Source organism: Hypomesus nipponensis, chromosome 22 (genome assembly GCF_054491055.1).
Source record: "Hypomesus nipponensis isolate SF chromosome 22, ASM5449105v1, whole genome shotgun sequence".
In the NCBI taxonomy this organism is placed as follows: domain Eukaryota; kingdom Metazoa; phylum Chordata; class Actinopteri; order Osmeriformes; family Osmeridae; genus Hypomesus; species Hypomesus nipponensis.
In genome coordinates this window covers 9,930,001-10,032,111 of record NC_140382.1, presented here as the reverse complement: position 1 = coordinate 10,032,111, position 102,111 = coordinate 9,930,001, and the positions used below count along the sequence as shown (strand labels likewise).

The window sequence follows — 102,111 nt, the reverse complement described above, 5'->3', positions numbered from 1 at the left end:
CCCTCCCTTCCTCCATTAAATCATCTCACCCTCCATCCCACTATCCTTTCATCCCTCCATTCATAAACCTGTTCCACAGATGTCTTCCTGACACTAAACCCCTCCCCCCAGACTATCTGTGCTATTAATGAGCCAGCCTGGCTCAGGCACGATGGGAAGTACTAGGCTGGCACAGACATAGGATCCTCTCTCTGCATCCAGCTCCAGCACTGCCCTCACCAGACACAGTCCTAGACTCTTAATACCAGTCTCAAGGGGTTAGCATCAGGGAGACACCGCTAGCAAGCTTGTTATGTAACAGGATCAGGTCTCTGTCTGCAGCTGTGGGATGACATCATGTACAGTGCACGTTTGACAGGAGCAGACTTCTCTCGAGAAGGAGTGATTTAATTGTCTGGCAGGAAGGAAGTGAGGCATCTTGCCGGCCACGTGTTCCACCCTGCCTTTGGAATGCAGCTGTCCCTGTGGACTGATGTTGATCTCTCAACACAAGTGTGTGTGTGTGTGTGTGTGAGTGTTTGTGTAAAATGTTTTGTTACACACCCACCCAAAATGACATAAATACTGACAATTCCTAAGAATACTGAAAAAGGTTTATAGTTAAAAAAGTTAGTCAACCACAAACAGATCAGAACAATCAAGCCCGCAAAATCGAAATGGCTTCTGCAGTACACGCTCGACCTCTGAACTGCCCATTAAAGTGAAAGCAACGATGGCTGCCACAGAACGTTCCTACCGCAGCATCCTTCCATGCAGAGTGCCTCCTGGACCATGTGGGCTTGCTCTCTAATGAAGCCTCGGAGGGACGTCCAGTCAACTAGCAGTCAACTAGACACTAGCAACTTCAGTCCTGTGTAAACACTTAGGTATGACCCCTCTCTACTGTACTCTGCACTCTACTGCACGCTACCGTATTCACCATTAGCCCGTATCCCACCAGGTTATAGGCTTTAGGCTTGGTTGTATAACCTTTGGGATGGATTTATCAAATACTCTTTCAGACTGACAACATGCTGCCATTTACTTCATCTTAAGGAAGGATAGCCTGCGAAAGGAGATATGGAAAAGGAGGCACATGGCTGAAACTCAAACCTGCCATCCTTCTGTCTGAGCAGAACAGGGACAGAAGCAGATCTATAGAACCTGGCTGGGAGGCTGCATTTGTCTCGACTCTTAATTGAAGCCGTTTTTGTTCCCTTACTTGTATGACCCTATTGTGCCGAAAAGTGGGTCTTTGAGACATATTTTCGAAACAATGGGGACCTTTAACTGGAGATAAAGTTTAAAGACCCTTGGTTGGCAGGCTGTAATAGTCTAACACCCTGGTCTCCTGCCAGGTCCTTATATAGTTGTCAAATGAAGGAAGAGGACATGATTATCACCAGGTTGATTGCACCATGAGTAGGCAGATGAAACATACCAATAAAATGTGTCTGGGTCGTTACACAGCTGTGAGCAGCAACTCAAAGGAAAGACGGTTACTGTGCACCTTATCTATCTGACCCTGCCTACTTCTGCAGACAAGGAGGAGCTGGGAGAAGGTCTCACCCGTGGGGATGTAGCGAGGTCTAAAAATGGTGGCAGTCTTTGGGGTGGCACACAAGTTCCCAGAATCCCTTGCTGTCGTGTAGGAATGGACCACTGTGCTGACAGGAAGTCACAAGGCGAAAGTTTGCAAAGAGAGAGAGAAAGAGACTGTGTACAGGTAAAGAGATGATTTGGGGAGAAAGAAATGTGGGAAAATAGAAATAAAGAAGGAGAGAGAGACAGAAAGTTAAAAAAATAATAAGATGGAGATAGATAGATGGAGGTTGCTAGGAAGACTACTGTCGGAGGAGGGGCGCAGGTGTTGAGGAGCCAGAGAGAATGATGTGTTGAGGTCATAACAGACTACATCAGAATAACAGGCCAGGGGGGTGGGCACAGGGGGACTGTCCCAGCTGATCTCTCTGGGGTATGATGCATTCAAGAATGCAAATGATGAGGGAGGGACAGTGCTTCAAAATCTCAATTCAAGCATGATTTATAAAAACATGACTGAAAGGTTCAATGGACAAAAACAAAAAAGTCAAACATTATTCTATATTGAAAATGCACCTCAGATCTAGGTCTTAAGCTGTGTTCTCTAGCCTAATCAGGATCTTCTCCTCTGGGTCAGTTTCACCTCCAACTGAACCGGCTTGATCCCCTCCCTCTCTCCTTCTTTCCTTCAACTTCACCTTTTTTGTCGTGGTTAACAGAGCGTCCCAGTGCGGCACGGCTAACCATCCTTTCAGAACATGCGCTACGTTCCTGAGAGAAGCTAGCAAGGTCTAATGAGGTCCCTGAGGACCCTGAGGGAGGGATTCAACATTGGGCCCTGCTGCTAAACCCCCTTTCTAGAAGGTGAGTAGATCTGCTGTTCAAAGAACCATATAGAGGAATAGTCTGCTGTTGCTCGTCAATATGGGGCTGGCATCAAACCACAACTTCTGAAACTAATCCTGTCTGTCTTCCTCTGGGTCAGTGATGGGTTTGTAACTTGGAGACAACTCTTATCTGTGCCAGTCCGCTAAGATAAAGTCAGGCATTACACGTATTCAGTGTTCAGGCCCACAGGCAAGGCACCTTCTCCCACGATTAAAATTCATCAAAGCACTCCAGGCACACGAGCAGTGAGTTAGACAGACAAACGGACTAGCTCTGTATTCCCATATCCCTTCAGGCTGTTAAACAGAAGAGAAAAGAAAAACGGGAGCGAGCGACAGAAACGAGAGGGGGGTGGAGTGCGACTTTTCCTACCATTGTTGTTCTCCGCTGCGGTGGTTCCATGGAGGTGTTATGCTAGGCTTCAGGTGTCAGGTGACTGCTTGTCACTCAAGGTGCCAACACTGTGCCCAAGGTGCAGCACAGGAGCAGACGTTTGACTACGCTTAATGGCTCCATGCCAACTCTGTGCCAGCACTGCCTCTCAAGCCCACCTCTGATGGGGATGCAGGAAGGAAAGTATATGAGATATACTCTATGCCAGCACAAGAACCATTAGTTGTTCTTTTGCACATCACTGTCGTTTTCCTGTAAGCTCCACTGACTGGTTGTAAAGGCTTCGGTCCCATATTTAAAAACAGTTTATCTGAAATTCGCCTGGACCCGCCAGCCTAAGACTTGAGCATGTCAAAATGTGTTAGTTCAATGAAAGCCAGAGATCGTCTGTGACGGGCCAGTAACACTGCCCAGGGCACCCCACCTGACAGCAGAGGGCAAGGCCTCGCCTCAGACCCAGGTCCAACTCACTTACGCAAACCTGTCTTCACCCCATGGGCCAGTCTCACATGTTTTCACCAGTGCAGGTACTAGCTTTCTCCGTGTAGTCCATCTCCAACCAAAAGTGTTCACTACTGTATACTATATGCCTGTAGGAATCTATCAGGTCAGTGTACAAACCAAGAAGGTGAAAAGAGAAGATGGAAAGAGGAACGTTGTCAGAGGATTGAGGTATACGTATTGCAGACATTGTCTGTACCTAGGATTGTAGATCTACATCAAAGCACTGGTCGAGGAGACAGTGATATCACGATACAGAATTAGGTCAATAGCACTATTGTGGTAAGGGTCACATGGCAACAAGGGTGACACACTGCAACTGGCCCAGCCAGTGAACCTCCAGTGATTGTCTCAAAGGGGGAGATGGAATGTGTTGTCCGTCACATGGGATGGAGGAGGAGGGTGTGCAGCCAATAAACACCTCCTGCAGTGTCTCCTATTGATCTGGGAGAGGCCATTAAAAAGAAGCAATTATCCACCATTATCCATGGATAATCATCACATGCTGACAATCCCGGGAATATCTCGAAGGAACACTCACGGTCTGGACTCAATAACCGCACAGACACACGCAAAGATACCTACCTGCCTGACACCCAATCACAGTTAATCCTCCGTCTATTGCCATTTCAAAGATGTCTGCTCATGTGACAGATGTGACAGTGTTTTTCATAGCATGGACATTCTGTTTCAGGAATGTGTTGACGTTTGTGTCAGTACAGGAGCTACTAAGTCTGTGCGATACGTAAGCCCTGAATGTATTATATAAACCCACATTATCACATACAGTAATGCTACCATCATCGTCAGATAGCCCATTCTGGATACTTTCCATTTTTCTTTCAAGTTGTGCTGACTGATTAGATAGCATTCTGACCTCAGGGCACAGTTGAATCTCCCAAGACCTTTACTACATTATCTAATAAAAGGGAAGGGGACTTTTATTGTAAGGCTGTCATATGCTATTCAGAGGCAGAGATTGAGCGGTAAAACCTTTTCCCAGCCTTCTCCCCCCACAGCCCATATCCTTGTGTACATAAGACTTTGCACTCTAGCCAAAAGGAAGGCTCAGAGACCTAGCTGACTATAGTGTAGGGCATCCCTGGGAAACGGAGCAGAAAATGGCCTCTGTGATATAGTGCACCTCTGTTGTCTCTCAGACCCTCTAACTGTGTGTGTGTAGTTGTGTGACAGAATTGTGTCAGACAATTCTGTCCATTAGAGCAAACTTTCAAAATCACTTTACAGATGACACAATGTACAACTAGCTAATGCAAACTCACAAAAATGATTTTTTATTTATTTAAATACAACACTATTGTGAGGCTGAGAAACAGGCTGATATTATCTATTAATATTTTCAAGTATTCCTGGACAGCTGCATCAGAATAACCTCACGATAAGTTCTAAACTGAAATTTCACGATAGGTTCTAGAACCGATCCCATGGGGTGATCCTGTCTGTAGAACAGTCAGTGAGCTACACAGAAATGTTACTGAAGCACCAAAGACCCTGTGATACCTGTGATACCTGCGATACCTGTGACACCTGGGACAGTGACACTTTGTTTCTGCATAACCATTGTCAATCCTCTATGGTTAGAACACTTTTTAGTACACGTTCAAAACACAAACGTTGACAAACTGTGACCACCCCCCAGATCCCCTCCCCTTCCTCCCCACGCTTCAGCCTTCAGCGTTGTTGACCAGCAACACATCTTTCCCAACTCAACGTGACAGCACTCCAGTTCATCAAGGATCCCTTCCAGAAGTCCCACACAGCATTTTCTGAGTTTGTCTGCCTATCTGTCACTGAGCTATAGGCTGCTCAAGGACCCAGGACAGGCCGGGAAATGTTGGCTTCTTGTTTCAAGGGGCCCTGCTGAGATCGTACTACCAAGTCATGAACGCTCTGCAGCCTCTCACCCTTCAGCCCAGGAACACTCAGGGAGATCTGCTGGTAAATATGGCACATCATGTTGCTCTGGCAAGGACAGGATGAAGAAATGTACTAAATAAGCCATCTAACACTGTGTTAAATGTTATGACTATGCTATGATACCATTTGAATTGCAATTTAAGATGTTGCATGCACGCATTGATTCGATATTGGATATAGCCTTATGTTGTAAAAATACGTAAATTAGACAACCAGCTAAATGGTGTCAGGTGATATAATGGTAAGATCTCATTATGACATTCTCTGACACCAACCCACTGTGTCATTGAGACGTATTAGGCCAATGGTAGTATGCATTCACTATCCTTTTCTTTAAAACCAATACTACCGATTGATAACTAATTTGTCAATTGATTTTGTATTGATTCCTTCCTGCGTACAGAATGTAGACTATAGCTATAGCTTATTCGTATTTAAGTGTCAGGACAAGCGGCATAGCCCAACACCTCATGCGGCTGCCATCACTTAGAACAGAAGGAGCGAAAGCATTATTTAAGATACATAATTGCCGCTTGCAGAATAAATCATATAGTTACGGATGGCGACGCGTTGCATCCTAGTGTTAATGACATGTGTAGCCGATAGCCTGGCATGGGATCGGCATGCCCTGAATTTGTACTGTCTTCCACAGCGGGCAGGCGGTCAGTTGTGTGCTGGATACGATTTGACATTATTTCCAGCCATCGCCCATTACGATTACCCAAATGTTTTTATCCAACGATAAATTAACACACACAGCCACGCACTGCCATCGTCCCTAAAACACCCCTAATGTATCTTAGAAAAGACGCTCCTCACCTCGTAATTTTCTCCCCATTTTTCGCCCAAGTCAAGGAACCGCTCCAGATTTCATTGACGTCACGCGCGCCACTCTGCAGCAGAATACAGTAGGCATGCATGCAGTGCACGGTGAAAGCGCGCGGGGCGAACAGGAGATCGTTTGTGAAAGAGAGAGAGGGGAGGGGGTCTTCGGGCGAGATGTTTTTAATCAAGAAAACAACGCAAGACGTTAACATAAGGCATTCAACTCCTCGATAGAGTACTAATGTGGTTCGCTAGGCAGGGGCTGTCAATGCAGTAAAACAGATATCAGAATAGAGACTTCACACACAGCAGCGCTCCCTAGAGTACTAGGTTACTACAAATGCAAAAAGGTCTACACAGAATTATTCTTCAGTCCACCAAGCAACAATGACAAACCTTTGGAGATGGTTCTTTTCAGCATTCAATACACCCAATAAAACGAATCAGTCCACAAACCAATAAGCTACTCAATAATCAATTTCTGGAGTAAATAATTCATTTATAATGCCATCAAAAATGGCTCAGTCTTTCTTAAATGAAATGCGTTTGCTTCCTTCGATGTGTGTTACAGATGAAATAGCTAATTGCATCCCAGGTGTCACAAAGGTTTGTGTAAGTGATTAACACAGAGAAGATAAACACCTGATTGACCAGTGCAGTTATGAGTCCACACCTGCAGTTTGGGATTCCCAATGTGAAAGTAGACAATGGTGAAAGCCAGAAGTCTTTTAACAACACTTATTTAAAGTATTTTAACAACACCTATTTTAAGTCTGTGATTTCTGTAGCAAATCCACCTACACACCCCACCATCTTAATCTGAGGTTTAGTTAGTTGAATCATGGTAAGAATGGAGCTCATCATGTAAAGTCATTCTGAATGTTAATTGTGTAAGTTAAATCATATCAGTTATACCATAGTCTCTGACAAAGATATCAGACAGAGCAAAAAAAACTCATGTTTGCTGATCTAAGACCGTGGAAGCTCTTTTCTCCTGCAGGGGTCAAATTCTCAAAGGAAACAAGAGCCGAATGCATTCAACACTCTTCAGACTGGGCCCAATCCATGTGATCCCCACACTGTTGTCCTTGAAGGGAACTCCAGATTTGAACAATCTACGGATGCCCAGACATGTATAAATGTGTGTGTGAGGTAATCAGGGTTACCTTTATTTTCCCCAGAAGGACCAAAAACGTCCCCTTGTGGCCAGCCTGGAAACTGCTCTACTGACAGTGTCAACAGTCTGCTGTCAACCATCTCAGGCAATTATTCAAGAACATGCTAAACAACCCTGACAGAGGTGCTTTAGAATCCATGAGTTTTGAAGACAATAATGTAGAGATGCCATTTATCGGGAATCTTGAAAAAATCTCACAACAAAGTCACCAATTAACACCAGTTACTACAGTTGGGCTTGTGCATGCTGTTGGCATTGGTACTTTGTCTGAGCACTGGGAAAAGCATTCTGAATAAGACAAATTAAGTTGATCACTATAGGTGTAGTCTTTGTTATTCAATGCACTGTATTACATACAAACTGTTCTGAAATATTTCAATTCTGAAGACATTAACATGTTGAAGTTGAAGGCTTTTCAATGAGAAATGCAGCCCTGACGTCACAGCAATGTAAAGGATAATCCTTGATCTTAGCAGTCAGCTGATTGAGACAACAGCCTCCAGACTCCACTCCACCAGTGTTGTGGACAAGGATGACAGACTTAGATCAGACACTTTCCTTCCATCTCTCTCATTCATGTTCACCGCGAGTGACAGACACCACCATTGTGGCCTAATTACAAAGCAAAGCACCTTCATTGTCTTGTGATTGGTCGAGATGGAAACGGGCTGCGTTCTAGTTTGTCGGCACTTTCACAAACCCATCCGGATCTGTTTTTAGTCACTGTTGACTTAGCAACCATAACACATGTCTGACATTTCTGAATTGAATCCTATTTTTCCAAACTGTTTATTTTCACTTTGGCCTTGCGGATGTGAAAAGGGGGAATAGTGAAAGAAGGCAGGGGGAGTGAAGACCAGCATGACTGATAGATGAGTTCTGTTGTCTCAACATTGATTTGAACTCTGATTTAGGCATGTGTGTCATACTGAAAGCCTTTTGTGAGGAGTACAAAAGCATGATGTCAAAGTATGACATGAGTGTCTGAGACAAGCATCCGTCAGTAGCAATGGCGATCAATGGATCAGAAGGAAATCATAGCAGAGATTGCGTTCAGAGTATTTTTAGCATATTCTTCTCATTGCTCCCTGAGGCAGCTATTATTGTACAATCAATCAAGGCTTGTATCACGTTGGTCTGGGTCACACCAATTAAACAGATGTTAGAGGTCAAGAGGTCAACTCACAAAGGTTTTTTTCATGAATGTATAGACAGTCTATACACACAGGATGACAACTTGTTTTTAATGAAATCCCAGAGCATAATTCCCGAAGGACAAACTGACAAGAACGACCTGTGGACTGTTTATGAACACTAGAGGGCGCCGTTAATACACCGGTAATATGCCCGTAGATACCGTTAATGACTCCTGTAGTCCATGTCTTTCCACAGTGTCTTTGGGTGCTGGCCAACATTGAAACACAGCTTGATATGATCATTTAAACATAGAGTGTTCATGATTGTTCATAATCACGTGGTGAGGAGTCTCTGTGTGAGTTCAAAAGCCCAAATGCTGAATACGTAGATCTGGGGATGGCACATGGCACCAGGATCCAAAGTCCAGCAAAGACACGGGCAGTACTAAGCCACAATGTGAGTGTTGGCAAGCTCCATATTATCTTCACCTATGAAACAAAAATGAATATAAATAAACATTGAAGACATGCTTATTAGCCAGAGCTAAATTGGTATGCATACAATGTGAGCCTGTCATTATGAAGCCTTTCACCTGCAATCTATCCCATTTATTCCACTTAATGTGTATAATTGCTACTTGAGGGACTAGATTGGCAGGGCTATGTTCAGGTTGACTTTGTTGTTTTGCCCCTATATGTGCCTGTGGCAAAGACAGAAAAATGAATATCAACCTTAGAACACGCTGACATTGTGACGCAGCTTCATGCTAAATGTCAAACGGACCCACTATTCTATTTTCCCAGTGGTTTGTCCTGAGCTTTGAATAGAGCTGAAATGCTTTCAAATAAACCATGTACGTGCATTGTTGAGAAAGCTCATGTAGAGCACTCTCGAATTGTACAGCTGTCTTCATCATATTCTTCATGTAACAGTGGTCTGACCCTGTCTATCTATTTTCACTAAAACAACCACCCAGTCAATGCTGATAAAGCTCAATAAATGCAGCCGGCTCATGCCTCATTATACTCCTCGTATACTGCATACATAGGTCTAATAGACTATAGGCAGGCTCCATGTATCACAATGACAACGATTTCACAGACCTCTCCGTTCTCCGCTTTAGCCATAGACGTTGCCATAGTAACAGGAGTATGTCTTATCAAGTATGGCTCTTGTGAATTTTTTTTTTTTCAGTGGAACTTATTTGGGCATTTCAGTGTACTGTAGGTATGACAACAGGCTGTTGAGTTGTTGCATTCATTTGCATTTTAATAGTTTCAACAGCCATTGTGTGTTATCTTAACCCGGAGCAGAGGGCTCGTCAAACCGCTGTCACATTACCTTGAATACAACTATATATAGAGGCTTTTATGTAAATGATGTAAAGCTTTTTAAAACTATAAATAGACGTCATTCAGATGAGAGCTGATCCTGATGGTGATATCCACACCATTTTTTTGGCTCTTCTCCAATAACATTAGAAGCCACTTTGTTGACCATGTAACTGTTTTTAATAGCAGTCTTTAGAGGGCTCGACCGAATTTGCACTTACTTACAATGACAGAAAATGACATTAAAAGAATCAGCATGTGCAGAATTAGCTTAATGTCCAACAGAATGTGTATTCAGAGTGTGTACAACCTGTCACTTCCTAGTCACAAGTCAATGACAATGAAGCCACAGTGGTATCCAGCAGCCCAGCACAAACATGGCAGCAGTAACACACAGGCCTGTAGCATCAACATCACCAGACATTTACCAGATATGTAGTGTTCATGTGATAGAGGAATACATACTGATAATGGCAGGTTGCTCCAACCACTTGTTTATTTCTCTGGGCTGTGACCTCACTCTTAGCAAGGTAGGTACCAACCACCTAGTTACACTTTGTCTGTTATTGCAGAGAACCAGAAAGCACTTTGTACCAAACATTATCATGAGCTATTCTTTCTCCATCCTTTTACAGTCGACAACTGGACAGAAACAGTTAAGGTACAGGATAAAGAAGCTATAGTAGATGTGCAGTGTTGGTTCTAAGTCTTTCATCTCGTCAGACATCTTTGCTGTTGGCCTGCCGGCGCGCTAGGTGGCCTGAGACGCGCTCACATGCCACGGCAACGCAGGCGCAGGGTTCAGATCCCGTCTAAACTCTTTAGTCCCTCTGTAGCCCCCGCTCGTGCTTCCTCCCTTGTTGAAAATAATGAGCGGCGTTTGATGTGGTGCAACTGCAGAAGCTAATGAGCTGAACGCCGCTCGGCAACATGAAAGCTCTCCAGTCCATCTGGCCCGGGAGAGGGCGGCCATTACGGTTCCAGTCAGAGCCGTCATGGCGGACTGGTCTACCGGTTGACAGGAGAGGCTGAACAGGGACGGAGGAAACTGCAGAGAAAGTGACCCTTTTAATCCTCTCTTGGGGAAAAAGAGCCGGCACACTCCAGTAATGTTTCAGAGAGAGAGTTGGAGTGCGTGGTCAAGAGGGATATCAGGCCTGGAAAAGTGTACATACTGGACGCTTTACTGAATAGTCTATTCTCCAGGCAGGCAGGCAGTGCAGAATGGTAGGTTGGCACCGTGTCTGTATCCTCATTTCATACGGCCACAACATACAGGTTCCATTCACTTACGTAACCGAACAACATCAAAAAAATAATAAACCAACATTCCCAATGGCAAAGCCATACAATTGACAAGGTGGCAGCCATTGTATTGTTTCACTGTTGGCATTTTTCAGTCTTTCTCCAACATTCACACCCCCCTCCCCACCCCAACACTCCCTCTCCAAGTGGCATGATAGAGTGACAAGTCCGTAAACGATCTCGCCTCGTCAAGGAACAGGAAACAACGCGTCCATCTGCTGTCCTATCCATCTTCCAGCTTGCTCTCTCTCCCTTCACACACACACTGCTGTCCTCCCAGCTCAACCAAATGCAAGGAAGTCAACTGAGCATGTGAGTGACAAGGAGGAAGGGAGTAGTTAGGAGGGAAGATGGATATAGTTGGAGTGATCAGCCTATCGCTCCAATCTGTCTAAGAGAGGAGAGGAAGACCCTGGCAGAGAGTTGGTTAATGGTTAGCGGGGTCTCTTGTTGGGTGGATGATCTGTCACCTTGCTAGCCCAGCACCACTGTACTGCAACTAGTTAATGGTTACATGCAGCATCCTGCCACCGGCAGCCATTTTGTCGTCATAACAATGCAGGCCCTGCCTCAGCCGAGGTGTGCTGTGGAGTGATGGGAGTTTGATGCTGTCCGTCTCCCGTCCCCAGCCACAGGCAGGACTGGTAATGATTAACAGGACCAAGAATGGATCAATCGTGGGGACTGTGGGGCGGGGGGGACAGACTCCCAAACACACGCCTAGGACGGGGGCTATGAAGGAGCTTAGAGCCACTGTATAGTAATCACACTGATAGCTTGTTAACAGGAAGTACAGACAATGCTGTTTGACAGTAGACTGACAGCGGCAACGCGAATGAAGGATTCTCTTCCTGTGGTTCACATTAGCGTTTTCCCCCAGATACTCCGGATGTCAAGGAGGTTTCTGTCATTGAAAGACTCCCCTTGCATAAAAAAGACTCTGTATTCTTGTGTAAGCGCTGACAGGTTCAAAGAGAAGCTTGCATTAATTGCTGCAATAACTTGATTTTCTCAGACCCATATAGCCGACTTGTCTTCATTGAACACAATTGGACATTGAATAGTAGTCTCATTCATTTGGGGAAAAAAAGGATCTGATGTCCAAATTCAAAAATAGAAAAACATCAGTAAAAAGATGTTTGTGTAATATACAGTTAACTCCATTCACCTGCTTCTTAAGGTCAACGTAGACATTTTTTCTGTTGAATGAAAAACACACTTTTTGAAATTAAGAGGTCTGATCCACAGTGTTCAGAGGGTATTGTGTCATGTTCACCTGCCTCAAATCCATAATCAGGTTAGCTGTAGAGGTAATTACCAGCAGAGCACATTTATTTGAATTGTTGTAAAGATCCCTTGGAGCGCTATTACAGCACAAGAGAAAGGGAATTATGGGCTTGCGACAAAAGAAAGTGTTTTGATTTACAAATGGAGGGCTGATCTCAGTCATACATATGGAAAGCTCATTAAAGAACAAAAGAAGGGACTCAGTTTCACTTTCTCCTGAATCTCTCTCCTGGGGAGCTGGAAATCAGAGGCAGCGTCTGTGGGCGGGAGGGGTCATGCAGTGTGTGACCCCTGTGTGATGCCCCCCCAACCACCAGTACCATACACCACAACAAGGAAAAGCGTCACCCCCCGCCCCAACCCCCAACCACCACTACCACTATCCGGAACAAAACCTCCAGACACCCTCACTTGGGTTGCCCCCCTCCCTGTGAAAGTGACAATCCATCACCTGCCAAAGGCCACGACCACAAAGTCAGGGGATGATGAAGAAGGCCGGGGAGGTGGGGCACTGGTTATGCGTCACTGGGCAGAGGTGGGTATGGGAGTGGGAGGGGGTGGGTATTCTGTGATGCTGCCTACCGTAATAAGCTGAAGGGGGTTCAAACAGTAAGTGAGAAGGAGAGAGTGCTGATGAGGAGGGAGAGATGAGAAGGGATGGGGGATCTCTGGTGGTTCCATCTCTGAATATCATTCAGACTGTGAGATGCATGCATTTATCTTTGTAGATCCACTCCATGAATCCCGATGCATCACTAGGTTACACTGGACTGATAGTCAAACCTGTGACTAACGTTCAGAAAGTACTTGTCAACATCAGAAATCAGACCAACATGACGGAAGGTCTCGCATCCCAAGTAATGAGCAGCAGAGCTCTGCTACAACTGCAGCAACAGTAGTGGTAGTATAAGTATGAGTATCCGTATAAGTATCTATAGTAGTAATGGTAGTGTCAGTATAGCATCAGTAGTATCAATATTATTAGTAGTCGTAGTAGTAGTAGAAGTAGGATCTATATTAGTAGTAACAGTAGTAGCACCAATTGTATCAATATTATTGTTACACATTGTGGTAGTAAATATAGTATCAATATAAGAAGTAGTAGCAGTAGTAGTACCAATGGTATCAATATTATGAATATACTTAGTAGTAGTCGTAGACATAGAATCAATATTAGTAGAAGTAGAAATCATAGTAGGAGTATAAGTAGTGGTAGTAACAACATGTTAGAAGTAGTATTAGCTTACATTGTGCATACATTTCAAAAGGCGGAGATATGCGATGCTGTTTGATTTAGAACGTTGACTGAGATGCAGGAACTGAGCAGTGTGCCGAGGATACTAGAGGCTCATGCACATCCTCCCCCTGCCAAGCAAGAGGGGACGCTCTGCGCTGGAGCTGGCTGGCTGAGAGGGCTCTTCTGCCTACTCAGTTCTAGCACTCTCTATGTCCTACAGTAGGTTTCTCTCATGTATACAGGTCTTTATGTCCCAGCCTTCTGACAGGCTGTAACTCCTGCCTGGGACAGAGGTCTGTGTGTGTGTGGGGGGGGGGGTTACACTCAGGGGTCACTACATCGGTAAGAGGTAACACACACACACACTCACATACACACACACACTCACATACACACACATACACACTCACATACACCAGATACACTAGGCCTAACATACACACACTCACATCCACACTCACACACACACATACACACAGACACTCACATACACACACAGATACACACACACATACATACAAGCTTACAGGTTCCAAGATGCAAATACAAGCATATTTCCATGAGTGCATGAGTATGTGCGTTTTAAACACACGCACAAACATCAACAAAAATGCTTAAACGCTATAAAGACCCATTCAGATAGTATCAAGCACAGATGAAACATATCCATGGTTCCTTGAATTTTCAACAGCTAAACACCTACAATCTCTGCCTGTCTCTCTATCTCTCACACACCCACAAAAACACACACACACACACGCACACACTCAGACAGAGCAAACCTTGGGCCCTTAGTGAATGTTTTCTGGAAGCATCTTCGCTGTGGGTGAGCCATCGTTAGCGGGGGAGTGCCTGTGCTTGGCCGCAGTGTGTCTCCTGCCCCGACGGTTCATCAGAGCTGCAGAGACCCAGCCTGCTCTCTCTGACACAGCCGTCAAAGACATGGCTCATTACGACCGGCTGCAAGTGTCAAAACCCTAAAGGAAGTCACTCACCGCTCTGCTGGACACATGGTGACACTTTGGAATATGGGGGTTGAATATGTGTGTGTGTGTGTGTGTGCGTGTGTGTGTGTGTGTGTGTGTGTGTGTGTGCGTGTGTGTGTGTGTGTGTGTGGAATGTGTGTTAGTGGGGGGCTGTGTTTGTCAGTTTTTAATATGGATTTCTGGATGTGTCCATCAGTTAGTATGATTTCAGTGAAACAGGTCGTCTTCAGTGCTGGCAGAGACAGTTGGGTGACTGCAGTTCGGACGACACAAAAATGTGGTGATGTGTTTATGGGACACTGGAAGCGTATGCAGTGTTTTACTACTGATGGACTGCAAATGCATTAAGGACAACCACCTTTTTAGGTGTTGGCATTTGGACATTGATGCTACTACAGATATTAAAAGTACAGTAATGAACTATACACACTGGCATGGTCTCTGTGGTATAGCTGTGGAATGAAAACATAGTGTTTTGAAACACTTCAATCAAGCACGCATTTCGATATTTGGAACCACCACTATCTCCCCAACTATGATTTGAATTACAGGGGGAAATTTGGGAGGCTGACCCGGAAAAATAATACTTGGACCACCCCTATAAGATTGAAAAACAACCAATGGGAGGGGTCAAAAAATAAATATGTCCTTCTGACATGAGCGAAGCCTAGTTCAGGCCCGGCACTCTGGCAGCGCACGTCATCCGCTCATACATATGTGTTAGCCTGCTCAAGCCCATTGGGCTAAGTCCAATAAGGCTGCATTCAAAGGCTGCACGGAAACGCACTTACTCAATTCTGGTTGTTGTATGATTTGTGCTGCTTCTGCCCTCCACCATCCCCTTCTTCCTCTTACTGTCTGTATGTTTATAGCCATCAAGGGGTTATTACTCATATTGCTCCCTGCTTCGTATTCTACGTATGTGCTTGCGACTGCCAGAGGACGGGAGTGCTTCCCCTAGATACACCCACTCTGCCAAAGTCAAACTTATTTCCATGTCTATAGTTATCAAAACCTGCTTAATCAATACGTGAGTGTCTTGACTGAACTGTAATTGTAAATATTACAATATACAGTACGTCTCATCTTCATTGCTGGAAGAATCTTGTAATACGATTTCAGACACCTCCAAAGTGGACAATTTCTTAACCTTGACGTCAGTTAGTGATTTAAGTGAAATTCTAGTCCGCCTGACTGTCTCACTCCAATCATTGCAGTGGCTCCTTATTAAAGTGGCCTTCATTAAAGTGTATGGCTTGTTTAATACACTTTACTTTCTTACCTTCAGAGTTTCTGAATTAGATTGTGCCAAGTGTCTGTGGATGACGCTAAAGTTAGTTCTAACTTTTACAGTTTAGTTAACCAATTACCTAACTGATTTGATAGAATATTTTACCGTAGACATTTTTGAAAACTGACACATTAGCCTAGCTAATGTCTACCAAGTAATACTCAACACTATAGATTGTGGAAGAAATTGGATTTCCTGTATGCAGATCAGCTATTACCCTATCATCTGTTCATATATTCTGTATTATTATCTATTAATATGTATGTGTTCCTACTGTAACCTGCTACGTTCAGATGACAGTCATAGTTCTCTGATGTAGTATCCACCTGCCTATAATAAAAAACACCTATTCTCTAGTTATCATAAACACCATATGACCTACATGCCTCAGAGACTTTGCTAGTACCGCTAAGACTGAACTGGTCATTTTAATGTCAAGGTGCTTGTTAAAGGCTTGTCATATTTGCTTAAATAAACTTTGCATCCTGATAGCAACCAATAATTTTAAAGGTTTGACAGGAAAATTAAATCAATACGATAAATGAGGACGTCACAGCCGCAGGGCTGTAATACCCACAAAAATCCAATCTGCAGCTTGCTAATACTAAGAAAACCCAGAACTCAACTCTACCTGGTCACTCCTCTCGTGAAGAGACAGGACACTTTCTTTATCAACACCACTCACAAATCTGTTGATGGTGCCTTTGGTTCTGGTACAGCATTGTTTGGGTCCATGTTTGAGTGGAATTGATGGTTTACTGCTGTGTGTGTGTGTGTGTGTGTGTGTGTGTGGTGGGGGGTTTGTCTTTGCTGGCAGTTTTGACAACAAAAGTTGTTGTGTGCTACTTGCCCCATGAGCTGGTGTAATGGATTCAATTCATCATCATACAGATACTGTGAGGATTGTAAGACTTTGGTTCATTGAATGCACGCCTGCACTGTACTGGGTTCCCTATACGCCCCAGAGAAAAAGTTGACCCCTCGGTTGACATAATGTATAACTCACACTCTGTCCCTTACCTCAGGCCAGTTCTACAGATATCCCCAAGTGAATAGTTTCAGATTCAAACATTGTGGAGACCATCTTAAGGTCAGGATCCTGTCAATTCCGTCGCAGATCCAGAAGGAATTTTGATCTACAGAGCATTTGGGATGAGGGCTTTCCAGGAGTAAATTAAAGGTTTTCTTTACATGCTGTACTCAGTCGCAACTGTCACAGACATCGATGAGGCAGGTGGGACCAGTGACACTGTCTGCACATAGCCGCAGATGGAAAACGTGTTTTCCATGCTCTTTGCTGTTTCTAGCTCCTGTATAGACTATAGCAGAATGAGAGAAAGCTGAGCGGGTGTAACACTTCTGTCTGCTTAAAATGTCCCTCCAGAAGAGAAGTCTGATTATGTCTCAGAGTGTGGCCTGAGCCTTCAGGAAGCAGGGTGTAATAATGTGTCCAACTCGAGGGTTTGATTTCAAGTGTTCAATAAATCTGAATCCATATCGCAAATAATATGGGACGTTCACATCATTCTCTGACTTGCAAACTCAGTCAGGTAGAAAATATTATATAACAGCATGGCATTTGCACGCATATCTCTAGAACATAAAGGACCATAGTAGACTTCAGTAACAATATTGAGGTGATAAAACGATCCAATCCTTTAGTGGTTTCCCATCACGGCTGCCTGCGAATTGTCCAGCTATGTGATTGATTTGCCTTGAAGTAATTCAGCACTTTGAAATGTTCACCTCTCCATTCGTCTTGCACGCTCCGCGCAACTCCTTTTGACTTAGTTACCATAGAGATGTATGTGCGCAGGAATGAGACCGCAGATGAGACTCCTTGACCCCAAGGTTTGACTTGCAATTTGCGAAGGCAGTGCAGAGCTGCACGGTAAAGTTCTCCAATCTGTCGTCCACGGTGCCTCTTCGTCTGATCAGTAATATTAATGAACAAATTTGGGCATCGAGAACAATGGAAAGAATTAGACACTTTAAATGTTTGCATAACGAGCTCCTTCACGTTTCGCCCCGTCTCTTCCTAATCACCTGCCGCTCTCCAGAACACCTACACCCTTCTTCAGCGATCAGATACGGGCCGACCACCAATCCGGGGAATTAATCCGCGGCTGCTGATTGCTATTACCGCCGTGTTATTATGCACCTTGATTACAGATCTCACCGGAGCACAGACGGCGGGCGCCGTTCCGCGTTCTCTAGGTACCGAATGAAATTACGCAGTGATTACTCCCATGACTGATCAATCGAGACACGGACGCTGTCCGCGTGGTCATACAGACCTGTCTGAAGTACGACAGTGATTATTAATAGCCACTCAAGGCGGCCTGATACTATGCACTTGGAGCCGGCGGCCCTGAGATGGTAATATAAGCAAATAGATTCATGCAGCAGTTTGGAGAGTAGTTATTGGATTATTGTTGTGAAGAACAAATGTTTGGAGTTCAAGCATGACAAGAGGGATATGGGATCACAGGGGAGGATCAAGCCATTTTAACATGGGCAATAAGCATCCTTTTAACCCATATAGAGCTAATGTAGTGAATAGTACCTTGACACTACCAATCGACACTCCATTTAATCGATATGCCTATATTTGTTTGAGGAGCTAGCATGTAACGAGCAATAGTAATCATCAGTCTAAACATTTTGGTGGAAAGATGATCCATTGGCGCTCGTTTGCTAGAATATTGAAGGAGTGAAACACAGGCTTGTCTAATCTTTCGTCTCATTGGGGTGTCAGAGCAGGAATTCTAATCCTCAGCCAAGACACTCATTTGGTTCAGGCAGATAAACAGTCTCTGTTGATTTATCCACATGAAATCATACATCATGCGATTAATAGGATGAGACAATGAAGAAACCAGGCAATGTGTGAAATCTTCTTACAAGCAGCGGTGTTCTCCTTACCACAGCCAACATACGATGCATCAAACGCCAGTGCCGGCACAGCACTCCCGGTACGCCCGCAGTCGTTTGATCTCCGCGTTAACCTTGTGTTTCACAGGACCGACAGCTAAGGTGTGATTGACTCGATTAGTTGTCATTTGTGGCCGCTGTGACCTACTCTGAGGAAACAAGGGTCCCTGCGGGGGTCGGGAACCGCTCCGACACAAGCACTTAATGGCCTTGGTAATTATTAACGGGTATAGGCTACAGTCGCTAAATGTCAGTCAGAGGAAGAAAGTGGGGTTACATTAATGCATTTTCTGACTGACAGTCATTTGTGATTTTCCAAACGTGGACTCAGTCAAGACAACTCATCTGGTGAAAAGTTAAAGCTGTAGTCAGAAAGGGAGCCATTTTCAGTATGGAAATTTCCGTTCTGAGCTCCTCAATTCAGGATTCCAACAGTGGCCACAGTTCAACAGCTCTTCAAACTTCAAGTGTATGTATAATGGTGACTGTAACCGCGCAGCTTTGCAATTCAAATCTCAACCGTCCTTTGTTGGACAGTGCTGGCCAAAACAACGTTAGAGTTGAATGTTCTCAGAATGTTCTTAGTGTGGAAGTTGTGGATGACAGTTAGGCCTCCTATAGGGCCTATATGAAATGCCTCATTCATGGAATGATGGTAATGGGACACAACGGCCTTCCCAGATCTCAGTGGTGCCTCACCAGGTTTTTACATGCTGGTACTGTATGTTGTCAGCTTGAGACCACACTGCCGCTTAATCACAGACGTGGGCAAAGACGGTAGAGCTTAAAGGAAAGGGGGGGGGGGGGGGGCAATGCTCTGCCAACTGGCTGCGTCACAGACACACGCCGTGGAGTCCCTGGTGCTGCCCGCCTTCATCCCAGCAACAGATTTAAAAAGCAAGATGCCCAAAGAAGTCTTTGGATTTCAGTGCATATCTTGGTGGAGATTACTTTTGTCAAGCTCCTATTGTTACCTGTCTGTGCTCTCTCTCTCTCTCTCTCTCTCTCTCTCTCTCTCTCTCATGCTCTTCCTCTCCCTCTCTCATCCTGGATTCAAGGTGAATGGTTGTATACTTCTCATTTCCCTTGGTCACAATAATACCTTGACCGCAGGTTACATCTCTGCTCGGAAAAGCCTAACACTCAAACAGTCAACCTCACTTCATTTCAAAGTAAACTTAATAGATATTCACTGACCCATCTACACACAATACTATATATTTATATTTTCCAATATATTGAAAATAAATATAGAAATGAATACATAATTAGATTTGAGAACACTGCCAATAGAGAAAAAAGAACTCAAACACAAATGACCCACAAGGTTGATGAATTACCTGTGATGAAAACAGTCGTGCCTGAGCTTTACTTTGACTATACTTTACAATGATGAACGTATCTCTGTTGTCCGGGTCCTATTTGACAAACAATGTGCGGACGAGGATGTCTTGACAACAGGTGACATCAGAAGGAGATCTGATACATGATCATATAGAGAAGAAACAGGACAAATGTTTTTAGTAATTTGCGGAAGAGCTGTTGTATGGAATAGAGCAAGTTACAAATACTATGGTTACAATTGGATAAATGTCACAGGACGTGCAATAATTAGCATGTTCTAACCCGCAGAGCGTGATCTTGGATGTGGAGGGGATCCGGATTCTCAGCTGTGAGTAATGGGGGTATTCACTTTCATGTGTTAGTCATTAAGGAGCAGGCTGCTCTATAATGTTTGGACTAGCTGGTGAAACAGGTGGACTGTCAGAGCAGTTATTTTAGGAATGCACTCACTAGTCATCCATATGACTGTTTTGGGTATATACTGTATGACGTTACGTAAAGCAATTGGTCACATTCATGTACTGTACAGAAGACCCACTGCAATGTATCCAGAATTCCAAACATTTTATTCATAAACATTTTTCATAAAAATAACAACATCAATATTCATTGAAAGTATTTTGTATAAACTTTGTGTGTATATATAGGAAATTCATACCCAAGCAGTTAATATAACTTAAGGCGAGTTAAAACACTTCTTTTTTTGCAACACACTGACTTTTGATGACAATGTCTTACTACTCCTTGTTTTTGCAGTGAAATCATTTTGTCAGCAATGTCCAGTCTGAAATGTGATCATCTCCCAAGATAGAAATGGCAAAAACTCGCAGCAATGTGTGCTACCTGATTCAACAACATTTTTGTGTTGAGCTAGTTGATTCAAGCTTGATCACACATCATACACACAAGCCATGTATAGTGACATACTACAACAAGTGTAATATTACAGTCAGCTGAATTTAAGTAAAAATCAAATGATACCATCATACCATTAGATGGATTATTCAAACTTGTCTTACAAATCTATTTGATATCAAATGATCATCTCTAAAATAGCCTCTCGCTATATCAGCCCTCTACTTTAAAAAATGAAACAAAAAACACATTTTGACTAAGTTTAAAAATGCATTTCCACTTTAACAATTTTAAGTTAATAGTGGAACATGCAGTATATACACACAGTTATAAAAATACAAAGTAGTTACAGTCATACAAATATATCTATTTTCCATATATGGTATACAGAAGCTTTCACAATTTTTATAATTCTACCATTTTCAAACAACACAGAGACCAATCAATATAATACTGACAGCAAAACAAAACTAAACCAAACCGAACCCTGGCACAAATGAACAGGCCAAAGCCAAGAGTAGGCGTTAAACAATCATTTCAAAAAATGTAGCTCGTATGACTCGTTTAGGGGCCTTTAGTAAAACTACACGAACATGCATGTTAAGAACCATTGTTTTGACTGGTAGCAGTGTAATAATATAAAAAGCCTCAAAAGCATAAAATATAAGACTCTCGAGTGGAAAGAATGTATCTTTAAGTAGGTAAGTGCAATACAGCGCAGCTCGTTATGCCACTGGTCCACGAGGTTGGAGCTGTTCGGCTGAGTCGGTGCTGAACAGTTGTCACACGATGCTGCCTTCTAAAGATCTGGATTCAAAGTATCCAAATCTGTTGATTGTGACAGCAAAATACAATGTAAGTCTTTGTTGAGCTATCAACTGGCTATGGTTTTACAATCAATTTATGCATTCTTGCATAGAAAGTCAGTATAGCCGTAGCACGTAAACTAGGGTCAAAACAGCAAACCCTTTTTAAATCGCACGCTTTTTCTTTATGTTTTGCGCTTTCACGTTCCAACCAGTCTTTCTTTAACTTCGACAGTTACACCAAATTCTCTTTACCAACAGCTTTTATGTCACACCTCTAACGCTGAGACATCATCCTCACTTCAGTAACTGGTTCACAAAGCTCTCATCTTCCAAGACGGAAAGATTTGACTGTCGTGTATGCACTTTGGTGTGCGTCGCTTCAAATTCCCTCGGGTAAAGCGAATGGCCATGCGCTGATTACTTGAGGCTTCAGCTCCATCTTCTCCTTCTGTTTCAAATGCACGCGCCCGTGCCTTTTCCTCTCATCGCTCCGGGCAAAGCGCTTGCCGCACACGTCACACGAGAACGGTTTCTCACCCGTGTGAGTTCTGGTATGGGTGGTGAGGTGGTCGCTGCGGCTGAAACTACGCAGGCAGATTCGGCACTGAAATGGTTTGTGTCCCGTATGTATGCGGATGTGCCTATTGAGCTCATCCGAACGCGAGAAGCGCCGGTCGCAGTTCTCCATGGGGCAAGTGAACGGTTTCTCTTTGGCGGGCCCGTTAGAGGAGGCGGGGGTTTTCCTGGCCCGGGGAGGCTTTTGCGCACGGGTATAACTTTGAGCAAAGGAGTCTGGCAACAAGGACGAGTAAAGTATTGAGTCTATGGTGCTAGGTAGAGCTGATGAGGCATACGGTGAGTCGCTCTGATTCGATAAGGACTGAAGTTCAATGTTGGGGAATATGGCTGACTTCAGAAGGTTGGTTGAAGACATGTCCATAGACGAGCATGTGTAGCTGCTGTAGAGTGGACTGGTATAACTCTGGGAGCAGGTGTCAGAGAAACATTGTTCCTGCTTAATTCCCCCTTCCACTTTGAACTCCATCTCTGGGTTAGGGCAAATAGGTGAAAACGAGTCCAAGAGCTCCTTAACATCCACTTGCTGTTCTGGGGGGAAGTCACTGGACATGGGGAAAGTTTCTGACTGGAAGCCCGTCTCCATGTATGCTTCTGACTTGTTAAACGTGGTCCACTCGTAGCAGCTGCTTTCAAACTCATTCTTGACCACCACGGGGAAAGACGCGGCTTCAGACTGGGGTTCGACGATCTCATGATTCGGTACCTGAGCGGGAGAGCCAAAGCTCACATGAGAAGAGGCCGAGTCGGCAATTTGCCCTGCTGCCTGAGTGTCGGGGTAGCTGGGGCACGTTTGTTCCGGGGAGTACAGAGGTGGGGTGGCGCTACCTAACGAGCAGGTAGATGATTGCTTTGGAACCCCTGCGTCGCCGAAGCTGCTGCGGCTGTTGTCCATCGGTATAGGCGATGCATATGAAGCTGCAGCCCTACCGCTCTGCTGAACCTGAGAAATGGGTAACGTAGATATACCAACTATCTCTGTGATCATGTTGAGCAGTGTTTCCGTACTGCAGGTGCCCCCTTGAGATGCCTCAACATAGAAACTGCCGGAATATGCGAGGGTGGAGGGGGCATAGGTGCTTTTGGGGCCCTCGCATTGGTTGAAAGCAAAATCGGAGTTGGAGGCTTCTGTCTTGAGGGTTACTGGCGCTCCCTCTAAAAATGAATAAAAAGAGAAAGCGTTTAACAATTTGAATAATTTGTGCACACGAAGTCAAACACTTACATAAGCATGCACGCATTGTGCTTTGAGACGCATTACTGAATGCACACAAACCCGTTTTTTTAGTTGTGTCAATAAGAACAAAATAAGTTTATTATCGCTTGCTAGTGGATACAAATTGCATAAACGTTACATATGACGCGTTGCAGGTAAAGCAAACTCACCATGGGTAAACTGTGCAGGTGTTCCTCTCTCGGCGTCCGCAAACATCTCCTGATTATCTTTCCGCGAGCTATTTTCCATTCCCAAAGAAGAATTGTTGCAATTCTCAAACTGAGGGTAGAAAGAATCTTTTGAATTCAAATCCATGTTGTTTAGCATGATGGCGAGCTTAATGTCCGTCAATCCGAGAAAGTGGAAAGGTTCAAATAAAATCACCTAAGCAAATATTGTCCTTCCCCCTTAGATGAACGGTCTTGTAAATTATCCGCGAAAGACGGTCGTTTGAAAATAAAAGTGTAGTTATTCGGGATTCCTTTTTGTCGAGATAATTGCGTCTCGGATTGCAGCTCTGCTATCTGTTGCTGTGGATTTCACACCAGCGGCTTCCCTTCTCTTTCCTTATATACACTTGGGTGGATCGCTCGGCCCTCCTCCCCATTCATCACCTCCAGTGAGAGGATTCCCCGCTGCGTGCAAACTTAATGCCCATACATGGACAGAGGATGTGACGGGCTTCCAAAAAAAAGGAGAGCTACGATTCTGACGTTGCAACAAGTTGCTTCTATCTTTGAGGAAAAAACACACCGCCACCGATAGGTGAGAATAAACAATCAGCCTTAATGAGGAGATCGGTTGTGTTTGCAGTGAACCATACTTTTAGTCTATGAACAGAATATAATAACCGATTAGCCTATTTGCTGCCAATGGAACGATTATAGTACTGGCACTAGCCTAACATGTTGATTAAACTTCAATAGAAAATCTTTGGCACCGTGCAGTTCAGAATGCTAATCTTTTATTCAGCAGAATGTATATTATATATTTTTTAAGATGTCATGGGCTACGAAGCTTTGCAGCATCATAATCTTGTTGGAATCCATCCAATTTCTCGTATAGTTCTATGACCTTTTAGATCACTCTATACACGTTCACACCGTGCACGCAACAGGTAGCCACTATACGTTGTCTTCAGGTCAACGCCACCCGAGGAAATCCCTTGCTGATAATGGTTTCATTCCTGCAGTGCTATGCACTGAACTGTTTCAATTACTCACTTCCTCAGTAAACGTGATGGCAGTCTATCCAAGGCCAACTACAAACCCGTACCATGAAGGTTTGGCCTTTCGGGTATGCGGAGTCAATACGACCCCTGCCGTGTTCAGTGGTTGAACCCAGCTGTTCACATGCTGACATTTCAAACCAAACGGCTTTTTATTTTCAGTTGCACGTCGGTTGCTGGGCCCAAATAAAGCACGTGGTCACATAGAACTGTTACTTTCAGTAATCAAAATAGCTGAATAAAAGGTGCAAGGTGAGGCACTGTAATTCTACAACAAACAATCAATATTGTCGTTTCCAAACGTGATTAAGGGTGATGTAACGCGAAGATCTCGCTCATCTGGAGACTACAGCACCATGGACAGCGACAGTGCAGCCTGTCTCCGAAACCAAACTGCTGAATGCAAAAGGCTCCTATGGTTTCCGGGGGATGGTTTACCCAATCTACCTTAAACAGACTGTTGGCTATGCTCTTAATGATGCGAGAATAGGGTAGGCTACTTAAAATGTATTTTACTATATCATTAATCAGCATGCCATTGTTGCTTTTCACGCAATAGGGCTATGGATTTCTGATATAGTTTACAGAAAACGTCTAAAGAAAATACCCCTTCCTAGAACTATATAGAGTCAGTCAACACACATACCATGGCATGCAGGCTACACTTTCGAAATGCATATTATCTAAATGTTATGCCCCATGCTCTCTCCTGGCACACAAATGACAACGATTAGAGAACATTCAAGAATCAGCAAATCGTTGCCATAACTGCATACGCAGAAGCACTCCCCGTCCCCCTCTGAAGTTATGATAATAACCTAATGTGCTCGTCAGACAGAGCGGCTTTGACATTCTACGGAACAAATCGTTTTCACCTCAGCGATACGCTCTAATTCTAGGCCCCGAAATGTTTCGTCTCAGGGAGATGTCTTCAAGTAATCCCGAGTCTATTAAAACGGATCTGATCACACTGAGTTCAAATCGACGAGACGGTGTTATGTTAACTGCAGAGTACCGGTAACCTCTCTCCTCCGCAAAATACCACAGGGCTAAGTAATGGATTTATGTAATGTCAGCACTCACCGAGTCTTGTAAAGGGGTAACCCCGTATCTGTAAAACTTTAAAAAGCATGGGTGTATTATATTGTATCTAAGTGCAGGGAGTGAAAAAAAAGCTCTCACTTCGTTCATAGAATATAGGTAGTCTGCAAGAGGATGTCATTACGTTGGCTTTGCGTTTTAACAAGAACGTTGACTTCAAAGATGTTCAAAGCCTTAATCTAAAGGACGCGATGTATAATGAAAGGATATATTCACAGACACATGAGGACGATGAAACCATCTTAAAAATAAGAGAATGAAAGTACTCTATGTTCTAAAACAATAAAAAGAGCTTTTACTTTGGGTCGTTATTAAACCTACATCACAAAAAAATCTATTACAGAAGTAATAAAAATGGGATCCAGTCATTGTGTTCAATTGATCTAATCTGCAATAAGATACTGGTCTTGAGTACACATGCACAATTAAATGGTTATTTGTCACTGTTGTGAATTCCCCTTAAGAACCTTTTGTGGGGTTTTGGTAGAACCTTTAAATGGATACAAGTGTAGCTGGAATCTTGAGGAAAATAGATAGGCAGAGGGGTCTGGCAGGAGCAATACCCTTGATACCCTTTCCAGTCACTATACATTGCTGATCTCTCTACAAATAAGTACTGCTGTAGGCAAACCAAAGGGGAATACTAATAGTCTCTCTTCTCAATCTTCATGTGATAATGACATGCAGAACTATCTCACTGTCCATACATTCATAAACACAAATTCAGCCTCAAGAGCTCTGCTGTTCCCACACATGCAGTAGAGTTCCCCTGCATACAAACAGCCTGGTGGTTGTGGAACGATCCCACGAAAGCCAGGGTGGTATGAGAGCCAGAAGACACACACACACAACACATTCTGACATGTCCCACATTCAAATCTGCCCCCTAGGCGGTGGATGAGGAACATCTTCAGTGTAAACCTGGATACAATAGCTCTTCTGAAGACAGCTAACACTGGAGGAACCTCTGCCGGAAACACGACTCGCTATAAATACAAGATGCTCGCCTCAGCTGCCAAGTTATAGTTCTTTTTTTCTTCCACATCCACCCCCCACCCCCCTCGTCTCTGTCTCTCTCTCTCTCGCTGGGCCACGCATGGTTACATATACCCTCATTCAATCACGGGGCGATGAGGAGAGGGAGAGCGGAAGCGTGGTTTTTCTTTTGAAGGAGCTTCTCTATGTGCTGAGGACTGTGGGAGTGGGTTAGGGAAGCCCAGTACAGGCCCCTCTACTGCTATTGGTGTGGCAGGTTTCCCTTGTGTTACAAAAATATCTTCCTGCTCGCCCACCTTGCTCCCAGGACGCCCGTCTCCCTCACCTTGCCAGCGGGAAGGGGAAACAACCACACTTTTTGTTCAACGATCGTGACTGCTGAAGGCCACAGCAGGTCTATGTACCCTGTCCTCCTTGACTCCCCCACATACTCACACACACACCTTACTCTGGCCTCTACTCTTACTCTGGCCTCTACCCCCACAAATCCACCTACACACACAGAGCCTCACACACACGGCCCCAACCGTGGTCTCTACTCTGCAGGACCTCTCCTCCACAGCAGCCTGGCTGGGCTGTTCCTGGCCTCTCTCCAGCTACCTGCCGTTACCTAACCGCCCAGATGGATCCGGATGTTTAATCACCGTGATGTGATGCAGAAATTATAGATCTATCAACAGTTTAGAGGGTTGGGGAATTGTAGGTTGGGGTTTGTGGTTTTCACAGCTGGGCCTGCAAAGTATGTGGAAGTCTCCAGAAAAGGCAGCTTGCGGTGTAGATATGGAAACATGAACCTCACTTTTATGTATGAGGAAATGGAAGCAGCACGGTGAAAGTTGATCTAATATCAAACAGAAGCGTCTGATTTTTCTCTGCAAAATGCAACAGCTACAGAAGTTCAAACACAGAACATGATATATATGCAGCATACAGTATATACATAACAATATAAAACAGCACAAATATGTTTAATTGTTGCCAAAACATTCACATCAGGTAGTTTCCTCCCTCCGAATGGTCTTCACACGGTTTAAAATCACCGGTTTTATCTTGACAACACACAATCCCTCTGATGAGGGGAAAAGGCACTGTGAAAGTTTGCCCCTCAAAGGTAAATCAACAATAGCTCTTACTCCCATCACTTTTATGATACATGATCATTAGAGGAAAATACAAACAAATTCAAACAAATGGCTGGCAGGTCTGGCCGCCTCTGAGGAAACAGAGAAGAATGCAAAGAGCTTTCAGCTAACAAAAGTAACTATGGAAACAAGCAGCTCTTCATGGCAGTGGCTTACACTCTCCCTCTCTCTCTCTTTCTCTCTCTCTCTCTCTCTCTCTCTCCAGAAATAAAACTGTTAGGCTAAGAGGGAAGCAGGTAAAGACAAAAGATCCCGGGTGAACCTATTTATAGAGGATCACTAACCTTACATAACGCCTGTGTACACACACACACACACACACACACACACACACACACACACACACACACACACACACACAGGCGCACAGGCTAGTGCTTGGTGGTGGCAGGCAGACAGGCTGGGTGTTGGAATGTGGGATATTTGGCTGATGTATGTGTGTGTGTTGAGAAGGGGGGGGGGGGGGGGGTTGAGGGCTGTTTTACTTAAGAAGGCTGTGAGGGAGGTCTGACAAACAGAGAGGCATGTGGGGAGCTGGTGGAGGTTGTGCTCCACCAGCATGAGCTAAGCAGACAGCGGAGGGGATGTGATTTTGCAAACGGGTGTACACATTCATGCGTTCGTCAGTCTCCCCGGGCTCCCCAGAGAGAAGAGTGATGTTGCCGGCGGAGAGCCTCACTAGTGCAATGTACAGCGTCAACACGGAACAATTGACATCACTGCGTGGCGAGCTAACGAGCGGTCGTGAAAGGGAGACACATTAGCAAGATCACAGAGGGGAGCGTTTAGCCATGGGGCACGACAAGCACACAGAAACAAACCCCAATGTGACGGCATGAGCTCGTAGAAGACTTGCCAACAGCTCCTGCACTTACAGAGCAGAGTGGAGAGTTGTAGGAGATCTCCAATGTTATCATATCACTGCGGGACAAAGCTATTGGCCTGTCTCAGGAGACCATGAATACATTACATATGCATTATGGCACCTGTATGAGGTAATGAATAGGCGATATACGCATGATGATTACTGAGTAATACTTCTCCCCTATCCTATCCAAATTTAGTCATTAATATAATTACCCACTTATACTGCTTTTTACTCTTAGACACTTCTCCATTGTGAGTTGAGCTGTGTTCAAAAAAAGGCTTTCTCCAACTTCAGATACATTATAAATTAGCTCCCTCTAGCACAACGTATCAGTAATTGTGGACTAAGAGCAGACTGTGCAGGATGGAGACTATTTCTAACCACAATTCTGCGCTACTTCATTGAGTCTCCTTGAGATGGTCCTATTTTACTGGGGAAAGGAACTGTTTGGAGTAGTTTAATGGTGGAGCCCTGTCCTTGGTTATTATGGGTCTGGACCACAACTGGTCTCGCAAATGTCGTAGACTGGCACATGCACGTAGGAGAACAGGGACTGATGGTAGGTGGCCTTTAACGCTGCTTAGTGGTGAGCTCTAGTGCCTCGTTCTGGTGGGCACCTGGGAGTCACATACACACCCCTACAGAGAATAGGAAGCAAACGCAACGAGAGAAAACGCGTTGATGAATACACCCATCTGACTCATCTGTTTATGCAGTCGCATTAGTTAGCTCTGATAGCGTTTGGCTATTATCCCATTTCACCATGGAAAAGGGGTCTTGGGCAAGAGGGAATGGATGGCTCAGTGAGTGCTTTAGTCACACAGATCGGACGCGCTCTTCAAAGGAATAAATGCATTTTGTGACTGCAAACGCTAAGAAGGGGGGTGGAATAGATTTCCTCTCGAGGATAGAGAGAAGCATGGAGGGAGGTTTGGACACAACTCACTCGTGTCCACTTCCAGCTTTGATGCAGTTGGGTCAAGAGGTCAAACGCAGCACATGGAAGTCCAACAGGCGGCCATGAAGATGAGAACCTGCTATTCTCTAGCCCTCAGTCTCAGTCTCCCTCAGGTACACAGCAACTTGGATACGTGGGAGAATTTGTCGTCAGGCTTACTGAATATTCAGTCTGTTCGTTAACACTCATGTTTCAATCCATGAAATACACCCCTTTCTTTCTACTGAGTACAGGCTGTGTATAGATGGCATAGAGAGATGCACACACAGGCTCCAGCTCCTCTCCGCAGTCTCTTTACTGAACATCCAAGCTGCAGCAGTTTCCTCAGCCCAGACCCTATTTATAGTCCTGCAACCTTACTGCGCCAGGAACAGCCTTGAACTACACGTCTATTCAAACAGGATTCACACAAGAAGATAGAGGTTGCAGCCCAGGGTCACGCAGAAGCTGAAAACCAACATTGGCGTATTGAGCCACCAAGATGGTGTGTTATGTTATGCCGTGGAGTAAATAAGTCCAACTCCACTATGCTCTCTGTGTGTCTGAATGTATGCACCCCAGTGTGATGTTGACACCAGTTCTGTCCCAAGGTTCTTCATCTCATCCAATTTGACATTGAGCCCTCACAACGAGGCTTCGCCATGGTAACCAGGCGGCACCGAAACAATGACCGACAGCAGCTTGACGTCAGCAGCTGTCCTTCATGTGTAGTCTGACAAAAGAAACAGGACTTGCTGCCGATTAGAAATGGGGGTTCTACTACCTTGTGAGTAAAACTGCTCCCTTCTGCATAAAAGTTTAAAAGTTTGACAACAAACACAAATGCAGCAGTATAGTGCACATTTCTTTATGCATTTTAAGATTGTAACAAACCAATTATGCTTAATTGTAAAAATGAAAACATGTGATTTAAAGCATTTTTATTGATTGTTTATCTCACCAATCTATCTCACACCAATCATAGCACCAACGTATCCCACAAAGCAAATATGAAATCAGTCACAAATACCTTAGTTGAAATTGAATTCCTCAAAGTAACCCTCGCTGGCAGGACCGTTCAACGTCAGACTTTTTTGTTAAAAAGGCAGAGTTTAAAGTATTTTTAACCTTGATACAAGCCTTCAATTTGTCATGAACCATCTTGTTTTTGTACAAAATGTTCTGTACAATAGCCAATTAACTAATTGTTTGCCATATTTAATTTTGACAGCTGTATTTGAAATGGTACATGGCAATGAAATGAATCTTATGTAATTTGAAAGAAAACTGTAAAAATGTCACCGTAAAGATAATGTTACAAAATAACAGTGAGATGAGATCATCATCATCATGGTCAGTACTGCTCAGCCATCATTAAAACTGTCAGAGCTGACCAGCCCGTGAAAGGGTGACTTCCTTGTCCCCTTCCCGAACTGTCATTGTACTGTTCCCAGATATACCCTGTCTCTGCGTACTGTCTGTAAACATTATTGATTATGTTAGTCCTGAGGTCCTGATACAGTGTGGCTGCCTTCTCTCGATATGGACCCTCTGTGTTGCCGTAGTGGTGTAGTGCCCTGACAGCCAGGTAGTTGATATTGATCCATATGGCTCCTCTCCAGTAGGGGGCATCATGCTCCGTGTTTCTCATCATGTAGAGGGGGCTGGACTTGGAGAGCGAGCGCAGGCCGTAGGGCGTCCACAGCTTCTCAGGGTCCTTCATGTCGTTCAGAATATGCTCCAGTTTGGGCGAGTCAGGTGCGAGGATGCGCAGGAGGAAGGGGAAGAGGCTTACGTAGCCCAGGGCGTTCACATACTGCAGCTTAGGAGCTCGGCGCACAGAGCGAACCAGACGGGCCACGGGGAACTGATGGCGAGGCTGGCCCGGTGGGACGTACACCTTCTCCTGCTGCAGGATGACTGCCTGGGTGTGGTTGCCATAGTCGCAGTAGGCTTGAAGCTGGTCGGACCAATGGAGTTCATTCAGCAGATGGTTGTCACTGAGCACGAGGTGGGTGCGCTCGTACTCCTGGTGCGGCTCCTTCAGGAGGCGTGCCACGCTGGCCATGATGCCGGAGGCCAAGGCCATCCAGCAGTGCAAGTCCACATGCCGCTCGTCTACCGACGGGTGGGAGGCCCGGGGGTAGTCATCCAGGCCGGACGTCAGGGTCTTGGGGTTGAGGAACAGGTTGGTGTCCTTGTCGCGGCCCCTCCAGCGGTAGGAGTTGGGCAGGGGGCCCGTCTGAGTGGTGTTGTACCAAGCAAACCAGGTCTGAAGTCTGGGGAAGAGTCTGCGGAGGAAGGGCAAAGTCACGGATGCCGATTCAGGGTTGGTGGACAACTGCTCCACCAACTCCTGGAGGGCCAAGAAGAGGGTGGGAGGGTTGGCGTTTTCGTTGCGCTGCACCACAAACTCCCCTGGAACCTTGCTACGAGCCTCATCCCCCAGGATCTGCTCCCGGGGGATCCAGCCCTCCATGTTGATGAGGTCCAGCCAATGAGCTGTGACTTCCCGGGTCACCTGAGGGTCCCACTTGCTCAGCAATAGTTGGTGGAATCCTTCGTCCCAGAGAAAGCCCCTCGGGAAGAAGGATCGAGATGGCACAGCTGTGAACAGGGTGCCTTCGGGATAAAGGAGTGGGTACTCGTTGTAGACGGACTGGACAACCGACTGGCCAAAGAAGTAGCCCACCCCCCCAGCATGTTGCTGAGAGCTGCCTTGCTGAACTTCACCTGGGCCTGACTGAAACCTTTGCCCTGGAGGCCGAATGTTTTTTCAAACTTGACGTCAAACTCTGCCTTCCTCTTCTCCAGTTCCTCTGTCATGGATGTACCCACGAGCTGGTTGGGCCGGTTGCGGAAACTTCCAGACTCAAACAGCACCTCTATCTGAAAGGGTGTCTGGACGGTAACTTGATGGAGCACAAAGTCACTCTCTTTCCTGGGGTCATCAGGCTTTTGCTGGTGCTGGTGGTGTGGAGGTTTATAGGTGTCGACCGCAATGTACTGCCTTTTATTGCCAGAAGGGGGGCTGTAGACAAACCGACGGTTTAAACTATTTCGCACAATGTCCGTGAGCTTCTCCAAGCCTGGAGTGACGGTCTGGAGGTAGTTGTAGCTGAGGGGAGGAGAGAGACCAGGATCAAACCTCAAAGAAATCATGTGTTGTGTTGTTTTCCTTCTGCCCCTGTCTCTCCCTGTCTCTTCCTCCAAAGCTTCCTCTAAAAACCTGAAGTGATGGAGGTGGTAGGATGACACACCCTCTTTGCAAACAGGCAACAGAAAATAAGTGACAAAATGAACAAGAAGTTTGTCTGTGACTCACCACTTAGTGTTTGGTCTATCGGTGGCAACAGTCTTCAAACTGATTGACAGTTGACTTTGAGGCAAGTATTCAGTTCTTACTGACTGCTCTTTGCATCCCTTTCAACACACTGACAGTTATTCTGTCAGCAGAATCTTGTGCTTACACTAGTCTGGGTTTGTTGGACTGCTTCATTTGTTGTAGATTTCATTGTTAGAATTGAAAATTAGTGTGGATGTCAAACTAATATATATATATATATATATATATATTTTTTTTTCCAGATTCAAATACATATGCTAATACTGACATCATGTCATGTTTAATGCTTTTCCATTGTCCAGCATTATTTAGTGTAAGATCATAAAGACAGAAATCAGTGAAGGAACACCTATATGCAATGATGAGGCTACAGCATAGAGGCTAAATTGCAAGTCTAAGCTAAAAAGAACGTAGATCTACAAAGGCACAAGAAAATGCTAGTCCGAACTAGCAGAACGGTTACACTGTGCCAAGCAAAATGTCTCAAATAGTGATCCATTATTTCAAATAAATACCTGGCGTATTTGACACTGGAGGACTCCCCTGAGACAGGCTTGCGAAAGGTGATCTTGAAGTTCCCCAGCTCCTCTGAGAACCCAGTGAGGGAACCCAGGCGGTTCTTTTCTTCTATCTGGGCCTCCAGTGAACCCTGGGTGTCGGCAGCAGCGTAGAACATGAGGGAGATGACGGGGGCGTGAGGAGCAGAACTCTGACAGGGACAAAGACACCATGGGAACACAAGCATTAAGTCAGTCAGGTTCAAACCAGGGAGTTCATCACCAGTAGATCCAACACGTCCCTTTGAGACGAGTTGCATTCAGATACAACCATGGGTGCTAAACGCAGGGCAGAACGTTTCAAACTGAGTCTCATGGTGTGGGAGGTTTAGCTATTCAGCGTCAGGATGAAAACGTATCACCTTAACTTACTTTCATTTACACTTCTGCTCTTAGAAAGGGACGAAGAAATCATTAGGTTCTGTGACCCTGAAGTAAGGTAACCTTTGACCTGTGATCCTGTAGTAAGATAACCTTTCTGACTTTGACAACTACGATACTGTGTCAGAGAAACAACAGTGCATTCATATAGAGACTCACCTACGTGCTGATCTCTTGGGGTAACATAACTGGATGAGTCAAAGCAAAGGATGTTCAATTTCTACCAAATTAACGTGGATCTCGTCTCTCACATGCTGCTTAGCCGTGATCCTCCAGGTCCAGTCCCCGCCGTGCTCCCCGCCCAGCCTCTTGACAAACTCGGTTGTGAGGGTGAAGTCGCTGTCGCGGATCTCCTGGACGCCGAAGCTGAGGCCATCGTGCATCAGCCAGCCGTAGCTTTGCAGCTTATCGCCTTGTTCGCACGTGTGCCTGAGGTTCACGTCCACGTCGGCAAACTGGCGCATCCACATCAGGCCTGGAGGGAAAACACGAGGAACACCAAGACAGGCATGGTGAAGACGGGGCTGCTATGCAAAGAATGCCTGCAAGGTTTCACGCTTGGGGCTTTTAAGTACATTTAACGACAAAACGTACTCTCCTCAAAGTACATTCTCTATTTATAGAGGCTAGAGTAGTATCTTCTGCACAGGCTCCTCAGGACATAAGTGACCCTCCAGGTCATACAGGTCTACCTGTAACAATGGACTGGGGACTCCTCGTCTTCATCCCAAAGTAGACCTGGGGCCTGTAGGATCCCCAGAACCTTTCGGGGGCCACCTGGGCACTGGTGCTGTTAGCATTGAGGACAGGGGGCGAAGGGTGCAGAGTCACCACCCGTTTGGCCAGGGAGGAGCGCATGTAGAGGGCATAGAAGAACCAGACCAGGCTGAAGATGCAAAGGCCTATGGATATGTTGATGAAGACTTTGCCGATGTCGACCTTCTTTTTCTTCTCTTTGCGAAGGAGTGCGGTGGGCTTCTCTTCTTTCCTCAAGGGGGGGGTGGCTTCACCTGTCACCACCCTCTTCCTCTGCCTGCCCATCCTTCTCGTCTCGAGCTGAAGAAAAAGGTGGAGCTGGCATTAGGGTCCGAGGGAAAATATAGTTCGGTTGTAGTTGCACGTGTTTTCATCATTTGTGTTGCCAGTACAGTACACATGCATTTGCTAAAGGACCAGATGAGCACACAGACGAGGCTGAAAGGGTAGTAAGCGTAGCATACTGTCTGTAGCCCATTGCAATTAGAACTATTGATGCACCACTACCAGCTAGGTTGCAATCATGTCAAGTTGATGGGTTGGTTAGCTGGGTTAGCTAACTACATTTGGAGTAATATGACTCTATCGTCACTTTCAGCTGTCGATGTTTCCGTTTCACTTCATAGTGAAGCATGGAATAACTAGTATAGCTGTCTCCCACGTAGGTAGCTAGCTAGCTAACTTGTATGCTAGCTAAATAATGTGTACAGTACGCGGCACATTAGCTACTGACTGTACAGTAGTGTGTAAACTAGCACGAACCTATGCAGCTTCGCCAGCAGGGAGTAATTTACACTTCGTATCCATTTGAAACGTACTATAATGTATTGTACAAGAGCTAAACGAAACATTTACTTTCATAGAACGGATTTTGTTAAAGCGAACTAATTCATGAGAATACTCACCGTAGCGACGGTTATTCTTAATTCTTAACTCAACATTTTAACTTGGATCTACTTCCTGCTTGCCTCGTTTTCTTGAACCACTGACGTGTACAACCGAAATGTCACGACTCACAGACCAAATATCGGATCGCCCTTTAGATCATACAAATTGTTTTCCAAAACAGGATTCAACACCCAACATAATTTTATTGACAGTGCAATTAATTGTGGATGGAAGTAATCTGCTAAACATTTTCGTAGCGTGTTTCATCAACACTAATGCAATTGTAACTTGGGTTAAGAAAAAAATCTTGGTTTCTGCATTGTTAATTGTGATAAACAATGATTGGTCTAAAATAACTTACAGCAACTGTACAATGGATAGAAGGCCTTAAGTCTTGAGCAGATTTATAGCTAAGAATGGAAACACCCACTCTGAAATGCTATGGTGGTTATTAAAATAAAATAAAGATTGACATTCAAATATTTTTTCAGCTAATGACGCCTGCAAATTAGCTTGCAAAGTCAGTAAAATCAATTGTCTTTCCCTAGGGTACCCTACCTCTAACACTCCATCTCCCCTTCTGTCCCCTAACTAGCTGGGTTCGTTAACCAACACTGGAAGAAACACACATTTGGTTGATGCTAGCTTGTTTTTTATTCAATGAAAAGATGTAAACCCCATTTCCATATTCCTCACATTGTGATTCTGAAGGTTACCCATTGGTCAGCAAACAGACAAAGAGAACTCTGGCTCTCGTGTGAACCATCTCAAAATGTATCCTTACATCCTTTTTTCCCCTAGGTTACTCCCAGATCTGACATTCATAGGATTCATAGGACGCACATGCTTACAACCATGCACAAAGGGATGGAAGGAACAGCATTTATAAAAGGTTCAAACACTAAAGAGCATACCCTCAGCCAGAGACACCAGGGTCAGTGAAAAGACTAGAGCCAGATGTGATCACATTAAGTCCTGGACTCAAGACCACACAAAATTGAAAACCTTCATTCATATTTCCCTAGTCCAGCACCTGGTTTGGTTTAGTCTGGGCACAAAGAAGAAATCTCTATGATATAGGGGTATACATTCCACTGTGGGAGTGGGTCAAAGAATCTAGCACAAATACAACAAAAACCTGATAAGTACTCCAGTTTGGGTCATCTAAATCCTCCAGAAAAGTATGCATAAGGCCTTGTCCATCCTGAGTGTTTGAGATACCCTACGTTGATCTCCCAAGCCTGTCCACAGAAGGTGGGCCCTTGGATGACCAACGAGGTACAAACAGGCTTTTGTTTTGACCACAGCTTTGCTCTGAACAGTGAACTATGCCCTGTCTAACCCAAATAAGCCAGGACAGTGGGCTGACAAAGAAATACAGAACAGGAATAACTGGTTGAATCAATTTGAACACTTCTGAGAACTGTCTTACAAATAAAGCTTTGGTCAAAAAAAAAAAAAAAAGTAAAGCTGAAGTCCATAGCGTTCCCAAAGAGCATTCGATAACTAAGCGCTTGTTGGAAAAGTTGCAGGCTGTGATCTCCTAGTGTTTTGCATGTTGTTTTTCTTGAACAATGTACATGCAAAGCAAAATGTAATTACCGAAACACCAGTTTGACAAAGCAACTGAAACCATATAACCCCTCATGCCCATCATTAGACATGAGCCTCAACAGACTTCAATTGACCCAAACTCCATATTAAATGTAAAATCCCCCCCACCCCTTTCCTCAATTCTTCAGATGCCTTGACCAGGAGGACCAATCCAGACATCTTGGGGCAAACTGAAGAATGAGGCAGGAGAACGCATGGCAACCCCAGAAATCGACAACATTCTCACAGAAAAGACCTAATACAAAAGAAAATAGGGTAGGTGAACGCCAGGGCCTCTCATTTCGATCTTCCTCCACCCAATGTCAACGTCGGTGTGTGTGGTGCTGTGTGTGTGTGTGGTGCTGTGTGAGTGTGTGTGTGTAGGTGTTGATGACGGAGGGTTGGGGCCGGGGGTAGAGCAGGGGAGTCAGCCTGCCAGGCAGACCAGCCTCAGGGATCCTGCGTGGGGCAGAGGGGAGGGCTGCAGAGGGGAGGGTGATGGACACACCGTGGCCTCCCCTCCTCCTCCACACTACTGCTTGATCAGTCCACCGTCTCCCTCGCTCACAAACCGCTTGCGCCCCCTGGTGGTCAGAAACAGAATGAGAAGATTGCGCAAAAAGAATTGGGTGTGCTGCAAAATGCTCATGTTTGCAGGCACTGACCTGGAGGGACATGCGTCTCTTAGCTGTTTGGTGATGACTGATTCCTGGTAGCTCAGGTCGACCAAAGCCTCCATGATGCCATGGGCATGGGGGACATCCAGGTTGATCTCTGGAAGCTCATCATACACGCGCTGGAAACCCTGCGGAGGAAACGGGACCACAAAGATTGGGTTGAGGAGAACATTGATGATAACCTTGAATTTGATTCTATATTTCATACAAATTTAACACCGATTTATATGGCGGGGGATCAACCAAATGCAAAGACTGACTGACCCGGTTCATCTGGTCCAGAGTAATAAGTCCTGACTTCCAGAAGGACTGGAGCAGTTTCACCATCATCTGGATGGCCTTGTCCCCTTTGGACTCCAGCACCATGACCACTGCCTGGAAGACACAGGGAGAACACACACTTAGATATTAGCCTCAGATGCACTGGTGTGAAATGAACACCTCAGAAAACAGAGGATATTTCCTAAAGGCGAGTTTGAACTACACACATACAAAAGCCCATCGAAAATTTGAAAACTAAAGTGTCATTCCCCTGTGACACCACAAGAGGGCATTATTGGTTTGTAGTTCAGCAAGCTTGTCATTGACCTGACAGCAGTTCTTACGGAATTTGCACTTAGTATTCAGGATACTAACTGCTGATTGTTATGTAATCTCTTAGCTCAATTTTACTGTCAGTCGAATACTGCTTCACAATATCTTATGAAAATAGGCATTTTTGGTTTGAAAGGGAGGTTTTCATCCTGCTTACAGTTCTTCCGATAAAAAAATCAAGATAATATTACAACCTTTTTGACCCCCAAAAAATTACATCAGTCAACATTTCCAAAAAAGGCCAAGCTAGCATACCTCATAGACCAGTTCGTGGTGGAAGTGAGGCACTTCAAGGTCTCTCAGACAGTGCTCTGCCTCAGACACTTCTCCTGACACCAGGTATTCCTTCAACAGCAGGTTCATCTGGACGACAACAACATCAACACATTGAGGATACAGGACTGCTGCTTCGGTTTGACATTGAATGGGCTACACGTGATCAAGAACTCGACTCCTACACAGATGGACAGAAAAAGCAAGGGAGGGAAAGAGACAGAGAGAACGAGAGTGGCAGGCAGATTGTGCTGTGGGAGTGTGAGCAGGGCCTCAGCACCCCCCCCCCCCCCTCCTCCCCCTGAGACGGTCAAAGGCAGAGAAATGACCCGGCAGGAATCCAAACTGGATGGTAGTTTGGTTCACAGGCAGGGCTACCGTAGGTTACACAACACTCAAAGGATTGAGGGCGGTTTTTAAACACGCACACACACACACACACACACACTATGAATCTATTCAAACAGGATTCCATTAACTTTACGAGCACATAGACACCTGGTGAACCTGCAGCCAGCTGCCCACCTGTGTGCCTACGTGTGTGTGTGTGTGTGGCCAGGGTGCAGCCTATTTACTCCAGGCTGTGAAGGATCCTGTGTCAGAGGGACTGCGTTCTGATACACACTAATAAAACAGGACTGGCCTGTGGCTCTCTCCCCGCATGGACTTCTACCATCTGTTGATGTTATTCAAGGACAGTGGAAAATACACCAAAAGATCGGGTAAACAATCTGTCAGTAGGTGAAGCTAATTACATCACGCCTCCTAAACTTTGCTTTATCATTACAAACAGGTCCTGAAACTCTTAGCCACACATCACTCACTTCCCCCCTGTTTTGGCCTTCTAGCAACTTAAGATGCCTGTCAGGGGAGGGAGGGAGAGAAGGTGGAAAGGAGGGAAAGCCAGGAAAGAGAGAGGCCCCACCCTTAACAGGCTTTACCTCTTTGACAAGGTGTTTGACAGGTCTGAGGCCTCCGCCCACGCCCCACACGTTGTCGAGCCGCACCATCTCCCTCTTCATGGAGAGGAGCACGGCCGCACGGTCGAGCGCTGCCCTGGAGGAGACAGCAACCACACAAACGCCATTAGTACCACAACCACGAGAACCACAACCACGTATCCTCATAAGAGGATTCTACAAGTGCATGGGTGAATTTATTTTCTCTAAAGCGGTGAATTCTTAACACAAGAACAGCCACAACAGTCATTTAGACTGTTTTGAAATGTATATTAAAATGTTTTTAATATCAAATTACACAAAAGGCAAATCATATTAACTCGTTGACCTATTTCAGCCACACAAGATCATATTGACCGAAGAATTTCTGTTGTAAATCTTCCCTGGGGTCGATGGTTGCTTAGCAACTATCCTTGTCTCTGTCAAAGAAATGTCACTGGCTCTCTAGTTCTTTTGCTATGTTGCATACAATTACAAATTATTTGATTAAATTGGATAATCCGTACAAGTACCAAAATGTCTGAACTGAATGAAATATCTCAATTGAGTATTTATCATTAAACTAAGAAATTATAGAGTTTGTATGGAGAATGTCATCTTTTTGACCGCTTATGGCAATTCCAGTAGTTATGGATGTTCTAGTGTGCACCGAGTTAAGGTGGCGGCTTTATCTGCTGGTCAAACTCTGAGCATAACCAACCGTTGATCCCCTTAACCCCAGCTCACCTGGCGTAGTCACAGTCCACCTTTCCCTTATAGCGGTCCAGGAAGGCCATGGGGAGGGCGTGGTCTGCTATGGCTCTGGCAATAAACTGGCCCAGCATCTGTGAACACAGTCCAGTACTCAGAAACAACAAACCCATCTGTTATAGCACAAGGCTGCTCCCCAACCTCAAACCAAGTGCCCGCGTTCCACCCTCACCACTCCTACCTGTGGGGCTTCAGGGGTGTCCAGGATGAGGTCCGGCAGTTCGCGGAGCGTCTTGTCGAAGGCCCGGGCCATGTCCCCCTGGGACAGCACTTTACCCGCCAGGTCGGACAGCAGCCTGGAGGTGAGCTCCCGGTGGCTGGCCTTGCCCTCCAGGGACAGGGACACGGCCAGGGAAGAGAACTCATACTTGTTGTGGCCCAGGTTCAGTCCTTTCAGCAGCATCTGGAGGAGACAGATGGAAACATGAATCGTGGTCGCACACAGAGACATGGAGAGGGCGTGGCCTCAAACAGGGACTGATCCTGGTAACATGGCCATAAGTAGTACATGACCTGCGGACATCTGCTCTGGTCAAACACCACATTTACCTGGACCTCTTTTGTGTCTCCGTGTTCAAAGTACTCCTGGACGATTGGGTTGACGGTCTTCTCCAGCTCCTTCTCGTCCAGTACTGGTACCACTTTTGCATACACCGTGTCTCCCTTTTAACACACACACACAGACACACACAGACACACACACACACACACACACACATCAGGATTCATTACCCATTTACTCTTTCAAAAAGCAAAGAGTATATGTTTACTAACTGCAGTAAGAGCAGTTGGTAATCTTTTGTGGGTTTTAGTAATATTGTTCCCCTTGCAAAACCTGAACTTGACCATATTAAAACAACTACAACAAAGAGTAAACACATTTGGAGCAGCTTTGCCACTTGCCCTGAACCACTGACCACCCATTATTGTGAACATAGATTAATGCGCCACTGGTTTCAGAGCTCAGGCTAAGCAATGTAAGTTAGTGTGGGTACATCAAACCCTAACCCTTCTGGGGGGAGACATGGTTAGCCGGAGCAGCACAGTGTCAGAAGGAAATCCAAGAAAGTCCGGGCTTCATTGTTTTGACCTGCATTGAAAATTCCAAACTCACAACAGGGGAAAGACTATCCCCCGAGCGTGAGGACAAGGGTTTCGGCAACGACCTCAAACACGATGACTCACTTTCCTGTTCTCTCCTGCCACTTACAGGAAGTGATCCTTGATAGAACGGCGAGATACTGAAAACAGGACCTTCAGGAAACAAACAGCTGGCAAGTCCACCCAAGAGGTCGGGCCTCCGGAAGGTGGCCACGCAGAGCCTCTCCATCCCAGAGAAGCCCTGCCTGACCAGGTGGTGGGACTACACATTTGTCCCATGTTCCTTCCAAATTTTCTGGCCTGAATAATGGAAAAACCCAGCTGAACAGTGATAAGGCTCGCTCGAACCTTCACCATAAACCTTGACCGACAGCTGAATCAACTATGGCTTTGCGGCGAAATGTAAAGGATACAGAGATGGATCCTATTTGCATACTTGGATCACCTCTGAAAATTTTCATTCACAACCACTATTTAGCTCATTGCCGACACAACAGCAGCTTTCAAGGCCAGCCCTGATATCCACCTCCATCTTTAATCGTGTGTGGGGGGTGGGTAGCCTTGACAGACGCACCATTCCCTCTCCCGTGTCATTGTGACCTCTTATCGGAGCAGGGGCATGGCCGCTCTACATCAGGTCGATACTGCAGGTTAAAGATTGAAAGTCCCACTGACGGGTACAGGAGAGAGCCATCTGTGGTCTGGGGACATGCACGGCCTTGACCCACATCTCAGTTCAGAGTTTCTGCCAACTGCTACCGTTACGCTGGCTTCACGATGAGGACTGGAGGAGCAGAGGGCCGACAGTCATTTACCATTTGTCCCAGGTCAAACAGATCACATGTCTGAACCAGGACAGAAGGCTAAAGTCTTGAAAGCGGTGCATCTTGTTGACATATATTCAGTTGGCAATACTCCAATGACACGTGGAAATGGCTGATTTTAAGCGGTTCTTTCAATAGGCAGTACTTGTACGTCCCGTCACAGAAGTGTCTGCTAAATGAATAAAAAGCCAAATGTAGTCAAGTCAATGTAGTCTGTCTAGACCACCTCATTCAGGACGAAACAGAACGACTCTACAGTAAATGCTGTGTGTTAATAGCCACCCGCCTTGTTGTGTCAGGACATAATCAACTGTGGTGGGCTCAGGGTAGAAGTGGGGGCCCTTTCTATTCATCCCTGCTCCCTTGTGTGTGGTGGCCCTAGCATCAGCATATTGAATTTTCTGCGGGGGCCATAGAAGAGGTGTTCCAACGCAGTACCGCTTTGTGATGAGAGCGACGCTTTGGAACAAAGCATCTCCCGGAAAAACGGGTCGAGACCCGAACGAGCCCTGAGGGAGAAAGACCCTGACCTGGGCCGGCTGGTACTGGTTCATTCATAGCTGGCTGTGTGTGTGTGGGGGGGGGGGGGTGACTGACAAGGACAGAGCTGGGCTATGTTTGTGTACGTTTGGGCATGGCCATGCGGGGTGTGAGTCTCTACAGCTGTATTGTCTACACACCCAGCGATGATCCCTGTCATTTGGATACATACTGGTAAGCTCGTAGAGGAGTTCCTCTCCTGAAAAGACACACACACACACCTGTTTGGACTCGTCGTAGTTGGGGTCCCTTGCGTCCGGCTCCTCGTCTTCGTAGACCATTCCTGCCGCTCCCCACACCCCTTTACCGCCCGCGCCGCCTGAGGACGGACAGACAGACATCAGGAAGACAGAAGCGGGCGCGCGGCGACCACACACACACACCGAGTTAGCCGGTTAGCGTAGCAGCAGACCCTCCTCATATCAGCCTGGCGTGCAGCCTACCTTTCTTGGGCAGGCCTCTGCCTTTGCCTGTCCGCGACTTGCGGTCGTTGGCATTGACCTTGCCCTTGGGGCTGTGTGGGTCGCCCCCAGCCAGCTCCCCGGACAGGGACTCAGACAACGAGTCGCTGGTGGAGTTGCGTGAGGAGGACTTGCGCAGACGCCTCTTGGCTTTGGCCTCGAGACGCGCCTTGTGCAGCGCCTTCTCCTGCGGGGTCCAGTTGCCGTTCACCTCCGCCTCGATCAGGCCCTCGTCCTCATCGCCATAGAAATGGTCAGTCCCTCCCAGGTCGCTGTCAAAGGCGAACACCCCTGTGGGAGGAAGGCATCCAGTTCATCATTTCATCTATATCTATGAGAATTTAAAAGATGCTGTTATCCAAAGCGACACACAAATAGTACATATCGTACAGCAGAAAATCAAGAATCCTAGTTCACAGATCCAACAGCATTTGAGGTCAAAAGGTTCTTTATTTACAAGGCACAGTGCAAAGTAATCACATCTCAGCTACCAGGCTAGCGCAACCATAATACCTAAAATCATAAAGTACAATAAAACATCTTGATAGCTTTAATCAGCTGTGTTTCGGACACAAGTTTATTGTTTACAAGCTTGTTGCTCTGGGGGACCATTAACAGGTGGTCATAAACAGATGTCGTCCAGGGTCAAAAAGACCACACCTTCCTGTCACCCGTCTCCTCCCAGTCTTTGAACGAGAGTAAACAGGTCGAGTCCAGAATAATGTCAACTGACATGGCAATGTTTTCCTTTAGTGCAGAGACGGTGCACAGACAAGGCAGAGGGTGCGCAGAGACAGAGAGGAATTCTTTAGCTACTGGTTATTGACAGCTGTTGAGGGTTTCCCTTACACATGGGCGGGTTCTGGGAGCTCGCGTGAGCCATCCAGAGAGAAGCACACTGATAGTTTGGGGGATGAATGATGGTAGCATTGTTTACTACAGCCCAATCTGCATCTCTGTCGACCTACATTGCTGCATTTAGAGCACATGGTTGGGGGTGTTAGCATTGCATGCAAGCCAGCACCTATGAGGTCTCTGGCAATTACAGCACATGGGTACTGCACCGAAGCCAGTCCAAGTAAGGGAAGACGGCACAACACGCTGCATATACACACACACACACACACACACACACACACACACACACACACACACACACACACACACACACACACACACACACACACACACACACACACACACACACACACACACACACACACACACACACACACACACACACACACACACACACACACACACACACACACACACACACACACACACACACACACACACACACCAGCCATTTAGTTGAGGAATCGCAGCTAGGAAAGGAAGATTAGGTTAGGAGAGCTCAAGGGGGGGGGCAGAAATGCTGGAGTCAGCAGCTTTTCCCATATGGAGAGGAGCCCAGGCCGCTCCCACTCACCGCGAGTCTGACCACATATGGCAGTGCGGGGTCACGGGGACAAGACTAGGGGAGAGACAGGAACCTCTCTGGGGTTGTAATGAATACCCTTACCCCTCCTGAGAAGGCCCGGGGCCAGCCGGAGGAGTTATGGGCCTATAGATTACAGGGTACGCTGGAACGAGGGATAGAGAGGAGGAGGAGGACAAACTCACCCAAGCCACATATCCAGAATCCGGACTAATTCTGTTCTGCTAGGAACAGAAGTGAGAAAAAAGAATGGGCTAATAAGAAATTGAATTGAGCTCAGTTGTGAGGATAGGATGCACACCTGTCTGTACACACAGGTCTCTGCTCTGAGGAAGTGTCTCTTGTTTCTATGAGAGCACCCGCATGCACACCCTCTGCCCACACACTCCTGGCCTGCTCAAACAGTTAACAACTGACCAGCTCACCTCCTCCTCGCTCACCAGCCACATGCCTTACATGACTTGCCGGAATATTAGGACTGAGGGGGAGAGAGAGCAAGAGAGAAGAAAACCAAGTTGGGCCAAGAACAGCCAAGTTGAGGCATTGCAAAAGCAGCAAAACAGAATGTAGCCTTCCCAAAAAGCTAAGTAACTTTATTCCTCTGTGTGTGTGTTGTGGTCTACGTGTGCAGAGGAAGGGGTTGCTGTCTGTTTTGAGAACTGAAAGAGCAAGCAACCACCACCCTTCCCACCTATAAGAGGGCCTGCATGTGCATGCTTACACCCCTGCAGAAATTCACAGACAGATCCCATCTGCTGAGTCTCTAATCCAGACCACCCGGACCATGTAGATTTACTAAAAGTACACAACAACACTAGTCTGTCATTTACCTAGCTGTAGAACACACACAAAGCAAGATTTTGACCTTGGCTTGATCCGGGTTAAACAGGTAGCCAAGTTGTCTAATACAACCAGTAGTGTCCCTGAGCTAGTCCAACACAGCAGGACTAAAGATGACTCGCCAGCCACAGCAGGACTACAGAACACTAGTCTACCACAGCAAGACAGGTCTACCACAGCCAGACTAGCTAATACCCTCTGGTGGTATAAAGACATGCTGCCTACACAAACCCATCCAGAGGAGGTCAGTGGAGCAGTTCACTGATCTCCAAGGATTGACCTAGTTTACCTAACCTTCATGGCTTGATTTAAAGTGCCGGGCTTCTGAATAGATCACACATTGCCAAGCTTAATGATAGACCACAGAAGGTAGCTGGTAATGAACTCGTCCAATCACTAGAAACGGTGGTTGCTTCTGGATTTTGGTGAAGGGAAAACCGTCTGCCAGACTGGGGCAGTGCGGCGAGGCGGGAGCTGAAGAGGAGTGGGGTGTGTCTGCCTCGATTGAGGCGTTTAACTGTCACCTAGATTTGGGAGTGTGTTGGGAGAGCCTGCTATGAACAAGATAAAGAAGAGGACTGGAGTGCTTTCATGAGGTGTTGTTCATGTGCCCACATTTAACCTGTGGTTAATAATCAACACGTCTGGGGCTTAAGTGTTTAACCTGAGCCTGTTTGTATTAGATTATTGTCCATTTGTAGGAGGGGGGGGGGGGGGGGGTGTGCATTTCACTAAACGACTGGGACAAACCTCAACATGAATTATGTGTACTCAGCTGGCCATGAACCAAGCAGGCTTGACAGGTCAGTGTGTATACGCGTGTGCATATGTGTGTGTGTATGCGCGCATGAGTTTGTAATGTTGTTCTCCCATAACTAAAACAGGCCCATAATATTTAAGAACCCCCCCCCCTTTCTTTTCAGCCAATTCAAAGGCATTTTTGACATGTTGTGTAAAGACCAGGCCTGCAGGGATCCCCTGAAAAATGGCAGTTTGCACTGAGTGGGGCACCCACCCCCATCTGATTGCAGATGTGTGGAGACAGACAAACCATCGCTGTGACATGAGCCACATCAAAAGGGCAGAGCAGGCTCCAGAATGAACCGACTGGGGGGGGGGGGGGGGGGGCGTTTGACCTCCACAAGGGGGCATTTTGTATATAGCTCTCTTATAGAAACGTGTCGCCAAAATAAGGGGGTAGGCACCGCATTCCGACCCTGGGGCAAGGAGACAGGTTGTGTATTATGAAAATCACTACAAACTCACCCACTGGTTGAATGCATAGTATATATGACATGTTTAGGTTTAAATGTTATGCATTGATAAAACAATATTTGACTGTGCTTAAGCCATGGATTACTACTATACTATAAATACAAAAAGCATCGATATCCCTTATGCAACGTTTAAGCACATAGGGAAGGGAGATTACGCAATAAATTCACATTGGTCCGTACATGGTAGCTGTGGATGCTGACGTCACTTTCGCACCGAAAAGCTCGGCCTCTGTTGCTTGTGAATAGTTTCTTTTAATATCGTTAATTCATAGCCTCTGTTTTTGTAATGAACGACCTCCGTGGACTACGTATATGCGGAAGATATACAGTAGTTAAGACATGTGCATGCGGGGATGTGCATGCTGTAACATTACACGAGCCATATTCATCTTAAGATATAAACTGTATTTTGAGCATATATATATTGCAAATATATTGCAGCATACGATGTTTTGTTTGATGAGAGCAGATAAATACAAATAGGATTGTAAGGACCTTTCACAGTTCGAGGGGGCGTGGTGTTCAAAACAACAACATTCAGTTCCTCGTTTTTCGACTTGAAGCACAGAGCACGCTTGAGAAAAAGGATAGCAAATTATCCATCGCCCTTCAGTGCAATTGCTACTGACTGCCATAAATGAGCAACATTATCAAATAAACAATATAGCACATGGAGATAAGTGATGTTATAAGTCTTCAATCGAGTTAGATAATGATACGTTGGACCATTTCTAGCATACATGAACCAAATGAGTAACGCTAGCAAGCTAATGCGTTTAGTTAGCATCAACATCATGGGTTTAGACAGCTGGATAAAACTAGCAAATTCACTGCCAACCGAACGTCACGAAAGGGTTAACATTCACATTGTGTCTTTACAACGTGGACTGCAAGATCAAAACACAGCAAATATATAACCAAAAGGGGTCTTTTCAAATAACGTCCCAGTTCCAACCGTTTGTGAGAGTTATGCGTCGAATGAAATAGCTTTTCTGCAAACTGCTTTGAGCGCACACTGTATTGTACATGAGGTACTAGAGCACATGGTGGAGTGTAGTGGGAACTGCAGCCCTTCCCTTCCAGAGACAAAAGGTGGAATGGGACGGATGTTTTCATATTAAACACGGATCCAGATATAATGTTTGCACCACAAAAGCATGGACGTTTTTTTTTCCCAACTCACCGTCGTGCTGTTGAGCGGTGGCCCATGTCTCCACTTCGGTCGCCATGGCGCTCTTTAAATTGCCCGTTTACCGTTCGTTAACGTCTGCTATCCTCACCTAGTTGCTTGCTCTGAAAACAATACGTGCACGAGTAAATAAACACATTAGTCGAAACTAAACATTCATTTTAAATGTAACAATGCATATGCTTGGAAGCCAAATATTTGCATAAACCTCACTCGAGTTTGATAGCTTGCTCGCGCTTGATAAAGCCAACGTCGATTTCGAATAAAATGATAAATTAAATGTAGCTGCAAATACAGAACAAACACCAGGATGTCTGTTTAGCTTCAAAGATAGATCGTACACTCTCCTCTGAATTAATCTAAAAAGATCAGAAAAAACTATTGGCGAATGCAGAACTAGTTCGAGTACATGTCAGGAGCATCCAAGATAAACAAAGTCTGTTTTTAACTTTAGAACGTTTGCGTACAGTCACGTGGACCAAACGTGGATGAGGAGTGGTTAATAAAGGGGCAGGAATTTGTCTGGTCAGGCCAATCACATTGCAGTTAAATGACACTGGCCAACGATATGGGTTTATGTCTATGGTTTATGCATGCCTTTACTGAAGTTTTACGTGACTTCCGTAAAAACATTCAGCATGTTTGTCTTTAGTAACGATTCATTGCACATATATTTGTATTTTTCGGGTGTAGTATAATTTGTAAAAAGGAGAATTATGCTCAACCACTCACCACCCAACTTGGAACCGCTCTTTGAAGATGTACCAATTAAATATCATCTGTCCATAGCACGCACTCACTTTTGAGACCGAGGTTGACATGTTTTTGCTGTTCACCATTTCAGTGCCAATTTCAACTACAAGGTGGTGCCAAAGTACAATGTTGTTTGATTAGCAGTGAAATGATAATGCGTATGACTTCAAATTCAAGGTCAGGCAAAAGGAGTACACTTACATTTACATTACATGTATTCATTTAGCAGACGCTTAAAGTTGATACTACCATCTCGACAGAAAATGTACCTCCGTATGCCCGCGCCTCGTCCATTAATTGTACATAGCGGGACATGTTATCCCTACTTCTCAGCGTGAGAAATAAGGTGTTGGTTGAAATGCGTGAATCTCAGGGCGAATGCGTGAGACTTGAGAGCCCTGCAGCTTCACACACAATAATATGCTGTAATAATATTAATAATTGTAATTATAAGCACACGTCTTATGCAAAGTTAATAGTTGGAACATTAACAAACCATGTGAAGTTTATACCACACAATAAATATAATTGGTTAAGTGTTTGTCAGTCATTCAGTCAGTCACACTCCTTTTTACAATAACAGGGCCTACGTGGAAAGTGGATGAGGCCTATTTAAAGGACATTTGAGAGAAATTTTAGAGATGGTGACTCATTCTCAACCAGGGAGCAACTAGGCCTACATCTTCAAATGAGTAAGTGTTAATTGCTTTCTCACACTTTCACTGATTTGTTGCTAACAGGCTGGCTGTAGATTCCAGCACCTCTAAGAACAACTCTTTCAGAAACAAACACGGTGCACTGTATAGGCTTATTTAAACAGCATTTGAGTGTCACCAAACTTCTGTTCTTTCGTTCCCACGAGGAGCAGAGGAGGCCTGTGGTATTAAACCAGAGAAAAACACTTTGAACACTCAGTACTCTTGAATGCAAACAGATATTTCTTAAAAATATAAGGACTGACACAAGGATGAGATGAGAAAGAACAAGTATGAATGTGATACAAAGATACCACAACTATTTTCTTTGCATTTATTTGAAGTAACATAGTGTTTGTGTAGCAACATTTATTTCCACAGAAAATACACAATTCTGTTTTTTCGTAAGTGGTTGTTTGATTTGGTCTAAATCCAAATCAATGTCGCACTCAGACTAACATGGAGCATGAAGTAACTGCAGCATGGAGTCAAATCACCAAGTATTGAAAGCACTACAGGAGAACAGAAGAACTGCACAGTAAGAGTACATCATCAAAACACTTTGTTACACCCCATTATCAGTTAGAAATTTACCATGTCCTATACAGGATACAAAATGAATGCAACATTGATAGTGACAAGTTCATAAAAATGACCAATAGATCTAATTACATGTATTGTCATATTAACAAATAAACAAATGACTTTGACCTCATAATGAAGAGGCTGAAACATAACTGGCTGCAGTTACAACTGATGGGTAGCTTGGCTTCCCCTCTAATTTTATGTTGAAATCTCAAAATCAAATTCATTAACAGTCACAACAACGCACCCTCCTATCCACGAGTGGCAGGACTTGGAGGAATATGCTACGTGTTCTCGCAGCAGAGGAGAACCAACAGTCTTGAGCTGTCCAGACAGGACAGGTTTTCTTTTTCAAGAATGAGTCACTTGTCCAAAACAAAATAAGTGCTGACCTCAGCAGTGTTTTTTAGCACTGTCAGCATTTGTGTATTTACTGGCCTAAGAAACATAGTACAAATATAAAGTGTGATGTATCTGCATTAGGAGATGTAAACATCCCTTTTTGCGGTCAAAACTCCACAAATTAACAGTCTTTTATCATGCCGTGGCTGAACAGGGACAGGGGTCGCACAAGGACCGATTGCTGACCAGGCCAAATAAGACTAAGCCTGTCCTAAACACTGAACTAGGATCTGATTGGTCTGTCCTCTCAAAAGGGTGTAGTTTAAAAGCGGGGGGTGACAAGCTGATCAGAAATCTGTTCATAACAACAGCCTTAAGCCTAAAGAAAGTGTCTCCTAGGCTTTGTTGTATACAATCATAGATGAGAAGAGGTTGATTCATTATTTCAACAATAATCACCTATCAACTCACGTTGATCGGAATAAGGATAATCTGTGAATACCGTACTATTGCTAAATACTATTTTATCCTAAGTCTCACGTACCATTGTACTGTATATATCTTTTATAAAGAGACTGCTTAAGTACTGCTGGAAAATTATTATTCCTATTTGGTTTAGAACTATATACAACTATTACATAATCCACACAATGTGGCACATAGATAAATACTCAATGACAAGCGACCAAAGCAAAGGAAATCTTATTTTAGGCACAAAGTAACTATGAAACAGGTTCACCCCCAACAACTCTCTAGACCCCAATTATGACCGTTTTATCTTTTAACAATAGGTAGCCACCTGGCTATGATATGTTCAGGGATGTTTGTAGTAATATCAGTAAAATCTCCTATCCCCATTCTACAATAAGAAAATATACATCATTTGTCAACTCAGATGGGCAGAGGTCATCAGCCCTTGTACAGACAGGAAACAGTGACCATCCCAAAAAATAAAAATGTAGAACATTTCCACCCGAAAGGCAAGGATGAATGCTTGTAGTTAGAAACATAAGAAGTTGGCAACAAATACACAGCAAGTACAGTACAGGTGAAAGCATAATGTCCAAATTGTTAAACATTACAACAAATCTAGCTTTGGGTAGATGTAGTCTAGTCTAATGGTCCAGTCTAGTAGTAGGTTGATAGCTGCACTGGTGTTCCAACAGAAGCCAGAACAGAAAGCTATAGCAACCATTTCTATAAAGTGACTTTCTAATGGAGCAGTTTTCCAGGAAGGTAGAAGTGTCTGTGTCTTTAAATAACTTTGAGTCATAGAGCCGATGCCCTGAAAAAGGCGTCACACGAGAAGGAAAAAAATAGCTCCCAACAAAAAGACACACACACCTGGTCATATTTTTAATTTCATCAGAAATAAAAGGGATTTTGGTTCTAATCACAGTGAGCGCATTGTAAATGGTAAAGCATGTTGTCCTGTAACGAAAGGTAGAATGATCCTGCACTCCAACAGGAGTGTTCCACAGTAAGCAGTCTTCCTCGTCCCTGGAGCGGAAACATTTCTTGCACGGTTCCACACAGTTCCACACAGTCCAGAAGTGAAGTTGTACTTTGAAACCAAAAGGCTTTAAAAGCAGTTAAACAACTGATCTGAAAATGATTATGTCCAGAAGCCTTTACACTGGGCTTTCCAGCAATAACCAATGGGTCTACTTAGCACTCTTAGAGTATCCGACAAACATCAAAGCAGAATGGTGTGCAATTATCCTCCGAGACCGCACGTCTTACTATCTCATGATAAGAACAATCCATTGTTGATATGTAAACATGTGGTTCACCAAATCCAACAAAAAAATTAATTAAATTAAAATGTTCACTTCACAAAGTCCAAGAAATAGTATTAGATCAAACGTGAGTGATATGGGCACTTAAATTCACACAATAAGAATTTAATGAACGGCTTTAAAGTTCAAAGTTCACTTAATGGAGCGGTTATATCCTGTTATTTCAATGAGCAGTAGGCTCTATCCCATGAGTTCCGTGTTATACATTTCAAACAGTTATCCACCATTAGGCAAAACATTACATTCAATATCAGTGGGGAAGTACACATATGTTCTGACAGATGTTCTGACAGGACAAGCAGAATTCCAAGTCAGACTGAAACAACGTGAAACGACTGTTACTGGAATTCCTCAGTTGGTGGTGTGGTGTTCTGTTACTGTACTTCATCAACTGGCACTGGACAACTGGAGAGACATACTAAACAACAAAGCGACCTAATGCAAAGGAAAACACCGGATATCACCCAGGAGATGTGAATTCTGGCAGACACACAACCTCCCAGTTTTCCAATGATTAGTCCAAGACATTCACCTTCGATCATGTTGTTATTGCTTTGGCATTATTGATATAGATATCATAGACCAAGCAGTGTGTGTGTGTGTTTGTCTATGTGTGGTCTTCCAAGACAAGTAGAGAGATAGAGGTAGAGAGAGAGACAGGGGAAGGGCAAAGGAGGAGTGGAAGAGACTTTTTGATGCAGATTGAAAAGGCAGGCTCAGAGCTAAAGACCTAGCAGATGTGTGTGTGGGTCTGTATCGGACACTAAGTGGACATTATTCTGACTTCACACAGCTCCATGCAGCTGTTGTTTCTCTTCCTGTGTGTGTGTGTGTGTGTATGCGTGTGTGTGTGTGCATGTATGTGAGTGCCAGTGACGGTTTGTGTGTGACAATAAGAGAAGGCTAGCCAACGGCATTAGCATTTTTACTGCTGCTTTGTTAATGCTCTTGGGGGGGGGGGATTAAAAATATGTCTTTGTTCTCCATGAGAGCTCAGCAGGATAGATAGTGTCCCTCTCTGGCGCGTACGTAAAACAAGCAGTTCACAACAGGAACCTATGCACCTGACCAGACCGTGGCACTAAACCATGGCTCTAAACCAATGAAACCACAAGCAGACGTTAGTTGGTATTCAGGCCTTGTATCCCCTCTACACTGAACAGCAGGTGGGGGGATGCGGCCACAGTAAACATACCCACATCCTCATAGGTTGTCAGTCAAGTCAGCTTGTCGGCCACCTGACAGGATAGGCTGGGTCTCATTTGTTGACTTAATGATCATTCCATGGTAATGACAGAGTCCCTGCCCCTGAGGATGACAGACGAGGAGGTGGGGCCGCACTGCATGGCTCGCTCATCGGGGAGCTGTGATTGGACGACGGCCTGTGCTCGAAGGGAACAGTCAACGCTGTCGTGGAGAAACCCTGCCTCCTCTCCTTCCTCTTCATCCTTCTTTCCCTCGTCCTCCTTCCCTTCCTCGCCATCCTCATCCACCTCTGTCTCCCGCTTAACCTGGCACCGGCATACCTCTATGCCCGAGTCCCCTGTCAGTCGACGGTGACGGAAGTGGTCCTCGTTTTCCTCCTCTTCCTCCTCTTCCTCCTCCTCCTCCTTTTTCTCATCTTCTAAGTGGCTGTGGTGCTCAAAGAAGGCCACGTCAGAGGAGAAGAGGGTGTGTTTCGGGGGCGACGGGGTGGGCTTGGGGCTCTGCTTCTCCCCTCTCCGCTCTGGCGTCGCTCCCAATGGGTCGGAGAGGACAAGCAGGGGGAGGCAATGGACTGAACGGGGAGGAAGAGAGGGCGAGGGAAGCAGGGGAGGGGTAAAGTGCAGCGGTGGAGGGAAGGGGGGAACCGGGTGATTGGAAGTAGGCATGGGGAGGGGGAGGGGTGTGGCCGGAGTCCCCTCGCTCACACTGGGGGAACAAATCGGGACGACGTTGGGCGAGGGTATGGGTCGGAGGTCAGGAGGAGGGGGAAGGGTGGGTGGAGGAGGCAGGGTCAAGATCCCTTCTGACGGTGACCTGCCCCAGGCCACGGTGCCGCCCGGGTCGCGCCCCCCTGTAGCCTCGCTGGGCGTGGAGGCGAGGCTGCTGTCATCCGTCTCGTCTGTCACTTGGACAGAGAAGGAGGTGCTTGAGGGGGACGTGAGGGAGCTGGACTCACAGGAGCAGCTGGTGTAGTTGTCAGAGCTCTGGGAAGAAGTCATTCCGCTGGGGCCGGCCCGTTGAGACAGGTAGGGGGGGCAGGGAGGCTGGGGGTGCTGGCCATAGGGGTGGGGGTACGAGGAGGTGGCGCCCCCTCCCTGCAGACCGAACACAGAGCTGTAGGGAGGGGGCGGGGTGCTGGGCTGGGCCGCCACTTCCTCATAGGATGGCAGCTTAAAGGAGGCCAAGAAACCTACCAGCCACATGTGGAGATAACTGTCACTCAACTGTGATTCAGAGTGCATTACATAGCCATTATAAGGGGCCACTACAAAATATGTATTTCTTAGAATTACAACTATGTTGTATACATGGATGGTGCATCAGGTGGAAGCAGACGTACTGAGGTCCAGCATAGAGCCAGGGTAGTTGCACGCTCCATGGTAGGCGATCAGGCTGATCTCTCTCTGTCTCTGCTGCTGCTGCATGCGGAGCTTGGCCCTGCGGTGCCGGTACGCACAGCAGCAGCTGAACAGGATCAGAACCGTCCACAGCAGCCAGAACCCTGCACAACGCACCAACAGGAAGGCAATGATAGAGAACACACGTACAGAGAACCCAGAGATCACACACACACACACACACATTAAAGCCTGCAAGAATCACACAGAAGCTGTAGAGAAACCACCCACATAGCACCTGTTGGGAACCCCACCCCACATACACACACACAGAACCCTGCAGAAACTGGACACAGACCCTATAGAGAACAAAGACATAGAACCAATACGGAACACACACACAACCCATTGAGAACTTAGACACAGAACCCATAAAAAACATGCACACAGACGCAATAGACAACACACAAAGAACCCATGGGGACAAAACTTGATGTGTATACAGAGCAAGAGTTGTGGGAATGGACTGACTTGACTACAAGACAACATAATACAATACAACACAAAGCTATCCTATGACTGGACTATATTCTGTCAGTGTTACTCACACCAGAGCTCGTAGTAGTAGGTGCAGCAGCCTGTCTCTCCACAGCAGTGTCCAGTCTCACACAGGTACCCTGGGCTGTTGTTGATTCCTGGACAGTGTTTTGGACTGATCATAGGCTGATTGCCTTTGCCTGGGTACTTCACCCCCTAGTGGATGTAACCCAACATTACATGAAAGCATTAGCCCATGGAAGGCCCCCTTTTTTGGGGAACAGACTTTGGCATTCAGCAAATTAAAATGGAGAGAGGAGGGCATCTGAACATATGCCTGAGATATGAGGGTTCATTAGGTCTGGAGTGAACCAACCTCCAGGTGTCCTACAGGACTGTGAAGAAAGCAAAGCGTCTCACCTTGCTGATGGTTCCTATGACAGGGGCCTTTGGAGAAACAGTTACCTAAGAAGAGAAATTAGATCATATTGATACACTCGATAACATAGTCGAGTTGTAAATAGTTGTTTAGTGATTGCAAAACAGTCTTGATGTGAATGACATTATGATTGGGCCTCATTGTTGGTGACGCGACCATTAAGGTTGTGTGAACGTTCCTGAGACTGTACCCACATTTTTTTTCAGCAAAAAAAAAAAGTAATATGTATTATTTTACTTGCTTTTTTTAAACAATTGATTTACTTATCCGGCGCTTTCATTCAAAGTGACATTAGAATAGTTTGTTGTGCTTGGTATATACAGACCTTTCCTCAACTACTAAAATACTGTTAAAACTTAACGCTTCTGAATCTAGATTTTTGTCTATTTGCACTATTTGGATGTTGCTTTAGATGAAAGCATCTGCTATATGGATAAAATATGAACGTAAAGCATTGTTTTGTGTGAAGGTTATGTGAAGGTTGAGCCACTCACCTTTGCTTCCGTGCCCTCGGGCCCCTGCAGAGAGATGGTCATCTGTGGAGAGATAAACAGAAAACCGCTGCTTCAGAGGAGCACAGAGCAGCGCTGCTTCAGAGGAGAAGACAGCAGAGCTGGTACTGATGACATTTACACACACCAATAGAACAGGCCCCCTCACATACATCAGAAAGAGAAGGAAGTGAACTCTCAATGATGAGAGTGAGACTGATAGAGACAGACACAGAGAGAGAGAGAGAGAGAGAGAGAGAGAGAGAGAGAGAGAGAGAGAGAGAGAGAGAGAGAGCGAGAGAGAGAGAGAGACCAAATCAGAGAGGGAGATTGTGTCGAAAAAGGTTGTGGAAGAGCAGGTGTAGAAAAAATATGACAAGACACCGTTTACTGTATATAAACCACAAGACAGAAAAAACTCTACCTGCTCTCTGGCTAGACTGTCATGAAGGCTGGTAGGATAGGACAATGACTGTTTGACAGCATATATCTCTTTGATGGCTCCCAGACAGACACTCAGGGCCACTCTCAGCTCCACAACACACATTCAAACGCACGAACGCACACACCCTCTCTCTCATTTTCATTTCATCATTAATTTATCTTCAAAACTCTATAAAGCCTGCAGTGTCCTTTTGAGGAGGTGAGATGACCTGAAATCACTCAAGGTTCTCACTAATACCGCCAGAGGAAGAAGACCAGAAGAACATTTCATAATCAGTGATAAGTTACATCATGGTAGGATATCAGCATAACTGCAATGGAACCACTATTCTGAACGTAAACCAGACCCGTCACAATGCAGCCATTGTAGGGATTCCATCTCAAACACACACACACACACATTAACATACACACACACACACACACACACACACAGTGCTGATCATGCCTGTAGGGATTGTCACGCAGTTCTGTTGCATAAGACTGAAAAAGGAAGATGCTTGTCTGTGCTGGCTGACGGGGGGGGGGGGGGGGGTGGGGGGGGGTTGTGGGGACAATGCTTGCAGGGACAGTGGGGAAAAGGGGGGGGGGGGGTTAGGTTGTCTGCCACCACTACCAAATACGGCTAGGCAGAGCTAGGTACCAGTCCCCCCTTCCCTTTCACTACAGAAAAGGACAGGTCATGTTCTTCAGCTAACTCTCTTTTACGCATGTACACACACATACACACACACACACATAACTCTCCACAGTTCTATTAGAACACTACCACAGTTCCTAGAAGTAGCAGCTAGCGCAGTCTCCATCAATCTAACTGTGGGTTTCCAGGCAGAAGGCCCTGCAGTAAGCAAAGAGCAGACCAGCATCTGTCAGACCAGCACCAGGAGCACCTCGCTGCCAGCTATTGATCTGCTGGCGACAGGCAGGGGAACATACCCCCAGAAGGAAGGTCTAGGGGAGCTCCACTCAGGGATGTGGGGACAGGAAGAGCTTAGTGGTAGAGCATTTGACTGGAGGTCCACACGTCCCTGCCTCCCCTCCCTTTAATTGAGAAATCAATACATTATGCATACTCAACGCTGCCAGGCCTTATTGTTATTATAGAGTAACCTATACAGTTACATACTGGTCTCCAGTCACCTGCAGTAACCTATACATTCACCTGTTCTGGTCTACAGTTGTTACCTAATCTAACCTACCCACCCAAACCTACAGTTACCTACTCCAACCTACACAGTTATGTGCCTCCTCTGGTACCCTTCCTCCACACATCTTACATCCCACCTGTGTGTGTGTGATGTGGGTGTGTGATGTGGGTGTGTGATGTGGGTGTGTGATGTGGGTGTGTGATGTGGGTGTGAACAGTGAGGAGGGAACCCTACAGCATTGGCAATGCGAGCCATGACTGTAGCTAAAGAGACACAAAGCTGATGACTGTTCTGAAGATGAAGATTCAAAACCACTGCCACACTGGAGGAGATGAGAAACACAGCAGTCTCAATACATAAACATGTTCTCAGGGGCCTGGGGTATAGTTGTATACACACATTGCTCACTGTCAGCAACAACACTGCAGCTAACTTGCAAAACACGTCAACAAGTCTTCTGTAGTATTGCTTTGTGTGCATGAGAGTTTGGTGGAGCAGAGAAGACCATGGCAAACTGAATCAGCGTTCAAGTATTTTACTGTTGGCAGATGGGCAGTAAATTATCTTTACAACCCCAGTCTGGCAGGTAAAAGCACTTTTAATTATGGCCTACTTAAGTGTGAGCTAATACCTTGATGCATTACAGCAGTTTCCTCAGAAGGAGCTGAGGAGAGGTGGGGAGGGGATGACTTCACCACGATTTCAGCAACATCATCAACAAGTAAAGGAGTGTATCCTCTCAAATCACATGTTATATGACCTATAGCTACATATGACCCACCCTGCCTTGCAGGTGGGTCAGACAGGTCTGGGACCAGCATATCCAGAAAACAAAACATTTACTTAGTGTCTGTTTAGAAATAACACATTTGTTTTGGCACAATTATTGCACTGACAACAAACACAACACTTATTGCATCAATTGAAAATGTTCCATAAATCATTTACAGAATACAGACACATAGTCACACACAAAAGAGGGTAAAATAATTTGAGTAATTTTGTGAGCTGAGCTCCATGAACTCGATGTCATACATCACTGCAGCATATTATTGCTTATTTGTTGACAAATAAGAAGTACTATAGATTCACACAGATCTAATAAAAAGGGGAAATAAACGCTTGATACCTCCTCCGCCGTCACTCCGAGGCAGAACGTCAAGGTTTTCTCTGGATCCATTGTGAGAGTCGCCGAGTTGATCACAGCAGAGAAACAGAAGAGTGCGATAATATTATGTCAAGCCCCCATCTCTTCCCTACTCCGCCATTCCCCGTGCGTAAAGAACGCTCCTCCCAGAATCCTATACAAACGGGGATACCGGGGCCAATCCAAGAATGGCACAGCTCTATGGATGTAAGGTGACCATAACAATAAAAACGTTTTGCCGTTTGCACGGTGTTTGCCGATGTAGCGGGGAAGATGTTTAATAAAGCCAGTCGGGGGATGTATGATGTCATGCAATTCCAGCCCTCTGTGAGGGTGGGCCGATGATTGGGTGAATTTATCCTAGCAACAGCCGCAGAGGCTGCAATTAGATGCTGTCGTTACTTTCTATATCGTTACCTAGGCAATTAAACTGAAGTGCACCCATACACAAAAACATGGGCAACTAGAATTGTTCTGTTTCTCATGTGTTTTATCAAGTCAGGTTCCTACGTGTGGTGCACGCGCTAAGGGGTTGTGCAATGAAGTGCGCGCTTGCAACAGTGTAGTGGTGCACGCTACTCTGAGGTGTGTGTGAGAGAGAGTGTGAGAGAGAGAGCGAGAAAGCGAGAGAGCGAGAGGGACAAGGGCACTCCCGAGCAGCCTAGTAATAGTATTCTACATTACATATTGTATCTTGCACACAAACAGACATCCCTAAAACTTTGGCACCCATGGAAGGCTAATGATGTTGAATTGAAGGGGACATTTGACATAAAATCTCCCTAAATTAACCAATTTAGCATTCCCGAGTGGAACGCGACTCGGCTCAGAACTTGCAATTGAAGTCCACCTGGTGGCAATAAAAATAATGCCATGGTAGGCCAGCGACTGCGACGACCAGTTTTCACCCAAACTGAAGTAGGAAGGCGTTTTTCCTTGCGTTTTTTTCCAGGCTTGTAGCTTGTAACTATGTAATATCCAAAAGCAAATGTGTTACAATAAACATCTATGCCGCAACAATACATCTCGATTCCTCAACGTATTCTTGGAAATCCAGAACTGTACTTTACTCTGTCCTCTTTCTCACCCACTACTAGACTTCTCAGAAACGAGGAGGAATCGGAAGTAGCTAGCTCGGTAGTCTAAATGTTATGGAAAAAATCAAAATTAAGAGAAAACACTCAAACGCTGGTTGGGGTGTCCGGGGACAGGAGGGAAGTGAGAAAGTCGTCAAAATGAGTGAAAGGCGACATCATGTTTTATTTCTGACTGTGATTACAATGCTGGTTGCTGTTTGCGTGGCACCCCTGTCAGGCGAATTATCTTGTAAGTGGAATAGAAAACACGAGTATTGTAGGTAGCTAGCTACTAGCTAGTTAGCACTAGCTCGAGCGAGCAGTGCGGCTGTCTACCTTGTCATAGCTAGCTAACATCATCTCACAATACGATGGAAACCGGTGGTATTCGCTAGGTACACTTGTTTTGGATGGGAATTGAAAGTACATGAAGTAATTGATGAAAATCGCTGTTATGTAGCTGCATTTGGCTAGTCAGTAACGTTAGCTTGTACTAGAATAATACTGCTAGGCTTATGCTATAGCTAGTACTGTATGACTGGTCTCCTCGTTCAAGTACAGTATGCGAGGTAGCTAGCATATCTTAAATGACAAAGTCGTCGGCAAGACGATTTTGGTGGGCCAAGCGAGCGCTGTGAGTGTGACAAGTGGCCAATTCGGGACATTTAAATTTCCCACCAAACTGATTTTTTCCCCGCCACAGAAGCGGATTAATAAAGCATGTGACATCTGGGTGGAAGCCGTAAACGCAAACCCCAGCCCCCTCCAATATACGGTCTTGTCACTGCTCAGTGCTCACATGCCTGTCTCAACTAGCTAGATGGCTAGATAGCTAGGCTAACCAGCTAGCTGCTTTGAAAGAAGTCTGCCTCATACAACTTGTCTAACTTATGCATCCTTAAATTGGCCACCCCTAAGACGTTAGCTTGGTTGCCGTCCGCCTCAAGGTATGTTCATATTTAAGGCATTTAAACAAGAAAAACTGTTCTTAGTTGGATAGCTAATGTTGTATTAGTAAAACTTGAATCCTAACATTACGACAAGTAACTAGAGGGTGAACATAATGCATTGCTGTCTGACTTTGTCTGAAGGCTTTTGGTCAGACTGGTATAGTTAATCGCGTGCGTGACTGCCATGCTGATGTGTGTCAGCTTCATGTGGATTGTGTACCATCTCTAGCTGTGTCCGTGATGTGTACACCTATTTATACCTCTTGACTCTGTGACTCTCTGTGTTTTTCTCATCTGTGTGTGTAACTCAATCTCCCCCCAAAAATACAAGGACCTTGTGTGTAAATTTATTTTGTCATTCCCCAGCCCACCCTCATCAGCGGAAGTTAATCGTGCACAAGATGGATGAGGCTTCTCTGACCATCAACAATGAGCTGGATAGTGAAATGGTGGTCTCATGGCTATCCGACCACTGCTACCAGGTAACACAGTTAACAGAGTACTTGCAGTACTGAGTACTGACAGTAAACAATGCTTTAGTAGTCAGCATACTTATTACTCACAGTACACATTACTGACAGTACTCAGAGAGCATAGTAGGCCTACTAGTACTTGTACAGATGATTGTCAGTATATAAATGAATACAACACCTCTAATATAGAGAGAGGTGTACCACTTATGGTGAAATGTACCTATTCCTAAACAACTAAACTGTGCAAAACAATTTAGGCAAACAGTGAAGTACTGAGTAAAGACTATAGCCCTCACCTCTACTCTGGATGAGTACCAGTGAATGAATGACTGACCCTGTGTGTGTTAGTGTTTGCTGCAGCCCCTGGGCGTGGTCCCGGCTGGGCCGGGTCCTGGCATGCCCAGCTCAGTGGACTTTACTGTGGGCACGCAGCATGGCATCACCCTGCAGCTCAACAGCACTCCTGTTAATCTGGAGCTCTGCAGGTGGGCCCCAACACACACACACACACACACACACACACACCCACACACTCTCACACACACACCCCCATACAGACACACTCTCACGTATACACAATTCCACACACGCACAGAACCCCACACACACTTGTACATGCAATGACCCACACACAGCACACCCAATCACACACACGGTCTTCTACACACACTCACATGCACACACACCAGACCCAATTGTACACACACAAGTATGTTTATCGTGTGTCCGTGAGTGTGTGTTGTTTAACGAGTGTCGACCTTGTGTGTCAGGGTTCAGTTTCACTTTGGGGAGCAAGGAAACTACTCTATATGGGTGAAGAACCTCAATGACTCCTCGGTGGTCAACTGCTCCTTGATCACCGACAAAGAGCCAGTCAACAGCTACATACGTGAGTGGAACATAGAGACACAGTGCACGCACACACCAGTAACAGCTTAGCTGCATGAATCTGTGTCTCTCTCTCACATACATCACACGGTACACATTTGGACAGTGTAACCCAAGCATGCTTTCATGCCTTCACTTAGGTACATGTTAACGTTGTGATTGTCCTGTCCTCCTCCCAGCCATCCTGATAGCCTCCCTCCTCTTCACTGGGCTGGCCGTAGTCTGGGCCATCGCAGGCTCTATCACACGGTACAGTTGTCCCTTGACCAATGTCACACAGTTAAATAGCTTGCCTCATAGTGTGCTGTGCGTTTGTGTCGGTGCATGTGTTGGTGTGGGATTCCTGAGCTTGTTACACTGTTGTTTTGAGTGCAAGACGCCTTCCATCGTTGGTAGGCTTTCTCCTAATCGACTGGTCATGTCTGGTGCAGGCTGGATGCGGTGAGGAATGTAATGCTGCGGTTGGGCAACTCCATGGAAACAGAGAGGCTCATCAACTCTGTGAGTATCGTCATAAAAGGAGAATCCCAGACCGGGCTCAGTGACTTTGGAAGAACAGGATGTTAGAGTGTACAAAAACGTTGTCTCCATATTCCAAACAGAGTTCATCTTCTCATGTTTTCTGTTGTTCTCTACTTCTCAGTATCCTTAGAGCCCATTTCCTCTTTTCCTTGTCTGTCCTGCTCTCCCTCGGTCTCCATCAGTCCTTTTTTGTTGTTGTAAATGTGTGTTACTTCTTTGCTCTTCATCCCCCTCTCCCTACACATCCCCCTCTCCAGGAACTTGGAACTCCAGGCAGGACAGTAGAGACAGCCACAGACACCATCCTTCCCACCCAGCCAGCCCCCACCAAGAGGCTACGGTCTCTGGACACCTTCAGAGGGTATGTCCCCCCCCCCCACACACACATCTCTAGACCTCTATGCCCACATCCCTCCATCTCCACTTGGACAATTCCTTCCACATCTCCATCATCTCTCGTCCCATCATCTGTGCTTCCATCCTGGCTTCCTCATCCTCATACCTCCATGGCTCTTCCACCGTTACCTCTCCATCTGTACATCTCCCGCCTCCATCCCTCCCTCCTCTTGTCCTCAGAGAGTGTGTGTGTATGTGTGTGACTCCATGTACCTGTGTTCCACGTCTTCTCAGGTTGTCCTTGGTGATCATGGTGTTTGTGAACTACGGTGGAGGCAGGTACTGGTTCTTCAGGCATGAGAGCTGGAATGGTAAGTCTCCTCCCCCTCTGCCTCTCTCTCTTCCTCCTCCTCCCTCTCCTCCGTTTGCTCTCTCTGGCCATCAGCTATAACAGTCCTTGTCTTGTCTTCTCAGGGCTGACCATTGCTGACCTGGTATTTCCATGGTAATACGCCCTGTTTATTGAATATTTTTATGGTTGCTCAGCAACAGGGACACTGATCAGCTCTCCTATTTTGATTTTCTCTTTTCCAAACTCCCTTTCCTCTCTCCCTCCTCCGACCACCTCTCCTTCCAGGTTTGTGTTCATCATGGGGACGTCCATAGCCCTGTCCATTCATTCAATGCTGCGAGGGGGCTCCACGCGCTGCTCTCTCCTGTGGAAGACCGCATGGAGGAGCATGCAGCTCTTCCTCATAGGCGTCTTCGTAATCAACCCCAACTACTGCCTGGGCCCCTGTGAGTACTGACACGTGGCACACACTCATGGAGACTCACAGAGACATGTACACATCTACATCTGCTTTAACTGTTCAGCGTGTGTGTGTGCGCGCAGTGTCATGGGACACCCTGCGTATCCCTGGTGTACTGCAGCGACTGGCCTTCTCTTACCTGGTGGTGGCATGTCTGGACCTGTGTGTGGCCCGGACACGCCTGGACAACCTCCCTATGGTCAGAACAACACAGAAGCTCCATAATATCTGTGATTCAATTCATACCCGAGTCAAGACTACTTAATGACTCAAATGACAACATCTGAGGATTCCAGGATTATGATGATTATAACCCCCCCCCCCTTCCTAGGATGCCTGGTGGTTCCCCGTCAGGGAGTTTCTTCTCTACTGGCCGGCCTGGCTGGTCGTAGTCGCCTTAGAAACGCTCTGGTTGTGTCTCACCTTTCTGCTCCCTGTGCCAGACTGTCCAAAGTGAGTGTGTGTGTGTGTGTGTGTGTGAGTGTGAATAACTGAATGGGTGTAACCTCCCAGGTTTTTTATTCTGTGTGTATGTACACTGGGGGGGCAAAAGGTTGAAATATTGTACAAATGTATCTACCTTGTGATCAGTAGAATGCCTGTTTGGTGAATAAAAGTACCAATTTATTTCCATAAGAGCAAAAATACATTATTTAAAACGTCCCCCCCCCCCCCCCCCCCGCGTATGTGTCTGGCCATGTGATTGAGTATGAACCTCTTCCCTCCAGCGGGTATCTGGGTCCCGGAGGCATCGGGGACATGGGCCTCTATCCAAACTGCACCGGCGGGGCCACGGGCTACATCGACCGCTGGCTCCTGGGGGACAGACACATCTACCAGACCCCAACCTCTCACGTGAGTGACCACACAACAAACGACCACACAACCACAGGCACAAAGAGCCGAATGGGACAGACGAGTGGGTTACAGAGCCTGGTGGTGGTGGAGTTATGTGCTTGTTTTATCCAGCTTGCTGTGTCTGTTCATTTGTCAGGTGATCTACTTCACTCACATGCCCTTTGACCCAGAGGGAGTGCTGGGCAGCATCAACTCTGTACTGATGGCGTTCCTAGGCCTGCAGGTCTGTAGTGTCTATGAACCCCCCCCCCCACCCTCCCCTCTCTTTCATGTGCACGTGCATCCTTTGTAATTGCACACATAGTGTGGACCGTTTCTGCCTAGCACAGCTGCAGAGAGGGAGTGGGGGGGGACATGTAGATCAACGGTGACACTTCTTGGCTTAATTGTTTTGTGTGTGGTTTTCAGGCAGGAAAGATACTTCTACACTACAAGGACCTTCACTACAGCGTCATCAGCAGGTTTCTCATTTGGGGTCTCATATTGGTGAGCCGATCATGCCACAAGAAATACAGTCATATAGAGTCCTTCCTTCCTGTGTGTCTGTCTGGGGGTTTACATCTTTTTCAAAGAGAAGTGATACAAAATACGGTCTCACTTCGAATGGGTGTCCACACATGAGACTAGAATGTTCCTAGTGGCGCAGCTTCCTGGGGTTGTGAGTTTGATTCCCACCGCAGGGAATTGTGACTGTGAGGCGTCTCTGAATGTGCACCCTGCTTCACACAGGGAGTGGTATCGGCCACACTGACGAAGTGTTCCCGAGACCAAGGCTTCATCCCAGTCAATAAGAACCTGTGGTGAGCAACTCCCTCAAATAAAGTCTAGACACTAATGCAGTGCTGTTTTCATTATTCGGCCTGAGCTATGTGAGATGCAACTTAAAAGCGGTGTACTGATTGTGTGTGTGTGTGTGTGTGTGTTGTCAGGTCCCTGTCGTACGTGACCACGCTGGCGTGTCTTGCTTACGTGATCCTGGTCCTGGTGTACTACACTGTAGATGTGAAGCGCTGGTGGTCTGGAGCTCCTTTCTACTACCCAGGTACACACACCTGCTCGAAACCGGCCTAATACCTGCTCAAGCACATGCTCAATTTGTCTACGTATTTGACCTCTGACCCCTGCTGCAGGTATGAACTCGATCCTGGTGTACGTGGGTCACGAGGTCTTTGAGGATTACTTCCCCTTCCGCTGGAAAATGGCCAACAACCAATCACATGCTGAGCATCTGACCCAGAACCTGCTGGCCACTTCTCTTTGGGTCCTTATCTCCTTCCTGCTGTACAAGAAGAAGATCTTTTGGAAGATCTAGGTTCGTTGTGGAAACGGGGAGGATGATGGATCGAGTAAAGGTGGGTTAGGAGAGACGCAACCTAGGAAAACCTTATAAGATGGACAACTTGGATCATGTTATATTGAGGTCATGTATGACAGTGCCTCATTCTGCTTTAAAATGCCTAACACAAGGACCCTGACCATGCTGACCATTCCTCACACTCTGTCGGCGATGAGTGTCAACCCACAGCAGTGTGCTCTCAAAAGTCCAGTTTATGGCAATGGGTGAACTGGCCCCTGACATTGAAGGCATTATCACTCAAGAACAACTGGTCTGGGGTCTGTGTTAGGATAACAAGACAGTCCAGCCCTTCAAAATGAAGACATTTTTACTCAGGAACAACTGGTGGGGTCTGTGTTGGGACCTGGAGAAGAGTTTCAGGGAAGGGCATGTTTGGTTTTTGTCTCAATCTTTATAAAGACTGGTGTACCATGTGTTTCAATCTAGATTATAGGTCTCAGGTACTATGTAAAATAATAATTCAATGATGGTCTGTTGCTTATCACCTTGGAGTGGGTTATACAAGTGTGTGCGTGCGCACATTTAAGTCTGTGTATGAATCATGTACCTCAGTCAGTGATTTCTGTGCCAAAAACCTGTCATACATACCTGTATATTATGTCCCAATTAAAGGACTCACAAAACATCAAAAAAATATATTGCACTTGTCCTGAAGAATGTGTCCAAGTAACTATGATTACACTTCAAATTACAACTTCAAATCAACAGCAAGCGATGTGCCATAACACTAGAGAAAAAAATAAAACTTTAATACATTTGCACAAAATCAGTACATCAGTACAAAATGATAACCTGACCTACACACTATGTTGAGTAAATTCTGACCTGTCCCTAAAACTCTTCTGTGTCATTTATTGTAAGTGTGAACACAATTGTATAAATGGTTTTAATATAACATGAAATTGAACTTTTTCAAAAAATGTCATTGTTTTTTTTTTATATGAATGCAATAGAAATGTAATCTTATATTTTAATAAACTTACTTTACTGGTTGTGTGTGTTGTCATTACTTCACTATGAGTGCCACTTCAAATCAATCTAGTATCTAAAAATGTGCTGCTTTGGTGTTATGACCAAACATAACGATTTTAATGATAACCAGTTATAAGTAGGCCTACAGCAGCCAATACAAACTTTTATTTTTACAATTGTGTAGAAACCTCAGGAAGCAACAGCATACTCTAAAACTGCCATTTTCGTTCTTGGTTGACTGTCGGTTAGACTCAAGCGCCTCTCAGCGAGCTGTAGTTTACTGCTCAACAAAGGCGTGGGAATCGAGTTACAGTTTAGAACCTTGTGAAAAAGTCCTACCAGGTTATAAGGGTATCACCCTATCTCGCGATACGCTGGGTCCCACTCCATTATCGTCTATTGTGAGAGTTTTTCTGTTCTCGCGCGACGTTTGAACTTTCCCACGCCTGTTGTTGTGGCGTCTGCCCTCCGTCAGTCGCTCCCCCCTGTTCTCACCCCTTTTTCCCCGTCACACCTCCCCCTCTTTCTCTTTCTGCCTATTCCTTCAGTCTAGTTCCGTTGTCCCGTTGGCTTTTTGTAGGGGGTTGAGGGTGGGATCTCGCGATTGTTGGACTTTTTTGGAGACTGTGGAAGATGGCGCCCGTTGTGACGGGGTAAGTGTTAAAATTCTAAGCAAAATGAAGGAAGAAGAGTAAAAAAGTTTAGTTTAAATGCTTGAAGAGATCGTTACCACTTTATAGTATTTATACTGTAAGAATTTAGTTGATGTTGTTACGGACGCTTTCCAAATTTGTCCCACACATATTGCTACTTTTGTATTAATGTTGGGCCACTAGTTCGGCAACGAATCTCAACCCTTCTCCATAATATTACTCAGTTAGGTTACCTAATAATTTTACATGACTCAAATAATATATGTAACTGTATCTCTTTGTTATATTAGATAATTATCATTATTGGCTTGGGAATTATCCGCCCGAGATTTGTTGTGGAACAAAGTGTCGTAAATGTTATCGTGCTTGTCCTGGGAAAAGAAACAAAGCTTATAGACACGTACTTTAATTATGTGCCACTTCTCTCTATTACCACCTGCTGCAGAAACTACTCTGCTTCTTTTACTATAAAATATTTTTTCTTACATAACTGATTATTGTTCATTTAAGGGGAAATAATGACAGTAGAGCTGCAGTATGATGCTTTATAAGAAGAAACATGTGTGTTGAAAGTAAGTGGTGGCATATTCAATACAGGAAGGTTTTTGTTTTGTTTACTTCCTCTGCAGGAAGTTTGGCGAGCGACCTCAACCTCAACGTCTGACAAGGTAACACCTCCAAACAATAATTTCCCAGTCAAAAGAAAGAACAATACTACAGTGATTGTTTGTTTTGTGTTCTGGAAATTCTTGAATGTTTCTGAGAAGAATGGTGACACAACTGAGGCCATCGTATAACTAGCAATATAACGTCTTAGTTGGTCAGGTGATTGTTGGAATCGTGGTTTTGTGGTTTCCCCACAGAGAGGCTATGAGGAACTACCTAAAGGAGAGAGGTGACCAAACTGTACTCATACTGCACGCGAAAGTTGCTCAGAAGTCTTATGGCAATGAGAAAAGGTGTGTAGGTTGCGTGTGTTGTGCATCAGAGAGCGTGAGAAAAAACCCTACATAGTAAAAAGCATGTGTAGGCATGCTGTGTTCAAGCCAGTTTCTTCATGTGTGCTTCATGTGACCCACCCCACACACAGGTTTTTCTGCCCGCCTCCGTGTGTGTATTTGATGGGTTGCGGCTGGAAGAAGAAGAGGGAGGAGATGGAGAAAGATGGCTGCTCAGACCAGGAGGCCCAGCCCTGTGCATTTATCGGCATCGGCAACAGCGAACAAGAAATGCAGCAGCTCAATCTGGAGGGGAAGGTAGCACGCGCGCACACACATGCACACCACCGCGTATATACTCGAAGACATCTGAATTATCAAGGGCTTCCGGCAGTGTCCGTCTCCTTTCTTTCATTCAATATAATGTATTCTTAGCTACAATCATACACCTCGTAGTGTTGTATTCACACAAATGCACCTGATGACGTCATCCTCACACGCACTTTCTGTCGTCACCTTTCTGTTAGATTCGTGCGCACTAGCACACACCGTGACGCAACAGCAACACTTTTTATCTCTCTCTTGCCGACAGAATTTCTGCACAGCCAAGACCCTGTACATCAGTGACTCAGACAAGAGAAAGCACTTCATGCTGTCAGTTAGGATGTTGTACGGCAACAGCAGCAACATTGGAATGTTCCTGAGCAAGAGAATCAAGGTCATCTCCAAACCTTCCAAAAAGAAACAGTCTCTGAAGAATGCTGACCGTGAGTGTCAACACATGCCCACAATCCATGTTGAAAAGAACATGTACAATAGCCATCTTAGGGATGGTGTTTGTTTGTGTTAGCAGGATGGAGCAGTATTGTGGTTATTCTTCTGGCTGCAGTGGTTTCCTTTATACCTAGATCAAGGGAACGGTGCAATGTTTTAGTTTCTCATTTTGACGCGTCACTGTCTCTCTCCCCCCTCTCTGTTTTTCTCTTGACCCTCTCCCTCTCTCTGTAGTGTGTATAGCGTCGGGGACCAAGGTGGCATTGTTTAACCGCTTGCGTTCTCAGACGGTCAGCACGCGCTACCTCCACGTAGAAGGAGGCAACTTCCACGCCAGCTCTCAGCAGTGGGGAGCCTTCCACATCCACCTTTGTGAGTCCCACTTTACAAACCCTTTCACTCTGGGAATTACACTCAACTAGCCCTAACACTTCTGCATCCACCTCCTGAGTTTCGTGTTCATCAAAGTTGAGCATATGGATGAATGTTGGACCACAAAAACATCTGCCATGTTATATTATCTCTTTGCCACCATTTTTTTTTCTTTCTCTCTCTCCGTTATTTCTTTCTCTCCCTGCCCTCTCCCTCTCTATCTCTCTCCCCCCAGTGGATGATGAGGAGTCTGAAGGGGAGGAGTTTGCGGTGAGGGACGGCTACATCCACTATGGCCAGACAGTCAAACTGGTGTGTTCTGTGACTGGCATGGCCCTGCCCAGACTGGTGAGAAAGCTTCTTTGTGTGTGTGTGGGTGAAGGCGGACAAAGCTAAATCCTACTCTCATGTTTCTGTAAGGTCAAATGACTTGAGTGACCTTTTGTGTGTGTGTGTGTGTGGGTTCAGGTGATCCGTAAGGTGGACAAGCAGACCGCTCTGATGGATGCAGACGACCCAGTTTCCCAGCTCCACAAGTGTGCCTTCTACCTGAAGGACACAGAGAGGATGTACCTCTGCCTCTCCCAGGAGAGGATCATCCAGTTCCAGGTATGCACACACACACACACACACACACACACAGCTTACGCATGTACGCACCCACCCGCATGCACACACAGCACACCTGCGCATGCACACACTCACACACGCATAGAAATACACCAACACAGAAATACAGAGATAATCTCTGTGTCGATCAGTGAGCTACTAGCAGTGATGATGTTGACTGAAGTTTTGACCTCATTACTGTGTAAACACTGCTGCAGTCCCATTGTTATGTGTCCGGCCAAAGCCATCCGTTGTTAGACTTCACTGGTCAGTGAGTCATTTTGATATGGACATGCACATCACTCATCCTCCTCTTCCAGGCCACACCCTGCCCCAAAGAGACCAATAAGGAGATGATCAACGACGGTGCTTCCTGGACCATCATCAGCACAGACAAGGCAGAGTACACCTTCTACGAAGGCATGGGCCCGGTGCCCAACCCAGTCACCCCAGTCCCTGTGGTGGAGAGTCTGCAGGTAGCTCTCTCAAACACTCGCACACACACACACACGCGCACACACACACCCACACACACATTGATGCTGTCTGTTGGTTCCATAGCTGAATGGAGGAGGGGATGTGGCCATGTTGGAGCTGACAGGACACAACTTCATCCCTGAACTACGAGTCTGGTTTGGAGATGTGGAGGCCGACACCATGTACAGGTCTGTGGGTTTTTTGCTCAAAGAGGTTAGATGAGACATGTCCCGTGTCTCTCAAATCATCTCCGTTTTTTTTTTCCTCATCTGGGTTTCTGTCTAATTGGGTCTCTCGTGTGTGTCCAGGTGTGGGGAGAGCGTGCTGTGTGTGGTCCCAGACATCTCTGCCTTCAGGGAGGGCTGGCGCTGGGTCCGCCAGCCCGTCCAGGTTCCCGTCACGCTGGTGCGCAACGACGGCATCATCTACTCCACCGCCCTCACCTTCACCTACACCCCCGAGCCGGGCCCACGGCCCCACTGCAGCGCGGCCGGCGCCATCCTCAGAGCCCACAGCACCTCCTCATCCTCGCCCACGTCGTCTTCCTCCCCCTCGTCCTCGTCCTCGCTGGGGGGCATGGGGGACGGACAGGGGGGCTACGCCACCAGTGGCTCCACCAGCAGCATGTCGTCTGCATCGGTGATGTCGGTGTCCTCGTAACGGAGTGTGCGTGCGTGCGTGCGTGTGGAGGCTAATGGACCTGTATGGGACTATGTACTTGATGACCATTTGAAGGAGCACTTGAGCTGAGAAGAAGGATGAAAAGACATAAGACTTTGAAACATCTTTCTGGTGCCTCTGGTGCCCGCGTGTGGCCGTTATTGGAAATGAGCGATGTGTCGGACTTGACTCATAAGGGATTTCGCTTACGTTTCTTTCATCAACCACCTCACTTTGACAAAAGCCTGTTTTGTAAAAGGAACTTTTTTTTATACTACGGTCGTTTGTGAACGACTTTCACCACACACCTTTTCTATTGAGGATGTTCCAACATGAGGGCTTGAAGATGTACTGCTTGTGTGCAAGGGAAACCTGTGTGGGGAAAAAACATTATTATGGTAACAGTTTCTATGGACCAAGGAATATTATTATATTATTATTTTATTCTTATGATATTTTATAAGCTTTAGCTGAGGTACAATTTCACTTTTTTGTATTATAACTTTATAGTAATTGAAGTACACTTTTGTTACCAAATAGATTTGATTTACTTGTTTTCTTCTCGCATTTGAGACATTTCTGTCTTTAAGGGGGGTAGGAAAGTAATGTGTGCATCTTAAGTTGTCTAAACTGGTTTCCTCTCCTTGTCTCCTCCAGTTTTACAGACATACAAGAGTAGTGAGGAATGAGAGCAAACTCACACTTCCACTACACTGCCATTACTTCCTGTTTCTTCCGGTCAGGTGAAGGTGAAAGAAAACTGTTAGCTTGGGCTGTCACTAATAACTGTTCTGGTAGTCGAATATTTGTTCATTCACTCAGATAAGAAAATAACAATAATACAAATTGAGAAAATATTGCCTTCCAAATTTTACCACTGGAAATTCAAGAGCTGTAATATTACTGCATAATCATGTAACTAACATATAATTAAAGATTTTTAATCTTACAATTATAAAGAGGACCTTCACAGTGCAATGGACTATTCACGGCCACTGTGGAGGGTTGAAAGTAATTTAAAAAATCTATTAATTAGCACAATACTCAAATACCATAATAGTTGATGGTAACAGCCCTAGAAACACCCTTAGCCTATTGAGACACCTCAAAGTGGTGTTTATTTGCATAGCTGCCTTAGTTGTTTCTGGCCAATCGCTTCTGTCTATCATAATTTTTTACAACAGTCATTTTTTTGTTGTTGAAAGTGTATATGCGGTTATGATGTTGTTTTCTACACTATCAGTGTATGTGGGAGACCTTCAGAAAGGAAGGCCTGTATTTTCTAATCAATTTTTCCTTTTTGTTATATAAGTGAATGCCCAAATCCAAACATATTCCTCTAACCTCTCCAACACCCCTTTGCCACTAAGATGTTCTGATTGGTGGAGGCAGGTTGGATCTACTCCCACCCTGGCCCCTGATAGGTCATGAGGAGTTCTGTCTTTCTGCTTGGCACCCAACCTTTTAACATCTCCTAAAGCAAGGAGTAAGGGGCTAATGGTCAGTTTTGGACCAGGGCCTAATTCTTTCACAGAGAGCTTTAAAACACCAAGTCTGCCTTTAGCCTTCTATAGCACCCCCAGCCTTTGTCTAATGTCTGATGATGTGTTTGCATTAGGAGGGTCAAAATAACTAAAGTCACTAAATTAGCTGTACCTGTGTCTTGCTAAGCTAACGCTAATGTGCAGTGCAAGTTACTGCTAAAAGCTAAGATATGGGTGACGAGCAAAAGCTATGGGGTCTTTTGAATCATGTTGTCTTAAAACCACTACCTACGAGAAAGAGAAGAGGCCTCTCTTCCCTCTGCTAGCTCCTTCCTCTTGCTGTCTACTGAGTAGTTAACATACAATAACCCCCTCATAGAACTGGCTTAATGAACAAAGTCTTCAGCCTGTATTTTGGAAAAGAGGGATCATTTTGTTCTTGTTAGCATTCACAGCATGAAAAGCATATACAATGTGTACAATGTCACATGTCAAAGGAAATGTTTTTAAACGGATAGATTCCACACCAGCGATGTGTCTGCTTGGTAGTGTGGTCCTGGACCTCAACATGGTGGTGAGGTCGTCACCAGCTTCACCCATCCATGGTGGGGCTCACTCTCTCTGCCATCTCTCTTCTGCTCACTGTCTTCTTGTTTGACTGACTATAAAGTCTTCACACTGTGAATCTCACAAGCACCAGGACAGGAAATAAGAACTATACTCTTAAAATGCCAAAGTAATATTTCTTATTTTAACTTTGTCGTCATGCTGGCAGCTTTTCGTTAGAGTCAGAGAGAGAATCATTTAATTCCTGTTAGAACTCAATGATGGGTAATTCAGTGGCCATTGTTTTGTATATCATTTTTTTCTAATTTCTTTCTCCTTTCATGTCTTTTCTTTTGAGTGTCATTCTAAAGGTGAGTCTCAGTATTCGCAAGAGAAAGGTCAAGTAATAAAAAAGCAGAAGTTTGCCCCTCTGTATATGGATCTATGTGTGTTTCTTGTGATCAGTCTATCTGCTTATAACAGCTTCCAAAACCACTTCATATAAACGCCACAAAATATACAAACAGACACACTCCTTACAAACAGTGGCAACCTACTTCTTCAAGATCACACAGACACACACACTCCCTCTGGCATAGTGATTGACACCTGTCACCTGTGCATGTTCTTCAGAATAGACAGAATAGAGGTCAGCCCTACCTTTATTTATAGACTCCTCGGAGGGGCTCAGGGAGGAAAGATGACACTGTGTTTCTGTTACCATGAGAGTGTGTGTGTGTGTTTGTGTGAGAGAGAGAAAGCAAGAGTGTGTTAAGCCTCTATGGTCTATGTTTGAGAGGTAGATCCTTGTCTAATCTAGAGTCTGGACAGGCTGTGCAGAGCAGATGAGTGTGTGTGTGTGGAATGTGGCCTCGTAAAACTTTTTCTAACTGACTGCATCTCCTAGCAGTCCTGATATAGATGTTATTAGAGAAGGTCTATCAACAGCTGCAGAATACTAACCCCATCCCGATGCTGCTCAGATCCGCGAACACGCGTACAAGTCGTTGGATTCTTGGAGTTGGTAACTGTCTCTCACGCGGATCTGACCTGGATATGTAGACCACGCGTATCGTGTTCTAAAGTGTTTGTGCAAGCTGTTGGGACAACTGTCGTTCATGCTCTGTATGTGAGTGTGCCGGTTCCGCGCAATCGCGTCACAGCTTTACGCAACTGTGCTATACTGCCGCGAAGCCCTGGACGGGAAGAAGAGTTAACAGGGAGAGATGTATGGAAAAGTACGGAAAGTTTACGTCTTTATAAAGAAAAACTAAGAAAGGCGCAGCACAAGGACATATCGGCAAAGCACGTTTGCACTACTCAGACGACGACATGCATTTTTTAAAACCCGTTGGATGTCTTGGTTCGTCTTGAAAGATGTTGGACTTCAGAGCACAAGTTTAATGTTGATGCCACTGGAGTTTAGGTAGAAACGAGTAATTGGATACTAGATTTTTTGGGTTGGTCCATATCTGGTGGTTGCAGACACAAAAATTGCCATATGAAGTATTTTTGGAATTATATGATGGACAATATTTTCAGAATTGCCAACTATTTTGGCCAATAGGTCTGATGAAGTTATCTGGTTGCGTGACAGCTTGCTGGATGACATGAGTCCTAACGAGCTCAGGAGTTTATAACAGTGGCGTTTAACAAATGGCACCAGTTTTCATTTCCTAATCGTAATACTTGGTTTCTCAACTGAATCATTAGCGTCATCTTGCCTCATTGGTGCCGTTAATAGACACCGATCGCATGACACTGTTGCGCACGGCGTTGCACTCGCTGAAGAGGAGTTTGTTTGTGTACATCTGTTTGGTGGATCTTCTGCGGCAGCCTCGGGGCCAACAGCTCTAGAAAGCCCCAGCCATGATGCCCACATCCCAGGCTCAGCTCTTTTTCCTCCGCTTAGTGCTCTTTGTGGGCGCGCACACGATTGCAAGCGTTTACAGTGATAACCACTACCGATTCCCCTACCCCGATGAAGAAGCAATGTTTGACTCTGAAGGTAAGTTGCCTCGCCGTCGACAAAAGGTGCCAAGTGACAAATCACTGGCAAGGGTTCATCGAGGTCTCTTGGGGACACAAACAAATGGTTGTATCGCAACCAGGATTTTCTTTTGTCATATTTATCTTCATGTTTAGAATATATTGTGTGCTGGAGAGCTAAAAAGACTACAGATCCAGCAGAGGGTAGGGGAGACTCTAGTAGCCACTTTCCATGTGATGGGATCCGTTTGGGGGTATTTAAATGAAATGACAGAATCCTGGGGATGGACACTTGTAGACCTATCTGTCAGAAAGGAATCTAAGGGAATCATCTCAGATGAATCTTATGTTCAGAATACACAGCCCACTTCAGATGTACACCCAGACCTGTGCGTATTGCAGAGGTCGGCTTTGGAGATGACTTTCGACCTGTGTGTGAGGCCATGGAGCTGAGGTGCATGAATTTAAGAGAAAGGCTAGTTTAAAGTTTATACACTGACTATGAACTCGCCTAGAGCATTCCCAATACTGGTTGGCTGGCTGACTGGCCGGCTGACTTACTGACAGATTGACAAACTGTTTGTTTGCTCGTCGACTAACTGATGCTTTGTGCGTGTGTAGACCCGTGTGTGGTGGTGACTCCTCCCTGTATGAGCGAGTCTGACCGCTACAGTCTGGAAGCCTTAAGGAACATCCACAGGGAGATGGACGACGACAAGGACGGAGGGATCGAGGTGGAGGAGAGTGTGGAGGTATGGGAGGTATCCCCCTTCTCTCATATCATTTTTTGTCTGCTGTGGTCGGTCAACGCGCCGGTATACTGTTCATGGAATGTTCCAGGTTCATTGAAAGCAGCAGGCATGCTTGTGCGATGTTTGTGTCTGTGAGAATGCGTGTGGGTCATGCGTGTGGGTCTCAGTGTGGTGCAGCCAGTATCTTTTCACCAGGAGAGTGGGTAGCTCCAGTACATGTGGGAGTGGTAGAGGTGCTGGATCAAGAACTACTGAATGTCGGGACGTTCCAGAATGTGGTTACGGCTACATTATCCCGGGGCTCAGGTTGCTGTTACCATAGATACTAGGGGGGAGAGGTCCACCCATCTGAAAAGTGGCTCTGAATTCCAATAGCCATCACATGAAGACTCTGGTTACAGCCAAGGATGGATTCCAAGACAGTGGACACACATACTCACGCATACACATACACACTCATATTTCTTTTAAATACATTTCAGTCATATTAATTGAATACCATGATACAATGGACTCTCATAAACTCAAGGAACAAATGGACTACAACTCTATTCTGTCCCCCCTAAAACTATAAAGTATTTGAACCTTGAAACACCCAATTTGATTTCCAAAGACAGCAGTGGGACTTGTCTAGTCATAACACTTGACCCAATACTTTGAAAGTTCACAGACCCCCACCCCCATTCCACTTCCCTCACTCCCTCTCTCCCTTTTCCTTTCTCTCTCCTTCCGTCTGCAGTTCATCATAGAGGACATGAAACAACAGCAGACCAATAAACACAATAACCTCCACAGGGAGGATCAGCACATCACTGTAGAGGAGCTGTGGAGATGCTGGAAGTCCTCAGAAGGTACTGTGTGTGTGTGTGTGTGTGTGTGTTTGTACGTATCTAGAAAGTATTTACAGTATGTGAATCTCTTTCCAACTTCCCATTTTCTTCCCCTACCCCTTCCCGCTCTCTCTCCATCCCTCCTCTCCCTCCCACTCACCCTCTTCCAGTGCATAACTGGACTCAAGACGATGTTCTAAGCTGGCTCAGGGACTTTGTGGAGCTGCCTCAGTACCAGAAGAACTTCAAAGAGTTCAGAGTTGATGGGAACACCCTCCCCAGGTCAGAGCAACCAATTATCAACCTCTGAGAAGCATTCCGTTAGAACTGCATTCAATCAGATCAAAGTAGTAAATATTTGTTTACACCCAAACCTCAAGTCCCATAATCCAACCAGTGTGGGTGTTGTTGCTGTGTGTGAAGGATTGCAGCAAATGAGCCATCATTCCTGAGCGGTCAGCTGAAGATCTTTGACCAGAGAGACAAACAGAAACTCAATATCAAAGCTCTGGACGTTGTGCTGTTTGGACCAATTACACGTACGAGCACACAAACACCCAAACCATTATCATTAACATCACTATCACCATTTAACATTGTACTCTGGCCTCTCCACTGGCCCCCTCACATTTTCCAGGGCCACCCCATAACTGGCTGAAGGACCTGCTGCTGATGGTGTCAGTGATGATGGGAGTGGGTGGCTGCTGGTTTTCCCGGGTCCAGAACAAATCCAGCAAGATACACATCTCCAGAATGATGAGAGACCTGGAGAGTCTGCAGAGTGCTGAGCTCAACCTCAGCGAACTGCAGGAACAGTGAGTACACAGTGTGTGTGCGCGTGTGTGTGTGTGTCCGTGTGTGTGAGGCTAATAGGTCTGCCTCCTCCCCAGATTGGAGCGGGCCCAGGAGGAGAAGAGGAATGTGGCGGAGGAGAAGCAGAACCTGGAGGAGAAGATGAGAGATGAGATCATGGGGGCGCAAGAGGAGGCGCACCGCCTCTATGAGCTGAGAGCGGGCGCTGTCAGCGAACTAAGCCGCCTGAGATATGCAGAAGAAGAGCTCGAACAGGTAGGCTCATGGACTCCGCAGCCGTCCCTTCCTGAATAGAACGGTAGCCACATACTTAGTTGGTTTGTCGGCTCTTCTATTCAAAATCTTTTTGATTGTACTTTGTATTCAAAGTCTCAACCAATTACAAAGGCCTGTTTTGTGTGCCAAAACGCCAATGTGTGTGTGTTTGAATGTGTGTGTGTGTGTCCAGGTGCGGGGAGCATTGAAGAGGGCAGAGAAGGACATGCTGGCCAGTTGGACGGTTCCTGAGGCCCTACAGCTGTGGCTGCAGCTCACCCACGAGGTGGAGGTCCAGTACTACAATGTCAAGAAGCACAGAGCAGAGCTCCAGCTGGCCGTTGCTAAGGAGGAGGTAGGGAGGAAGGGAGGGAGGGGGGAGAGACAAATGTGGATGGACAGATGGATGGTGGAATAGATGTCCTGTCTGTATTCAGAATACATTTGCATGCCTGTCTCCGTCCAGGCAGAAAAGATCAAAAAGAAGAGGAGTTCAGTTCTAGGGACTCTTCATGTTGCTCACAGCTCCTGTCTGGACCAGGTGGACCAAAAGATAATGGAGGCTAAGTGAGACACAAACATGAGCACAAACACAGATGAGCACACACACACACACAGTCACAGATGAGCAAACACACACACACGCATGCAGACACACGCACACACATGCATACAAACAGACACTCCTATGAATAGTCTGTTTGCATATCAGTATACTTTATTGCTCAAGGAAAATGACAATCATATTTATTATATAGAACTTTATAGAGAAGTAGAGAGCGAGAGAGCGAGAGAGCGAGAGAGCGAGAGAGAGCGAGAGAGCGAGAGAGAGCGAGAGAGCGAGAGAGAGCGAGAGAGCGAGAGAGCGAGAGAGAGAGAGAGAGAGAGAGAGAGAGAGAGAGAGAGAGAGAGAGAGAGAGAGAGAGAGAGAGAGAGAGAGAGAGAGAGAGAGAGAGAGAGAGAGAGAGAGAGAGAGAGAGAGAGAGAGAGAGAGAGAGAGAGAGAGAGAGAGAGAGAGAGCATGAATCCCATACATAACTCACACACTGCTGTGTCCTCCATTCAGGAACTCCTTGTCAGATGTGACGGCCTGTCTTCGAGAACGGCTGGTCCGCTGGCAGCACATCGAGCGTCTGTGTGGCTTCACCATCATAAGGAACACCGGCCTGGCCAGCCTCACTGCTACACTCTATGTTGATGCCAACTTGGTTATGTCCCGGGTGCCTGTGCAGAACTACTCCTGCCATAGCTCTGTGGAGGACCTGCCGGAAGACTCTTCACCCATCCCCCCTCAGATACCTGGTAGGGAACTAGTGGTGGTGGGGATGACGGTGATGGTAGTGGTTGTTGTGCTGCTGCTGCAGATGATGATGATGATGATGATGGTGGTGGTGGTGATGAGGCATGTTCATGTTATAATTTAGTATTTGTACATGCACTTTAATTGATGAATATAAAGACAAAAAAGGTTTTGCCATTGAGAGACTTGACCCCTCCCCACTTCAGTTCCTCCCATCAAACGCTCCCCTCGGAGCCTTGGCTCCACTGTGTGCCGGTCTCGTCGCCCTGGCCTCATTGCCCAGACTTCCTCCATGATGTCCTCCGACCCTGACCTACTACTGCCCAGTCATGCCCCGCTCCCCTGCTTTGAGGAGGAGGAGGCCACTAAACTGATAAGGTCTCAGCTGAGACAGTACGTCATTGGCTGGTATCTCCAGTCCTTAGGCTTGTAATGTTTGATTGGATACTCAATGTTGTGTTACACTGAAATGGAATGTCTAACTTTCTCTTTTTCTCCTTCATTGTTCTATTTTTCCTCTTTCTCTTTCTCACATTGGATCTCTTTCTCTTCACTCCTTCCCGGTCATTCACCCTGGTTTTCCACTACTTTGTTTCTCTTGATCCTTTATTTCTCTCTCGCTGTCTCTCGCTCGCTCGCTCGCTCGCTCTCTCTCTCTCTCTCTCCTCCCTTCTCTCTGGCCGTCTTCTATCCCTCTTTTTTTATAGAGAGCCTCAGGAAATGTTCACAGATGCCGACTTCATGACTTCGCCCCCTGTTGGCAAGATTTTCCCGAGTGCATCTGTTGATTCCGCCCCTTGCAAGATCTACCATGACGAGGCAGATATGTTTGATGACGCCCCTGTGAGGAAGACCTCCAGAGAGGAACCGGAACCTACAGTGGAACCTCCCATCTGCATGTCCCCCAGAGAGGAGGTTGGAGCCGCCGTCGGAAAGACGCAGAGAGACAAGATGGACGCCACAGCAGACACAGCCTCACTGAGGATGCCCAAGGACAAGTGGGAGCCCTCCGTAGACATCCTTTCCAAGAAGACCTTTAGAGATGCATTTGAGGTTTCTATGGACTCCACCAACAGAAAGATGCTCAGAGAAGAACGAGAAGCTTCTACCAAGATGGGGAGCAACAAGTTCTCAAGGGAGTCCATGGGGGGATCCATGGACAGCTGGTTGCAGCAGGAGGAGTGTTTATTGGATGGCACTTTCAGAAGGATTTCTAGAGAATCTATGGGGGTGTCCATGGACACAGGTTTTAGGAAGTTAATAAGGGACAAAGATGGATCTTCAGATACTTCCATGAGAGTAATTGCCAAGGACAAAATGATGGACCCTATTAGCATCCCGGTTAGAAAGACTTCCAGGGAGGAACTTGAGTTCTCAACTGAGTCACTCTCAAGGAAAATGCTTCCAAGGGACAAGATGGAAATTCTCATAGACACGTCTTCTCGTTTGTTGTCCAGAGAGATGCCAGACTTCTCTATGGACTCCTCTGCTGCTAGGAGGATCTCTAGAGATGAACTTGACATGCCTGCAACCTTAAGTCGGAGGAGGATTCCCAGAGACATGATTGACATCTCTGTAGACACGTCTCCTGGGAAGATCTCCAGGGACAGGGTGGACGTTGTCCTGGAATTGCCCAAACGGAGGATATCAAGGGAGGAGTTTGTGGTTCAGGAGTCAGGCTCCTCGCCTGGGCGAATGGCACAGCCTGACCTTACCTTAACCTCGGTGTCATCATGGAAACCACCCACCGAACCTTTGAGCCGGCTTGTATATGACGGGATCCTGGAGAAATGTGTTTCCATGCCAACCACTACAACCCCAACCGGCGCAGATGAGCTTATTGCCACGGCCCCAATGTTGACCGAAAGCCTGAAAGCAGGAGAGGAAGACCTGACAGCACTAGGTGTGGCTGCCACCCCTCACAACCCCCCTCCCTCAGGGAGGGAGGGGAAGCCTAAGGACAAGGAGAAGAGTAAGAAGACGTCCAAACTGAAAAATCTGTTCAAGAAAAAGAAGGATTCTGCCTCTGACCGGCCACCACAAGGAGGCCTTCAGAAACTCTGACACTTTACCATCTCTTTCAAACACTTTATTTAAACAGGAAGTGTCCTGAGGGTTGGAACCTCCTTTGTGAGGGAGACTTGCAGGAAAGAAAAACTTTTAGAAAACATGACAACATCTCAAGTCTTTTTTCCCCCTCTTTAACATTCATTTTCAGGACGTTTTTTCCAGACACTGGCTCTGTTTGTTGGGACTCTTTCTCTTTGCCTGACTGCTTTTAGGTTTCTTTTCAGGAATTTTTTTATATAATACCATTTTATATAATATTGATTAATTGTCGTCTTTGTGATGAAGTCTTAAGCAGAAGGATGATAGGTGGTATTTTTAGCTTAAAGCTTGTGTTTTGCTACACTTTGTTTACATTAAGTAGACTGAACATTCTCCTGTTCAAATCTGTTTAGGTTTTTCTGTGTAATCCAAACAGCAGAGTTTGGAAGAGAAGTTTTAAGTATTTTGGGTTTCACGACATTTGAATAGTTTCTAAGATGTGTTATTAAAAGCTTCACCAATCTTTACCGAAGGAGATTCTTAAAAGTATGTCATTTGAATGGATGCAAAAAAGATTAACTTAATTTTAATTATTTTTTATTTGTAACTATTTGTTTATTTTGATGGAAAGTCATTGCTGTTGTTTTTTTGTTGTTTAATTGTTAAGGGACAACATTGGTAACCTAAGGCAGTTTCTTTCAAATCTGATTGACATTGAATTGATAAATAATTTGATAATCTTTTTTAAATGCATTTGTTCTCATATATAGTGACATATTTTGTTTTCTGACAAACTGGTTTCTCTTGAAGGTCCTGGAAGGAAAAGGAAATGCACTGTTTTATTTATTGAAATGGGAGTCAGTTAATCATGTATTGTGACTTGTTGACATATTGTTGGATTCATATTGAAATAAATGTTGATAGATTTACCCGCAGTGTGGATTTGTTATTTTTCCTTTTTTCTTGTCCTCAGAATTGTATGATAAAATAATAGAAGTGTTGTGTTGCAGTACAGGCAATAAGTAGCACCCTGATAGGAAGACAAAGAGAGATTTAACCACAACCGTGCAGTTAGCCACAACCTATCAAATCTGTAGAGTTACCACATTCTTCCTTTTCCTGACTAGGAAGGTGTTACACGCCTTAAACTTACTCTGCTTAGAATCATCTGATGCTGGGATATACAGAACAGACAATAGAGGGGGGTACATTTCATGGCAGGCTTGTATTCTTTCTTGCTAGGAAATGCACCCCCTGCTAACTCTGACTAGGAAAGTGTTCCATGACTGAAACTTACTCTTGTTACTCATATTAGTCCCCTCAGTGTACAGTAAGAATCATTTGACGCTGGGATGTACAGAACAGATACCTCCTTGCCACGAAATGCACCACCTGAAGAGGAAAGTGTTACATGCCTGAAACTTATAGTTATAACTTAAAGTATAATTGTAATGCAAATAAACCAGCCTAACAATGACTTATGCCAAAAAAAGAACAATTAATACAATAACAAAACAATACATTAAATAACATTTAAAAGAGCATTTTCCAGTGTAATCAAATTCTGTTTTTGCAGAGTTTGTTGGAATACTTATTTATACTGTTTGTCTTAGCAGCCAATCTCATCAACCTTTGCCATTACTGTGGGATTTAGGAGAAGGATTAGCCACTATGGGTAACTTATTTTTAAAATCATGGCATATTTTGCTGCTTTTAGATCGAAATCGCTCCCTAAAACCAAATTGCCCTGAATGAAACCAACATTTTTATTTTAGCTCATTATTGCTTATTTTCAATTATGTTGAATATTTTCAATATAATTGAAATTGAATTTTCAATTATGATTCAATATAATTTGTGTCCACTTTAAGTGTCCGTAGTGTCACACCTTTCTCTGGGTAGCTTACCACTAACAAGCTGTATCTCTTTCTCTGTCTCACTCTCTCCGTCCAGGTTCTTTCTAACCTCTTGGTTGACCTCGAGATGAACTTTGACCTCCAGAGAGGTGACGCTGAGGGTGGACATCTGCCGGGTTCAGACCAAGCTCTCCTTCGCCAAGCAGCAGCGAGACAGGTACCGTGCCCGAATGCAGGATGAGCGGAGGGCTCTCAAGGCCCTGGAGGAAAAATGGCGGCGCCTGGAACACGACGCAGCGACGCTGAGGAACGAAAAGAACCTGGTGGAGAAAAAGCTTCTGGCCCTCCAGCAGCAGAACAAGGTCCAGGCTGAGATGAGCGGAAGGAGGTCGCCCTCCAGAGGCGTCTGGCCGCTTGGAAGGACGTGTTTAAGACCAGCCTGGACACCCTGCACATCCGGATAGACAAGCAGCGAGGTGCGTTGCAGGACCTTCAGGAATGCAGCCCAAAGGGAAGCTGAACACATCTCCTCGTAGCTCCTAGACAATCTACCAACTAATTTCAGCCACCTCCCTGAAATTCGTTTTCCCGGTTGAGATGTATACATGCATTTAAATTAAATACAAAATGTGGAAATAAAAACTGACGTGTGTGGCTAACATGCCATGAACTGTAATTCATGATTTCATCCTCTCTCTTTCATCCAAACAATTTATAAGGGGGAATGAACCTGCCACCTCTTGATCTAACCACTGAGTTAAACCCAACTGTAGAATATTAGTAAGCAATTGTTGTTCTATCTATCTGTTCAGTACTGTAAATATGGTACACCCAAAAGAGCTGGGAAATATTTGTAACAATAGAAAAGAAAGCTAAAGAACGAAACTTTTTTACTACAAAATTATTTTCCGTATGATACAAGATTTTCAGCTGCGTAAGGTGCTGTTTGTAATACAAAAACAAAATTGTACCTGAACGGTCTCTGTGTCTTCATGAGGGTTAGGTGCTTTATAATGTTCTTAAAAATATGTTTTTAGTCCCTCTTCGTCACAACCTTTTTCCATTCAATAGTTTCCACGATAAGTGTAGAGAACAGTCAAATTAAAACAGGATTAGACCGAAAGGTCGTTGTGGAGGGGAGGGAGTTCTTTATGAGCCAGGATGCAGGACCTGGGTTCAACGCCCAGGTCGTCGCCCAGACAGTGTGACACGGGTGGATGGTATGAGCGCAGAGAAGATGGAGGGAAAGAGAATGAAAGAGAGAGATGGGGAGCAGACAGGATCACATATGTAACATCAGGGAGACAAAGGAGAGGCGTCGGGGGTTAAAGGGTCCAGACATCCCATCTTGGCCAAAGCTGTCTCCCAGCTGTTTGGGTCACCTGTTTATTAAAAGGGTACGTATTTCTCCACACACACAGAAGAACAGACAGCTTCATATGGCCCACAAGAGAAGGTGCTTTAATTTCAAATTAGGTAAAAGTTTTTAGACATGCAACAGTTAAACAATTAATCAAGCCAACAAAAGGTGAATCTTGCATTCATATGAATGAATTTGTATCATATAAAAAACATGTACAAGTACAAACTTGTTACGTTTGTTTAAAAGGTTTAGATTATACAGGACAGAGCATTGATCAGAGACCTGGAACCCAGGAAATGCAGCCACAGAAACAGCCTGAATTGCTGCAGCAACTTAAGTTGTTTGTTATATCAGAACATTTCCTGTGATAATTTCTATACAGTTAACAGAAACTGTTGTGATATGTGTGTGCGTCTCTGTCACCAAAGTCTCACAAACTCATCTGGCTGGCACAGAAGAAAATCATCTTAAATGTAAGTAAGTCAAATGGATCAAAATCAACAAATTGAAAGAAGAGGACGAGAGGTTCTTTGGGGCTTCCCCGAAAAGGCGAGGAAAAAAGCAACGTGTTGTCTCATTTGCTGTGGATAGTCTTGACTGGCCTGCACACGTCCCTGCCCTAAACACCGTCAAACACAATCGGGATCAATTCTAATACTGGAAGCCAGGCCTAATCACTCAACATCCCTAATGCTATTGTGGCTAAATGGAAATAATTGACTGAAAATTGTCATTCTTTACTGTTTGCATTTAGTCATTTAGCAGAAATACAGGCACATTCTCCCCGAGGCAAGTAGGGTGAAGTGCCTTTCTCAAGGATACAACATCAAATTTGAATGACCCGAAATCAAACCGGTAATCTTCTGATTAATAGCCCGACTCCCTAACTGCTCAGCCATCTGACCCCCTGTTTCAGCAGGATTTCCTATGTGGTTACAGTTGTCTGTTGAAGATATTTATGAAACATTGTATAAAAAATATATGTAATAGTGTATTGTCTTTGACATTGATAGTTTCTTAGACAACCTCTTAACGTGGTTAAAATCAGTTTGAACATCTTCCACCATTATCAAAAGCTGTTGGGGTTTCTCTGTTAGCAATTCAAGCCTCCCGCCTCGAGTTCTATAATAGAAGTGATTAGATTGTTTCAACCTAATGTCAGTCTTTAAAAAAAAGGTCTTGGTTCAAATAGAAAACAGATTAAGTTCTTTGGGTTTTCCCTGCCCCTATTGTTTTCTGTCTGTCTGCCTGTCTGCCTGAGTGCGTGTTGGGTCTTAGTATGGGCTTTCTCTCTCCCTGCACTCCTGTGTCTCGTTCCAATCACTTAACTGTTGTCCATTGTGATCCTCCTGCCTTGTATATATGTGTGCTCCCTTTGTCAGTCTTGATAAACATCTCAGTGATGGTGTCCTAGAGTATTCCCCTCATGCTCTTAAGTTTAAAAAAATACTTCTTTTTTTATGTTGCCTGCCTGCTTCTCCCTGCTCTTCAGTTCACATCCTACTATAACACGCAACACTTTATTTCAAAACAACAGAATTAAGATCACAACATTTCATATACATTCACAATAAATGTTACACAAACAAAACTAAAGTATTTCCAGTCAGCAGCAAAAGTACAAATGGTTGCGTAGCATAGTACAAGTCATTTAGACAAATTAATTTGAATACTGTATCCACAAATGGGTCAACTTGTTTTGGCCCAAAACATCTCCGATTAAACTTCAGAAAAACTGAAAACCAGCACAGGTGTTGGATGCTGCTAGTACATTGTGGTCACTGATTCACTCCACTAGTTTTGACAGCCGAGTAGATAATGGCATCAGAACTCCTCGTCCTACTCGTCCTCTGAGGTCTCCTCTGGCCCTGGCGAATGTCCAGGGCAGCGTAACACAGGTCTCCTTTCCCCTTGGGGTCAGAAGGTCATTCAGTACACAACCTTGATCGTGTCTCATTACTTGGGAGTGTGAAATCTTCTATTGATCTGCCTTGACTATGACTGCATTTAACGAATCTGCAACCCCAAAGAAGGTTAGGTAAGTGTCCTACCTGTACTCTGCTCTCTCCCCTCCTGGAGTCCGGCACGGGATGTCCTCGAGGTTTCTTCGATGCTGCTGACAACCACTCAGCCTTAGTGTGAATGTGAACTTCACTTTAAAAGTATAGCTGTTGCAGGGTGTTTTGTGTTCAGCCAAGCAGTCAATGTGAACTCTAAATGTTATGAGGAAGTGAGAGAACAGAAAGATAGATACTGAACAGGAGTGCGGGGATCGCGAGAAAAGGAGTTTACCGATTGTCCTGCAACAGAAGTAGTAGACCATTGTGGAGGAGAGGATGGAGAAGAGGAGAGCACAGGCAGGACATAGAGTGAGCAGCAGGATCCAGTACAGATTCCGCTCTGGGTCAGGAGGGTTGACCGGTTCTGAGCGACCTGGCTCTGGAACTAACACTTGAATGAAACAGAGAACATACACGTCACATAGACACATTTCCTTCAGTTTTCAATCAAATAACTCATTTAGTGAAGTCTTGTGTCACAATGTGGAGAAAATGACGATAGATGTTCTTACCAAAAGAAAGACTGATATTGACATTTCCATAGCGATAGATTTTCTTCTCTGCAATCTTTTCTTTATCCTCCACCGTCTTCTCCTCAGTTCCACAGTAGTAGAGACCCAGGTCAGACTCGGTCACATTCACAATCAGGAGATCATAGCTTTCATTAGACTGGTTCCACACCAGTGTGAAACCAGGGAAGGGGTTCGCAAGTTTCTCATTTCGCAGACTGTGTCTAGTTATTGTGGCTGTATAGGACGTTGACAGGACCAGAGTAGGCTGGTTCCTATGAAAGCATTTCCTGTACCACACAATGGACACCCCAGTTAGTGCTCTGCAGTCACAGTGGAGAGTAACATTGTCTTCTGGTTGGACTCTCAGCTCCACCTCCACTCCAGAGACACTTCTGTTTCTAGAGGAAAAGGAATCTGGAGAAGGTCAAGTGAGACATTATTGTATCTATAGTTTCTCACAATGATATCATACGAGATGAACATACAAACGCAAATACCCTTAGACTAAACAATATGTGTATGACTAGATGCTCCTCGATCTCAGATAATCTGAGTTATGACTGGACAAACAAGCTACCAAGATCAAGAAACTGGGCAACTTACAGAAAAGTGCAGTGAAAGCGACAAACAAACACAGCCTGTCCATCTCCAGGTCTGATGCTGACTGACTGAGAAGCAGTTCTATGATGTGTATTTCCGGTACGAGGGGCCTGTCTACAATACCATTAAAGGACATAATGTGCAGCATATTGGTTAGCTGTGATGGAAAGTTTTTATCTTGTAGCCTCTTTTTGCTTCTTTGAACTCAGGTTCTGTGGCATTGAGTTGGGGCAACACAGATGTCTACAAGTTTTTGTAGCCATGCCCAGGGAAAATTTGCTGTTAGGTGATAACATCTCCCCACTAACCTCATTGTAGCCTAAAAGCAGTGTCAACAGATACAGCTCAGGCTTCTGTTTGAGGGTGAGACTTCTGCAGACACCATACCCAAGGTTTCACCGACACTTCACGTGTGCTATTTGCAGTGTGCGTGTGTGATTCCAGTCTTGTGGCTGCCATGTGAGGTGCTGTTTTGCCTCCAGATTTTAATGAATGTTTGCACTCCTATGTTTGCAATGTCAGGTTGCAGTTCCAAAAATATTACCAGCATCTTCTGAAGCAACATACCTGAAGAGAGAGAGAGTGGGAGATTGTGTGTGTGTGTGTGTGTGTGTGTGAAATGTTGTTTCTGTGTGCGTTTGTGCAAATGGTTGTGTGGACATACCTGCATCTGAAACCATTGCATGTGTACGGATGTGCTGTACGTGTCTGTGTGCTGCTTTGAGTGTGTGTGTGTGTGTGTCAGCGTGCGCCGACGCTCTGTACCAGACGGGTGCAGCTCCCCAATGACATGGTCAAGGTCACTGCTCTCCTGCTTCTCTTGCTGCTCACAGGGTTTGGCTGCTTCCACACTGCCCTTTCACAACTCACCACTAGAGGGCAGCAAGGTTGTTTGCTCAGCTGTGTGTACCTGTACTGCATGAACAATGCTTATCAGCAACGAACAGCCAACTGTTCTCTGTTCCATATCTAGTGTACAGAAATCAAACACGATGGATTTTGATCAAAGTAATGTTATTTGTTGTACTGTTACATTGTATAGATTGATATAAGAAAAATCAGTCCATCTCTTGTTGGTGGTTGTAGGACTATGGTTGATTAGGGGTTTTAACTTTGTGACAATTGGAGGTTTATGGAGCTTTTGCAAAGTTCTGACCTCGTGTTCTCTCCAGGGCATGAGACTGCTATATGAGACCTTATCTTTCAGTTACAAACGCACGGACATACACACACACACACTCACAGACACACACATTCACAGGCACTCACAGACACACACACACACACACAGATTCCCCTCATACAGAGCCAAAACTGGGGTCACAGCCGTTCATGGTGAACAAGAGCCAAAGAGAGCTGGAAAGGAGAGGGTAAAGAGATGAAGGAGGGGAGGAGAGGGGAGGATGGGAGAATAGAGGATAGGAGGGGAGAGGAGAGGAAAGGGGAGGAGAAGGGAGGCCTTTTATCTTTCTACGAAACACTTATCTCCCAATCTTTCCACATCCATTCCCTTCTTCCCTTCCTTCTCTCCCTCTCTTCCCTCTCTCTTCCTTTTCTGTTGTTTACATCGGTGTAAACCTCTGTTGCCCTTCATCCATTAGCCTTATTAATCTCATTAATCACTGGAGTGTTAGTACTCGTTAGCATCCTTGTTAGCCATGCAGGCTCCAAATGAAGACTGCCATTCAAGATATTATCTAAGAGGTTAGCCATGGCACTGGCGCTAGTGGTGTCATCAGATTTACTACAGGACACATGATGGACAAATTATCTACAAACAAACACGTACACACACACACACACAGTGGGGCAGGTGAAATGAAGTGAATGGGCGACAGGGGGAGGAAGTTAAATGAAGGAGAGAAGAGAAGCTGCCTCTAATCTGTTGTGATTGTATCCTTGCTCTGGCCTGTCAGCAGCCAGATGGTACAAAGCACACACACACACACACACACACACACACACACACACACACACATGAAAGCAAACACACACTTGCACTTACACATGCAGGGAGACAAACCAGCCTGCATGCACCCACAAACAGACACACACACACAAGCATGCACACTTTGAATCAGAAGTCCATGCATAAAAAAACACAAATTCTTCACACACATTTATGCACAAGCACACACAAACACTGTCACACACATACAGACATACATACACACCATACAAATTACATCTGAAAAGAAAAGTCTAAGACAGGCCCACTACCAGGCAGAATTTTTCTAATTAAAAACAAATTGAAAGAGAGAGAGAGATAGAAAGAAAGGACATAATGAAAAAAGAGTGAAAAGATATTCAATTAGAAAACGAAAATTAAAGATGAAACAGAAAGAAAAGAAGGTTGAAAGGGCACAGCATGAGAAAAGACAGAATTTGAATATTTATCTCTCTCTCTCTCTCTCTCTCTCTCTCTCTCTCTCTCTCTCCCTCTCTCTCTCTGTCTTTATTTGTCTCTCTCTCTCTCTGTCTTTCTAGGTTTCTCTCTCTCTTTCCTACTTTCTGTGCTGATTCCACCCGCTGGCAGAGAGTTTGTGTTCAATCATGGTTTCCTCCGAGACGGAAATTAGAATGTTCCCCCTCCTCATCTCTTTACAACTAGTGCTCACACACACGCACACACACACAAGTTCCCTGTCCCTCTCAGCGTGTACCTCTTTCTCTTTCTCTTTTTCTCCAGGCCAGTTTGACATGAATCCTGTTTGATGTGTATTGTTGCACTCTGATAATTGAATTATGATGAGGGTGCCTTGAGTGGTTCTCCCAGGTTGTGTGGTACCCTGAAGTCATGATGGTACAGTGAGAGGTGTGCAGGGCCCAATCTCCCCAGGTTGTGTGGAGCCCTGAGGGTATGTTGGGCCTTAGGGACAGTGAAAGCGTTGTTGGACCCCAGTCCTCCCCACACAAATACACACACACTCACATGTGTGTATGCAGACGCACACACGCACTCACACACATGTGGACACTCACACACACCCACACCCAGTGTTAGGGCTGGCTAGTGGACCCGAGAGCACGACACAAGCCAAGACACACAGCTTTGAGGTTCAGGCGGGTTATAGAGCACGGCAGACAAGACAGAGCGGGTGGACAAGGAACCCGGCATGCAGGAGAACCAGGCAGACATGGTAGAAACAAAGAGAAACAAATAGAGGTTAATACCTTCTCTAAGAGTTTTTCAATTCTAAGTCCAAGCCATCAAAACAGGACTGACTGTGTCACCATAGCAGATGTTCTGGCGGTGAGTGGATGGAACACCAGGGTTGATATACTGTTGGGTTGATAATCGTGATGGATCGTAGGTGCCGGATAGGATGGAAGACACGGACTGGATTGACCGGGGCCTGGAACCACACAGTTAGGGAAAAGACTGGCAGAGACTCGGTGGAACGCGTACACACACACTGACACACACATTGCTGAGTTTCTGTTTGGAGGAGTGGCTGCTCACAGACCAACCAAGCTTCACTGAATATCATATTAGTTTATATTGCTAATGAGACAGATATAGATTTCCTCCGAAAATCCATACTAGTGTATTCCGTCGGGTCGTGTGTGTGCTTAACATTCATTTCATCAGTGGAATGCTGTAGGACTTGACTCTGTTCTTGTCTAGAGCTCTGCAACTCTTTGTCAAGTCATCCATTAGATTCAGCTTTCCTGTACAGCAAGAATTGAAATATCCCCAACCCTTATAAAGTATTTATGAAAGTGATTCACTTTCTTGGAAGAGAATGGGCTGGAACACACACTGGAAAATACAAGGCACGCACGTTAACAAGGACTGGAGCAAAAAAATGTCTAACACTAGAATAGGAGAACATTAGTTTCCTAAAACAGTCTCTGATCCATGACAAAACGATTATCCAGTACTAATTAGTGAGGACTTGATACATGAATCTGCTAAAGCCCAAGGCTAAGTACAGTGGGTTAGTACGTCAGAATGATAGGATGGTAGTGTAGTAGGATGGTAATGTTGTAAGATGGTGGGATGGTAGTATAGTAGGATGGTGGGATGGTAGGATGGTAGTATAGGATGGTAGTATGCCTGGGTTCGGGGGACAGGGTGGGAGGGGGTGCAGGATTTCCGTGACCAACCATAACATAGTGAAGTACCATAGCTCTCGTGACAAGCAGCACATACACATTGGACCTCTCATTTTGATGCCAATGTAGACTTGCAAAGTCAGGACCACCCCTAGGACAGAAACAATGTAGTCTGTTGTTGTTTTGCTTAAAGTAGGTGCTTGAGTTGCTGGGAAACAGACATATAAAGACATTTACAGTGATGTTACAAAGTGCTTCTTCAGCTTGTGGAAATGCATACTGGTTCTTAGAGTTCAACTGCAAACCAGCACTAGCAACAGCCCAGAACCAGAACTACTGAAAAGGGGTAAGAGAAATACTGTAGAGGGGTACAAAGAGAGTGATAGAGAGACAGGAGGTCAGAGAGAGAAAGGGAGCCAGAGAGAAAGTGGTTTGTTCCACCTGGGTATACACACATAATTACCTCATGTTTCTTGAACGCGCTAAGGTGCACATCCATGACCCAAATCATTACGCACTGCTGCCCCCTTTACAGACAGCACGCGACCACACACACACACACACACACACACACACACACACACACACACACACACACAGGCTACACATGGTCGTCTACACTCTGTAGGCTCACAATCAAATGATCCTTAAAATGCAGACACATACACACATCTTTTGTTGCTGTCTTCTACATCACTTCCAGTCCTATTTTGATTCTTGAGAGGAATCAATGTTTCCCTGTCAGTAGATGTAGGAACTACAGCGCTGTCCCCTTCGAGTGCTTCTTACTGTGTGTGTGTTAGTTGAGTGGACTATAAAAAGGGGATTGTGGATTGGGTTTTCAAAATTCCACTCAGGACGCATCTGTAGAGCGAGGAGTTAGGAGAGTAGCTGTAGACGCACAGACCACACACACACACACACACACACACACAAGGAGATGAGATGAGTAGCTGAAAGGAGTTTCGTTGGGAGGTTGTTTTAAGGAGGGGTTGGGGGTAGAGAGCTTGAATGGCATCCCTTTACAAAGCAAAACTACACGAGAGCCATGAAATATAGATGAACGGAAAGGGTTCCTTCCGGAATCCCGGTGCAAAGGAGGGAGGAAGAGAAGGAATAAGATGAATACAGAGGAAGGTAGGGAAAGATGGGGAGAGGGAGGGAGGGAGGGAGGGAGATGGCAAGTAGGAATAGTCAGAGACAACCAAGTAGGAATAGTCAGGCTTTTTAAATTTATCTTGAGCGTGGTTTCTGTCTGACCCCTCTGAGGGCATATCATCTGAGGCTGCTTGGCACCGCACACACACACACACACACACACACACACACACACACACATATACGCGTCTGAGGGTGTGTGTGTGTGTGTGTGTGAGCTGGCCTGTGTAAGCTTTGGGATGTGATCTAATCACTAGTGATTAGTGCTCTTTGGGGCCTTGTGGCCTGTGGGATAAAAACACTATGGTGTCATCCTGGCTCAGATCTCTCTCTTCTGCTCTGCTAATTGGTAGGAGCCAGAGGCTCAACAACAAGACACACGCTTCCATGCAGAAACCCCTAGGACCTGCGTGTGTGGACGGGTGTGTGTTTGGGTGTGTGTGTGTTTGGGTGTGTGTGTGGATGTGTGAACGGGTGTGTGTGTGGATGGTTGTGATTCGATGGGAATGGATGGTATGTGTGTCTGTATGTGTGTTTGTGTGTGTGTGTGTGAGTGTGTGAGGGGGGGCGTGGTGATGAAAGCTTGTGGCATTTCTTCCATGTGGGTAAAATGAATACGTCATACAATAGATTGAAGTTTAGAGGGTCGTGGTTATTGATTTGTCATTTTGTGCTGTTGACTTGAGTAGGCATTTCTTTGAAGTAAGTTTAGTCTTTGAGTTTATAAAATAGCCTATTACAGTAATTCAAGGGAGTCAATGAAAATGAATTAATATAAAGTAGGTGTGTCTGTGTGTCTGTGTCTGTATTAATCTGTGGATTTCTTTCCCTTTGTCTGATCAGAGTCATCCCCCAGTGAAGCATATTTGGCCCCATCCCCTTCTCCATGTACTGGAGCCTATGTGGGTGGCCATTCTGTGCCTGGCCTGGAATTTCCAGTTTCACAGTGACAGGTTGACTTCAGGTCATGTCTGAACACGATGGACTCTATTTCTTGTTAGGGGCCTGACGGCATTGGACTGAGGCTGCTTATCTCGCAGACAGACTTCCTGTCTACACAGAACAGATGCACCACTGAGGGACAGGGAGAGGGAGGAGAAGGATATACAGAAGATAGGGAGAGGGAGAGATAGGGGAGAAGGAGAGACAAGGGGTAGAGAGAGAAACAGAAGGAGAAGGAAAAAGAGGGTCAGTGAAAGAGAGAGGGGGGAAAAGAGAAAGAGGTAGAGTGGAGGAGAGAAGGTGAAAGAGAGAGGGGGAGAGAGAGAGAGAGAGAGAGAGAGAGAGAGAGAGAGAGAGAGAGAGAGAGAGAGAGAGAGAGAGAGAGAGAGAGAGAGAGAGAGAGAGGGAGAGAGAGATACTTCTATCCTCCCGGTTCCTGTTCTGTCTTTCTCTCTTATGACATACACACCAGATGGGTAGCAATATGGACACATGTTGGCAACTCTGAAGGTTTGAGAAAGTCTCACTGAGTTTCATTTTAAGTTAAACTTTCTCATTGACGTGTTGCAAACGAACTGTAAGAAAAAAAAGACGAGTTTGAGAGGTGTGAGGAAAACACTCGAGATAAGAATTGCCTGTCTGTCATCTTCCATGAGCCACTGCAGGCCTTTAGTGTGCATGTGTGCGTGTGTGTGTGTGTGTGTGTGTGGACCTTTACAGTACAGCTGACACATTAGCTGACCTTTCAAAGCCAGATGGAGTGACTTAAACATCTCTCCTCCCTCTCCTTCTTTCGTCCCCTTTCCCTCCTTTATTTCCTCTTCCTCTCTCCTCTTATTCACCCTATATCTATATAACAGAGCCAATTACCTGTCATCTTCTCATCAGTTCTTTCCTTTCTTTCTCTTTCTCTCTTTATTCTCTCCCTCCACCCCTCCCCCTCCATCGTCTCCTGTCTAGCTTCCGAACTGTCAAAAAGTCATTTTTTATCTTTTGAAGAGTGAACTCCATTTCGGGCACAAAAGCTGACAAGAAAGTCAAGAGAATGAAGAATCTGACTGTGTCATTCTGGGTAATAGAGTTTTGCGTCTCTCCATCTATTTGACTACATTATACAAACGTTGATTATACACACTTGTCTCGAGAGGATTTAGTGAAGGCTGTCAAAGCGAACCGAGGAGTTCTGTGATATCTCACCATCTCCCAAAACTGAAGCAAAGTAACCCACAGACAATCAATTTTATTTATTTATTTACACGTTTTCATGGAATATTTATCTTGTGCAATATCTTAGTTTACCAAAATGTAAGAGTTTGATGAGAATAAGACACTGAAGGTTAATTAGCAAACAGGAAGGATATCTGAGCTGCTCTTCCATAAGAACAATAAGTACAGGGACATTCCCCCGAGGCAAGTAGGGTGAAGTGCCTTGCCCAAGGACGCAATATCGGTTGGCACAGCAGGAAATCGAACTGGCAACCTGATTATTAGCCCGATTCCCTAACCGGTCAGCAATCTGAGATGTGAAAATGGGTTTATTATTCTGTTTGTGAGACCTTAGTGCATTGGCGATGGCGATGAAGGGAGAATGACTGAGAGAAAATTATGGAAATGTAAGGAGAGATGGAGGAAGAGAGAGGGAGAGAGAGAGGGCCGGGATGGTGGGAGGTAGAGAGGGTTAGAGGTTGAAAGAGTGAAAGAAAGAGAATAACAAAGAAAGAGAGAAAGGGTACACGATGTTTCAGATGTGTTAATCTCACTCTCTGTAATGAGTGCATACCATCTGTCTGTGCCCTTCTATTTTAAACAGCCCTCGGAGACACACACACACACCCACACACACACACACAGACACGTGCACTCTTTCAGACATATACACACCCTCCTTCACTCACACACACACATATTCACACACATACTTGTCCGCCGCACCTCTAATTGTGCCACAAAATCCGTTAACTGCGCAGGCAACCACCTTTGACTCTCTCAATCACAGATTCGCAGACTGCACACAGTCTCCCCCCCCCACATACACACACACACACACACGCACACGCGCGCGCACACACACACACACGCACACACACACGCACACACACACACACACACACACACAGACACACTGTAAGCTGTGTTCTGCATGTAAAGATATGAACAGTGCAGACTGTGGTGTGATTATGTTGGAGGTTGGAAGAACCGTGGGAAGATATCTCGTTTGCACTCTTAATAAACATCCTTTGCAGTTTTAATTAACTACATTCTCCTGTGACAGCCCCTAACAAGACTACCCACACGCGCACACACGCACACACACAATAATTGCGAAAGTTTAGTGTTTGGGTCGACAGGCACGTGCACATGTGTGTAGTCTTGTTAGTACATGGGCCATATGAGGATCTCAGACACTGCACATTCAGAATTCCATGGCAAAATTGTTTTTAAATCTTGTTTAAACCGGTTGAGTTTATCGGCTGTATACTGTAAATGCCACAATGAACATTACTGCAGGATCGACTCAATTCACAAGACCAATGAATAAAATAATGACCATGATTAAGAAATATGAGAGGAGACACTTCTTTCACCGCAAATTGTTTTATTATAATACGCTTTGTTGAAGACATCTATAAATCAATTGCTGACGTTTCTGTTGTGGAGAAGTTGTGTGATAATGTTGCTGTATTGAACACAAAGCTGAGATGAAAAAACCCACACAAGTGTTTACAGTACATCAAAAGTTGACTCCACAGCACACTGCTGTCTGTCTCCACTCAAGTATGTGAAGTCATGAATGTTTAAAAGTTGTGACAAAGAAAAGCTTCATTCAACCAATATAAACGATCAATTACCCACAATACCCCTCTCCCAGGAGGCTCTGGGAGTGACTAGCGGGTCTGTTCGTCCATGTGTGTGTTTATGTGTATACCGGCTGTTCCTGTTGTAGTTCTTACATGTTGAGTTATTCAGAACGTATATTATACAAAATATGGTGCATGATCTTGTGGCACATTGTAGTCATCCCAGAATGGGGATAGTTTAATGTGATCCAGTTGACCCTGTTTCTTCCTTGGGGAACTTGAACCTGCTGTGTAAGAGAGGAATAGTCTTTCTACAACAACAGAAAAAAAACGATGGAGTTCAGGTTGACTGATGGTCTGACATTCTTGAATGGGATCCAGATGTGGTGAATTGAATGCAGCGAGCTTAGTACATAAACAACGTGGAGCGGGATGGGTGCACCTGCTGGTGTTTGAACAAAACAGTTTATGCTGTGGCACAGGCTAATGCTCAGCTGTAGCGTTTGATAAATCCTGCTGTGTGTGCTTGTTCGTGTGTGTGTGTGTATGTGTGTGTGTGCATGTGTGATAGTGTGTGAGATGGCCCGAAATGATAAGGTGACAAGAGGTTTGCCAATTCAGAGAATTCTCCTTGTGGTACAGCAGCAGTCAGAAAACAAAGACGTTGCACACACACACACACATACACACACACACACAGGCCTGACATTGGACAAGTTTGATTGAGAGAAGGAGATACTATTTTTGCCCACACAGACCCCAACTGAAGCAGAGGCAGTACCTCTGCGATCACCTTGAGATAGACGACAGATGAGACAAGACTGGAACCAGATCTACATCTGCACACATACAAGTCTTCAATGTCTGAAAAAAGATTTTAATTAGCTGGAGAAAATGTCATCTGCTTTGATGTAATCAGCAAGAGTGTGTCTGTTGTTTGTGTGTTGCGTGTGTGCGTGTGTGCGTGTGTGCGTGTGTGTGTGTGTTTGTGAGTGTCTGTAATGCAGTGTCATGTGCAAACAAGAACAGCATTATTATACACAGCCACACACACTCACTTCAAATGACAGAGATGGAGAGGCGCATGGGCACACACACACGCACGCACATGCACAGACACACACACACACACACACACACACACACACACAGCCTCAGACACAGGCTATTTGTCTTTGAGATGAGAGTTTGTCCTCAGGCTTCTTTGCTCAAACCTTCTTCCCTACAGTATGAGTCACCATGACGCCCAGACTGCACTTGTCAATCAAGCTCAGAACGCAGAGAGCAAACTTAATACTCCAACACCCAAGCACATTAGGGCACTCAGTCACCTGACAAATAATTCTGAACCAGGCCCACTTTATCCCCCCAAAATTATAAATAAAATGTAGATTGCGAGCAATAGAAAACACAACAGCTGCAGCACAAGATCAGAAGGTGACTGAGTACTTCAGATGAAGTGCATCAAATTATCAGTTTATTGAGCAGGGCTCCGTGCTTTCATTACAGAGTATTTAATCCAAAATTAATAAGCATAGTTATTAACCTTTTCCACCCTCATTTCTACCGCCTGCTTATTAGATCTTTATTTCTCTGATATTTAGAGAAGCGTAATGAGTGTGTGGGCGTTGCAGCACACCCCCACATGTGTGAGTGCATGTTTGTGTGTGTGTGAGTGCGTGTGTGTGAGAGAGATAGACAGAGAAACAGAGAGAGAGAGAGAGTGTGTGTGCAGGTTTTTAATAAGAGGGTTTTCATGCGGTACACTGTCATTACTGTCATTGTGGATGAGGCTTGTGTGTCGGTGTGCAGCTGGCTCTCTGCTTACAGCACAGCTCACCTCACACCTCACAGTTCATACACACCTCTCTCTCACACACAGACACACACACACACACACAATGCACAAGACAAGTCTTATTTTATTTTAACATCAGCCTCACCCTCCCTCCTTCCCTCACTTGCTCTCTCTACCTCTTTGTCTCTCTCCATCCGTCTGTTTTACTGGGCTGTTTGCTCATTTCCCCTTCTCCTTTCTCCTCCTCTTTTCCCCTCCACTGTTCTTCTCTCCCCATCCCCTTCTCTCATCTTCCTTTCTCCTCTCCCCTGTCCCCTCTTCCCACTCCTCATCTCTCATCTCTCCTCCTCCTTTCTCCTTCTCCTCCTTTCCTCCACTCCTCTCCTTCCATTATCTTCCTCCTCCTCTCTCTTTCTTTTCTCTTCTATCTTCCTCCTCTTTCTCCTTCTAACCACACCTGAATCCATTCTGGATAAGGTCATGTCACGTTAATATCAGGGGACTCTAATTAAAATGGTAACAAACATTTGTTTCTACCCGTAGGCCGATGTGGGGGTCCATTTCATGTTTCAGACAAATTAGTTCCTGCGGAACGTTGTTGACAGGAAGCTGTGGCAGATGCACCAATCAGAACTCCAGAATCACCCAGCCATGTCCAACCTGATTGGTTGACTTTCAGAGTCACTTACAGTGTCCGTCAGATGGTTTAGATGATGGAAACCATAGTACTAAATATCAATTTCAAGATTACAGTTTTTCAGAATTGTTAACACACAAAAAGCAAAACTTTGTCACAATTTTCACAACCTTAACGTCATGTACCAATTGCCCAATTTATCACTACTTTACACTCCCTTATCTGCATTAGACTCTGACTTTCCTTGTTTACACACTGATGTCTATTACACATCACCTTGTTGTCAAAACACTACACACAATGTTCAGTTGTTGCACACAGTTCTCAAGTAAAGTCTCACAGCATCAACCTACAACACACAAATATTCAAATCTCTAAACACTCAGCTCTGGTGAGCAATTTGCGATCAGGACTGCGGCATAAAAAAGGCATTGAGCCTCTGTTTTGTTTGGTGAACAATGGAGAACTTAGAACATACCAACAACCAGAGAATGAGATTGGTAAGAGTGAGAGGAGGAAGAGGAGGACAAGGAAGAGGACAAGGAGGAGGATGAGGAGAAAGAGGAGAAGAAGAAGGACGTGTAAGAGAAAGAAGAAAGAGAACGGTGATCTCGAATGAGATTCAGGCCACCGTGGCTGATCATGTGTTCAACCATGGTTTGAGCATGAGGAAGGCTGAGGCAGGAGGGAGGCTGAGGCAGGAGGAAGGCTGAGGCAGGAGGGAGGCTGAGGCATGAGGAAGGCTGAGGCAGGAGGAAGCCTGAGGGAGGAGGAAGGCTGAGACAGGAGGAAGGCTGAGGCAGGAGGAAGGCTGAGGCAGGAGGAAGCCTGAGGGAGGAGGAAGGCTGAGGCAGGAGGAAGGCTGAGGCATGAAGGAGGCTGAGGCAGGAGGAAGGCTGAGGCATGAGGAAGGCTGAGGCATGAGGAAGGTTGGCCAGAGGGGCCAACCAAATCTCAACCGCTTCAAAGTTGATGCCATCATTAGAAACTTTAGAATGGAGAACAGGTATGAATTATATTTGCCTTGTGTACTGAAATATTGCACATCAGTAGAATGCAGTGTGCTCACGATATTTAATGTGTTTCAAGAATGTGTTTTAGCAATTGTGAAAAACTGTATCATGCTGTCTGTTCCAGCAGATCCAGGAGCATGACACAGCTAATGATCTATATGAATGAATACATATTCATTCCTGGTGAAGAGGAGGAACCAGGGCAGAACTGTCATTGGCCATCGCACCATTGTTAAGGTTGGTGGGAACATCACTTTGTGTGCTGCAATGGGTTGAGCAGGCCCGCTGACTGTACTGTGCTGTTCAAAAAATCAAACTTTTTTTTGCTGCATATGTGTGCTGTTTTATGTTTGACTATGAAATTTGGCCTACACTGAAACATTTTACAAAAGTTGAAATGACTCATTCTCCAGTGTCATTGTCATTCATATGGTGTGTTCCATTTTGAGAATTGTGTTTTCAAATTTGCAGTACTGTGTGCTGTGATTGCTTGGTAGTGTGCAGCAAATGCTTGTTGTGTGTACTGTTATGAATGGAATGTGTGTGTCATTTGAAAATAAGGCTGTGTGTAACAAATGAGAACACACGTTCCATTTTGTAAACAGGTGAGAGAACTGATGGCAAAGAGTCATCTTGCAAAGGGAGTGTCAGGTTTAACATTTTGTGTGAGAGGTTTTCAGTTTTGTGTGTGCAGTTTTGAGAAAGACGTTATTGTTGAGAAACGTGTGTTAAAAGTTGTGAAAAACGGTATAGTGATCAGTGTGATAAATGAGTGTGTGTGGTGTACTTCTATGAAAGTTCTAGCTGAAACTTTTAGCAACAGTGACGGAATCTCTGAAGAGGGGATCCTCCCCAGTAGAGCTCCAGGCGGTTGTCTGATGAGCTTGTGTTGAGAGCCATCCTGCTTCCCTGCTCTTTCTGGCATCGCTTCCAAAAACATCACTTCCTGGTCCTTCCTGTGACCTCACCCGGGGCCCGCTGAGGCTTCTGGGAAGCCAATTCAGCAGATCTTCAAGGCTTCCTCTGCATTGCCCCTGAAAAGAGGGGTAAATAAACACCACACACATGCACTTTTTCAATCCTCCTGCACTCTTCTAATCCTCCGTTCCTTCCCTGCCTCCCTCCTTCATCCCCCTCTTTCTCTCTCCCATCATCCCTCTCGTCCTCTCTCTCTCTCTCTCTCCCTCCCCTCACTCTCTCTGATCGGCAGGTTAGAAAATTCATTCAAAGCACGATCAGAGTCAGAGATGAATACAAAGCAGAGCTGAGTCACACACACACACACACACACGCGCGCACACACCCACACAAGCACACGCACACACGGGCGCACACACCCTATCTTTAACCTCTAGAAGTGATGATGAGAAGACAGAG

At 45.3% G+C, this 102,111-nt stretch overlaps 7 protein-coding genes across 10 annotated transcripts; 3 read left to right on the top strand and 4 right to left on the bottom strand.

Annotated features, from left to right (window-relative positions):
- Positions 1–21,788: 21,788 nt before the first annotated feature.
- Positions 21,789–24,276, bottom strand: LOC146236406 (uncharacterized). Its single transcript, XM_084686799.1, has 2 exons — positions 23,722–24,276; positions 21,789–23,490 (listed from the first exon to the last, which is right to left on the bottom strand). The coding sequence occupies exons 1-2, from the start codon at positions 23,876–23,878 to the stop codon at positions 22,139–22,141; spliced, it is 1,509 nt and encodes a 502-aa protein (XP_084542925.1). The 5' UTR covers positions 23,879–24,276; the 3' UTR covers positions 21,789–22,138.
- A 6,473-nt stretch (positions 24,277–30,749) lies between these two features.
- Positions 30,750–35,759, bottom strand: mogs (mannosyl-oligosaccharide glucosidase). Its single transcript, XM_084686798.1, is given in 6 exon segments — positions 30,750–32,514; positions 32,517–32,941; positions 33,685–33,878; positions 34,359–34,582; positions 34,800–35,163; positions 35,626–35,759. Coding segments are annotated over 5 exon segments (2,529 nt in total). The 5' UTR covers positions 35,149–35,163; positions 35,626–35,759; the 3' UTR covers positions 30,750–31,177.
- Positions 35,760–36,381: 622 nt separating this feature from the next.
- Positions 36,382–48,738, bottom strand: pdcd4a (programmed cell death 4a). Its single transcript, XM_084686800.1, has 12 exons — positions 48,484–48,738; positions 48,265–48,374; positions 43,506–43,814; positions 43,284–43,381; positions 41,147–41,260; positions 40,779–41,000; positions 40,574–40,671; positions 39,830–39,944; positions 38,871–38,978; positions 38,286–38,396; positions 38,010–38,149; positions 36,382–37,928 (listed from the first exon to the last, which is right to left on the bottom strand). Exons 2-12 carry the CDS (start codon positions 48,308–48,310, stop codon positions 37,877–37,879), a joined length of 1,413 nt encoding a protein of 470 aa, XP_084542926.1. The 5' UTR covers positions 48,311–48,374; positions 48,484–48,738; the 3' UTR covers positions 36,382–37,876.
- A 3,250-nt stretch (positions 48,739–51,988) lies between these two features.
- Positions 51,989–59,600, bottom strand: LOC146236403 (uncharacterized). Its single transcript, XM_084686265.1, has 6 exons — positions 59,176–59,600; positions 56,458–56,499; positions 55,945–55,989; positions 55,596–55,740; positions 54,990–55,151; positions 51,989–54,839 (listed from the first exon to the last, which is right to left on the bottom strand). The coding sequence occupies exons 1-6, from the start codon at positions 59,224–59,226 to the stop codon at positions 53,722–53,724; spliced, it is 1,563 nt and encodes a 520-aa protein (XP_084542391.1). The 5' UTR covers positions 59,227–59,600; the 3' UTR covers positions 51,989–53,721.
- A 275-nt stretch (positions 59,601–59,875) lies between these two features.
- Positions 59,876–67,457, top strand: hgsnat (heparan-alpha-glucosaminide N-acetyltransferase). 3 transcript variants are annotated; one of them, XM_084687926.1, is made up of 19 exons: positions 59,876–60,519; positions 61,586–61,701; positions 62,041–62,177; positions 62,463–62,581; positions 62,760–62,829; positions 63,012–63,081; positions 63,360–63,463; positions 63,733–63,809; positions 63,913–63,943; positions 64,076–64,236; positions 64,334–64,449; positions 64,582–64,703; positions 64,979–65,105; positions 65,245–65,331; positions 65,517–65,594; positions 65,838–65,908; positions 66,038–66,150; positions 66,239–66,460; positions 66,576–67,457. In XM_084687926.1, the coding sequence occupies exons 1-18, from the start codon at positions 60,345–60,347 to the stop codon at positions 66,418–66,420; spliced, it is 1,956 nt and encodes a 651-aa protein (XP_084544052.1). In that variant the 5' UTR covers positions 59,876–60,344; the 3' UTR covers positions 66,421–66,460; positions 66,576–67,457. The 3 variants fall into 3 exon arrangements, with proteins under 3 accessions (XP_084544052.1, XP_084544051.1, XP_084544053.1); XM_084687925.1 differs by having other exon boundaries at positions 59,877–60,519; positions 66,239–67,457; XM_084687927.1 differs by lacking the exon at positions 59,876–60,519 and adding an exon at positions 60,542–61,216 and having other exon boundaries at positions 66,239–67,457.
- Positions 67,458–67,945: 488 nt separating this feature from the next.
- rbpja (recombination signal binding protein for immunoglobulin kappa J region a) lies at positions 67,946–74,383 on the top strand. The gene is made up of 11 exons (XM_084687928.1): positions 67,946–68,090; positions 68,720–68,758; positions 68,954–69,049; positions 69,181–69,346; positions 69,621–69,795; positions 70,037–70,174; positions 70,410–70,522; positions 70,643–70,783; positions 71,104–71,259; positions 71,345–71,448; positions 71,569–74,383. The coding sequence occupies exons 1-11, from the start codon at positions 68,071–68,073 to the stop codon at positions 71,918–71,920; spliced, it is 1,500 nt and encodes a 499-aa protein (XP_084544054.1). The 5' UTR covers positions 67,946–68,070; the 3' UTR covers positions 71,921–74,383.
- Positions 74,384–75,108: 725 nt separating this feature from the next.
- Positions 75,109–82,867, top strand: stim2a (tromal interaction molecule 2a). 2 transcript variants are annotated; one of them, XM_084687924.1, is made up of 12 exons: positions 75,109–75,958; positions 76,561–76,691; positions 77,431–77,542; positions 77,692–77,803; positions 77,945–78,060; positions 78,159–78,336; positions 78,412–78,589; positions 78,783–78,944; positions 79,056–79,156; positions 79,656–79,891; positions 80,096–80,267; positions 80,597–82,867. In XM_084687924.1, exons 1-12 carry the CDS (start codon positions 75,820–75,822, stop codon positions 81,951–81,953), a joined length of 2,994 nt encoding a protein of 997 aa, XP_084544050.1. In that variant the 5' UTR covers positions 75,109–75,819; the 3' UTR covers positions 81,954–82,867. The 2 variants fall into 2 exon arrangements, with proteins under 2 accessions (XP_084544050.1, XP_084544049.1); XM_084687923.1 differs by having other exon boundaries at positions 75,110–75,958; positions 80,096–80,282.
- The last annotated feature ends 19,244 nt before the right edge of the window (positions 82,868–102,111 follow it).

Bases quoted from the DNA above. Each gene is read 5' to 3' on its own strand.
- stim2a (XM_084687923.1), top strand. From the start codon at position 75,820: ATGATGCCCACATCCCAGGCTCAGCTCTTTTTCCTCCGCTTAGTGCTC. The intron at 75,959-76,560 runs GTAAGTTGCCTC...GTGCGTGTGTAG, and splicing joins AGCAATGTTTGACTCTGAAG to ACCCGTGTGTGGTGGTGACT. The intron at 77,804-77,944 runs GTCAGAGCAACC...CTGTGTGTGAAG, and splicing joins GATGGGAACACCCTCCCCAG to GATTGCAGCAAATGAGCCAT.
- pdcd4a (XM_084686800.1), bottom strand. From the start codon at position 48,310: ATGGCGACCGAAGTGGAGACATGGGCCACCGCTCAACAGCACGACG. The intron at 40,672-40,778 runs GTAGGAGTGGTG...CTGTGTTCACAG, and splicing joins ACACCCCTGAAGCCCCACAG to ATGCTGGGCCAGTTTATTGC. The intron at 38,150-38,285 runs GTCAGTCAGTCT...TTTCCTCCGCAG, and splicing joins CTCTGGACCAGATGAACCGG to GGTTTCCAGCGCGTGTATGA.
- rbpja (XM_084687928.1), top strand. From the start codon at position 68,071: ATGGCGCCCGTTGTGACGGG. The intron at 68,091-68,719 runs GTAAGTGTTAAA...CTTCCTCTGCAG, and splicing joins ATGGCGCCCGTTGTGACGGG to GAAGTTTGGCGAGCGACCTC. The intron at 69,050-69,180 runs GTGTGTAGGTTG...CCCCACACACAG, and splicing joins TCTTATGGCAATGAGAAAAG to GTTTTTCTGCCCGCCTCCGT.
- LOC146236406 (XM_084686799.1), bottom strand. From the start codon at position 23,878: ATGCTAAACAACATGGATTTGAATTCAAAAGATTCTTTCTACCCTCAG. The intron at 23,491-23,721 runs GTGAGTTTGCTT...ATTCATTTTTAG, and splicing joins ACCTGCACAGTTTACCCATG to AGGGAGCGCCAGTAACCCTC.
- LOC146236403 (XM_084686265.1), bottom strand. From the start codon at position 59,226: ATGGATCCAGAGAAAACCTTGACGTTCTGCCTCGGAGTGACGGCGGAG. The intron at 56,500-59,175 runs GTATCAAGCGTT...ATCTCTCCACAG, and splicing joins TCGGAGTGACGGCGGAGGAG to ATGACCATCTCTCTGCAGGG. The intron at 54,840-54,989 runs GTACGTCTGCTT...TGTGGCTGGTAG, and splicing joins TGGCTCTATGCTGGACCTCA to GTTTCTTGGCCTCCTTTAAG.
- hgsnat (XM_084687926.1), top strand. From the start codon at position 60,345: ATGGAAAAAATCAAAATTAAGAGAAAACACTCAAACGCTGGTTGGGGT. The intron at 60,520-61,585 runs GTAAGTGGAATA...GTCATTCCCCAG, and splicing joins CCTGTCAGGCGAATTATCTT to CCCACCCTCATCAGCGGAAG. The intron at 63,944-64,075 runs GTAATACGCCCT...CTCTCCTTCCAG, and splicing joins GCTGACCTGGTATTTCCATG to GTTTGTGTTCATCATGGGGA.